At 39.1% G+C, this 144,179-nt stretch overlaps 1 pseudogene; it reads left to right on the top strand.

Moving 5' to 3' along the window:
* Positions 1-37,314: 37,314 nt before the first annotated feature.
* On the top strand, positions 37,315-96,270 carry LOC133814574 (probable LRR receptor-like serine/threonine-protein kinase At1g05700; annotated as a pseudogene).
* Positions 96,271-144,179: the final 47,909 nt, after the last annotated feature.

Raw genomic sequence — 144,179 nt, 5'->3', positions numbered from 1 at the left:
AGTAGTTGATCAATTCTGTAATGCCCTGGTTACCCCAGAACAGTTACGGTGAACGGTGAAACGGAAATTTGACTCATTGCCTGAGTCCTTTGGTTAAAACATGTTCTAAGTGTTATTAACAGGTTAAGGTGAAAACCAATAAAAAGGAAAGGATATGTTTTATTGATACATAAAAATGTTCATGGGCCCACAAGAACATTTACAAGTTATTTACAACTCAAAAGGTCATTACTGTTCCAAAATTTCAAACCCCGCCGACCTAAGCGGCAAAAATAGGGTAAACCCCTTAGTTCCTCTGAGAACTCCTTGGCCGTGGTGGTCAAGCGGCCGCATATGTACACATCACCACCTAAGCTCTCCACTCAAGGCTGGGTGAGCTTTTCTTTTCCTTTACCTGCACCACATAGCACCCATGAGCCAAAGCCCAGCAAGAAAACACAGTATTATATGTAAACATCATCAAATGATTATCATTATAATCACACAGAGCTCATAGCTTTCAAACAAATGAGTGAATATCACTTGAGGTTCTGGTAAACCATACTGCGTGACTGACAAGCAAGTCACTAATTCAAATGGAAGAGTGGCTATTGGGTAAGCCACTAGCCTTTAAGTGCTTATAATATTCATTAAACTTGAGGTCAGTCCGGCATTAATGCTCTTTGAGTCATTCAATGCAGAAAGTCAATTAGATCTAATCCTTATTGGCTTGCGTTGAACACGCTAAGGTCGTCCTGACTAATGAGTCAGCACAATGTGACCAGTGCCCAGTATCACTGCCGAACCTGACCAATGAGTCACAGCTTCACAGTTGATACTAGCACCTTTGCCAAATCTGACTAATGAGTCAGTACCATGCACAAGTGAGCAACATTTGCTAAGTATTCCACATTCAATTCATGTCCACATTTATACAACCAACATGCCTCATGAATAACCATGCATGTCACATTTGGGGTGCATTTTTCTTACCTCTGATTCAAGCTAGAATGAACAAAAGAACGACCCTTGAGAACGGTTTAGCTTTTAGTCCTTTAGCGGTTACCTAATCATAACACATTATAGGATACCATCAATAACACGATAATCAAAGGTTCTCAAACCAATATCTAGCCTCCGAGAGATCAATCCAAACTAATCCAAGTAGTAGGGACACTCACGAAGCCTAAAACTAGGTTCCCGGGGTCAAAACGAGCAAAAGAGGCGAAAACTGGGCAAGGGCTGCGGCCCTAGCACCTTGGGTCGCGGCCCCCAGAGTTCCCTAAGGCAAGGGCCGCGGCGCCCAGTAGGCACAAAAAGCCCCACCTGCTTCTTCAAGGCGGGGCTGCGGCACCCCAAGGCGGGGCCATTCCCAAACATGTTTTTAACACTCCAAAGCCTCCAAAATCATACCTAAACATTCCCCAATCATAAAAACAAGATTCCCAAGCTTCCCAATGCATCAAAACCCTCAAAACCCAAGGTTCAAACGAATCGAAAACTCAACAATCCACAAAGTCCAATTCAAAGCTTAGAAACTCTAAAAAATCAAAACTTTAAACTTAGATTACCTTCGATTAGGTTGTTTTCTGTCAAATCCTTCAGTCAAGAAGCTTCTAATATTTCCTAGGATCACTATGCCTCGATCCTTACTTGATTCTGACTCCTAGAACTCAAGATTCCTTCAAATATGCTTCGGGTGGCAAAAAATGAACTAACGAAGGAGAACGAGAGGTTTTCTAATCGTACGTTCTATCTGACAGCTACTTCAAGCTTAAGTAACCTCAAATAAAACCTAATGCTCGGGGTCCCGAAAACACCCCCGGGGACATTATAGTCAAAACTTCCAGAATTTCACCATGATCTCAAATATTCCCAATTTATCATCAAATAAGCATTTCTATTACCCCAAAATTGACCTCGTTATGACAAAACCGCTAATCCGCTAAAAATGACAGTCTCATGCCGAATAGCTCGAATATATCTCCATAATGATGGAATCTTATTCACAAATCACATCATGCACCCAAATACACAAATTACCCTCAATGGGCCAAATTATCAAAACAGCATAATATATCAAATGTGGACCCACATGCATGCATATATCATTATATCATAATATAATTCACATAAACATGCATATATTCATTTAATGGCGTAATTAAACAATTACGGCCCTCCCGACCTACTAAACCGCCACTAAACCTCATCGAAGAATTCGGGGCATTACAAATTCTAGGTAGAGGGAAACAATCCTTAGGACAGCCTTTATTAAGGTCAAAGAAATCGATGTAGGTTATCCACTTTCAATTAGGTCCTGGGACCAAAACAAGGTTGGCTATCCAGGTCGAATATTTTGTGTAACGTCCCAAATTTGTTTATTAAGACTTAGTGCCTTGTATAGTGTGCTGGGAGGGCACGTGGATTAATTATTTGGTAATTAATTGAATAATTATGTGATTATGCAGATTATATAACTTATATTTTGATATGATTGTTAATGGATGTTTATGTGTATTAAATATGCTTAAAGACTTGCTTTTGTTAAAAAGTGGCATTTTCTTAATTTTGACCTGTTGAGGGTATATTTGTAATTATATGTGCTATATGTTTGAGATCACAATATTATGTGGATGTATTCAAGAAATTCAACACGAGTAGGTCTTTTTGAGCAAGTTAGTGGAAAAGTCACAACGAACATAAATACCCGGTTAGGGGTGAGCCTAAGGGTATTTTGATAGTTTGATGAATTACCGAGAATTATTGGGCAATGGTATATAATTGAGAAAGATATTAGTATTTTTTTATTAGTGGGAATAATTGGGTATTATAAGTAGAATTTCAGGTTTAGCGCGAAAGAGGTGTTAAAAGACATTTTTTTCCTTGGGGGCTTTGAGGAGAGAATTAATAGGCAGGGGCCCTATGGTGTTTTGCCAAGAGTATATCTTAAGACTTGGCTAAGTCTAAAGAAAAATTTACTTTCAAGTTCTCCCTCTTTCACTCTCTCTCCCTTTGTCGTCCTAGGGATTTTGAAGAGGAGTTCTAAAATTTCAACCTAGGAATGATCTAAGTTGGGATTGAGTTCGTTTCTGAGGATTAAAGGCTGCCAAGGGGTTCATCAAGCTAAGAGATTCAAGTTTTGCAGAGGAATTCAGAGGTAAGGTTCTAACTTAAAGTTATTTTAGTTAATTTGGTGAATCCTTGGATTTTTGAGTTTGGGGATGTTTTATAGAGTTTTGGTTATTGTTTGTTGAGTATCTACGCTAGTGTCTTTTGGTGGTCAAAAATTTATTGGAATGGTGTTTTGGTAAGGTTTTGGGTCGGTTTGCAATTTTTGAAATCATAGAATTCTGGGTTCGCGAGGTCGCACCGCAGCGTTGTTCTTAGGGCGTCACGACCCACATGAACTCAGCGAGGAAAGAGGTGCCTCGAACCGACTTAGCGCCCTGGTGTTTGGTGGGCTACGCTGCGGCGCGTGTGCAGAGATTTTGGGTGTAGGGCTTTCTGCCTAGTTGGGCGCCACGACCGTTTGATGGGGCGCCCCAGCTAAAAATACAAGTTTTTCCTAGGACACTTCTCTGTCCATTGTGGGGTCGTGGTGGTAAAGGAACTTTTAGGGTATCTAGGTTTTGGGCTTTGGGAATTTAGAGTAGAGGGCTCAGGAATGATTCCACTACCCGGTTTAGTGGAATTCGAGGTCCCAAGGGCTAGGGCTCGATCTTAAAACTCTGAATTGATTCAATTCTTAATGGATATTCCTTAATATGTTGTGACTAGGGGTACTACAAGGCTCGGGAGGAAAGGATTGTTAGAGAATATATGTTATTGCTCAATGGAAAAGTGGAAAAACCAAAATACAACTCTATGCAAAGAATACAATAGACAAGGTAATTGATTAAATAAATATTACAACTCAATTTCTCAAAATACAAGTAAATAGAAATAAGAAAAGGAAGAGAATTATAAGAACTAAAACCCTATTACAAAATATACCAATAAATATGTAAATAGGAATAAGAGAAAAGCATTACGAACTCAATACATTAATAATACAAGAAGAACCACAGAATGAAAAAATCAATGGAAAACACAAACTCTCACACAACCAAAGTGTAGAGTAGTAAGGATCACCAACTTGAACAAGGTTCAAAACCTCTGTCCAAAAGCTTATTTCCCCCTATTCTCTAAGCACTAAGGGATCTCTGTAGGAAATAGCTCTCTGGAATTATCAAGCCTCTATGGTGTATTTTCCAGCCAAGTGCTTTGTGGATGGAAAATGGTGTGTCTTACAAGAGAGCATTAGGCTCCTATTTATAGAGTTTGAGATACCCCTTTGAATTTCAAATTCCACCAACCCCCATGGCTGTTACCAATGTTTAATTGGATGTTTATGGAATTAAAATGGAGATTTGAGAGTTATTTGGGATGTTAGAACCGTTCAATTTGGAAAAAACTAAAAAATCATATAGGTTGTCAGCCTCACTAGCCACAGCCAGGACTTTTCACTGGCCGCGACCACTGAAAGTCAGTGGCCGCAGCCACAAGCCATTTTCAGCACAAAAAAATCATTTTTCCAAAATGTCCCAAATCCTTTCCCACATGATTTTGTGACCTCCAAACACCTATTGGGAGTTAAAAACATGTATCCAACAGCCATATTTCATCATGGCTTTGTGAAATCCAATCTCAAATGTGTAACATATAATATACACATTATTGGATACTATTTGGGAGTTACAAATTTGTAACTGATTTTGTAACTCCAAAATATGTCACATTTGGGCACACACATGTGTCTAATTTTTGTGACTCTCAATAATATGTTACAAGGTGTGACAAATCACATTTTGTCACATTATTTAATCTAACATTATATTAAATTTAATTAATATAACAAGGATCGTGCTCATTGTCGCTTTACATTACGCTCAGAACTTGTGGTAAGAAAACTGACACATGAATTGAGTGTAGGGCTTGAGCCCTTGATTATCGAACATTGGTATGATGTGTTGTGAATCTATTTAAAGTAAATGTTTGCTCTACATCATCATTTGCTGTTATAAACATTGGTATGATTGGTTGCTTCTTGTGATTGATAGGTCGGGAGGTCGTTATCGGTAGGGGTGCACACGGGTCGGATTTTCGGGTTTCGGGCTCATCGGGTTCGGGTTTTGCGGGTTTCGGGTTAAGAAAAATGGTACCGAAACCGATCCGAAATTTTCTGGTTTTTTCGGGTTCGGGTTCACTCGGGTTCGGGTGTAATTTTGGGTTTTCTGGGCCATTTGTGATTTTGGGCCGAAAATCCCAGATTTGCAAAAATGCCATTTTTTTACACTTTTTTTTTTCAAAAATACCATTTTTTTTTCAAATATACCATTTTTTTTTTCAGATTTCAGGTTTGATTTTGGGTTGGGCTGAGCCTATTGGGTTTTGGGTCGAAAAGCTAAAATTTGCAAAAATACCATTTTTTTACACTTTTTTTTCAAAAATACCATTTTTTTTTTTCGGATTTCGGGTTTGAACCCGAACCCGAGGCTAACAAATTTTCAAACCCGAACCCGACCCGACTTTTGTCGGGTTCGGGTCGGATTTCACCCGATTTTGACGGGTTTTCCCAAAAAACGGGTTTTCGGGCTGTGGGTCGGGCGGGTTTTTCGGGTCAAATGTTCACCCCTAGTTATCGGTACTACATGCGTAATGTAGGTCGTAATGCCGGGGCCAAGCCGTAGTGGTGGGACCATTATAGGGATTCGGCGTGCATCTATTAGACATGATTCGTTATACTTGTTGAATTATCCACATAAATATGGTTATGATTTATAAAGCATGTATATGATAGGAATGTTCATCTGAATATCTGTCTTACTTGATTGAGTTTTCTTGCTGGCCTTCACTCACAGGTGCTACATGGTGCAGGTAAGGGCAAAGAAAAGTTGGACCGGCCATGAGTTGGAGAGCTTCAGAGGCGTTGTGTACATATGCGACCTGCTTAGTCACCATGATCGAGATATCTTTTGTGGATCTAGATCTATTGATCATTTTGTCACTTAGGAGGGATAGTTTTTCTTGTAACAGTTTGTAAACCTTTTTTTTTTTTGGATCCCATGTTTATACAAAACTCTCTTAATGGAAATTACTACTCTTTTGGCCAAAAAATTTAGTACCTAACCTATTTATTAATCTTAATCACATTTTTAAGTCCAAATGACTCGCTTAGCGAGTTAAGCATTATTTTAGTAGGGCGTTACAACTTGGTATCAGATCTATCAAGGCTTATGGTTCCTGAAGATTGGCTGAATATGTACGGTCACTGCTAAAGACAAGCTCAATGCACAGATCGATGGGTAATTGGTTGATTGCCTGTTTAAATGTTTATTGAACTATATGCCTTATCTGCATGCTAGAATAGAGAGCATAATATATACTGTTAGAGTAGGGTTTATTGATTAATGTATGAATGTTATGGACATGTGTTGAGCATTAATTATTTATGTGAATGTTGTGGTGGTTTGGTTGTGATTGCGGGACAGTTTTTGGGTACGATTATCATGCCTGATGAGCTGAGTCATTGATTGGAGACATACATGGAAGTTATGCATCCAAGTCAGTCAATTGGATCAAGTCGTAGTGATATCGAGGCCGAAAATGATAATCAGGGCTAGAACCCTCTGCCTGCCACTTGTAATCGGCACCAGATGTTTTCAGATATGCAAGTGAGACTGCAAAGACAAGATGAAGAGATCAGGTGGTTGAGACAGGAAGTTCTATCAGGGAACGCCGCTCTGTTTGTTCTGCCAGTTTTGGCACTGGTTTCGGCTCAACCTGAGGTTGTGGACAGACGGGAACCACTGGTTGAGAGGTTCTAGAGGCACTACCCTCCAACTTTCGAGGGAAACCTAGATCCATTCAGAGCAGAGTAGTGGATGTCCATGATCAACTCCATCCTCGACCTTATAAGGGTTGTAGGTAATGATATAGTGGTTTGTGCCACATAAAGTTATGGAATGATGCCCAAACTTGGTGGGAAGTGGTATCTCAGACTAGGAACGTCGCTACAATGGTTTGGGAGGAATTTAGGCAGTTGTTCAACAAGAGATATTATAATGACACTATTCAAGCTGTGAAGATTAGGAAATTTATGAATCTAGTTCAGGGAAACATGACCGTGAGAGAGAACAAATTTATGAATTTAGTTCAGGGAAACATGACCACGACAGGGTATTTCATTAAATTTGATGGATTGGCCAAGTTTTCTTTGGGTAGCCCAAGGCATCATAATCGCCCCAATGTCTGAGGTTGTTACCTATGCTACGATAGTAAAGAAGGCCCTTGTCATTGATGGCGCTGAGGATGAGATATGGAGGAAAAGTGTCGTAGAGCACGATGCTCAGAGAATTGTACCACCGTGTACTAGATTGGGTAGGGGTGGAGGCCATAGTGATCAGAAAATAAAGGATATAAACATGTTTAGCACCCCTGGACCAGAGAGAGTTATGGGGTGCTCAGAGTAGCTAATATACATGTTTCTAGCTCGGGTCGCTGCATTTGTGAATCGGTTGAGATATGCCTTCGGGGATTCATCGGGCTGCTGCTTGATGTTAGCCAATGAATCGACCTCTACTCGGGTCTCTTTTGCAGCTCGAAGTTGTCTCTTGAGCTCAAAAGATAGTTTTTTCCAAGAGGTGATTGAATGTTTTTCATATTTATTGAACCACAACTTGGTCGGTCCATTCAACATTGCAGGAAACAGAATACACCTTAGGTTGACATTCACATTGTGGGCCATCATCAGCGTGTTGAAGGTCCCTAGGTGATTTGAAGGATCAATGGTTCCATTATATGTGGGCATGGTCGGCATCCTGAAGCCAGCATGATACGGAGCTGTCGCAATACGGGGAGTGAAAGGCTCGAGTTCCTCGTCACAATCACAGTCACCAATGTCCTTTCCAGACAAGAGTCTTTTCATCTGCTCCTTCATTAAGGCCAGCCGCTCAAGGGTTGGAACCTTGGTCTCTAGGTTATTTCAGAGCTGTTTACCAGCTCCCACCCTGTTGTATGCATTAGATGGGTTATTATCCCTTCAACCTTGAGCTTGGTTAGGCAGGACATTCCCATTGTCGTATACAAAGACAGATCTCCTCTGGCCTGAGAATAACTCAAATCATCGTGGCGAATTGGATGTCCTCTTTGTGAGTTCAGATGTTCACGCAGATAGAATCGTGGGTCGGAGCAAAGACTTTGTTTGGAGATTAAATGATTCCTTAGGTCGCTCTCATGCTTTCCTCTGCATTGGCTATCTGTCCAATACTCACATTCGCGAAGCTTATAGCTCATGGTTGGGAACGAGGATCTAGATTATTGATGCGAGATCATGGGATATAATGCCTTCTGAGGGGGGAGGATTCCTCCTGCTATTCCCTCGAGCTGAAGCATTCCTCTGTGGGTGAGGTGGTGTCGGATGTGGAATCGGCGATGAAGGGTGCCTTATCGTCAAGCTATCCTTGTTCCATCAGGACACACTATATTAGCTAGCCCTTGATCTACTCCAATTTCCCAGGTTGGAGGTAGTGCGAGCTCATATCTCTGTACCGGAGCTGCTGGCTGAGGCATGAGTGAATTTGCTGGGATGTCTCTTCTCCTTGAGTCTGCTTCAGCTCACACTGTATGACGAGGCTAATTCCTGGGAGTGTGAGTAGAATTTTCATTCCATTAAAGACCGACAGGTTGAGCATTTTGTGGAATCTGTTCAGAAGGTACAGAACTCAGGGTTGCAGTTCGGACAGAACAGTTGATGTTAGGTCGATGATTCCTGTTTGAATTGGCAGGTTGAGTATTTCGTGGAGACCGTTCAAGAGGTACGGAACACGAGGTCGCTGTTTGGATAGAACGACTGATATTAGGTATGTAACGCCCTACTACCTAGAGACCGTTACGGTGTGCATTTTAAACAGTGCTAAGCTCGCTAATCGAGTAATTTGGCCATAATCGTGTAACTAAGTATGATTAGCAGTTTAGGATTAAAAAATTTGGTTAAGATAAAACGTTTACCGTATACATTGGGATCCAACAAATATAATTTAAAGGTTAACTACAACAAAAGATTTACAACCAGTCGAACTATGCGGCAAAATAGGGTTTAACCCTAGTTCCTCTTTAAACCCTCGCCCGTGGCGGTCGAGCAGTCGCATATGTACACATCGTCACCTAAGCTCTCCAACTCAAGGATGGTCCAGCTTTATTTTGCCTTTATCTGCACAATATAGCACCCGTGAGCCAAAGCTCAGCAAGAAAACTCAATATGCTCATGAACAGTAATAAGATGTTACAAAATCATAATAGTCATGCCTAGCAATAATAGCCCTATTCATGCATGCAAATAAGTTCAGATAATGATGGTGGATCTTGTCCTCGTGAATGGATGACTATCAAGTCAATCCTAATCAGATGAGTGATTAACACTTTGAGATTTTGATAACCATGCTGGGGCTTGTAGCCCTAATCAGATGTAGAGTCCAAGAACTTTACTTAGCTAGTTAGATAGTAGTAGTAATAGTAATAGCTAGTAGTAGTTGTAGAATGTTTATTACTGTGGATTTTGGTTCAAGCCGAGACTTAGTTGGACACTCGTAGTAACACTTGTAGATTTTATAAGTTTAACCTATAGTTTAAGAATATTAATTATAACCTAAGGTTTTATTAATATGACTGATTATGGAGATGATAATTATTATACTATAAGATTTAGATAGACCCAATAAGATATTAACACTTGTCATGTGTGTGGTTAATAAGAAATTAAGAATTTTGAGGAATAAGTTTATTAAGAGTAATATTTGAACATCCTAGGGTCTGCCAGTAGCTTTGAAATCGTTAAAGGACTTAGTCAAGGTTGTTTACTCAATTCAAATTAGGTTGAAAAAGTGTAATTACATGTATAATATTTCAGCGTATGCCGATATATCGCAACTCTAGGGGGCGATATATCGCCATACGGGGATACAAAAAACACGTAGCTTCGCATGACCACTTCAACGAGCCTCGGGAGCATTAGTACAGTCGATATATCACCTAGCATGGGCAATATATCAGCTGCGGTGCATGGTTTTCAAACGATTTTGAAACCGAGCTCATTTTAATCCTTAACCTCTTGATAAGTCCTGAATCTTTCTGACGAGTCTTCAGCCTCTGCTAAACGATTATTCAAATGTTTTTCAATTAAAAAGCCATTATTTTATTCAAGCTAAATAAATATCTTTTCATTCTTGAACTCTATAAATAGGGCCTAATACCCAGCCATTTCTTCATTCATCAAGCTGAGTTCAGAGCCTACAAGCTGCTTGGATTACTTAAGAGTGTTAAACACTTGGGTTGGGGTTATAAGCTTATCAAACACTTGGGAAGTAAGGATAATAGTGTATTTTGGTTTCGAGGTATAGTTCGGTCATGATACATTAAAGGTATTCCTATGCTTAAGTTCCTTTATGTATTGTTTCATTAGTTTTTATAGTTTATCTTCACTCAAATCCTAACTCAGTACTCTTTATTTTGGTTAGGCATCTAAGTTCTTTGAACTTGAGGTTCTTGTTGGTAAGTATCTTTCTCAAATTGTTTAGTTCATTCTCTTCTTCTTCTTCTTTTAGAAATACTCACCTTCTCATTATGGTATTTAGGAGTGTTCCAAAATCCCGACTTTGTTCTCATCATCCCAGTATAGTGGTAAGGAAAATAGGATAGTTTTATATGCTTATATGTTATGTTGATATGTTATGATAAGTTATACTATAATATGTTATGTTATGTTTTCTTATGTTTCATGGTTATGATTTACCCTACCTCAAATATTAGAAAGGGGACGTAGATGGGTTATCATAAACCTACCATGTGATCTAACCTACCTCAGAAATTAGAAAAGGGACGTAGATGGTTTATCACATGTTTTAATGGCCATTAATAGCATAGTCTTATATGAAGTACGTCTTTATAGATATATGTTTATAATTATAGTTTATGTGTATGATTATGTTTCATGCTTGTAGTAGATTTTCCTTGCTGGGCATTAGGCTCATTCCACTACTACAAAATACCCTTTACGGGACACTTTTTTAGGACACACACCTAAATGCAAGTCCTTAAAAATATTTATAGAGTTTTTAGGACACTTATTGAGAGTCCTGAAAAAATACAATTTAGGACTCGCAATGAGTGTCCTAAAAGAATATGCGAGTCCTAAAAAAATCTGGGCTAAAAAAATAGGTGTTTTATTTAATAATTTTGAGGACTTGTTTTGGGAGTCCTTAATACTCTTTTAGGACTCGCAATGAGTGTCCTAAAAGAATATGCGAGTCCTAAAAAAATATGGGCTAAAAAATAAGTGTGCTACTTAATAATTTTAAGGACTTGTTTTGGGAGTCCTTAAAATGATTACGTAAGACACTTAAAAAAGCTATCATAATTTTTGAAATTATCGGGTTAAATAATAGAGAACTCATCAACACTACATTTAAGGATTTATTAAAAATCACAACATTTAGGGCTGGTAGAGAGGTGAACGGCGGCTGAAGGTGAACGACAGTGACGGTGGTGACCGGCATCGACGCCAGCTGGGTTCTCGGCTTCAGCAGTCTCGCCGGCGGCGTGCTTCTTGGCGTGGGGTGCTGGTTGCTCACGGTTCCAGCAGGTGGTTCCGTCTCTCGACGTTCTTCGGTGGTTTCCACGTATATATTTCTTTGCTTATATATATATATATATATATATATATATATATATATAGACCACACATCTTTGCAACGACAAACAAATAAAAAGGTATGTCCTGTTATGTTAGTGATGGTGAGAAAATATCACTTTGGGGCTAATATTAATTTTAGATTGCTACAGGTTTTATTATCATTTTTTCCTCATTTGGGTTATAGCATATAATCTATTATAGTTGTTTATATATATATGTAGTATTAGTGCTATTCGAAACAAGGAAAAATAAATTTTGGGTGGATGAGAAATTTTCACTTAAAGTTTGTAAATGAGAATAAGGAAAAATAGTAGAATTTGTGGTGATCTCACACTGGAAAAAAAGGAATACCCTCACAAAAGAGTATAAATTGAATTCCATATCCTTAGCTAGTTGAGTTGAATTCTATACACGAATCTAGAAGATCTTGATATATCTTGTGACAAACAAGCAGTTACTCCAAATTGATTTTTAGGAGCTCCTCCTCTTTATTCAACATCAATTTTTCGAAAACACTACTCCTTCCTTTTTTCAAACTTCTCTCTTCATATCCTTGAATCTTTGGTTGAAGCTCATTCGAGTTTAGTCCTATGTTTGTTAAAGCTCTCTGTTTTGAGTCTCATGTTGGTGCGGTCTTACATGTGGTTCAATTCATTGGAAATAGAAGCACAGGTGCTTAGCTATTAATAAAAAAACCATTTTATCATTATGGGAGATAAATATCATAGCAATCTTTTAGCCATTACTCAAGGAACCATTTTATACTGGCGTAATCCCTTATATATATAGTATAGTACACTAGATTCAATTCATTAAAAAAAAAAGTATTTTTGACATATGTTCTTATTTTGTTTTGTAATCTCCTTTGAATATAAAGAAATATATTCTATTTATATATTATTATCTATCTTTAATCACAATAATCAACACTGTTCTGCAGTAATCAACACCGCAGATACTAGTAATAATTAACAGTATTAGCTAAAGTATGAGCCACTGAGTTCTACATCAATTAATGTTGAAATGTTGAATTCAAATCTCCAACTCTTTATATGACCTAACAAATATAATAATGTGATTGCATGTAAAAACAAAAATGCAAGTGAGATGTCGCAATTGAGGAATTAAATTGCATAGACAAAGGAGTCAACGACACGTTGAAATTATTTAAAGTTGAGATTCACATATAACTATATATTGAATTGAACATCTCATCATTAGAGCCTTAAACTATATTGAAAAGCATGCAACTCAGTTACGCCTTAATTTTATAATTACTCCTTCCTATGTATGATTTTATCAAACATTCACGTGTTAGGTACACTTAAAGAAATGTTAACTCTCTCAAATACATAGAAATATATAGAAAATTCTGATAGAGTCTATGGGGTCTGATAGAGTCTCTTGCGCCCTATGATGGAAGTTTAGTAAAAAGTGCAAGCATAGGAAAGGGTTTGGTAAGAAGATAGATATTTATTTTGTTTGAGATTTTTACATAAATACTACTAGAGTATGCCACTGCACAATTTTTTCCTTATTCAAAAAATTAAATATATCACTTTTTTTGTCTTTTCTCTAGCATACCTGGGTTCTCGGCTCCAGCAGTCTCGCCGGCGGCGTGCTTCTCGGCATGGGGTGCTGGTTGCTCACGGTTCCAGCAGGTGGTTCCGTGCTCTCGGCGTGCTTAGGTGGTTTCCAGGTATTGTTTTATTTTATTTCTTTGCTTATATATATAGTTATTTATATATATATATATATATATGTAGTATTGGTGCTTTTGGTAAAGAGTTGAAGATTTGAATTATATGCTCACAGTGACTATTTTTTAATTAAACTCAGTTGTTGAAAGAGTTGAAGAGTGTTGTATTATCTTTATTTCCTGGATATATATATTGTTGTATCTTCAAAGTCCACGGTCTACAATATTGGTTAATTTATTCTCTTTTAGGCCAATATTCCATTACTTTCCTCTAAACAAAACTAGCTAATAATAATAATTTTCAAATATACAAACATACTATTAAAAAATATATTCAAGAAGCTAATAACAAAAAAGGACTCAAAAACAATCTTAGAATATAATTAGGTAATAAGTCAACTTTGGCATGATTATTATACTATCTCTGTAATTTTCTCATCTACTTATAATTAAGAAATTGATACAAATATAGATGTTTTTATGATTAATGGTAATATAATTGATAAAAGTGATCATGATGAGTATAAAAGTGATCATGATGAGTATATGTATACATACATAAGTGTTGAGTTGCATGTGTGTTGTAGATTATAATTATGTATTATTAGTATTTTTTTTTCAAATTTCTTTTAATACATTTTCGACACTCAAATTGATATATATTTTTAAATTAAAATGAAAATTGTAGCTGCATTTTTAAAAAAAAAAATTGCTTTTAAGGGCATGCAAAGCGAGTCCTAAAAAATTACTTAAAAACACTCAACGGGATTTTTTTAGGACTAGTGTTGCGAACCCTAAAAACATTCTTTTAGGACTCGCAAGGCACTCAACCAGATTTTTTAGGACTCGCATTTTTTTAGGACTCCCTTTGCGAGTCCTAAAAACAGTTTTTTAGAACTTGCAACGCGAGTCCTAAAAAACCTTAGTTTTTAAGGCTCTCAAATAGAGGACTCGCGCCCCGCGAGTCCTAAAAACTTTTTTAGGTCTCGCAATGCTAGTCCTAAAAAATCTTTTTTGTAGTAGTGTTCCTTTATGTTTTATATGTGCAAGCAAATAGCTTTGGCGGCGGGAAGGTTCTTGGCTGCTTGGGAATGTGTATTGAGGGAGAATGACATCGATGGACTGTGTGAACGATTCGAGGATGAAGTTGCTTTTTATTCTTTTAACTATGATTTCTATGTATTTTCGCATCTAATTTTGCAACTCAATTATTTAAGTTATGTTTTTTTTTTCAAAAAAATGGGATCCCATATCCTACTTTGAATTTTATGTAGTTTAACATTTGTTTTCAAGTTTTAATGAAGTAATGTTTATTTCATATGTACGTTTTCTTAAAGATTAGTGTCTATGTATAGTAGTCATTAATGGTCCAAAGTCTAGAGTAGTTGGGTTGTTACATCAGATGAGTGATTAACACTTGAGATTATGATAATCATGCTAGGGCGTGTAGCCCTAATCAGATGAGTGACTAATGAGTAAGTCACTAACTTAAACCAGATGAGTGACTGATGAGTGAATCACTAACTTAAATCAGATGAGTGACTGATGAGTAAGTCACTAACTTAAACCAAATGAGTGATTAACACTTGAGATTCTGATAATCATACTGGGGCGTGTAGCCCTAATCAGATGAGTGATTAACACTTGAGATTCTGATAATCATACTGGGGCTTATAGCCCATAGCCATGTAACGATGCAGTCACCTGGGCCGTCTGGCCCTGGCTCTAAGTAACTAGCCACTAGGCTAGACAAGCGCTTATAGTTTTCATCGAACTTGAGGTCGGTCAGGCATTAATGCTCATGATGAGTCATTCAATGCCTATGTCGATTATATCTAATCTTTTCGGCTTGCGTTAAACACGCTAAAACCGTTCTTGACTCTTAAGCCAATACCATACGACCAGTGCTCAGTACTACTGTTGAAATTGACTAATGAGTCACAACTTCACTGTTAATACCGATACCATTGTCGATTCTGACTTATGAGTCAGTGCCATTCACAAGTAAGCAATGAAACCGGGCATATATCATATGTCAAATATCCAAATGCAGGGCATTCAACATGCTTACTTAAAAATCACTAGCATAATTATGTTCATGCACAATTACAGAGACTCAAGATCTGATCAATCTCATATTCAATATTCATGTCATGCCCTAATCACATGTTTCTCATGCATCACATACTGGGTGCAGTTTTCTTACCTCTGGTTCGAGCGAGAAATAAAAAATGAGCAACCCTTGAGAACGATTGATCCTTCGATTCCTTAACAGTCACCTAGTCATAACCAAATATAACTTCCAATTAATGAAATCAACAATAAAAGGTTCTTGACCTAAACCTCACTCCTAGGACCTCGAATCGTACTCAAACATTTAGTAGATTCGATCCCGAGCCTTAGGAATTGAAACCCCGAGCCAAAAACCCTCAAAAATGCCCAAAATATGAATCAGGAAAAGCAGGGTAGCACTACAGCGCTGCCCCCCTAGCTCCCCAGCGCTACAACCAGAGTTGTCTGGCCCTGGACAGCGCTATAGCACCCTCCCTTGGGCGCTATAGCGCTAGGACAAAGCTGAAACAGCCCTGGTTCTTCCTCCTTCGAGTTTTCCATTTCCAACTTTAAAAACTTGATCCCAAACTCCATCCAAACCCCCAAATGAACCCAAATATCTACTCTGCATGTCCTAGGCATCATAACCCAAGCAACCTTTGCCAAAAACTCCCATCAATTCTCATTATCCCAAACAAAATCCCAGCTGAACATCAAAAGGAAAAATAGAGCAAAACCAAAGTTCTAATGGCTAGAAACTTACCTCAAGCTCGGAATCACACCCTCTTCAATGGTAGAACATAACCCTAGACCATCAAGGCTCAACTCCCTAGCTTGAATCTTCAATTGGGGTTCAAAATTTAAAAGAAACAAGGAGAGAAGAAGATGATCGCTAGGGAGGGAAGGAAGCTCTGTTTTGGTTTCTATTTTCTACAGCCTTCTCAAGTTTATATAATCCCTTAGGTGAAAAGACTAAAATATCCCTAGGTTTAAGTAAAACCGTTAACAGCCACCAAGGGCAAAACCATCCTTTCTCCTCTAATCCTGCTAATCATAATTAACACCCTCCAATACCTGTTATTCCAAACATTCTTAAATGCTAATAAATCATATCCCATTACCCTTTAATTCCCGGTAATGTACTAATCCTCAAATTACCCCGAGACTCACCCCGAGCCCCAAAATTATCCTTGTTATGACCAAACCGATAACTTGCATTCAAAGATCGTCTCATGTTGAGTGGCTCGAACAAATCCACAATATGATGTGGTCATACTCACAATTCACCAACATGCATGAAAATATACCAATGTGCCCTCAACGGGCCAAATTACCAAAATGCCCTTATAATGAAAAGTGGACCCATATGCATGCATTTATCATCATATAATAATATAATTCACATAAACATGAATATAATCATTTAATAACATAATAGATAAATTACGGCCCTTCCGGCTTCCTAATCAAGGTCCTAAACCTTATTAGAAAATTTGGGTCATTACAAGGTCGATTATTCCTATGAGATCTGTGGGACCCACTTTGCCTCCTTCCGACGTTAGCATCGGTTGCAAGAAGGGGTAATCAAGCTAAAATCTCCTCAATTTGCCTATTGGTCTGGGCAAGATAGTTCCTTAGTTGGGCATTTTCCATCTCGATAACTGTCAGGTACCTAGGATGGGGATTCAATGGGCGTGAGGCCGAACTCTCAGCATCGTCCTAGTCCATAGGACCGTTAGATTTTAATCCCCTAGGGTTCCACCTCAAAACACATTGAAGAAGGTCCCAAAATCCCACTTCCCAACTAAGTCGGTCGACTGCTTGCCCCAAACCAGTCAACTGCTTGGCTAAAAGCATAGTGTCTAACCGCAGGCTAACCGACCAGTTGCCCCAGGCCAATCGACCGGTTTAAGTCAGAGAGTTATTTCTCTACAATTTTTCCAGGAATTAGAACCTAACAAACTTCGACCCAAATCGCCCCAAACTGTTTTGTAACCCAAAATTATAGCACCAAGCAAGTACAAACTCCATGGGACATCAATTACAACATCCTTATACCCAATTTGAAGCCTCAAACCACAATCTAAACATTTAGGTCAAGAATTCCCAAATTATTAAAATGAGCAAAATTCTGGTTTTCAACTCAAATTTAAATCTCAAATCCCTCCAAAAACATGTTTCTAATCTCCATATGCCCACTCAAACAAGCCAGAGCCATCAATTTTAAAAAAAAATTAAACCAAATCCTCAAAATTCCTCAAAAACAAATGAAGAACAAGTTGAAAACAATGAGAAGAAACCTTACCACTTCTCTAGATTTCAAAATCCCCAAGTGTGTGGTTATGATCTAGGCAGCTTCTAATCGCTTCCTTTGATGTTCAATTCCCTTCTAGCATCCTCAAAAAAATCAATAATCTTGAACTAAGCCTTTGGTATCTTAGTGTTTGTGAGCATTGGAGAGAACTAAGAAGAGAGAGAGAGAGAGAGAGAGATCTAGAACGTAAAAGGGAAACCTTCAGCCCTTGGTTCCCTTTTCTCTAATTTTAGGTTCAAAAGACTACTTTGCTCTTCCCATCACTTAACCTCTTAACTAACATTAATGGCATCCTAGTAATTCTACCACCATTTCCCAACTATTTCTAAAGACATCAAAAGTCCCAAAAATACCACAAAACTCGACCAAAGTCGTACATTTCATATTGTGACATTCCGCTATTACCTCTTGAAGGAATCCACTACTAATGCGGTCGCGTTGCACATAACATATAATCACAAATATACCCTCAACGGGTCAAAAATACAAAAATGCTCGTTCTTACAAAGGACATGTCTTAAACATGTGTAAAGTTTACATAGTCAAATATATACAATTATATAATAATGTAATCTCACAATAATTCAACTTATGCCCTCCCAGAACACTAACCAAGTCCTAAACCTCATTAAAAGTTTTGGGACGCTACAATAACAAACTCGAAAACACAAAGAATAAAGGATTGGAAACTTATCCTTGATTTTAAATCAGGGTGGTTCTCTCCCTCTTCTTTCTTGATCTATTTTTATAAAAAAAAACACAGACATCTAAGATCAATGAGGTATCCCAAGCGTCCCCAAAAAGTTTGGGAGCATTTGCAGGTGTCTAAGGTCACTTCTGGACACGTTCACCAGGCGTAGAGGCAATATGTTGTCGCATGCAAATTCGTGGGCTGCCCATAACATAGAAGGTGACATGTCGCTTGTTATAGGGGGGCATCTTCCCTACCAGGCGACATGTCGAGCAACATACGTTTTTGGCTCCAAATAATGTGTTTAGAAGCTCTAATCATATTGGTTAGATTTAATGATAGTGTCTACACTATGAAATTGGTATTTTAAGGTCGTGAAACCTTTATCACACTTCTCAAATTTCTCTCTAACCTCTCTCTCTCTAGCTTTCCAAGAATACACATTTTTTCAAAAAAAAAAAAATTATCAAGAATTGCTTGGCTTGTATCATTTTCAAGGCGGGTTATATCTCACTTCTCATTCCATCTATGTAGCTTCAACCAACTTGAGAAATACTTGATTTTCAATGATGATTCTCATCATGCATGGCAAACTTTGGTTCAAGAATTTATATTCTCATGACATAGAAGTGTTTTGTTTTTGGTTTTGTGTGTTTTTCATTGTTTTTTGAGTTTTTCTTTTTTCTTTTATCTTTACATTTCCATTGTATTTACTATCTAAAATTGTATTTTAAAGTGATGTAATCTTACTTTTTCAACAACATGCACAAAAATTGTGCAACAATTTTTTTTTACTCAAACACATGATATGCCTTTTTATTATAGTGAGACATCGTATCTTAAATAAATGTGGTATTAATTAAAAATATGTATCATTTTTTTTTTGGTAAATCAGAAAGATTGTATTGCAACACAAACAATTACAGACAAAACAGAGAACAAAACCCCAACAATTAATTACAAACTCTCAGAAGAGCCTCCACCCAAATCTGATCTACCCTGTTGAACTTACTGAAATTCATATTATAAAGCCTCTCACAAACACTACGAATAATATTCCTAACAATAACATCAATAGGAAAACAAATCTGGTTCCAAAAAATAGAATTTCTACTGTGCCAAATAAAGTAAACCACAGCCGAAATTATGCTGACAAAAATCTTCCTTCTGCCTTGCAAAAACTTTTTTTTTCCCAATCCACTTCAGCAGGTTCTTGAGGTCATGCCCCTGATAAGATATATTACACCACTGCAGAACCTCAACCAGAATTCTAGAACTAACACAACAAGAGAAAAACAAATGAAAGCGGCACTCTACAACATTCCCACACAGCAAACAAGCAATACTCTGAAGAGGTTTATATCTCTGAATTCTATCAAGAGTCGGTAATCTGTCAAGGAGAGCTAGCCAAATAATAACTCTATGTTTGGGAATAGAAAACCTGTCCCAAATCATAGCAAACTGCCATCTGCCAGCAACCATATTCAATTTAGACACTAGAGCCGCTATAGTAAAATTGAGGCTGTGAAAATCTTGGTGAGAGAACACAGTTTTGAGTTTATCTTTCACTTGTACTATCCGTTTCCAATACCAGCTAGCATCAACCGGAGCTTCATGATTCCACCAATCTCCTTGCTTGATGTAAATTGTGTTCACCCACTTAACCCATAAGTTGTCCTTCTTAGAGGAAATATCCCAAACATGTTTACTCATGGCACAAAAATTCCATAAGGCAATGTCTCTAAACCCCAAACCTCCCTCTGATTTAGAACGGCAAACAACAGACCAAGACACATGGCCCGGACTACAACTCCAATCAACCCCTTTCCACAAATAAGCTCTACAAACTGGTATAATTCTTTGCAAAACTGATCGAGGTAAAATCACCAATTGAGACCAGTAGGAGTTTATAGAAAGGAGAACTGAATTTATTAACACAATTCTACCAGCATAAGAAAGATTCCTACTGGTCCATATTCTAATCCTACTAACCATCTTATCCACCAAACTAACACAATCAGCTTTAGAGATCCTTTTAGCACAAATTTTCATGCCAATATGTATCATTTTATTAGAAGAACAACTCTGTAAAATGTAGATACTAATTAATTCCGATATCTTAGTTGGATTTATTTTTCTTTTAGCTTAACTGGAGTTTTCTACCTTTGACCGAATGCTTCCTGATGAGAGTACAATTTTTTAAATTTTCTTTATGGGAAAACTGCTATATATTTATATAGTCAATGAATTGTTTGTGTGCATATTTCCAAGTTGGATATCGTTGAATATTGTGCAATTAAGGACTAAATAAACAAAACCAACTGGACATTTTTATATACGTTTCGATTATATGAATACATGAAATTATAAAATTTATTTAGTACCCCAGCAAGTACAGTTATTGATGCTACGTATATAACAAAAGCATTGAATCTATATACACGTGCTTTAAATTATATATATTCCATAGCTTCAAGACTTTACATGATGATGAACATTAAATATAAGAGATACGTACCGAGCGCAATAATATTAATTCCGCGTAGCTTATTACTATTCTTACCAAAAACAAATGATGAAGATGTTAAGACATTTCCTCTTTCTTGCATACCTTAATTAGTGGTATTCTAGCTGTAACAGTTCTGGTTCAGGCTCAAACTCAATCAAGGTTAGACCATCTCCGGTGCAAATGTAAATTTTGTAATAAATTTAACACAAAAAAGAAATTAATGCTATATTTGGCTCAATATTTGTAATCGTGTTCTAATGCACAAGATGCAATTTAACATAAAAAAGTCAATAATTCATTTAATATTTATTGAGAATATACAAAAATTAATTTTTTTTATTATCCAAATTATGTACTGCAATGAATTTGTCATTAAAAAATAAATAAAAAAGATATATGGTTGGTCATTAATTGTCAACTGCTCTATTATAATAATTAGTGGTAATATAGTAAATAAAAAAGTAGTATTTAGTGATGTGTTAAATTTGGCTCATGCTATATTTAATTTTTAGCATTTGTCAAATTTGACACACCTTTTAGAATACAATTGGAGTTATACTTTTTACAAGATGTGTTTCATATAGCATTACACAAGTTTTTTGGCACTCCATTGGAGATGCTCTTATAAATGTATAATTAAACTTCAAAATCACATATTCATATTTTAAAGTTGAGTGTTGTTATTTGGCACATTAAGGTGTCTAACACCAGCACCCCGTGATTGGTTAGCGATATTTCATAATACTTATTAAATTCAAATAAATGAGACCCGATATTAGATTATACCAATAACGGTATGTCACAGGTTGGACCAACAAATTCAAATTACAAGTGATCTTTTATTTTCCCTTCCCGTACAATAACTTTACTTTATCTGTGGAATTTATCCTCAGGCTTTATCAGCATATATTGTGGAATACCAAGAAACTGACGTACACAGCAAACAACCAGCTTAACCTACGTTACAGAGTCTGATGTCATTGAAAACAACATAGGTGAAAGCAGTACCATATCACTTGAATACCATTCCGTTACTCTAGAGCAGCAATTTTCAACTTTAAGAATTATCCCACAAGGAGACAAAAATTGCTACACCCTAAAACCAGAAAATGGGAAAGGAAACAAATATCTAATAAAGGCAAAGTTCTTGTACCGAAATTATGATGGAAAAATGACAGCGCCAGGGTTCATTCTGTACCTTGGAGCTAACAAATGGTATTAAGATTAGGCCCCTTAGATTAGTTTTACATTTCAGTTATTAGTTGTAACTAATAACAAATTATTCTAGGGTAGTTTAGTCCTTTCCCTTTGTATATATACTCATCTTCTTTGTATCATAATATTGATTTTGTTCAATAAAAAATACACAACTCTTTTCTCTAATATGGTATTAGAGAAACCCATACCTTCCTCGTGTCTGGCTTAATGTGCCATTTTTTCCTAACCATAGCTCTAACCACCCTTTCCAATGGTGTGAACCAGAGGTCCCAATCACGACAACTCTGCTCCCTCAACCTCCATTCCAACTTAAACTTCCTCCAAAAATGGTGCCACAAACCCCAATATGAATCCCTTCGATCCAATCGCTCCTCCAGCTTGACTAGTTGATCCAATCCACTCTCCAGCTGGTCCCTTGGCTCCGATCGCACCAACAGTCCACCAAGTTGCTCTGATTGCATCACCAGCCAAACCCACCCATGAGGATTCCACCAGTCCATACTTCCTCAATCATGGAGACCAAACCAACTATCCTCTTACTCCTTCTCTACTCACAGGTCAAGATTCTTTCCAATCTTGGAAACATACAGCCACTATCTCAATCTCAACCAACAACAAAATGGCTTTTGTTGATGGTTCTCTTCCACACCCTAACTCTGATGACCCTAACTTTTCTTCTTGGATGCACTGCAATAGCATGGTTATGGCATGGCTTCTTCAAGGGAAATTTGACTTTTAATACATATAAGAGGATTGTATTTAAAAAATACCCTATCACCTATATGAGTCTCATTTTGGTCCTACTATTTACCTTAGTACCCAAAATACCCCTGCCATTTTTTCCGACTCTCGCTCTTCTCTCTCGGTCTCTCTATATTCCCTCTCACTCTCGGTCCCGAACCAAAAAAACTCTCAAAACCCACATTTGAATATGTCGCAACCCAACGAAATCGGAGAAAAGAAGCATTGTCGGAGAAGGTCTTCGGAACCAACACTTGAACATCGGACCGGAAGCACACTACAAGAAAAAATGCTTTTAATAACACCAAAAATGTGTTATCAAAACATACCATAACACTTTTTGATGTGTTAAGACCGATTATGTTATCGTAGGTCAGAGTACTTTACATAACACTTTATCATTGTTATACAGATGTGTTATTATACTGTCAACGATAACACACTTTCTGTGTTATTTTAATAAATAGATAAGTGTTTAATTATATTATTTATAGTCGATTATATAACACATTTCAACACTTATAAATTTGTGTTATACTACACTTTAGTATAACACATTTTTTGTGTTATAATGAAGTTTGCATAACAAAATTCTTTACTTATAAAAAGTGTTATTGTAATAGATATTATAACACATTTTTCGTATTATTTTAATATTTAGATAAGTTTAAATTCTCATTATATATTCATTTATATAACACTAATTTATTCTATTATATTTTTATTTTTTATTTATATAATTAAAATTAACTTTCTAATACATACTAGCATCAAATGAACTTGATTTTCAAATAACAAAAAGTAAAAACATTCAACATTGTATTAACAATCCACAAATTAGTTTAAAACATTCAACACTGTCATCAACAACAAAATGTTCTTTAAGTATTCAAGTAGTCTTAAATATTCAACATATTGAAAAGTTACTACTTTCAGCACAAAATATTCTATAGCTGCCAACACAAAGCCTTCAAAATTAAGTATCATTTTCTATTTCGCTTGTCACATCTGCAAAATAAACAAAGAAATATTTTATTATTATTATCTAGCATCACAAATTACTTCAAGAAAAATGTTATGGAAATTATTTCCAAGAGAGGACACCACATACAAAATAATGAATTCACAACTACACCAAAGCAAACAAAGAAACCAAACACTATACTTTTTTTTTGACAAAGGTCACATGGCCTTTTATTATACTGTAAGCATGACAAAAATATGAATTGTCACTGCCCCAGACCTAATTTTTTTTGTCAACAATAAAATAAGGGGCCAAAACATGATTAGAATGGTAAAATGTGTTGACCCAAGATTTGGCCAACTGACACGGAGTCGAAACGTGATTGATATGAACAAATGTATAGAGAAGAACGTAATGACAAAAGTAAAGAAAACACAGCAATTTATAGTGGTTCGGCCCCAAGATCAGGTAATGACCTACGTCCACTTAGACTGATATTGATATAAGAATCAGAAGGGTGATCAAAGAACCAGGGTTCAATGAGTTTCACTAACCTCTGAAGAACAATACAAGTTTACTTGGAGAATTACTATAGTTTCGAATGATTCAAAAGCCAAAAAGTCCCTTCCTTTGAGCTATCTCTTGCTATTTATAGGCTCAAGGAGGGTTACAAAAGATTGTTACAGATATTCTTTCCTGAATAATCGGATACCCAGAAGATTGTATGAGATAAATTCGGGATTCATAAAGATCTTCTCATAAATGTTGCCTTGTATACAGAACCATCGACCAGACTGATCGCGGGTAAGACGCGATTACCCTGCTTCTACGGTGTCTTCTGGTCGATGCTCTAGCAGACGCTTCCTGATGTCAGCCACGTGTCCAGAGATTACTGGCCACGTCACCAATGCTAATTTATTGGATAACATTTGCCCCCCAGAGTTTATTTACTACGAACAGTAAATAAACTTTTGGACGGACGACTCTTCGGTAACCCCACCTAACGTGTCAGAATCCTTCGTGTGTTCTTGAAAAAAGCAACCCACTTCTGTCTAATCATGTCTTTTTGGTTCCCCAGAAACGATTTCGACGGCCATCCCGTTTCCCCATACTTCGAAAAAGGAAGACAAATGATTACACTTTTTTAATATCAGAAACAAACTTATATAAGACTGTCGAAGCCTCTTCTTTCTTTTTACGCACGCCATTGTCTTTGCAAAAAACCCTAAAAACCAGAGCTTTAAACTTCTCCGGAGACCGTTTTCTTGCGCTTCCAAGACTCAGACCGTGGGCTCCTTAATCTCCGAAGACCTTTCTTCCACCTCTACGATCACTCTTCTCGGTAAGTTTTCGAAATCCCATGCTTCTAGTTTCTCGTGGTGCATATTTCTGATGGTGTACTATTTAAATTTTTCTGTTTCTGGTTTAAGGTGCTGGTAGAAAGAATGTTTTGTAGGCACAGTAGAGTTACGAGTTAGTTTAAAATCCAGGATCATGCTTTTTAGGACGTAAAATCGAAGTAAAATTTCGATTTTCAAGCTAGCTGAAAAATAAATTTTTCCCGCCCTAAGGGGAGTTGAAAAATCTTTTCCAGAAAAACGTTTTACTTTCACCCTCTGATCCGTTTTTCAAACTGTTCGTGCATAAAGATTTAGCTTCTTGTTAGAATGCTGTTGTATAAAAGCCTAACTTTTATACTCGACCAGCGTTATTCTAAAAAGCCTTTTTAAAAGTTCCACATCCTCACCTCCCCATTCTTCTGTTTGCAGATTTTAATGCCAGATTTATGGGGAGGTGAAAGATGCATCGACGACGACCTTCTCGCCCAGCTGCTCGAGGGAGAAGAACAACCAGCTGACCGCGTCCACGAGATTCCTTTCTCGCAATCCTCTTCCAGACCCCAACCTTCCTCTCCAATGGCTCGCTCCAAGTCTTCTGGCAAGAAAAGACCTGAGTCCGGAAGCAACCCAAATTCTCCTGTCCAGCCTGATTCGCAGGCTCGGGCTCCCTCGACCAGTGGTCGAGAAAATCTCGCTCCTGACCCTAATATCCAAATTAGGGCTCGCCCTCATCATCGGAATCCGCCTGATGTCGTGTGGTATACTTTCCCAGCCAGTTCAATGATCCCTCGAATGGTCGCTAACTGCTTCAGAAAATTCCCCCTTACGGGGGTAACCATTATACGTCCTACCGAAGACCAGAGGGCTAACCTCCCAGGAGGTGCAAACAGCGCCTGGTCCCGGTATCACCTTGAGGCGGGAGCTTACCTCCCTCTTCATCCCTTTTTTGTGGGGGTGGCCAACTATTTTGGTGTCGCCCCCTTCCAAATAACTCCAAACGGATATAGGATGCTGGCCGCACTTCATATTCTGTATAAACTTAACAAATGGCCAGAACCTTCGCCCCACGAGGTCAACTATCTCTTCGACCTTAAGTCTAACCCACAGCACAACGGGACGGGCTTCTTCCACTTCTGCCACCAGGAGACCAGCCGGACGTTCTTGAGATGCACTACCCATATATCCAACGTGGGGCACTACAATAAGGAGTATTTCCTTACTCCAGACATAACCAGCAACAACTTGGCCTTTGCCCGAGGAGGTAGGAGCTTGTCCTTGATTGGTCAATACTTTTAACCTAAAGTGTTTCCTTTTATTTTTCTCAAACTTTAATCTGTTTTTCAGGCCCTTGGTTACGTCCGACCCCAACACCAGACATGGTGTTGAGGTCCAACACTCTGGCCAGGATGTCTGATGCAGCAAAAAGTGTCAAGACCCTGATAACTGAGAAAAACTTGAGGTTTCCTGGCCTCCTGGCTCCTCGCCATGAAAATAGAGGGTCCGTGGTGGACGAAGCCACTGCCGAGGGGGTTCCCGAGCAGCAACCTCCTGTGCCTCCTCCTCAAAGGAGGCCTACGGGGGTTACAATCAGGGAACCCACGGGCAGCCCTTCCGCAGAAAGGCCTTCTGCTCCCCAAGGCAAGGGGAAACAAAAGGCCAAAGAGCCTATTGTTGACTTGGGAGAATCCTCCGACGATAATGGTAAAGTTATTTCGCTTTTAAATGGTTTGCCAATTCCCTGTCACTTGTTTGACGGGGATGGTAACTTTACATATGCTCCAAATCTAGGGCCAGACTTCTTCATGCCAGATAATGAGTATATGACTAATAGAGTCAATAGTGTAGCGACCAGTAGTTGTAGCTCAGGTATTTACTTTGTTACCTCCTTTCAGTTGTCTAACATACTTTCACCTGCTTCCTTTTTTATTAACTTGCTATGTTTATCTGGATGCAGATATGTCAACTCCCAACATCTTTGACATGTACCAGGCCGAGGATGAAGAGGAGGTTCCTCAACTCCAACGGAAGCCTAAGAAGAGAACTGGTGAATCCATCCGCGGCCCTCCAGCCAAGGAGGGTTGAACAGATGACCTTCCCCAGGACTTGCCAATTGGGCAAAGTCCTGCGCCAATAGGGCAAACTTCTACCCCTCCTCCAGTTCCTTCCGAGCAGCAAAACGCTCCTGCCCCGCCGAATCCTCCAACTGCACCTGCCAGAGAGCAACTTTCTCGTGAAGAAGCTCATGGGGCCAGACTCATGAGTCGTGCCATTCGATCTGCCAGGGACCGCCTTAATCGCATAGGCAAAGGCGACCGTGTTAGGGCCGCAATGGTCCAAGATGAAGAGCTGCCATTCGACCAGATCCTGAACAGGGCTCTGAACGAAATTTCCAGCGTAAGTACTTCGTTATTTTGCAAGCTTTAGTTTTTTAGTCCTCATGATAAGTTCTAACTCCTTTTTTTTCTTTATTTACAGGCCTTGCTGTCTGCCACTACTGCTCGTACTCGAGCCCAGGCTTACCTCGAGCAGGTCGAGGCAAAAGCCATCGAGAGGTATCAGGTGAAGGCGGCCGAGGAGCTTTCGGCTGCTGAGGCCAGGCATGCCAAGGAGTTGGAGGCAGTGGTCCGAGAGAGGGATGCGGCGGTGACTAAGCTGTCGGAGGCTGAAGCTGCGAAGGACGCAGTAGTCAAGTTGAGGTAGGAGTACCGAGATTTCAACAAAGCCCATCTCCGCGAAATCAAGCATCTGGGGGAGGTGCTCAAGTCTAAGGATGAGGCTATTGTCACCCTCGGGGGCAAGGTGAAGCAGTTGGAGCTTGACAACTCCAAGAATCTGGAAAAGTACAAAAGGACGACACTCCGATGTTTCTACAATTTCTGGAAGCATAATCAGGGTGCTGACTTTAGCTACCTTTCAGAGGAAGTCAGAACTGTGGAGTTGGCTCGATGCGCTGCCTAACTGGCCGAAGAGGAGGCAAGAGCTGCAACCCCTACCACTCCAAGCGTCGCTGGTGTAGAAGAAGAAGTTGTCGAGGACGCGACTAACCAGGATGCTGCCCAGGACCCTCCGGCCCCGAATGCCTCTTGAATTCTTCTTATTTATTTTTCCTTCTTTCCTTTTCACGACCCACGGGTCGTGATGCAGAAACAATATTTTTGTTTTAAACTTTGCTGCACGGGCAGTAAATCTTTTACTTGAACAGTTACATCCAAGCAGCGACGCTTGCGGTGTAAAAGCTTTAATCTTGATGCTATAACATTTTTACTTATTATAACATTTGTCCGAATGACCGAACTTAGCATAGTACTTTGGCATGATTTAACAAAACCTAAATTTTGAAAAATACTCTAAGTACTGTAGCATGCTTTCACTTATTTTGTTCATGTGTTTACATACCTCGAGAGTATGCTTTGCTATCGATGTGCCTTATATGCCCCCCAAGTGATCGAGGAGCTTTTAGGTCCTTGGTCACTTGCCTTGACCATGGCCTGTTCGAACATTCATGTTCGGTGTTAAAAAATAATACTTGTAATACAGCAAAACAACACACGTAATGAACAAATACTTGCAAATGTAAATTCACAAAGGTTGGTAAGAATGACTGGCTGCGCACAGTCCCTTATAATCTCGTATTAAAAATGGACTAAACATGTCTTTACGAGTGATTCTATAATAGAACCTTACATATACGAGCAGTTAGCCATACAGCGTGGCTAACCCTCTTTGCAAAACTTGTAAAAAAATTGAAATTTTTTTTTACACAAGCCAGTCCTTTAAAAAGGATTGTTTATTGATAATACTTGCGCAGGTGTTCTCCATTCCAATAGCGTGGAACGAGATCTCCGTTTAAGCGGGCAAGTTTATATGTGCCTGGGTGAAGGACTTCTTCAATCTGGTAAGGTCCTTCCCAATTAGGCTCGAGCACTCCAGCAGTGGGGTCGCGGGTATTTAAGAAAACTCGTCGTAGGACTAAGTCTCCGACGTTGAATTTTCTTTCTTTAACTTTGGAGTTAAAGTACCGGGCGACTTTTTTCTGGTAAGCAGCAACTCGGAGTTGAGATTTCTCTCGTATTTCGTCGATTGTGTCTAGTGATTCCATCATTAACTGGCTGTTCTGATCTTGGTCGTAAGTTAAGAGCCGATGTGAGGGGGGATCTAACTCGACGGGCAACATGGCCTCATACCCATAGGCCAAGGAAAATGGGGTATGGCCCGTCGCTGTTCGGTGGGATGTTCTATACGACCATAGGACTTCAGGCAGCTGTTCTGGCCACGCTCCTGTAGCTTCTTCGAGTCTTTTCTTCAGGGTGTCTTTGAGAGTTTTGTTCACGGCTTCGACTTGCCCATTCGCTTGGGGGTGTACGACTGAAGAAAAGCTTTTAACAACCCCATGCCTTTCGCAGAAATCGGTGAATAAGTCGCTGTCAAATTGGGTCCCGTTGTCTGAAACTATCTTTCTGGGCAAACCATACCGGCATACAATGTTCTTGATGACGAAGTCAAGAACCTTCTTGGTCGTAATGGTTGCAAGTGGTTCAGCTTCGGCCCATTTGGTGAAGTAATCAACTGCCACAACTGCGTACTTTACTCCTCCTTTTCCTGTGAGCAGGGATCCAATCAAATCTATCCCCCATACTGCGAAAGGCCACGGGCTTTGCATCTGCTTTAGTTCATTTGGAGCTGCTCGTGGAATCTTGGAGAACCTTTTACATTTGTCGCATCTTCGTACATACTCTATCGAATCCTCGTTCATTGTTGGCCAGAAGTAACCTTGCCTTAGAATCTTCTTTGCCAAACTTTTCCCCCCAGCGTGATCCCCACAGAAGCCTCCGTGCACCTCCCTCATCAGTTCCTTAGCTTTTTCTGGTGTAATGCACCTAAGCAATGGCATCGAATATCCTCTTCGATACAAAACACCATCGACCAGTATGTACCTAGCGACTTGCCTCTGCAGAGTTCTGGCTTTGTTTCTATCTGCTGGCAGTGTACCATTCGTCAGATACTCCAAGTAAGGCGCCATCCATGTATCTCCTAGGCGAATCTCCATATTGGCTTCGGCCGTTTCTATGCTCGGCTTATTCAGTCTTTCTACCAGAACTATGTTCAAGGTGTCTGCATCCTTCGCGCTCGTGAGTTTAGCTAAGGCGTCTGCATTTGAATTTTGGTCTCACAGAATTTACTGGAGGGTGTATTTTGTAAACTGGGCCAGCAAATCTTTCGTTTTATTCAGGTAGGCCATCATCTTTAAGCCTCGCGCTTGATATTCTCCCAGGACTTGATTCACGATTAGCTGTGAATCACTATAGATATCAAGCTTCTTTATGCTCATATCTTTGGCCATTCTTAATCCAGCGAGGAGTGCTTCGTATTCTGCTTCATTATTTGACGCGGTGAAGTCGAACCTGATTGCGCAGTGAAATCGATGCCCTTCCGGTGTTATCAATATCACTCCCGCTCCTGCGTGGGATTCGTTGGATGAACCATCCGTGAATAGCTTCCATGAAGGAGTTTTGCCTTGAGGCATGGGCGCTTCAGGCTGTTCACACTGCTCACTGTCTGGGAGTTCGGTGAATTCCGCAACAAGATCGGCCAGGACTTGTCCCTTTATTGCTGCCCGCGGTGCATAAGTTATATCGAACTGCCCTAGTTCGACTGCCCATTTTAACAATCGCCCAGCCGCCTCAGGTTTTTGGAGGACTTGCCGAAGGGGCTGGTCGGTTAGAACTGTGATAGGATGGGCTTGGAAGTAAGGACACAACTTCCTGGAGGCTAGTATTAAGCAATATGCTAACCTTTCGATCGGCGGATATCTCAATTCTGCACCGATTAGCCTCTTGCTGACATAATAAACTGCTTTCTGTACGCCTTCTTCCTCTCGTACTAGTACCGCACTAGCAGCAACTTCAGTAATTGCCAGATAAATAGACAAAGTTTATCCTTCAATAGGTTTTGACAGAATGGGAGGTTGCGCCATATGAGCTTTCAAAGCCTAGAATGCTTGCTTGCAGTCTCCCGTCCATTCAAACTTCTTATTGCCCCTGAGTAGATTGAAGAAAGGGACACATTTGTCAGTTGATTTAGAGATGAATCTACTCAGAGCAGCGATCCTTCCGGTCAAACTTTGTACATCCTTGATCTTCTCCGGCGACTTCATGTCGATCAGGGCTTTTATCTTGTCGGGGTTGGCTTCGATTCCTCTTGAATTTACTATAAACCCCAAAAACTTCCCTGATCCGACTCCAAAGGAACATTTGAGGGGATTCAACTTCATCTGGTACTTATTTAACACATTAAAGCACTCTTGTAGATCCCTCACGTGTCCTTCTGCCTTCTTAGACTTTACCAGCATGTCATCCACATATACCTCCATGTTTACACCGATCAGCTCTTTAAACATGTGGTTGACTAGCCGTTGGTAAGTCGCACCTGCGTTTTTCAGTCCGAAGGGCATGACTTTGTAACAGTATAAGCCCGTATCGGTCCGAAAGCTGGTGTGATCCTCGTCAGGGGGATGCATGCTAATTTGGTTGTAGCCTGAATATGCATCCATGAACGAAAGGATCTCATTTCCTGCAGTCGTATCGACCAGCTGGTCGATCCTTGGGAGGGGGAAGCAGTCTTTTGGGCAGGCTTTATTGAGGTCTGTAAAATCCACACAGGTCCGCCATTTGCCGTTTGGCTTGGGGACCAGCACCGGATTCGAGACCCACGATGGATAGAACGCCACCCTGATAAACCCATTCTCCTTAAGTCTTTTGACTTCTTCTTTCAAGGCTCTTGATCTATCTTTATCGAGCAGCCTTCTTTTTTGTTGCACGGGTGGAAAAGTTTTGTCTATGTTCAAGACATGGCTGATTACCGCAGGATCTATTCCCACCATGTCTTTATGCGACCAGGCGAAAACTTCCTGGTTCCTTCGCAAGAATTCCACCAATGCATGCTTCGTGGTAGGCTCTAAATTTTTCCCAACCTTCACGACTCTGGTCGGGTCTTTTTTGTCGAGTTGGACCTCCTCCAGGTCCTCGACGGGTCCAACATTCTCTTCAAAATCCCCAAAGCGAGGATCCAAAATGTCCATCCTCACTTTGGGCAACACCCTATTTGGTGACTTCACCACCTGATTGGGCTTGCGTATCTATTGCCATCTGCAATCGGTCTGGGGTAGTGCTCCTTGACGTTCCACTTTTTGCCTTTGTGATTGAGGCGTTGTAGCACTCCCTGGCTTCCCTTTGGTTTCCTAAAACGCGTCCTACCCCCGCATCCATTGGGAACTTCATGGCTAGGTGCCACATAGAGATGACGACCCATATATCAACCAGTATGGGCCTCCCGATAACGGCGTTGTACGCCGAAGGACAATCGACCACTACAAAGGTGGCGAGTAATGTCCTTGTTGCAGGCGCTGTACCCGTCGTTACTAGAAGTTTGATCATTCCGGCTGGGGCGAGTCCTTCTCCAGAGAAGCCATATATCGTCTGATTGCAGGGTTCCAAGTCCTTTACGGACAATTTCATGCGTTCCAGTGTTGACTTATACAGGATGTTCACTGAACTTCCTGTATCTACTAGTACCCTCTTTACCATCATGTTAGCCATCTAGATGTCTACGACCAGCGGATCGGAATGTGGGAACCGGACGTACTGGGCATCGCCGTCAGAGAAGGTTATCTCTCCTTCCTCTGACCGGGCCTTTTTTGGTGCACGGTCCTCCACAGTCATCATCTCGATGTCCTGGTCGTGGCGCAGAGTCCAAGCATATCGTTCTCTGGCCTTTCCACTATTTCCCGCGAGGTGCGGGCCTCCACAGATGGTTAAGAGTGTCCTAGCCACGGGGGCAGGCTGTAATGGTGGCGAGCGTTGGCGTGTGGACGCCTGCTCGTTGCCACCTGGAGCTTCTCGTTGGGAATTTCCCGAGGCCCGTACGTACCTTCTCAAGTGTCCTTGTCTAATAAGGAACTCGATTTCATCCTTTAACTGGTTGCATTCGTTAGTGTCATGTCCGTAGTCGTTATGGTAACGACAGAACTTGGTTGTGTCTCTTTTCGAAATGTCCTTTCGAATGGGTCCAGGTTTCTTGTAAGGCACACTAGAGCTTGTGGCCTGGTAAACCTCTCCCCGAGACTCAACGAGGGCAGTGTAGTTAGTGAACCTAGGTTCATAACGATTACCCTTGGCTCGTTTGTTGTCGGAGGTGGAAGGCTCGTTATACGACCGTTTCCCACCATTCTTGCCATTACCGTTGCCATTTCCGTTACCTTTGTCGTTGCCGTTAGGTTTAGAACCATTGGCGGGTTCGGCGGCTTTCTTACCCTTGTTCGAGGGTTTTCCATCATCAGCAATGGCGTCTTTGAGCTTGATGTAACGATCAGCTCGGTCCAAGAACTACTGGGTTGTTTTAACTCCTTCCTTTCGGAGACTTTTCCAGAGGGGAGAGCAACGTTTTACCCCCGCGGTAATGACCATCATCTTGCCTTCGTCTCCTACTGTTTTTGCTCCAGCTTCCGCTCGCATAAAGCGCTGGACGTAATCCTTCACTGACTCTCCGTCCTGCTGGCGAATCTCGACTAGCTGGTTTGCTTCGGTTGGGTGCACACGACCCGCATAGAACTGTCCGTAGAACTCCCTTACGAACATTTCCCAGGAAACTATGCTTGCAGGCGGGAACTTAAAGAACCACTCTTGCACTGCTTCAGAAAGTGTTGCAGGGAAAATCCTGCACCGAGCATCTTCGGACACTTTCTGAATGTCCATCTGAATTTCAAACTTATTCACATGCGAGACTGGGTCTCCATATGCATCAAATTTTGGGAGTGTTGGCATCTTGAACTTGCTGGGAGTTTCAGCATTAGCTATTCTTTGGACGAAAGGAGTGCCTTTCCTCCTATCGTGGTCGATGTAAGAAGTCCTTCCTCCGACCAGCTGTTGCACCGCCTGGTTGAGTGCGTCTATCTGGGCTTGCACTGCGGTAGGAATCGCGGTGGCCTCTGTTGTTGGGGGGATGTTCTCGCCGTGCCTCTCGCGACGATCATTGAGTACATCTCTCAGGTCCTCTTCTCTTCTTCGCCGCTCTCTACCACCGAGCCGGTTGAAGACATTGTTTTGTCTGGGCTGCCCCCCAGCATCCTGTCCGTTTGGTTGGTCATCTTGAGGTACTTGGCTCCTGCTTTTACCTCTTTCTCCATTTCTCCCACCGGCATTTCCCTTGCCTGAGTCAGCCTCATTGTATCTGTGGCCATCTCTGAACCTTGACTGGCTATGGTGAGATCGGCTGTTCCCCCGATGCCCGTTCCTGGCTGAACCATCCCGAACGTTAGAGGGTGGTCTGCGCTGGTCGTGGTGACCCCATGCACCATTTTTCCGTGGGGGCCCCCGGACCGCAGAACCTAACTCTGAGTCTCTCCTGTTGCCAGGAGGGTACCGACCTCTGTTCGGTAGGTTCGGCCCATCATCCCCATGGCGTCTAGGGCTGCGAGGCTGATGCTCGGCCCTATTCTGCCTCTGTTGCGTGGGATTACCCCGAGCAGCTTGGGATGGTGGCTGCGCCTCAGGATCCTGTGGGACATCGTCATGGGGCATCTGAGGCTGCTCGGGCCTTTGTGGACTTGAAGGCTGAATCGGTGGGCTCGGATTAGGACCTCTCTGGGTTGGCCCATTCACCGGTTGGTTAGGCTGCGAGGCAGGTGCAGCCTGATTTCTTGCCAACAGCAAGGCTGCCTCCAGTGCTGCCATGGCTTCGCTCTGGCGGCGATCCACCTCCGCCTGTCTTTCGCTCAATTCCGCGCGCTGCCTTTCTATCTCCTGCTGCTGCCGTGCCATAACTTCAGCAGCAGTCTCCTGATTGGCTTTCAGATTAGATAGCTCGTCTTGCAACGCGCCCAGAGTACTCTTCAGCGTTGCATCGTCCATCTCCTCCTCTTCAAAGTCCAGTTGAGGCTCATCCTCCGCCATGCTCGCAGGGGGAGGAGGAGGTGGCGGGTTAGACGGTGCAGCGGCGACCGCCTGCCCAGTTTTCCTTCCTGCTTTCGCCATTGGTTTTCTTAACAGCAATAAATCAATCTCTCAATGAAAGCACCAGAATGTTGACCCAAGATTTGGCCAACTGACACGGAGTTGAAACGTGATTGATATGAACGAATGTATAGAGAAGAACGTAATGACAAAAGTAAAGAAAACACAGCAATTTATAGTGGTTCGGCCCCAAGATCAGGTAATGACCTACGTCCACTTAGACTGATATTGATATAAGAATCAGAAGGGTGATCAAAGAACCAGGGTTCAATGAGTTTCACTAACCTCTGAAGAACAATACAAGTTTACTTGGAGAATTACTATAGTTTTGAATGATTCAAAAGCCAAAAAGTCCCTTCCTTTGAGCTATCTCTTGCTATTTATAGGCTCAAGGAGGGTTACAAAAGATTGTTACAGATATTCTTTCCTGAATAATTGGATACCCAGAAGATTGTATGAGATAAATTCGGGATTCATAAAGATCTTCCCATAAATGTTGCCTTGTATACGGAACCATCGACCAGACTGATCGCGGGTAAGACAGGATTACCCTGCTTCTACGGTGTCTTCTAGTCGATGCTCTAGCAGACGCTTCCTGATGTCAGCCACGTGTCCAGAGATTACTGGCCACGTCACCAATGCTAATTTATTGGATAACAAAATGAGACACTTGAAAGTTAAAAGGGCCAAAGTTAAAATGGTAGTGCATAAAAAAACAGGGGCAATGGAGACCTGAGTATATCCACAACAGCAAAAGGTATGTTTGACTTAGAAGGGTGCAATAAGTGATGATGAACTCTATTTAATATTATCAAGTACAACATGTTATAAAGTGTTATTCCTAATAATAATAAATCTATAAAATCATTATTGCTATTCATAAATTTTAAGGACATCTTCTATGAATTTGCATTTCCTTGAGATAGAGAAAAAAGAGCAATCATCACAGTAATAAGCAAGTTGGCAAATGGAAAATCATTGAAAAGAAAAAAATAAAGAACATTGAAATATGAATAGATAAAATGCTGCAGCAGTGGCTCAGATAGAAACAAATTCAGTCATCAAGTAACAAATATATACATGAAAACACAATTTCCCAACATTTTCTACCTGATTAACTGTAGAATAAGCAGAGAGAAAGTCTATATACCGTTTGCCTTCAGGATCCCATATACATGATCCCTTTGCCTGAGAGAACACAACTGGTATTGGGTGATAGCTGCATTTCAACAGCTAAAAACTCTTAGACAAGTACTATATTAGCATTTAGAAACAGCTGCTCATTAGGTTGCTCTAGCAAAAGAAATTCAATACAAGGAAAACTATACACAAGATAATGTAAGTGCAAACTTCAGAACATCAAAATGATACAAGTTGAAGAACATCAAAAGTAAAGTTTCTCTCTCTATCGCTCTCTCTCTCTCTCTCAAACAAAGATTTGGCACTCATACAAATAAAAATTACAAAAAATCATATATTGGTCATCACTTTCCAAAGTGAATATCTTAAACATAAGAGAATTTACAATCTTAACTTGTGATCATAATAAGAGTCCAACTTGTGATAAAAACTTGTCACAAACAATATGTGCCAAGCTACCCATGAAAAATAATAAAAAACAAAAAAGAATATAGGAAGACACATATGCCAACACATACACATGCGCACTACAATGAATTTAGCTTTGTAATAAAGCACCTGCCCAGCACTCCATTCTAGCACAAGGGGATATCTTTATCACATCTGGAGGATCAACACTAATGTTTAAACATAAAACAAGAGCAACATATCTGGTGCTCATTCGAAGGCAAAGATGGATGAGTATCTGGCTGGGGACCCTTATCCTGAGTCACAACTTGTGGCTAATGTTTTATCAGGACTGGATTCTGATTATCTAACTATAGTTGTTCAAGTTGAAGCTAGATTTAGCACTTCCTGACAGGAATTACAAGACATTTTGCTGAGTTTTGATAGCAAACTCGAGCGACTACGGGCCATAAATGCGGCAAACAAAGTTGTAGCACCACCACCAAGTCCAACAACAAACATAGCCACAAAATATCCCAGCTATGGGCGAAGGTCAGAGTTATGGTGAGCAACAAAATAGCAACAGATATGACAACAATGGAGGAAACAGAGGTGGAGGAAATCGTGCTAGAGGAAGAGGAAGGTTTGGTGGTTTAAGACCCACTTGTCAGATCTGTGGAAAGTTTGGACACTCTGTTGTAGCATATTACAATAGGTTTGATGAATCCTATACTGGGAATGAAACAAATGGAGCTCAAAATCAACACAAAGGAAATCACTCAGCTTTTACGGCATCACCAAAAGTAATCGAAAATGATGCATGGTTTATGGATAGTGGAGCAAGCAATCATACAACCTTGAATGTGGGTAATTTGTCTAAAAAATTAGAATATGATGGTAAGAAAATGCTAAGTATAGGTGATGGAAATAAAATTCCCATATCACATTCTGGTACTATCTCATCCTCATATTTAAGCAAAAATGCACACCTCACAAGTAGTAGAAAGATAAAGATATACTTATTTAAAGTGACATGCATAAAAGAAGAGTAAGTAAACTACTAAATCTTACAATGGCGGCTCCTCTCTTAAAGACCAACCTCTTCTCCCTTAGTCAAAATAAAAACATGTACTTTGTGAGAATGGATTTTGTTAGTCAAATCTTACAATGCCTACTACGGCTACATAAAAATATATTCACAATGAATATCTTTGTTACTAGAAAACTAATTAACACCTGACCTACCTAGATATATAATCATCTATATATAAGAAGAAGAAGAAGAGTACCTTCAAAAGCAATAAAATAAGCTACTCGAGATACGGCCTGAACAACTCCAATCTGAGGATGAAAACATCATTCATTTTTTTATGAAAGAAAGACATGAGTAATGTATATAATATATATTAATAAAGGTAAGACAGAAATACATGTCTTACCTTCCAAATTTACACTTTCAATACAACCCAAATATGGTCCAAAAAATTAATTTGCTCTAGTATGTAAATAAATTACAAATATGGTCCAAATAATATAGATGCCCAAATTTATTTTAAATACAAAGCTAAGGCAAGAACTCTCATGTATAGTTGAAGAAACTCATTCAGTTTCTTCCTTCAACATCATTTTAATTTTCAATCTGATTTTCAAAAAAGAAGAATAAGGCAGAACCAAGCTATCATTAGATAAAAGCAAAATTGGTATCTCAAAGGAACATCCTGCAATCTTGCACCTGCACAGTAGCCCCCATCCTTCTATTGTAAAGAGGGAACATTTTGTCAAGTCTGTCATTCGTACTATTGAAAGTAACACCATAAAGTTTGCTTACCAAGTCTTGTTCGCATCTCCTCTACAAGATCATACATCTTTTCAACAAGTATAGACAAATCATATTTGTAAACTGCCCCTGATTTTTGCAATGCTTATGGTAAACCCTGCATCAATATAGCATAAGACGTTTTTCTTTATTGTTTCTCTGTATTTTAAATGAAAAGTAAAGATGAAAAATCAATAAAACATTTGTTTCCAAATTTCTGTGTAATTGAGAATGAATCATGGCTATTGGAACTAATACTTTCTATCTAACTAAACAGATGTTAAAAACAAGGCAATGATCAACCCATATTTAAAGGATGATGCTTCTTATATCTTTCTTTAGCAGGATATATATATCTTTCTTTAGCAGCTGTGTCATTTTCATTTCTAGATGTTTGATTTTTCATATCTGTTTTAGTAACCATATTTATTTTGTTCTGAGTTTTGTGCTTAATCAGAAAGTGTGTGATCTTGAAGTGGTGTGTATGTATGCAGCACAACAAGAACTGTTTCAGGTCTAAAAACCCATGTAATCACAATATGTAATCACATAGATAAACCATTATATATATATATTGAAAATATGCACTGGAAAACCTCATTTATCTAACTCATACCTCTACAATACTCGGAATCAGTTTGAATCTTGCATCCCAAAATATCACCCAAAACCCAGCTTAATTTATTATTTTGAAAACAAAAAATAACTACCAACAGATCAAAGAAACAAAATGGTTGAATACTTTATTATTCCTAACCCACACAGCAACCCAAAACTTCATCTTTTCACACAACGAATCCAGAGACACTTTCTCCTTTAAGAGGAACATTGGAGGAAGAGGCTAAAGAGATAGGGAACAAACTAGCCTTTTTATTTGAGTACTGGTTCAGTGGTTTCCTTTTTAGTTTATTTTAATCTTTTTGTTATGATATTTCTATCTTGGTACCAATAGAGTAATTATCTATCCAGCATAATATTCAAGCTACAATCATAGTGAATTCTGTTAAGGAAATAATGGTGCAAACTCTGTACATACATTTTATTCATGATTATGATGTGTATCATGTTGAATTTTTTTTTTAGAGTTGGAAGATCAGGCTCCAATTGATATGGCTTGATTGAAGACTTGGAATCATGGTGGCCAGGTTTGTTTGCTCTATTCAGTTAGTAACTATAGTCAAATGATAGTTATACGTTTAAACAATTTGTTCATGTTTTTAGTTTTATATGATCCATTTACTTAATTGAAATAGAAGGAAGATCAGAAATTGTAATTCTCTTTTTCTCGTTTCCTATCTATATGGGGTTTGTGCTTTGAATCTTTTATTGCATATTTGGTCCTACTGTTAATCAGCTTGCATAGAATATGAACAGTTTGCCTTTTTGGCTCTTTCAATTCTCTCAAAAGTTTTTGGAAATGGCAATCTTTGAGTTGTTCCTTCTCATTCTCTTTTAATTGATCAAAGATAGAAGGGATTTGATTTCTGTGTTCAATTAAATCGGGTACTTGACTTAGAAATTTTTGTACTAAATTATGGTAGCCAAATAATTTAGTTGCTAATTCTAAAATAATAAGACTACTACCGAAATTATTAGTAGCTAATTTATTATTTTAGCTACCAATTTTCTTTTGGTAGCAAAGAAAAAACATTTACCTACTAATTTTTTGGTAGCTAAAAATAAAGTTTCAATCATTTTATTTTGCAAAATTTAGCTACTAATGATTTCAAGCCATGCTAAGTCAAGCTAATTTCAAAGAAGGTGCAGATTGTTTTATAAAATAAACAGGGTTTATAATCAAAGACCAAATATATAAATTTCAAGCCATGCTAAGTCAAGCTAATTTCAGCAGCCATGCTAAGTAAAAAAACTAGCAGAATTCCGACAATTTGAATTGTTCAAAAATTAGCATGGTTCAACAATCAGAAGGCTAGCTACTTACTGTGGTATTCATAATTATACCTATAATTAGGTGTATCAATACAGTGTAAATCACTGCTCCATTGATAGTGAAATCAAAACAAACAAAGTGTTTGCTGAACAATAATATGCATAAATAAGCATGTCTAATCTATATGGAAAAAAAAAGAATCAAATTATCTATGAAAGGTCTAATACCAAACACTACTACTCTCATGAGACCCTTTAAATTTTAAGTGAGGTGCAAAAACTTAAATTTTAAAAAACTGTCATAGAGGAGGAGTGCTTTGATCAATTTGACTTAGAAAAATTAAGAGGTGTAAACCAACCTCATGAAAGCAATCTGGGGATTCATCTTTCCAAATGCAATTTTGACAAAATCATCTTCCTTGAAGGAAAATGTGGCATCAGGCTTTTCTTCTCCTTCCAATGTTCCTTAAATTTGACCAAAACACACAAAAATGAGCATCTTCTTTTTTCTTACTAAGAAGTTACTTCACAAATAGTGATCAAAACAAAAGTAATGGCAAATGAGATTAAAAAAAGGTTTACACTTGAGCAGGTTGTGCAGAAGCTTCCCACTCTTTAGTCGACGCTTGGGCCGAATTTCTGTTTCTTACGTATTGCCAAAAATATCCTCTTGAGATCAGACTTTTGATCTCGTACTTCAGTTGTCTGCACTCATCGGTGGTATGATCGATGTCTCTATGAAATCTGCAGTACTTATTGGTGTCTCTTTTTTATTTATGATTTTTTTTGCGATAAAGATGTTTTCCCAAATTTCTGTAAGCTCGGTATAAACCGTGTAAATGGAGAAATATTTATCCACAATTTTTCTTCTCACCCCCATCCGCCTTCGAGTTGTTCCATTCATTTTTCTCTCTTTTTCAAGGGTTCTCTCCTAAGGGCCGCGACGTTGAGGGGGTAGCCGAGGTCGAGGTTGAGTTGACATTCGTCGTTGTAGTTATAACAGACCGGGGGGTCAGTTTTAATGCTTGTTGACGCCGTTTTTCGTCAAACAGTGAAAGAAGAGCACGTAAACAATAACTGAAAATGGCCAATTGAAATAAAACAATGTAAACACACGATTTTTACGTGGTTCAGCAGTTAAATCTACCTAGTCCACGAGTCTTTGTTATTAAACTCAAGATTATCTCTAGGAATTCTTCAAGAATGAATTCTCCAGAGTTTTCTCTCAAGGATCAGAATTTCGGTCCTTTACAATGGTGCATGGCCTCTCTATTTATAGAGAAGGCTAAAGAATACTATCCCACATATTTTGGGTAGTTACTCTTTTTGTATAAATAAAATTAATGGCTTTAAATGCCTATAATCAGATATAAAAGGAAACGTCCCCTGAAGACCAGGGGACGTATAACTGACCAAATAATATCCCATGATTCTATGGGATTTACAATAATAAATGAGGATTACATCTCATATTTATAACACTTGTAGATATTCAAGGTGGTTATCACGTATCTCTAAGGCTTTAGCCTCCCAGGTTTCCCGTCACCTTTCGAGTTGGAGACATCTTCCGAGGTCACATGGCTTTCGAGATCGTATGTGCGTCGAGCTCGGGACCCCTGACCCGAGGTCATCCCTGGAGATGAATGCTTCCCCGGAGCTATCTTTCGAGATCATGAATACTTCGAGGTCACCATACTCGAGGTTGTCTATGTCCTGCAGGCTCGACATGCAATCCTGGAGCATGTTTCCAACCTTATGAGTCTACTTACTTGCGAATTCCAACTTTCGAGGTCATATTTTGCATAGCTCGAAATCTGGGTGTAACATCTTGCCCCCTCAAAAGTATTTGTTCGAATCCTAAGAGAAGGAAACTTTTGAACTACTTTCTTTGAGAACTGTACCGTCATACACTCTTGAAAATGGACACGCGTCAATTGGGTATTGCTCATTTTTGGTACTTGAGTACCTTGGAAACACGCCCACGATCGTCCGTCTGACACCTTTTCGGCGATATCTTGTTATTGATCCCTGACCATTGGATTTTGCAAGGATTTTGTTCAACGTTCCAGATTAATTCCTTTTTCCCACCTATATATACAAGACCCTACTCTTCGTCTTCATTTTTACCTTCGTTTACCAAAAGCGAGAAAAGAAAAAAAAGAAACCAGAGACCTCCTCATAACGTTTCTATTCTGTGCATGTTTTCTCGGCCAAAGAAACAAAGAAATCCTGGTCTGTTCGAGTCAGTGAGTTCTTATTTGCAACCTCTTCTTCAATCGACAATCTCTCTGCAATCGCCATTATTGTGTAAGTAAGCAATCTTTGTTTTCCATTTTGTCAGTTTTCATTCATGTTGTTCTTGCTGTGTATGTGTTTATGCTAGTTTACATACTAGTTTACATCCTTAGCATAATACAATAGGAGGTTTTGATCCGATAGACTCTTATGCTTTTTAGACTTCCGTACTGGATTTACATCACTAGCTTATACCCAGTTTTCATATTTGAGTGAGGTTCCAATTTTCTGGGTTTTGAAAATTTTTTAGGCGACGTTTCTTGTACACTAAGTTTTCGGGTAAAAAACATGGGCCTTGATAAATGCACGAAACCCAAGCCTGCCTTTCCTGGTTAACCGCCACTCTCCTTTCCCTTGATTTTCGGGATTTTCAAAATTATCCACGCTCCTTACTTTTTCGTGGAACGCACACCCTGACTCTTCAATAAGGGTCTTAATACTTAGCTTATTTCAACTTCGAGCTCGGAACTCTTGCATACATGGCCCTCACCATTTTTTCTATCTCGCTAGATGTCATAGAATCTGGAAAGACGATGGGGGTCATTGCTGGCAATCCCTTACGAGCCAAAATCTCCGAGCCCAGAATCGCTGTTCGCCCGGAATCAACGTCGGATAAGAGAATACGAGCTTGCGCACGAGCAAGAGGACATTCGAGCTCACTACCGCCGTCAGATAGACGAAGTCATAGAGGGGAAGAGGAGAGTTCTTCGGGAGGCCATCTATCCGGAATCCAATTCAGGTCCTAGGCCGATTCCTCTCGATCCTGCTTTAAAGGTTACTGTCGCATACCACCCCGGAGAGCTCAAATTTTCACTAATGGGGGAACCTTCCTCCTCGCAGCCAGGGAGAGAAATTTTTGAGGCCGAGCACTACTGGAGCTCGGTTACCACAACTAGCCAGATAAGTGACATCCTGGCTTTCCACGGCCTTAGCCTGTCAGGCTCCTTGAAGTGTCGACCTCCGGCCAACCATGAACGAAGCTGCTTCGCCCTTGGGGGCCGCGACGCCAGTGTGAAATACGCGGTCTGGAGCCAGAAACATATGAGGGCAAGAGCTCTGTTGCCCTTGAAGTCTTTTTTCAAGGACTTCACGGATTTCATTGGGTTGGCTCCGTTCCAACTCAACACCAACTCTTACAGGGTACTGTCTGCCCTGAGGTCCTTGTACCACGAGATGGGGTGGATAGGACCTTCGCCTCAAGAGATCTTGTATCGCTTTTGTCTGAAAAGTAACCCCTCCCGAGCTCGGGGAGGGGATGGCTTTTATTACCTCTCGAGCTATCCCAAGGAGAAGAAGGTCTTTGAAGATCTTCCCAATCATCCGCCCGATTTCAAAAGGGCCTTCTTCTGGACAGATGGTCTGTCCCCGTCTCGACACTATTCGTTCAGGCGGATTCGTAAGTATTCTTGTTATCTTTATTTCTGTGCTCGTGACCTTAGCTCTTAGATCCATACTTAATAGAAATATGTTGTCTTTCAGCCAATTTTCAGCGTCCCACTCCTAACGATACAATGAAGGAGCACAGAGAGACCCTGCTCCAACTCCCCCGTGGCAGGAGGTCTCTCCTATACCTTTTACATGAGGACAAACTCCGAAAGTGCGGACTTTTGGAGGAGGGCCAGTCCACCTTTGACGGGTCCAATGTAAAATATGAACACTGGGAGCAGGTGCCCCTGCCCACAGGCGCCCTTCCTCAGAGGAGAGAAACGAGGCCACCTCTTCCAGTTCGCCCAAGGAGCCCGCTGTCTGGGAATGAGGCTAATGATGAAGCCTCGAGCTCGGATTCGGATGAAGGTAAAGTCCTTCCTACCTCGAGAATGTGGTCCCCGGTCTTACTAAAACACAGGCCCAATAGGTTAGTCTCGTGTCCACAGGATAGATACCACTTCTACATATGGAGTTGGGTAGATGACTGCGTCCATAGGATTGATAGTGGGCTCGGGAAATACGACACCATGTATACCTCGGACGAGATGTGGAACGGGATAGCCGTTCAGTATGGGACCAACGATTATAGGGACCTTTTGAGGTTATCGCCCACATATAGATAAGGCACTCCCCCCGCCTCCTCCGAAGACGGGGGAATTTCATGGTCCCCAAGTTCGAGCTCGGGGGAGAGTTCCAGTTAGGTTTTTTCTTTACCTGGTTTCCCTCTCTTTGCAAACTTATTATCATTGTCTAACTTATTGGAACTGCGCAGGTGCCATGAATCCCGACCTCGACGCTGTGCTCTTTAGCGATGGGGGAGCTGGCGCCTAGAAGAGCAAACGTCCTAGAATACCACGGAGGTCCGACCGACCATCCAAGGTACCCAGACACCACGAGACGACCCCCACGGCCCAGACTACTGCGAGCACAGCCAAGGAACTGACTGTCCAGGTTGATGCGTCTGGCTCGACCACGCCCATCTCGCTACCTCCGACCGAAACTCAAATAGCAATTGTTCGTCCCCGAAGAAACCTTCTATCTCCAAGGTTCAGCTGCCAACGGCCCGAACTCATATTGAGGAGTTCGTGCTTGATGGCGTCGCTGGGACAGAAGGGGCTGTGCTCAGCTCAGATGTCCTTTCTCGAGTGGGTCAGAGCTTTTCTGGCTTCGGCGCCGACCACTGGGACCTCGTGCGCAAGGCCTCGGACTGCAATACTCTTTATGATAAGAGTATCGAACTCACCGCCGCGGTAGCCTTCGTAACTCTATTTTAAATATTTGTGCCTCAGTTCGCAATTCTGATTCGTTCTTTGTGTTTCAGGCCCTTGTCGTTTCAGCACAGCTTAACTATAAACTGACCAACGAGGTGCAAATGAGCATGTCCCTGGCCCAGAAGTCGAAGGATCTCGAGCTTAAGATGGCTAACGAGCTCAAAGACTCGAAGTCTGAACTTGAAAAAATGAAGACCCATCTCGAGGAGCTGGAGAAATCGAATGCCGAGCTTGAGCAGGCGAAGACTTGTCTCGAGAAGGCCAATGCCAAGCTCGAAGAGGAGAAATCTGCCACCTTCGACTTCATGGAGAGCGAGAAGGCCCGCCTCCTGGACGAGTATAAGGAGCAGAAGGAGAAAGCGGTCGACCAAGCCATGTACAAACTTTGGGCTGATAATGCCGACCTCGATACCAGCTTCCTGGGCCCTCTCGAGGCCACATATGTTGAGCGGTGGAATGCCCGTCTTGAGGCAAGTGAAGCTGCTCGAGAGGCGGCTCAGAAGGATAGCCATGCTATTCGTCCTGGAGGGTCTGGTGCTACTGATGCTGAGAAGGCCAAGGAGACTCCTCTTCCTTAAATCTGATCTCGGGGAAATCATTTATTGGGGCTGCGTCCCCCTATTTTGTAACTATCTTAATTTATGCCCACGGGGCTGATACAATTTCTTTAAATATAACTTACATGTGCTTTACATTTCTTGGCTCGAAATATTTTACACATTTTTTATGGATGAATCATTTATGTTTATTTATTCATACAAACATATCGTGGATTTAGGTTCGAAGCTCAATGCATTCATGCATAGTTCGTTCAAATTATCCGCTTCCGACCTCGTTATTTTTCAAAGTCGGGTATTACTTTAACCATGAACCCAAAAGTACTTATATGGTATGTAATGTAAATGATTTGGTTATATCTTTTTTGTTTAGTCACTTTTACTCATCCTCAGTTTTTGGTCCGAGGTTAAGAGTTTGAAACTATTTTTCTTTAAGATATTCCAGCCTCGATCTCGACTTGTTTCGCAATAGGTTTAGGTTCCTACTTATCATCGATTAATTTTTTGGCTGGTTTGTTCCAAACCTGTTAAGTTTGCACATCTAGTTAACTCCAAACATTTTAGGTTTTTGGTAGTTCGGTTATGTCCGAACTATCTAAGCTCGCGTATTTGGTTATATCCAAATACGTTATATATATTTTTTTTTTTTTGCATATGTTATTTTATTTTTTAAGCTGATGGTATATGTACCAATGATGCCCCCTTAATATCCTATGAGTGTGACCATAGGTTATTAAATTAAGAGAGATTGCAAAAATGAAAAGAAATAACATATTTGAACGAAATGGAACTTTTATTTGATGACATTCAAAAACAAATAAGCTAATACAAATAGAAACTCATGGTTATAGGCAACACTTTTCCTATACTACTGATAGTAAGGTCTAAGGTGTTCGCCATTCCATGCTCGTGATACTAGGCTCCCGTCCAATCTTGCAAGTTTGTACACACCAGGTCGGATGACTGACTCTATCTGGTATGGTCCTTCCCAGTTCAGCCCGAGCACTCCAGCTGCCGGATCTCGAGTAGCCAAGAATACGCGTCTTAACACCAGATCTCCCATTCCGAATTTTCGATCTCGAACCCTCTTGTTGAAATATCTGGTAGTTCGTTGCTGGTAGGTAGCATTTCTCAGCTGGGCCTCTTCTCTTTTTTCTTCGATCAAGTCTAAGGTTTCCTCGAGCTGAGTATGGTTTGAACTTTGGTCGTAGGTCTGAGTTCGGATCGTTGGGATTTCGACTTCTATGGGTAACATTTCCTCGCAGCCGTATGCTAGAGAGAACGGGGTATGTCCTGTCGAGGTTCGAGCCGTTGTCCTGTATCCCCAAAGGACTTGGGGAAATTCTTCGGGCCACCGTCCCTTCGCTTCCTCCAACTTTTTCTTTAGTGAACTCTTGAGAGTTTTTTTTACAGCTTCGACCTGGCCATTCGCTTGAGGGTGGGCCACTGATGAAAAACTCTTTATTATACCGTTCTTCTCACAAAAATTGGTGAATAGGTCGCAATCGAACTGAGTTCCGTTGTCGGATACGAACTTCCTCGGTACTCCATATCGGCACACGATGCTCTTTACAACGAAATCAAGGATTTTCTTTGAAGTTATAGTTGCCAATGGTTCGGCCTCCATCCATTTTGTGAAGTAATCCACGACGACTACAGCATATTTTACTCCGCCTTTGCCAGTCGGGAGAGAGCCTATGAGGTCGATGCCCCATACTGCAAAAGGCCATGGGGATGTCAACATGGTCGGCTCGGATGGTGGAGCTCGGGGTATCGTGGCGAATCTCTGGCATTTGTTGCATTTCTTCACATACTCGAAAGAATCCTCTTTAATGGTTGGCCAGAAATATCCCTGGCGTATGATCTTCTTGGACAGGTTGTGCCCCCCAGTGTGATCTCCGCAGAACCCTTCATGAATTTCTTCGATGATTTTCTTAGCCTCGGGAGGGGTTACGCACCTGAGTAACGGCATGGAATATCCTCTTCGGTACAGCCTTCCATCCAAAATTGTGTAACGGGGAAGTTGGTACATCAACTTTCGAGCTTGGTTCCGATCTTTTGGAAGAACTCCATTTTCGAGATAATCAACTATCGGGGTCATCCAAGTCGGCTCTGTTTCGATCATACATACATCATCCTCTTCTGGCTCGTTTATGCTAGGTGCTGATAGGTGTTCTATGGGTACAACATTCAGCTCTTCATTTTTGGTGGATGTGGCGAGTCGAGCTAAGGCATTTGCATTTGAGTTTCGTTCTCGGGGGACTTGTTCGATTGTATAAAACTCAAAATACTCTAATGCAGATTTTTCCTTCTCCAGGTAAGCTGCCATTCTTGTGCCTCGAGCCTGATATTCTCCCAAGATTTGATTAACCACGAGTTGGGAGTCACTGTAGCAATGTATAGCTTTAGCCTTGAGCTCCTTTGCTATTCGTAGTCCCGCGAGTAGGGCCTCGTACTCGGCCTCATTATTCGATGCTTTAAAGACAAATCTTAAAGCGGAGTGAAATTTGCTCCCTGCGGGGGTGATCAGAATAACCCCTGCCCCTGCTCCGTTTTCATTTGACGAGCCGTCGACATAAAGTTTCCATAGCTCGTGGGCCGTGGTTATTACCTCGTCGTCGGCTATTCCAGTACATTCCACTATAAAGTCTGCCAGTGCCTGTGCCTTAATGGTCGTCCTCGGGTGGTAGGTGATCTCGAATTGTCCGAGCTCAACAGCCCATTTAAGAAGTCGACCTGAAGCCTCTGGTTTGGATAGGACTTGCCTAAGTGGTTGATCAGTCAGTACATGAATGGGATGTGCCTGAAAGTAAGGGTGGAGTTTATGGGATGAATGAACTAAACTGAGCGCGAGTTTCTCCATCAGTGGATACCTTGACTCTGCCCCCAGCAATCTTTTACTGATGTAGTAAACGGGTCTCTGCACCCTCTCTTCTTCTCGAATGAGCACTGCGCTTATCGCGTGTTCGGTGGTTGAGAGGTATAGGTACAATACTTCTCCCGTTTCAGGTTTTGATAGGATGGGCGGTTCTGCTAGGTGCTTTTTGAGATCCTGAAAGGCCAGCTCGCACTCTTCTGTCCATTCAAATTTCTTACCTCATCTCAGTAAGTTGAAAAATGGAAGACCATGATTCGTAGATTTCGAGATGAATCTGCTTAGGGCCGCCATCCTGCCAGTCAGACTTTGGACATCCTTGTGCCTTCGAGGCGAGGGCATGTCGATCAGGGCCTTGATCTTGTCAGGATTAGCCTCGATTCCACGGGAGTTCACAATAAAGCCCAGAAATTTTCCTGAAGATACCCCAAAAGTGCACTTCTGAGGATTTAGCTTCATGTTATACTTCCTGAGCACGCCGAAGCACTCTTCGAGGTCATCAACATGGTTCTTGTTGAGTTGAGACTTTACAAGCATGTCATCAACATAAACCTCCATGTTGTTCCCAATTTGTTCCGAAAACATCATGTTTACGAGCCGCTGGTATGTGGCTCCAGCATTCTTGAGCCCGAATGGCATGACATTATAACAATATAGCCCTTTATCCGTGATGAAGCTCGTATGTTCTTGTTCTGGGGCGTGCATGGGAATCTGGTTATATCCAGAATAGGCATCCATGAACGACATCAGGCCATGCCCCGCTGTGGCATCCACGAGCTGGTCAATCCTTGGTAACGAAAAACAGTCTTTTGGGCAAGCTTTGTTGAGATCTGAGTAGTCAATACAGGTTCTCCACGTCCCATTGGGCTTTGGGACCAACACCAGATTGGCTACCCAGTCAGGGTAAAAGGCGTCCCTAATGAAATGGTTTGCCTTTAACCTGTCAACCTCCTCCTTCAGTGCTTTCTTCCTGTTTTCGTCCAGCTGCCTTTGCTTTTGTTGCTTTGGGGGAAAACTTTTGTCTATGTTTAGAGCATGGCTTGCTACATTCGGGCTTATCCCCACCATGTCGGAATGCTACCATGCGAAGACATCCTGGTTTTTCTTCAGAAAGCAAATTAATTGCTATTTTGTCTCATCTGGGAAGTGTTTCCCGACCTTCACCTTTCTCAAGGGTTCAGCTTCCTCGAGCTGAATTTCTTCGAGCTCCTCTAGAGGTTCGAGGTCAACTTTCTCCTCAATCCTCGGATCAATCTCCTCATCGATTTCTAAGACCGTTCCATCTTTATTTTGTATGATAACGAGTGCCTGAGCGCTCGTTTGCTTCTTTCCCCTCAAAGAGATGCTATAGCACTCTCTCCCTGCCAGTTGGTCCCCTTTTAATGTCCCGACTCCGCTAGGGGTCGGGAACTTAAGGGCCAGATGCCTTACTGATGAAACTGCCCCCAGCCCAACCAGGGCGGGTCTCCCGAGCAGCACATTGTAGGCAGATGGCAAGTCTACCACCACGAACTCCATTATCTTGGTCACCGAGACTGGATAGTCTCCCAAGGTCACGGGGAGCTCAATGGATCCCATGCAGGCAGTTCCTTCTCCTGAAAAGCCGTACAAAGTAGTTGCACATGCCTTCAGGTCGCGAAGGGAGAGTCCCATTTTCTCGAGGGTCGCTTTGTAAAGGATGTTGACTGAGCTCCCATTATCTATGAGAACTCGGTGGACTCTTTTGTTGGCGAGCTAAAGAGTAATAACCAGCGGATCATGATGTGGGAACTGAACATGGGAGGCGTCCTCCTCAGTGAAGGTTATGGGTTGTGATTCAATCCTCTGGCTTTTAGGTGCCCTAGGTTCGGGTTCATAAGGAGACCCGTCCCCTATCTTAAGCTCGTTAACATATCTCTTTTGGGCATTCCTGCCCCCTCCTGTGAGATGAGGCCCTCCCGAGATGGTTATTACGTCTTCTCCATCTATCGGGGGGGGGGGGGGGGGGGGGGGGGGCTGTCCTCTTCCCGAAATCGGGAGTTATTATTTTGTGTCGTCGGAGGCGCGGCTACTCTCTGGCTTGCGGCCGTCTGACCAGTATTCTGGTTTTTGACATACTACCGGAAGTAACCTCTCGAGATCAACCCTTCGATCTCGTCCTTCAGTTGTCGACATTCATCAGTTGTGTGCCCAGTGTCTCTGTGGAACCAGCAATACTTACTGGAATCCCTCTTGGATTTTTGATTTCTCATTGGGTCCGGACGCCTGAAGGGGACCTGGTTTTCATTAGCCAGGTATATGTTTTCCCGAGACTCATTGAGCTCGGTGTGCACTTTATACACAGAGAAATACCTCTCTCCTTTCTTTTTCTTTCCTCCCTCAGCTTCGGTATTACTTCCTTCGTTCTTTTTCCTCTTGGATGGGTTCTCCGAGGCAGTCTTTGGCGCCGCTGGGTCCGCCGAGGTTGAGGCAGAGTTGATGTTTATCGTTGTAGTTTCGGACTGGGAGGTCTCTTTGAGCGTCGACCTCGCTTCCTCCAAATTGACAAACCTCTGCGCTCGTCTGTTAAACTCGGTTATTGACCTTACCGGTTTCCCTTGCATGTCGTCCCAAAGGGCACTTCCTGGTAATACACCAGCTCGGATTGCCATTAGGTGTCCACTGTCATCCACATCCCGAGCTCGGGCTACTTCCAGATTGAATCTTGTTAAGTAACTCTTCAATGTTTCACCCGGTTGCTGCCGGACGTTAGTTAAGGTGGATGCTTCTGGTCTGACCCCTACCATTGCTCTGAACTGCTTCTTAAAGTCTTTAGACAACTGCTCCCATGAGGTTATTGAGTGTCTCTTGTACTTTTCAAACCAACTTTTGGCGGGTCCTGCCAATGATGTTGGAAACAACATGCACCTGAGCTCATAACCCACGTTATTGGCTCTCATGATAGTGTTGAACGTGCTCAGGTGACTACATGGATCAGTCTTTCCTTCAAACGTTGGGGCATGAGGAATCTGAAACCCTTGAGGAAATTGAGTGTCAGAAATATGGGGAGCAAACGGTTCAAGCTCCTCATCTGAGTCCTCATATCGACTCAATCCTCGTTCATTCTTCAAAAGCCTAAAGGCTCTTTCGAGCTGATCGATTCTTTCTTGGACTGGGTCAGTAGGAGGTGCTGTCTGGAATTGACTGTCATTGATCGTGATTCCAGGCTCGCATCTCCGCGAGGGATCTCTACGCCTATTCAAGCGATCCCTCAGGTCAGGATTTGTTTGATCTCCATTCCCCCGACTCTGATTCAGATGATTGCGCAGGTCGGGACGTTTCTTGCGACTTCCAGTATTTTTACGACCTCGGTCGTGTTTGCTGACGGACCTGTCTCTCCGGATTCGTCCCTGGTGAGACTCATTGCTCGGTTGTTTCGCAATGGATTCTTTCCACGTCGCCTCGTCTCCGCGGTGCGAGACCGAGACGTCTGACTTCTCTCAGATGGAGCACCTCTTCGCTCCTGGAAAGTCTCCCTGTTTCCTTGTCCATCCCCTGCACGCCCTTGATCCTAATCTCGAACAGGTTGAGCGTTTCTGCGGGGTGGCGAAGGATATCTTATGGGTGACGGAGGGAACCGTATAGGCGACGGTGGCTGCCACCCTTGTCGCGGCCTAGAGGGTCCAGAATTTGCCCGAGATGGGTCAGTCGCGTTCGGTGCGCTCCCAGGTACCTGAGTCCGAGCCTCTGCAGGAGTTCGGTTATTCTCAGTTCCCGCAGGCACTTCCACAAGCGGGTTAGGCGGGACCCGAGCTCGGGTACTCCTCTGGGGCCTAGGAGGAGCAGATGGCTCTGCTGGCGCCGAAGATTGAGTCGGCCTCCTTGTGGTAGCATCCTTTCGCGGAATCCCACGGGGCCTCCGGGGAGGAACATGCACGTCCCTTGGAGGAGGGACTTGGTTTTCGTGCGAAGGCGGGGGCTGAGCCACCTGCGCCTCTGCGGCTATCCTAGTCAACTCCTCATTCCGTTTGTTGGCCTCTGCCAACAGCTGTTTCAACTGCCGGTTTTCCAGTTCTACAATAGGAACGTAACGCTCAGGATTGTAGTACATATCCTCATCCCTTGGTGGAGGCGGTGGTCCCCGGGAATCAGAAGACCCACTCCTCTCCTCAACATCCGGGTTCTCCATTGGTTGTTTTCCAGGACGTCTTGGGTAATTTTCTTCAGGGATGTTCTGATTGTTTGTGGCCATGATTTTCTCAGGGATGAATGCTTAAGGCTCTCAATGAAAGCACCAAACTGTTGACGCCGTTTTTCGTCAAACAGTGAAAGAAGAGCATGTAAACAATAACTGAAAATGGCCAATTGAAATAAAACAATGTAAACACACGATTTTTACGTGGTTCAGCAGTTAAATCTACCTAGTCCACGAGTCTTTGTTATTAAACTCAAGATTATCTCTAGGAATTCTTCAAGAATGAATTCTCCAGAGTTTTCTCTCAAGTATCAGAATTTCGGTCATTTACAATGGTGCATGGCCTCTCTATTTATAGAGAAGGCTAAAGAATACTATCCCACATATTTTGGGTAGTTACTCTTTTTGTATAAATAAAATTAATGGCTTTAAATGCCTATAATCAGATATAAAAGGAAACGTCCCCTGAAGACCAGGGGACGTATAACTGACCAAATAATATCCCATGATTCTAGGGGATTTACAATAATAAATGAGGATTACATCTCATATTTATAACACTTGTAGATATTCAAGGTGGTTATCACGTATCTCTAAGGCTTTAGCCTCCCAGGTTTCCCGTCACCTTTCGAGCTGGAGACATCTTCCGAGGTCACATGGCTTTCGAGATCGTATGTGCGTCGAGCTCGGGACCCCTGACCCGAGGTCATCCCTGGAGATGAATGCTTCCCCGGAGCTATCTTTCGAGATCATGAATACTTCAAGGTCACCATACTCGAGGTTGTCTATGTCCTGCAGGCTCGACATGCAATCCTGGAGCATGTTTCCAACCTTATGAGTCTACTTACTTGCGAATTCCAACTTTCGAGGTCATATTTTGCATAGCTCGAAATCTGGGTGTAACAATGCTTACCTCTCCTCTTCTACATTGACAAACCTCTGAGAACTTTTATTGAACTCAGGTATTGTCCTTATAGGTTTCCTATGCATATCGTCCCAAAGGGGACTACCTGGCAATATCCCAACCCGAACTTCCATAAGATGACCATTGTCATCGACATTACGAGCCCGTGCCACCTCTATGTTAAACCTTGCCAGGTAGCTCTTTAATGACTCTTCCGGCTGTTGTCTAACATTAGTCAAGGTCTAGGCTTTGGGTCTAACTCCTACCATGGCTTTGAATTGTTTCTTGAACTCTTTTGCTAATTGTTCCCAAGACGAGATCAAATACATTCGGAACTTGTCGAACAAATTTTTTGCTGGCCCCATCAACGTGGTTGGAAATAGCATGCATCTGAGCTCGTAACCAATGTTGCTAGCCTGCATTATTGTGTTAAATGTGCTCAAATGGTTGTATGGGTCTAAGTTCCCATCAAAATGATCCACGTGGGGTATCTTGAATCCGTAAGGAAACAGAGTGTTCGATATGTGCGGAGCAAAAGGCTCGAGTTCCTCATCGGAGTCGTCTGCCTTGTCCTTATTCCTTTCATCTTGAAGGAGTCTAAATGTTCTTTCGAGCTGGTTAATTCTTTCTTGGACCAAGTCCACCAGAGGTTAAGCTTGCACTTGGGGCAGCTGGTTATTATTTGTGAAAACTCCAGCTCCCTGCCCCAGTACAGGGCTATACTGATTCCCGTATACAGACTGAATGGGCTCTTTTTGGCTATTCAAATGTGCCCGTAAATTCGGATTTGAAGGGTTAGCCTACCCCCAGTTTCGATTCAAATGATCTCGAAGATCAGGGTTGTTGTTCTCGTAATTCCCAGTGTTCCTGGGCTCGGTATTATATACACTTACCGAATTACTGAGGTCCAAACTTCCACTCATGAAACTAACATTTCCCTTTGGTTGTGTGGCTCGATGGTTGCAAGGTGGGTCTTCCATTGGCCCTATCGCTCCAGTTGTTTATGACCTCGACATGTGCCTTCCTGCTGGCTGGGATGCCCTATGTCCTTGGGGAGCTTCTCGCTCATCCCTGTGTCCAGGTCAGGCCATGTGGTTCCTGTCTCGGCTACCACTTCGAGACAGTCTTTGAGGTGCTCGCTCCCCCGTCTAGTTCCCATTAGGAGCTGGCTAGGGTGCCTCTCGAACTGGAGATGGATACTTATTAGTGATTGAGGATGCCTTATTGGTGATGGCGAGGGCCTTCCATTGTTGGGCCTGAAAGATCCAGAATTGGCTCGGACAACCTCCGAGTTATTCCTGACAAGCTCAAGGTTATTGTAACGAGCTATAGAGGGAGCTCGGATATTCCCTGTTCCAGTAGTTACACTTACCGTAGGATTGCCAATAGCAGCATTTTGAGTATTTCTCCCAGGGCGACATTGTCGGTATTAACCCTAGAACTCGGTCGGGCCTGCTGGGCCCTTTGTTCGGCCATTCTGGCGGCCGTACTCCCATGGGGACACCCTCTGGTCCTCTGAAGAGGTACCTGTGCCTCGGCGGCTTTCCTAGCCAATTCCTCGTTACGCCGTGTGGCTTCGGGCAACTATTGGTGTAGTTAGCGATTCTCCAATTCCACGATGGGCACGTACCTCTCGGGATTATAATAAAGATCCTCGCCGTGCCTGGGGGTTGGAGCAAGTGGCCCCCTGGAGTCGGATGATGTGCTTCCTTCATCCAGGCCCTAATCTCCCATAGGTTGCTTAACAAGGCCTTCGAGGGTAGTTCTCAATCTGAGGAGTTCGTTCCTCAGGGATCTGTGGCAATGGTCGTCCATCAGTTCCTGGATTGTTCGTGGCGGCCATTGAAGCTATGCAAGAGGTTTCTGATTAAAAAATACGGAGATTTTCTTAATGCTCTCAACGAAAGCACCAAATTGTTGACGCTATTTTTCGTCAACTCAATTATGAAGAGCACTAAACAACGTTACAAAAAAAGCATAAGAAATCACAAGCTTTTTACGTGGTTCAGCAATTAAAATCTGCCTAGTACACGAGTCAATATTATTGATCTTAATACTCTCTTAAAGCTTTTTTAGAAAGTAATTTGGCAAAGTATTCTCAGTACAATTTGTTCGTGTCCACAAATGAAATTCCCCAGGCTATTTATAGACATGGTTGACAGAATATCTTCCCGTTATTTTGAGAAGTTACAATCAATTATTCAAATTTGAAATAAATACAAATAAATACATTAATTACATAATATCCCATAATAATTGGAATTTAATATCTGATAACAACAAATCCCTAAGGAATAGGGATTTCCTAACAGTTGTCGCGTGCAAAATGCATCGCTGAGCTCGATTGTAAGGCTGATGCGCTTTTCGAGACCAATCCAGACTTCGAGCTCGTCATTCCAGTCAACCTCCTCCTCGTCTAATAGTTTTATCGAACTCATTCTTCGGAGAAAATCAATGCCTTCGGACCTACAACTTAAGCTCGAACAATATAAATCATGCTCGGTTGTTAATAACTAACCCGACTTGGAAACATGTCAACTATAAGAAGTGTACAGCCAATATTTGTTTTTTTTTTCAAGCTTACATTTTGAGGCTATTTATTCCTTCTCAAAATTTGGGTGTAATATATATATAATCATGCAGATTGGTAAACATAAGCATCGGATGAATTAAATAGTGTTTGCTTTTTCTTAGTGGATACATCTTAGCGGTCTATTATATATCTTAGCAGTCAAAATGACGCCTTTTTTCCTGTTCTATTGTAAAATTTAGCGTTATTTTGTACTTTAATAATTAATAAATCAGGAACATTTTTCTTTGCAAAATTTTGTAATTTTAAATCTAGGATTTCATTTAATTAAATTGTTTCTAACGCCTCTTTATTAGGAGATGGGTGATGCTTTTAAATAATAAAATCTGTGAGAATTTTCAACTTTCATGTGATTTTCTTTTATTTCGCAACCTCGACTCACACAAGTTGCATATTTATTTCGTCTTTCGTAATATCTGTAAATCTATATACCCACATATATCAATGTTGAATTTTTTTCTAAAATAATAATAATGCAGCTGGAATATATCAATTGAGTTATTGATGATTTTATATATATAAGATATTAATATACTTGTTTTTTATGATAAGCGAATTAATAATGCTGGGAAACTACTAGTTTATATGCTTAATATAATCCATATAAATATATATATATATATATATATATCTACATCCAAGTCGTTGCTAGGATAGATGGATGGATGCATACATATTTTATCAACTTCGGCATCTACAAACAGATTGTTCATCCCAAAAAATATTAATGAGCAATTTGCCTTATAAAATATATATCTATGTATGTTTTGAGCACAGAGCATGAAAACACGATCAGTTAGTGCTTTAACACGTGAAAAATAATCGAAGAGAGCTATTTATATATATAGGAGAGTTTTAACGAGGTAATGTTACACTCTGAAATGTCTTCAAACCAGTTTATTTATTTTCTAATTCTTTCACATTTTTTAATTTATAATTATTAACTAATTAAAAAAACATAATGTCTAAAATATCTTATTTTCTAATTTTTCCATATTTTTTATTCTATGTTTTGTTTATCGTTTCAACTACTAAGTTTGTATTATAACAGATAATATATATATATATGCAAGGCAAGTTTATTTAGTTTTATTTATAGAATTTATTAATTAATTTTATTAAATTTATATTAATGTCATATAAATTTTAAATAAATATTTTATTTTAATTAAATAATTTATTTATTTTTGTTTAAGTTTATATTTGTTCTAGTTTTTAAATTTGGGAGTGTCAACAAGAGATTATATATTATATGTTTAATATAATATTAAATATTATACGTAGATTTTAAATTTAAATTTTTTGCTAATTTTTTTAAAAAGTAATTTGTTGCTAATTGACATCATATTATATTATATCTTTAATATGATATTATTCTATTAGGTGAGTTTAAGTTTAATTAAATTTTATTTAAGTTATAAAACGTATAATTTTATTATTTTTAAATAATTATCATTGCAAAATATCTCAAAAATATCTTATTTTAATTTTTCTAATTATTTATTTTATTTTATTTAAGTTTAAGTGTTTACAAACTACCGTTAAATATAAGAATATTCTGTTAAATATGATAATATTCCGTTAAAGTTAACATTAAAAAAATAAAAAACCGTTAAAACCAAAAATTTCCGTTATCTACACACTTATTATATAGAAGAGATATTAGATTGTAGCTAGTAATTTTGTTTAGTGTATACGTGAGTTGTTAGAGTAGTGAAATATATTTCAAAGATGTTAATGTTTGTTCCTAGAAAATTCAAAGCTTATTATATTCAAAATAAATTGTGCAGTTTTGGTTTCTCCCAACAAGACATAGGATTGAGAGAAGCTGATACAATGAGTTTCTGATTGTGGAGAAAGTGATATATATATATATATATATATATATAGCTTAAAGGTAGATTTTTTTTGTTGCTAAAGACCATATATAAAGTACATTTGTGATTTATAGAAATGCTTCAGAATAATTGTATGAGGGTAACCCTCCTTAATTTTTTTGTTGCTATTGTATTTTTTTATACTAAATCAGTAAAAAATATATAATAATAATATATTTTCCCTAAATTCTTTTATACACAATTACCTCTCGTGGAATATATTTTTTTGACAATATTTAAAAGGATATAACAATTTTTATGAAGCACCAATTCAAAAAAAAAAATTATATTTGACTTTATCATTTGTCTAGACTTTTGAAAATATTGGTATAGTTGGTAGCTATAACTCCAAATATTTGTTTAATAATATGGGACTCGTTGCAAATAATGCCACAATTTTATTAAGGCCACCAATAACGAGTTAAGCTGTAATTTTATTTTAAAATGTTATTTTCTTAATTTATTTGTTTTAATGTTAAATAAAAAAATTAATAATTAAATGTCAAATGTGTAAAATATAAAAATGGTTGATAATAAATAGATTGTACCTACACTTTACAATCTATTAATAATAATATAAAAATAGCTAATTAATAATAATAATAATGACACCATTTATATCATATAATTAACACATTTTTATAACACCTCATATCATCATAATTAATTTTGAAAATATTTTCTACAATTTATAATAATAATAGTTACAAATCACATGTTAGCAATTAATTAACAGTAATAATATTAATATTAATTACTAACCTCTAAAATTAATTATATATACATGAAAACATTTACCAATGATAACTCTACAAAATAGAGTTATTTTACCACTGTTTATGTGCTAATTGTTGCTTAATTCTTGAGTTTTTAATTGATTTATTAAGTTTTTAAGTAATTTTGAATTTATTGGGTTTATTTTGATTTTATATATTTTGATGTGTTTTTATAGTTATTTTGTTGTAAAATGTTGTAGTTAATTAATTGAATTATTGTTGTTTAATTTGAGGTAAAAAATGTTGTATTATTGAAATTAATATTAAATATAAATTAAGTTATAATTAATATTTTCAAAGAATTAAATTGATTTATTTTATAGTTGAAAATATTTTATTATGATTTATTTTATATTTATTTTGTAGGGAATTGATGGCATTTTTGCTCTTGAAAAGAAGAGAAAAGAAAAAGAAAAGAAAAGAAAAGTGGTAGTTTTGAAAAAAAATAACAAGAAAAGCAAAGTGATATTTTTTTAAAGAAAAGGCCCAAAATTGGCCCAACATCACCAACAAGCCCAACCACTTGGGCCTATGTCCTTGGGCCTCTTCCCTGCATCCAGCAGCCTTCTCCAGCCAATTCATGAGGGAAATTTGCATATATTATATACTCCATCAGCCATATTCAGCAAGCAAATCCGAAGCCTGCCTGCCCACCTAAGCTTCCAGCAGCTTATCCCAAGCAATTCGGCCTCTCCAGCACACTCAGGCCCAACTGCTCCACCTAATGCACACGGCCAGCCACAACCGAACACAGCCCACGCCAGTGCACACCATCTGCCAACCCAGCCAACATTTTCCTCTTTATTTTTCCTTGAGCCCAACAATGTACCATTATCTCATTTGCCAAAAATACTACATTTTTACCCCACTTTCTACACATTTTACCCCAAAACATTATTATTACACCTTATAATTTACCCATATTTGCCATATTATAATTAATTAAATCAATTTAATTATTTTAAATTGATTATTTTAATCCCCATTTTTTGGCTATAAATAACGGAGTTTGGAGTCCATTTTAGAGGAGAGGTTACTATACCATAATTTCTACACATTCAAAACCTCTCAATTCTCTTCATATTTTTCTTCTTTTTGGTTATTTTCTATGTATTTTAAGAGGAAATTTTGGGGGTTCATCCTCCAAATTTTCCTATTTATGTTTGTAATTTTTTTGTTTGTAATTTCTATTCTAGTTATGAGTTTCTAATCTTTTTAAGATTATTAAGGTGATGATGAAACAATTTGTAACTAGATAGTATTTATTTTGTATGTTGATTTCCCATTTTGTGCAACAAAGTTTATGGAATTTTCTTCTTCAAATATCTTCTTTCATCTTAAATATCATGTATTTTGGATTGTTAGCACATATTTAAACTGTGTTCTTCATTAGTGCAAATACATAATATTCTTTGTGTAAGATGTGTCATTAAATTGTACACATCCATGCTAAGAACAAAAATATTATGTTTTGCCTTATAAATAATGTTCATTGATTTATTTGTTATTTCATTAGATTGATTTACACTAAATACTTTGAAATTATAATTTTGAAAAGTGAAGAAAAATCTTATCTTTTTTAGAAGAAATTTGTGCTTAAAATTATAAATCTATTTAGAAAATGATAGTTTGATTTATCTTAACTATCACTAAAACTTGGGAATCAATGTACTTATAAATATTATTGAACTTATATTTTGTGGATTCTAATCCTTAATAATCTTATTTTACCATCTTGATTTTTACTTTTAATTTATGTTTATATATTTGTCTTTAATATCTTTATTATTATCTTTTATTTTATTTTTATTATTACAAATTCTCATCAATTTTTGAAACTTGGTTAGAATTTATTAATTTTGGTTTAAAATAGTTTTCTTTTCGATTTTAGACAAATCATTTGGGTTCGACATCCTTGCTTACACGATCACTATTCTATATGAACGATTCGTGCGCTTGCGATTTATAAATTTTTAAACATACCCGTTTTTGGTCCATCAACCAACAATTGATAATAATAATAGTAATAAATATAATAATAACGATTTAACTTGTGTCATTACCATTAATATTAATTATTTATGTTAAATCAGTTTACAATCTTCTATAATAATAATAATAATAATAGTCCCAAATACTTTAACCGAGTTATATATTTAAGAATTTTTTTATGCTTTATAATAATAATAAATAATAATTTATCTATTTGTATTTTTAACAACATATTTAGTTTAAATTTTAATTCTAATTTGATTTATTGAAATTCAAATTTGATTAGATATTTAATTATGATGGCTATTTAATTAAATTATAATAATGAACGTCATTTTTTTATTCTACTTTTCTAATTTATGGTTTTAAATTAATTAAGGAAAAAATCTATCTATTTTCTATTTTTTCTTTTAATAATAATTATATATAATAATAATAATAATAATAAATAATAATTAATCTATTTATATTTTTAACTTTTTAACAAAACACGGGATCAAAAGTAATAAGTTTTGAACAATAAATGGTTCAAACGGGTAATCGACCAATTTAAATGTGGTTCAAATCCTCTATCCATTTATTCTTAATTTAACATTTTGGCAAAACACGAGGTCTACAGGTTAATTTGTGAAAATATAGACTCAAAATAGATAATCTACTAAAATACAAGGTTCACCTTATAGAAATTATTAAGGGTTTATGCATTTTTAGACCTTATGTTTTGTCTCATTACCTGTTTGGACCCTATGTTTTGACAATATATGATTTAATTTTTATAAATAATTTTTAACCTTTTGAATAAATAAATGATCCAAAGGTTAAATTTTAAAAATAATGGGTCAAAACGGGTAATCTGTCAAATTACAAATAATTGATCTATAACTATTTTTATTTTTCACATTTTGACAAAACACGAGGTCTAAAGTTATTTATAAAAAATAAATGATCTAAACAGGTAGTCGATCAAAATAACTCTTCCACAAAACATAAATTTTCTTATACATAATTTAGACTTTTATAATAAAAAAGTCACGCAAAGCGTATAAAAATAATAATAAATAAAAACGAGTAGCTGATTGGTGGAGTTATGAAGCTCCATCATCAAGTAGCTGGTACTGGAGACAAATAGTGGCTGTCAAAAACAGGTTTAAATAGAGCTTAGATACTCAAAAGTTCTCAACTGAGAAATATCAGATTAAGCAAGGCTATCAGATATTTTGTCCAGTGCTTGACTCAGTATATTGGCAACAGATGGTATGGGACAGACTTAGTATTCCATGACATAAATTTCTTTTTTGGTTGATCATGATGGGAAGGGTGCCAGTTCGAGAGAGGCTTAGTCGATTTCAAGTCATGGATTGGAAACTATACATCATTTATATTTTGACTGCTTGTATAGTTGCAGGGTGTTACAAGACTTAAAGACATGGTTACGTTGGAATACACCAGCTGGTACTTTACACAGGTTAATAAGTAGTATTAGACATAACAAGCATTGTCGTTTTAAAAAATGAGTGCTTACTGTCACAGATGCTGTTATGGTCTATCAAATATGGTCAAACAGAAATGAAACTTTGTGGCATTTCAAATGTAAACAAATAGATTCAATTGTACAGAATATAAAGACTGTGGTCAAATATAGAATTGTAGGGGTTTGGTCTAGGAAATTAACACATAGTGATAAGCAATGGTTTGATCAATTGTGATGAGATTTAAATGTATAGAATTTTCAGGCCTATTGGTGATGTAGGTAGGTTGTAACAACAGTTGGTGTTAATATACTTTTTCTTATTTACCAAAAAAATAATAATAAATAAAAGCATGCGTACATGTTGTATCCAAAATAGGGTGTTTTAATATTTAAGCTCGCAAGTGCACGAATCGTTTCGGAATATAATGTTCATGTAAGTACGAGGTCGAACCCATGGGAGTTGACTAACATCAAAAGAAACTATTTCAAACAAAGCAAGAATATTCTAACCTAGTTCCAAATATTTGATGAGATTTTGTTTTAGAAAAATAAAACACAAGTAATAAAAAGATTTAAGATTAAATAGAAAAATGGTTTTCAAATGATATATGTAAAATAAGATTATTAAGATTTTAGAATCCACAAAATGCAAGTTCAATAGTATTTATAAGTATATTGATTACCAAGTTTTAATATAGTTGAAATAAATCACACTATATATTTTTTTCAAAATATATTTTCTATTCAAGCACAAGTTACTCTTTCAAAAATGTATGATTTTTCTTCACTTATATAAGATATAATTTCTAAGCATTAGTTGTGTTACAACCTAATGAAACTACAAAAAATCAAAGAGATTATGTTTAGGCAAAATATGATACTTATGCTCTAAGAATTAGATGTGAACAATTTAATGAAAAACATTTAATCAAAGAATATCATATTTTTGCATAATGAAGAACTAAGTGTAATATGCTTTAACACTCAATAATAGATGAAAAATGCATATATTTGATAGAAAAATCCATAAACAATGTTACACAAATGGGAAATCAACATACAATAAAAAAAATACTATCTAGTTACATTTTGCTTCATCATCATCTTAATAACCTTTGAAAAAGATTAGAAGCTCATAACTAGATAAAAATTACAAAATAACATACTTGACATGCTCTTCAAAAAATGAAAATGGTAGAGAGAAACTAGTGAAAAGAAGAGAGAAAAATGTGTAGAAGATATTGAAAAAAAGATGAAGAAGAAGAGCTCCCCAAATGGTCTTACAAGACTCTATTTATAGGCAAAATGTGGATATTAAATTAATCAAATTAAAATAAATAAATTGATTAATTTAATTGTGTTGGGAAGTGGTAGGATAAATAGAGTAAGTGTAAGAGTATTGGAAAGATGAAATGTTTGGTTGGGTAAAAGATTAGTGAAAAGCTAGGGTAAAAATAAATTAGGAATGTTTATTTAGGTAAGAAAAATAGGGAAGAGTGAATTGATATTTGAGTGAAAAATATTGGGAAGGAAAAATATGATTTTTGGCATTTTGGTCTTTTTGTGGCTGTGTTGGCAGCTTGGTTGAATGGCTGAATTGAGCCGAATTGTTGGTGCAGGCCCACGTTGGCTTGGTGATTTGCTGAAGGAGTGGGGCAGCATGTGGTTTAATTGGAGCTGGAAAGAAGTGTGAGTGCATGGGTGATTGATGCTGAATTGAAGAGGAACCGTGAGCTGGGTGAGATTGGGCCTTGAGCAATTGTCTTGAAGGAAGAGGCCATGTGGTGATGATGCTAAATGCTCAAGCTGATGGAGACACGGCTGGCAGGAAGGCTTCTGGGCATGGGCCTGGCGTGGGCCCAAGGCTGGAAAGATGGCATTTAAAAAATGCCCGTTTTTATTTCTTTTTTCTCAAAAACGTCATTTTTCTTCTTTCTTTTCCTCACTTTTTAAAACCCAAAATTGCACTAACTTCCCTACAAAATAAATATAAATTAAGTTATGATAAGATATTTTCAATTATAAAATAAATCAATTTAATTCTTTTAAAATATTAATTATAATTTAATTTATATTTTACAATTAAGTTCAATAATACAACATTTTTTTACCACTAACTTAACAATAATAATTCAAATAATTAACTATAACATTTTACAACAAAATACTTATAAAAACACACAAAATTATATAAAATCATGATAGGACTACTAAATTCAAAATTACTTAAAAACTTAATAAATCAATTAAAAACTCAAGAATTAAACAACAATTAGCACATAAAAAGTGGTAAAATAACTCTATTTTGTAGAGTTATCAGTACAACAAGTTGTTTAAACTTTATTTTCGACACTTGAATAATTTAGAATTTCTTGAAAATCTATTGGAAGTTTGCTATACAATGAACACCATCATAAAAAAAAACTACGGTCAATATGCTATCTACGTGAACATATAAAAAGCATGTTGTACGAGTATGATGAAAATGAATCACTATCACACAATCTCTCCAAAAAAATTAAAAATATATATTTTTTAATAATTATAAATACCGAGCTAAGTACAGTTATGTTTTCTAGTTATATATATATATATATATATATTACAGAGTTAAAAATTAATTTGACTAATTATTACTCTTTAATCTTTCATATTTTCTTATTAATTATGTGGGTGACATTATTTTCTTTTCTCTTGACTTAACTGATGAAACTAGTATATGATACAATAATATACAGTTGAATTTTGTTCAATCAATCACTAATTAAAATCCAAGTGGACATGTTTTATTCTTTCATCTATGTTAAAACAATAAAATTAAAAAAAAAAAAAATTATGCATAGCTTTTCAATACTGTTTCATCAGCCCTTCTATAATATATATATATATATATATATATATATATGCAGTATAGCACGATAATAATTCGGCCTCGCTTATTCTTCTTTTTCCGTTTCCTTTAAAAAAAATGATGAAGATGTTAAGAGGTTTTCCTCTTTATTGCATACCTTTGTAGTATGCTTGCCTTCAAAGCGGCTCATGCTCAATCAGGTACACGGAAGTTAGATATTGTAACATATATATAATAACTAATCACGAATCTATTAACACTATAATTTATATATGTATATGTATGCTATAAAGTTATATCCATCGTGCACATTGGTAAAAATAAGCATCGGATAAATTCAGGTATATCACCCCAAGTTATGCTTTTTTAGCGTTTTTGTTTAATAACATTTTTTTTATATATATTTTGTGATTTGTTTCGCAGGGTTTATCAGTATAGACTGTGGAATCCCAGAAAATATGACTTACATCGACAAAACAACCGACTTAACTTACGTTTCAGATTCTGAATTTATTGAAAATAACATAGGTGAAAGAAATACTATATCACTTGAATACCATTCCGATACTCTTGAGCAGCAATTTTCAACTTTAAGAAGTTTCCCTCAAGGAGACAAAAATTGCTACACCCTAAAGCCAGCAGATGGGAAAGGAAACAAATATTTGATACGGGCATGCAAGGTTCTTGTACGGAAATTATGATGGAAAAATGATAGTGCCAGGCTTCGATCTGTACCTGGGATCTAACAAATGGGGTTCTGTGAAGTTGGATAATGCATCCATAACTTCGACCAAGGAGATCATACATATTCCAAGTTCGGATTACATATTTGTGTGTGTAGTGAACACAGGCCATGGCACACCTTTTATTTCGGCTTTGGAGCTTAGGCCTTTGAAGAATTCTACGTATACTCCTGCTGAAGCTGCTGTTCTATATCGACGCTATGATGTAGGCTCAACAAGTAATACGTCAATAAGGTATTATATATGTATTTATATAATTTTTAAGTTAGTTAGTACCATATCCGAAACATGTGACAATAATATCTACTTAATGATCGATGATTTGTCTGATTTTAAGGTACAAAGATGATGTTTATGATCGTATATGGCAGCCCATCAATTTCCCACAACGTAAAGTATTGAGCACATCGTTGACAATAGATTCCAATTCTAACAACATTTACCAGCCTCCGCCGAGGGTTATGGCCACCGCTATGTCACCAGAAAATGTGAGCAGTCCTATGTTTTCCTTTTATTTGAAGCCTGATGACCCCACCGCTGAGTACTTTGTATACATGCACTTTGCCGAGTTGGAAAAGCTCCAAGCAAATGAGTCAAGAGAATTCTACATCTTTCAAAATCTAGAGTTGTGGAATGATAATCTACCTTTTACTCCCAATTACTTGCGTACCACCACTTTATCGAACGTTTTCCCTGTGAATGGCGATACTATCGACTGCACACTCTTCCAAACTTCCAAATCTACACACCAACCAATGCTGAATGCTTTTGAGGTTTTCATTATTTAGAATTTCTCAGAACCACAAACACATGACCATGACGGTAAGTACGAATGAATTATATATGACATATATTCGTAATTAATACTTAGTCTACATATACACGTATATATTCGCATGTATCAATAATTAATTACAATATTAATTTGGCTGTGCTTTTTTTTCTTGTGACATTTTTGTGATTTGTTGCTTCTTATATAAGTGACCTAGACTTCCCAAACTTGAACCTCCAAATTGTTAAAATCTATTTAAATTTAAAAAATTGCTAAAATTATATATATAGGTTGTGTTTTGTAAAATTATTGTTTTTGAATTTTTTAAACACAAAAGTGAAAATAATAATTTTATTTTTGTTTCTTTATTTTAAAAAAATAAAAATATATTTGGTAACTATTTTTGTTTTTTGTTTTTAAAAACAAAAAAATAATAAATGTCTTTGATAACTTTATTTTTTACTTTTTGTTTAATAATATAAAATAAGGTGTTGATTTGAAAAATAAAATAAAATAATAAATGAAAAAAGTCGAAAACAATTTAAAAAAAAATTGAAAGTGAAAATATTATATTTTTAAAATTTAATGAATTTTAATTAAAATTTTAAAAAATAATAAATAAAAATAGAGTTTGTGAAATTTTTAATTAATTAAATAGAAAACTATTTTTTAAGGTTTACCGAACATCACCATTATTAGTTAAAAAAATTTAAGATTATTTTATTGTTGGTTCCCAAATTGTTAGGGCCAGTTCTATGAAGATTTTTAATATAGACTTTTACAGATTTTTACCTGCATAGGAAAAGAAAAACATGGGCTTAGCAAAGGAAGAATATACAAGGCTTTAAAGAGAGAAAGTAACTTTAGAGAGAGAGAGTTTCAAGGAGAGTAGATTACTTTTAGAGGGAAATGGATTACTATTTGTGAGAAATAAAAGCTTTTGTTATTCATAGCTTTTGGATAATAGAAAAAAGGGCACCAAATACATGCTTAGACCATGTTTGGTAGGGACGAGAAAAAGTAGTATGGATGAAAAGTTTAGAAATAATATAGAGATTATGATGTTTATGGAGAGATGATAATAACGCTCATATGTGTTGTTTGGTATTGGGGTGAAGTTAGAAGAATGCAAAAAAGATTAATTATTCAAATTATCATATTATTATTTTTTAGTATAAATATTTTTTACTTTTAAAAAAAAAAAAAGATAATATGAAATTTAACATATTTTGTTTGTATTTTTTCATGAATCCTTCCAAAAAAAATGGAGGATTAAATTTTAATTATTTGAAGGGAGACATTCTCTCTCCCTCCTGCCAAACAAGGCATTCTACCTCTCCATTTATTTCTCTCCCACCACACCCTGCATCCATCCTTCTCTCCTCTACCAAATATAGTATTAATCTCGTAGGTATATACAATACACAAAAAAGGGTTAATATATACAACCCCTTAATTTTGTTTTATGTTTGAAATTTTTAATACCTCAGTCCTGACGATAATGGAGGAATGAGATAAAATAATTAAATTATATATGAGACCTCTATTATATACAATTTTTTGTATTAAAAATATATAAAATAAACTAACTTATATTAAAAATTCATACCAACTTGAGATCACTCCCAATCCCAATATATGATCTATTCTATCATTCGAAATACCTCACCAATTTTTCTATTTTACCTCACACGTTTACATTATATCATACAACAATTTTTCTATATTTTTCTTTATATTATTTAAATAATATATTTTATAATATAAAAATTAACATAAAATATTACATTATATATAATATTTATTTAAATATATAGTCAACAAAAGTGTGTAAAAAAATATTAAATTATTTTTACATATCTCTAACACTTAAAAGAGCTGTCGCTAGATGTAAATATTTTTACATATTAAGATTGGCCCTAGCTATTTTAGCTCATCGTTTAGATCATCGGTTGGAAGCTTATTTTGTTCTTTATTTTAGCTAAATTTAAAGTTTGAGGTATTTTTCCTCTTCCGTTGAGACTGCTACGAGAGCCTCTTAGAGTGGAGTATCTAGACATATGGAGTTAGAGAAAAAAAATATCTAATTCTTTAAAATATAATGAAAAATTGGTTAAAATAAGTTTAGTGGGTGAGCTAAATTTGAGCAATTTGACTTTTTTTTTACCTCAATGAATAGTATTACCTATAATTAAAGACAACTATTAATTGAGCTATAAATATATTTTTTTTCTTTTTCTATTTTAATTATATTTTATTTTGGTTTACTCTCTTTCACGTTTTCTAATATTTTAATAAATAAAAAATTAATATTTAAATGATGTAGAGAAAATATAGAAAAATTGAAGTATGTGTAACATAAAATAAAAATAAAAAATAAGATTTTGGTGAAGAATTGAGTAGAGCATAACATACCTATATCTAGGGTCGATCAGTTGCAATAACTATCACTTGTTAAGGTACATGGGTAAAATTATTTGTTTCTAGTTAGCTTGTAATTAATTAAGAGTACGTCTTACTCGGTATGTAGTATGTATATTTGTAGTTATATAATAGCAAAGAACTTAATTATACCTTTCTAATGTGTTTGGTAGTTGGTGCTATGCTGAATATCAAGTCTATTTATGGAGTACAGAAAAACTGGCAAGGGGATCCATGTTCTCCAAGATCATACACCTGGGACGGTCTTAATTGCAGCTTTAGTGGTCAAGATCCTGTTAGAATCGCATCCTTGTAAGTCTCTGAGAATTCAACTATTTAGTATATACAACTAGAAAAAATGTTTTTTACTTCGATTATTTTTATTCCAGATAAAATAAAACGGGTATGGGAACTGAAATAATTTCTGAGACTTTTTACTTCAATTTTTATACAAGATTAACAGAAGTAAAATGGTGTAAAATAAATCGAAGAGAAACTATGATTTTGTTTGGTAAAATTTTTGTTTTTGAATTTTTTAAACACAAAAATTGAAATATTATTTTTATTTTTGTTTTTTATTTTAAAAAAATAAAAATATGTTTGATAACTATTTTTGTTTTTTGTTTTTAAAAATAAAAAATAATACATACGTTTGATAACTTTTATTATTATTTTTTGTTTAGCAATATAAAATGAGATGGTGATTTGAAGAAGAGAAGAAAAAAAAACTGAAAATTGAAAACAATTTAAAAAAAATTTGAAAGTGAAAATTTTCTATTTTCAAAATTTAATAAATTTTGTTTAAAATATAAAAAAAATAAAAAATAAAAATAGAGTTACCAAACACTATTTTATATTTAATTGTCAATTTTTTAATTAATTAAATAAATAACTATTTTTTTAATGGTTACCAAACAGTTGCTATATAATACTCTTTTTTACTTCATCAACAGGAAGTCAGCACACTATTATTAATACTCTTAAAAAAAAAAAACACAAACGTATAAATATATTGCAAAATTAATAATTTGATTAAAAAATTGAGGGTTATATATAAAGCTATAAAAAATTATATTTTCTTTTTATTATTTTGGATGCAAAATAAAAATATTTTATATGTGAAACATAACTTTTTTTTATATAAAAATAAATAAAACTTCACAAATATATATTTAATTTATTTATATTAATTGTATAATTATCATAATATATTGAGTTGATTTTTTTTAAAAGTTCAACCAAACACACTTAAAGCTCTTTTATATACAAAAAGTTATTATGAGAAATTCCATCCTACTAGATATTACAAAGTTAAAATTTTTACTTCTCTTCTTCTTCCTGCCAAAAGCCAAAATAAAAGCTCAGTCAAACGAGTCATATACCCTAAAATAATAACCCTATTATTTAGTTCTCCGTAATCGAAATTGTTAACTGTTTTTTTCGCAATCAACCCTAAGAAGAAAGATTAAAGAAATAAACGAATAGAACACAAGTATTTTTACGTGGTTCAGGTTATAAAAGAACCCTAGTCCACGAGTCTCTGGTATTAAAAGGTTTAGAAGCTTGTGAGGACAAGTTTCAATAGAGTATTCTCAGGCAGTATTTAGGTTGCTCTGAGTACAAGATCTTTTTTTCTCTGAAAAATTGAACCCTTTACAATGAGACTCCAGCTCTATTTATAGAGGCTGGGGTAATTAATACTAATTATCATAAATTAATACAGATTCTTCTCATTATTGGGGGATTAATACTTATTCAATGCAATGGGCTGCATTGAATAGAGACCACGGCCCAAACGAGATTTGCGGGACCCACTACAGAAAAGTATCTACTACTTATGGGGAACATGCCCCTGGTATTGTCAAGTCATGCTCTAAGTGCCTTTATGTCAGACAGCGTAATGGGAGTGCAAATTGTCGAGTCGTACACTTGACAAACATTGTTGATAGATCACCCATAAAGGTTGTCATACGATCCTCTGGCTCTGCAAACCCGCATTTGCTGACACATTGCGCCCTATCTTAAGTCCGAAAACCAGAACCTCACCTGGAAGATGACTGGGGGACGAGAGCCTTCACCTTAATTGCCTGAGCTGGAGAACCTCCAGCTCCGATGACGAACCTCGGGAAGTAATCTACTAAGGCACCCTCGGCCCATTGTCAAAGGTTTAACATGCCGGCCTTGAGGGCATGTTACAAGCTAGGATGGCGCTCGGTCAGATGCGCACGCGAGGGTGCAAGCTGGTGAGCATGATGATGCCTAGTTTGTACGACAGTGACATTTTCGTAAATATCTTCAATATTGCCCGGAAATGGACGGGACTTGGTAGGTTCCATATTGAAGGGTCAATGAACACAATGGTATGATCGGATTTGGGAGATTCGGAGAATCGGTGAGCTGGAAGCCAAATATGTCTCCCAAGAAAAAATCATATATGTTCCTGGTAGAAGGCTAAAAGCTCAGAAGGCTCTTTGTAGGGGGAGCACCTGGTGTCAGCTCTCCACCACCCCCTGGTGCAAGTGCGTCAAGTGAGCTACTACTAGTTGGGAGGACTAGTAGGGCGGGCATATGAGGACCACGAGGGGACTCATATGTCTCCATGAGTAGGAGTACTCATGGACATTACCGAGCCGCCCCGGTAGTGCGTCGAAGTGTGCTGCCAGAGGTTTAAGGGTACGATTCCCTTGGCTTGCCGGGATGCCGCTTGCATGGAACGTGGCCCAAACCTTCGAGAGATGTCGTGGTGCGCCATGGCCATGAATCTCGACACGAGATGGCACGGGAAGTCATTCGTGGGACTTGTTAGCATGCAAGCATTGGAGGGTGCACTATGCTTGAGTAGGATAGAGGTCCAGTGTGTGCTACTAGTCTGGCAGCCAGTCTCGAGGGCCTGTCAACATGCATGATGGTATGGTGCCTTGAGGATTAGACCATGGACGTATGGGAGTCCTTGGTCTGTGACGTGAGCTAATCGAATAATATCGAGTGGGACGTGATGGGAGGTGTTGGCACATCAGCTTGGTGTTGGCTCTTAGCCACACATGCTACCTTGACTTGCGAATGTCTGGGTGAGCATTGGTGTTGGGATTTGCCTTGCCATAGTGAGAACCTATGGACAGTGTGAGTGTCTTGGCTAGATATCCTTGATGCATGATTGCACTCATAGATGCTTAAGAGCATGACTCAGCGAGAGTTATTCGAGAGACGGAAGTGTGCAGAGGCACACGGTCGCGCGAAAAATGTGCCCATTGTTATTCAAATGGTTGGAAGGCTGACTTTGGCTCATAGGAGTCAAGGTGCCGCACAGGCATTTCCGTTGTCAAAATGTCAGCCCGTGACAGTTGGTATCAGAGCCAGGTTCATCTCAAGTTGGGGTGAACCTGGTTGGCCCATCCTAGAAAGGATGTAGGCGTGCTGAAGAACCATAAAGGTCTGGATGCTTGGATAGATGTCATTGAGCCTTTTAGTCACCTAGAAAGGATCAGTAGGCTGAGACGGGATGAGACATAGTTGCTCTTCTTCATGGGAATACTGGACATCCTAGAGAGGGGACAAGTTATGGTTACTTCGAATCAAAGCTCAGTGATGCTTGAAAGACAACAACCACGTGCAATTGTGGAGAGGTGCTACAAAAGAGTTGGAGCTCATTGACACGAGACAAGGTTTGATCGAGAGGTCAAGGTTTTATGCTTGGTTCACTAGTTAAGGTTTTCCTGAGTGACAGTGTAAGTCGCGTGGAGCGCTGTTGTTGAAAAGGGAACTTGTACGCAAGAGTGGGTGAGCATAATAGTGGCCGTCAGACTCTTGTCAATCACGACAGAAGTCGAGAGTGGATAGCTTTGGGGAACTAGATAAAGATGAACATGGAATGCTTCAGTTGCTAATTGTGTGCCAAATGGCATCACAAGGAGACCAGGGTGGCCATGGCCGCGATCATCAGAGGGCAGTCGTACTTGGAGGTGTCTACATGTTATCTTGTTTCCTCCAAGAAGGGAGGCGCCGAGACAATTGAGTGGAACGTGTTGCCTCACAGTGATTAACTGGTGTGGGCAACACTGTGGCATCGTGGGAGATGCTGAGTTGTGGAATATATGCATCAAAGGCCAGCAAGGCCGAGTAGACCGCGCGCAGTGGTCAGAATAGTACTAGAGTTTTGAGAGCGCTGGAGGGTCGCGTCAAGGAAACTTAGTGCTACAAGAAGGCTTAAGGAGGCAGGGATGGTGCTTGAGTTCAAATGTGGGTCGGAGGGCCTTGCTATCAGGACTTAGTGACCATAGAAGCCTAGAGAAGCTGCCCGGAGGGGCGAGATGCTAGTATGTAGAAGATGGATAGCTATGTGGAGAGCTCACGCATAGGGGAATCGACAACGGTGCTACACGAATTATTGCGTGTCGGCAAGTTGTCGAGGACGCCAACAGTTGAAGTGGGGGAGAGACCTTCACGGTTCAAACATCCAAATAGCAGACCAATGTTCCATTACAAAAGCATCGAGATGAGTTATCATGGAGATCGTTAGTTGTTCAGAATGTAAAGTCAAGGAGACTCAGAGACAAAGACAGAGCCAGTTACCTAGGGTGAAAGTCGTCAGGACTCAGGTACTAAGGTAACAATAGTGCAACGTTTGCCTAAGGTGAAAGTCAATAGGACTCAGGTACTAAGGCAACGTAGAGATGTCGAGGGGTGAAAAGTCAGAATGGATGACACATTAGTTCAACATCATCTTCAAAAGTGATAAATGGAACGAGGGACCGCACGAGAAAAGCGGTTAGCTTGCGAGCTATACCTTGAGAGGTACACCTCAAGAAGAGAAGTTATTCCCAAGTTGAAGTGGGGGAGCCCACTAATTCATATGTTCGAAGGGTCAGGGTACTTGTTCAGTTTTGGTGTGTGAATCTAGAGAGAAACACAACAATAGATGGGTTGTACAGTGCGAAGACATGCATGACTGATGCGAGTAGGTCAGGTGACCAATTGAAACTGTAGATAGACGGTATGCATGGGCGTAGGCTTAGACCAAGATTGGACAAGTTTTGCAGCATATTATGGGACATGCTTAGTGTTTTATGGGGACACATGTTTATGGGAACACAAGCCGAATGATTCAGAGAACATATGCCGAAGGGAGATAGCGGATTGGGACAACTTCAGACCTTAAGGGTGAGGTAAAGTGCAGTCAAGTTGATCAAGATTCAACATGCCTTCTAGAGTTAGGCAAGGTTGATTTGGAGGCAGAACTTGAGGCACGATGCTGAGAGTTAGCATGAGCACGAGCCAGAAGGCAATGCAGTGGTTTCGAATGATGTCAGATCATTGACCACATCGTAGAAGCTCAGAGTAGCAGTTATGGTTATGGTCAGGAGTGGCCATTTCGCATCAAGCCATGGGTATGCAGTAAGGCCGGAGGGCCAAAAGTCTAAGAGACTACTTCGTGAAGTCTGTGTGCAAGGATGCACTAGATACTGCATAAAGGCTACAGTTGGCATGAGTGCCACGTTGAAGAGAGACATGCCTTCAATGGAAGGATGTTTCGTAGGTGTCGTTGGGAACGGTTGGTTTGCGAACCTCACCCTGAGGGGGGTGCACCTTAATTTCCTCATTGTCAATAAGAGAGTAGGCATTGGAAAATTGGCGGGAAAGCAACAATCAAAAGATGTGTTGGCTTTGGGGTCAGTGTTCCAAGGGCTGCTTGGTTGACTGGAGGGACATCGTGATGGACTCGGAGGAGTTCATGTGTGCAAGGAGTATTCGAGGGAGAATTCTGAATAGCGACGGTGGCATGGGGTCCTTGATCGAGTCCAAGGGTGGACGTGTGAGATCATCACCAAGTTAGTGGTTCTACAGTGGTAGAGGGACTAGTGTAGACTCAAGATTCGGAAGAAGCATGGAGTGAGCTTAGGAGTCGAAGCAGGAAGATTAGCCAGCGGTCTGTCGATGAGGGCATCGGCAATTGAAGTGGGGGAGAATGTAACATGCCGGCCTTGAGGGCATGTTACAAGCTAGGATGGAACTCGGTCAGATGCGCACTTGAGGGTGTAGGCTGGTGAGCATGCTGATGCCTAGTTTGTACGGCAGTGGCATTTTCGTAAATATCTTCAATATTGCCTGGAAATGGACGGGACTTGGTAGGTTCCATATTGAAGGGTCAATGAACACAATGGTATGATCGGATTTGGGAGATTCGGAGAATTGGCGAGTTGGAAGCTGTACGCCCTGGTTTTCCCACGGGCTGGTTAGAAAGCCGAGCTGCTGACTAATCGTAGTTATCTCTCGAACTCCCCTAAGGCCGGAACTTCTGTCGTTAGCTCGAGGAAGCCCAAAGGGCTCCCCTCCATTGTCCAAGACTGGAGCAGGTCCCCTGAAGGCCGAAGGTCGAGTCCAGCATGCAGCTCGCGGTACGAGCTGGATATGGGGGTGTGACCCCTTGAGAAGCAAACACACGTAAGGTAAACGTGCATATATCAGGCATCACGTGTCTGATATCCCCCTGACTTCTCGGACACACAGCAGGAACGTGCGTGTTCAGACACCCACGGTGGGGTTGGGCCGTGCGGCCCATTACTTCCTTATCTATTGATTTGACCACACTTATGTGTCAGGTTTAGGAATTAATCATGAATGTCACAGAATTGATACGACAAGTAAGAAGGTCACGGGATGACCTCCCTACCAACTTCCAGGTGCCTTCTCCTATAAATATGGAGACCCTGGGAGTTGATAGGGGTTGGAAAAATAATCTCTTGTAAGAAATACTTTGCAACCAAATACTCAGTACAGATCAATAATATTGACTAGTAGAGTAAAAGGATTTTAACCTTCGAACCACTTAAAAACCGTGTCTTGAGTCACCCCTTTCGTCCTCTAAGATCATATGTCTATTTCGGTTCACATTTAGCACTAATCCTTTTCTCTCATTCTCTTAATTACCTGTTGGCGAAGAACCGCGTCAACAGTTTGGTGCTTTCATTGAGAGCTTTTTCGATTAGTGCTGCTGCAAACATCCAACTATGGTGACTACTCGGTCTAGGCATGGTAACGAGACAGAACAACACGATGGGCAGGAGGCTCATCATACCACCATCCCTGATATACAAATTCCTGAAGTCCAGCAGCGGCCAGGAAAACAGCCGGCGGGCCAAGACGATACTGGTAGTTCGGCGCCTCGGCCGCCTAATCCGAACCCGTGTTATTATAATGCGGTGGAGATGGAGAACGCTCAACTGAGGAGCCAGTTAGCAACGGCCAGCCAGCAAATCAAGGATATCCTGGCCCGATTACCCCCTCTCACAACCGGCGTTAACGTCGGAGAGAGGCAGGGCGAGGCTCCCAAGTCTCGCCGGGATAACCGGTCCAGGCGTAGTCGTTCGGATAGGTTTCCGGCAGCCAACTCCACCCCTTCGTCACACCATCGAGAGGCAAACTTCGAGGAAGTGCCTAGGACCGGACGACCGCAGTACAGCCGTTCGGTCAGGACGTCGACTCCTAGCTCTCAGCCATCCTCGAGAACGCCCAGGGGAACTCGAGGATGTTCTCGAAGGAGATTCGGGGGGGGGGGGGGGGGGGCTCGCGGCGTCAGCCCGTCCCCGATGACCATCCTGCGCCTCGTCCAGATCGCCCGGCGCAGGACCAGCAGGTTGGCAGGGCCGAAAGGCCCCCACCAAACTTGATATATCCAGACGGAACTAGGATCGCCTCTCCAGTCAAGCATCCTCCATCTCCGATCAGATATCCGTCTCCTCCTCGGCCCGTCCGGGACGTCCCAGCCTATGGGAGTAGTAGGAGAAACCCACCGTCTGCTGGACCTTCCTGGCGTAGCAGGGCGCTAAGGGAAAACTTAGGTCGTCACCACCAAAGGCGGACTCCAAGCCTATCCAGCAGGAGCCACTGGACCTGCAGTCGCCGTAGTGATCTCTCTGGGGGAGACCTACGTCAGGGGAGGTCCTGTCCAAAATACGCAACAAGGGAATGTCCCAAATAACCTATCTCAAGATAGGAGGGGCAATAACCCACCAAATGTGTATAATGGATCCGGAGCTATTGAACAGCCCTAGAATAACCAAGGACATCAGGACCAAACCCTCGATCGCCTGACTCAGATGGAGGAGCTGATGAGGAAACTTCTATCAGAAAAAGAAAAAGACGAATATGATTCAGGGGACGAGATGGAACTCTTCGCCCCCAACATAGCAGCGACGGCATACCCGTCTAGTTTCCGTATGCCTCACCTGTCAAAGTTCAACGGGGACGGAGACCCCTCGGACCATTTAGGGATGTTCAACACCCTAATGATGGCCCATAACATTGGCCCGGAGCTGAGATGCTTGATCTTCCCCTCCACGCTGACTGGACCCGCCAGACAGTGGTTCAAGCAAAGTAAAAGACAATCAATCAGCTCCTGGAAAGCCTTCTCAGCCGACTTCAAAAGGGCATTCCGAGCCTCTCAGGCCGCCCGTGTTCAGGCCGACTCCCTGGCCAACGTGAGACAACAGCCCGGTGAGACTCTGAAGGCCTACCTGAGCAGGTTCGCAAACGTCGCTGCTCGAGCTAGAGATGCGGATGATAGCTCTAAGCTCATGGCCATGAGAACCGGAATCCTTGTTGGAGGAGACCTATGGAAGGATATACAGAGGAAGGGAGTCAGCTCGGTCAACGAATTCCTTAACAGGGCCCAAGAATGGATAAACTTGGAAGAAGCCGAGGCCTCAGTTGCGGGAACCAGCCAGGTTCCCGATCAGCCTGCGGGAATAGGGGCAGAGGTTGTGGCGACGACCCCGAACGTCGCGCAGAGCAACCAGCCCGGTGGAGGCAAGAGAAAGGGCAATGGCGAAAACAGTCAGCACGGCCAAAAGAAGAATATATCCGTAGATAAGTTTAAGCCCGTTTTCACGACATATACCAAGCTCACTCAGTCTAGAGAGAGTATCTTCTTGGCCAACTCTACTCGGGTCCTCTAGAAGAGGCCGGAGCCACTGAAGCACCACAAAGGAAAGAGAGACACTTCCAAGTTTTGCCGTTTTCATAACGATGTGGGCCACAATACCGACGATTGTAGGCATTTAAAAGATGAGATCGTGACTCTCATTCGAGCCGGCCCCTTGGCTCAATACTCGCGGAACAGGGTCCCAGCGAGTCGACCCACTCCAGAGGTCCCAGCCAGTCAGCCCGGATCCCGGGTAGATCAGGATGTTCCTCCTCCAGTGGTCAGAGGAGAGATATCCACCATCTCTGGAGGACCGCACATGGCTGGCACAGGCAGAGGCGCCCAGAAGAGATACGTGAATGAACTAAAGGCTCATAACGGAGTGGAGTTCGTCCCGAAGCAGCGTCAGTCAAAACAGCAGCGATTGGAGAAGCGACCAATCATTTTTGCGGAGGAAGATGCAGGCCATGTCCAGTTCCCTCACAATGACCCCTTGGTTGTAATAGTCCAGCTCGCCAACCGGAGAGTGAGAAGGGTGCTGATAGAAAACGGGAGTTCGGTGAACCTTCTATTCCGATCCACCTTAGAGAAGATGGGTCTGACTGTCGCCGATCTAAAGGCAACCTCCATGATGCTGTATGGTTTTTCGGGAGAAGGATCAGCAGCGATAGGGACGATCGAGCTGGTGATCACCCTAGGAGAAGAATCTCGAACAGTATCCAAACTACTCGAGTTCATGGTCATAGACTTCCCCGCTGCGTACAACGCCATTTTGGGCCGACCTACGCTCACAGCTTTCGAGGCTATCACCTCCATCCGACACCTCGCCATGAAGTTCCCCACCTCGGCAGGAATCTGCACGATCCAGGGCGATCAACTCGCTGCCAGGGAATGCTACAGCATTTCCATGAAGGGAAAATCTAAACCCGGGCAGCTGGCCATGGCCATTCTGAGTGAAGAGGAATCTCAGGAACCCTTGGCGGCTCCTGAGATTGAAAAACCTCAAAACTCCAAAGGGGAAAATGTCGCCTTGAGTGAGGACATTGACCCCCGAATAGGCAAAGACAGATCCGAGCTCCAGGCTATTGAGGAGCTCGAGGAGGTGAACCTTGATCCACAAAATCCATCACGGATGGTCAAGCTCGGGAAAAACCTCTGTAGCAAGAGGAAGACAGAGCTGATTACGTTTCTGCGGGCTAACTTAGATGTATTTGCCTGGTCCCACGAGGACATGGTGGGAATTAGCCCGAGTGTCATCATGCACACGCTCCATCTGGACAAAAGCGTTCCTGCCAAGTCTCAGAAGCAAAGACGTTTAGGAATAACCCGAGCTGAAGCCCTAGAAGAAGAAGTAGCCCGGCTCAAAAAATGTGGTTTTATCCGTGAAGCCAAATTTCCAATTTGGGTCGCCAACCCCGTGCTAGTTCCAAAGCCCAACGGAAAGTGGCGAACCTGCATTGACTTCTCCGACCTGAATAAAGCCTGCCCCAAGGATTGTTTTCCATTGCCAAGGATCGATCAGCTGGTGGATGCCACGGCGGGGCACGAGCTCATGTCCTTTATGGACGAGTACTCAGGCTACAATCAGATCGCGATGAATCCGACGGACCAGGAACACACCAGCTTCATGACCCCGACTAATTTCTATTGCTACAAGGTCATGCCTTTCGGTCTGAAGAACGCCGGAGCTACCTACCAAAGATTGGTAAACAGAATGTCCGTGGACTAGATCGGAAAAAACATGGAAGTGTACGTTGATGACATGCTAGTCAAGTCAAAGACTGCCGACAACCATGCTTCCGACCTGGAAGAATGTTTTAAAATATTACGAGAATACGGCATGAGGCTCAATCCCCAGAAATGCACTTTTGGAGTCGCGTCAGGAAAATTCCTGGGGTTCATAGTCAATACCCGAGGAATCGAGGCAAACCCCAACAAGATCAGGTCACTGCTCGAGCTTCCTTCGCCCAGGTCGCGGAAAGATGTCCAAGGCCTAACAGGGAGAGTGGCCGCACTGAACCGGTTTATTTCCAAGTCAACCGATAAGTGTTTGCCCTTCTACAACCTGCTCCGAGGAAACAAGAAGTTTGAATGGACAGTAAAGTGCGAAAGCGCATTCCTCGACCTGAAGGCGCATCTGGCTGAACCACCCGTATTATCCAAGCCCAAGGTAGGCGAGCCTCTTTTTCTCTACCTAGCTATCACTGAGGATGCAGCTAGTGCAGTACTGGTACGAGAAGAGGACCAAGTTCAGAAGCCAGTTTATTTCATCAGCAAGAGACTTCTCGGGGCAGAGTCACGATACCCACCGATGGAAAAATTGGCGTTCTGCCTAATCACGGCCTCGCGAAAGCTCAGGCCGTACTTCCAATCCCACTCAGTACACGTCATGACCGATCAGCCTCTAAGGCAGGTTTCTCAAAAACCTGAAGCATTGGGACGTTTGTTAAAATGGGCGATCGAACTCAGCCAGTTCGAGATTTTCTACACTCCACGAACTGCTATAAAAAGTCAGGCCCTCGCCGATTTCGTGGCAGAATGCACGGGATTCCAGGGGCCGGAATCATTGTGGAAGATCTTTGTAGACGGTTCATCCAACGAGAACGGCTCCGGGGCCGGAATCATTCTGATATCCCCCGAGGGACATAGATTCCACTCGGCGCTAAGGTTCGGGTTCAAGGCCTCCAACAACGAGGCGGAGTACGAAGCTTTGCTGGCCGGCCTGAGGATAGCCAGGGAGTTAAAGGCGAGCTACATCCAGTGCTTCAGTGACTCCCAGCTCGTGGTAAATCAGGTCCTGGGCGAATATTAGGCGCGGGGACCCAAGATGGCCGCCTATCTGACGAAGGTAAAAGTTGAGTTGTCCGCATTTGAGCGAGGATCGATCGAACAGATACCTCGGGAGCAGAATACTAATGCAGATGCTCTTGCCAAGCTCGCCACCTCGGGAGAGACGGAGACCTTGGGGTTGGTGCCGATAGAATTCTTGGAACAACCAAGTATAGAAGAAGGACGGGCCGAGGTTGAAATGATTGACGCTAGGCCGACCTGGATGACCCCCATTCTTGAGTATCTCGTCGAGGGCAAGCTGCCCGAAGGACGTAACGACGCACGACGAATATTGTATCAAGCTCCGAGATATACGCTGGTCGATGGGGTGTTGTACCGACGTGGGCACTCCCTACCTCTCCTCCGGTGCGTTCATCCAAGTGAGGCAAAGGCCATCCTGTAGGAAGTTCACGAAGGATTCTGCGGAGACCACACTGGGGGGCAGAGCCTGGCCTTAAAGGTTCTTAGGCAAGGATATTACTGGCCGACTCTGTCCAAAGACTCGATCTCATACGTGAAGAAGTGCGACAAGTGCCAGCGATTCGCTGCAGTTGCCCGAGCTCCTCCAGTCGAGCTAAAAATGATCTCGGCCCCTTGGCCATTTGCCGTTTGGGGAATAGACTTAGTAGGTGCCCTGCCCACTGGAAAGGGCGGGGTCCGTTACGCTGTGGTAGCCATCGACTACTTTACCAAGTGGGCTGAAGCAGAGCCGTTGGCAACAATCACGTCTAAAAAGGTGGTTGACTTCGTGGTTAAAAGCATCATCTGTCGCTTCGGCCTGTCCAAGAAGATCGTCTCCGATAACGGCACTCAGTTCGACAGCGACCTGTTCACCGAGTTCTGTGACAAACATGGGATTGTGAAAAGTTTCTCCTCCATAGCCTATCCTCAGGCTAATGGCCAGGTCGAAGCTGTCAACAAGACTTTAAAGGCGAGCCTCAAGAAAAGATTAGATGAAGCGAAGGGGGTCTGGCTAGAACAGCTCCCCCAGGTCCTATGGGCATACCGGACCTCGCATCGGACTCCTACGAGTCATACTCCCTTTTCTTTAACTTTTGGGAGTGAGGCAGTCCTCCCCGTGGAGATAAAGGTTATTTCGTATAGAGTCCAATTTTACGACCAAGATCGAAACCACGAGCTCCTGTGCCATTCCCTCGATCTGGTTGAGGAAAGGCGGGAGGATTCGCAACTCGAGCTCGCCCATTATCAGCAAAGAATCACCCGCTACTTCAACACCAAGGTTAAAAAACGCACCTTTAGCGTAGGCGACTTGGTTCTGAGAAGAGTTTTCCTCGCCGGAAAAGATCCCAAAGACGGAGTTTTGGGACCGAACTGGGAAGGACCATACCAGGTCATCGAAGTCATCAAGGAGGGAACTTATAAGCTAGCTCGACTTGATGGAGGGGCGGTCCCGTGAACTTGGAACGCCGTCCACTTAAAGAGATATTACCAATGATTTACTTGTAAGGCCTGGAAGGCCACTTCTTATGTATTAATGAAAATCAACTTTTTATGCATATTTGCAAGTGTAATCTTAAAGTAACCACGAAAGACCCTTTCCCAGTTACTTGGGGGGCATATGGTACCTGGATATAACCAGGTCTCCTTAACGACTTAGATGTTGATTCTTATCGATTGACCGTTGTTGTCTTAAAAACGCGAGATATTGATAAGGGTTAACACTAACTAAGTCTTATCCTGGTTTTAACCGGGTCGTAAAACTTAGAAGTTAATTTAAATATGTTGATCGTTGTTCTTCTTAAAGAGCTCGAGATATGGATAAAAGTTAACACGAACTAAGTTTTCAAATTAAGTTCCTAGTTTTAACCAGGTCATAAAACTTAGAAGTTAATTTAAATCTGTTGATCGTTGTTCTTCTTAAAGAGCTCGAGATATGGATAAAAGTTAACACGAACTAAGTTTTCAAATTAAGTTCCTGGTTTTAACCAGGTCATAAAACTTAGAAGTTGATTTAAATCTATTGATCGTTGTTCTACTTCAAGAGCTCGAAATATGGGTTAAAGTTAACGCGAACTAGGTTTTTCAATAAATTATAGCCGAAATGCTTAAAAGCATGAAAGAGCGTAAATTAAAAACGTTAAAGCAAATTGTCTCGAGGTGAAAACACCTCATGCAAAGGTTACAAAAAAAAAAAAAACTTAAAAATGTTCAAAGGCAACAGGGAAAGAACGCCCTAAGCTCCGTCAGATGGCCCCTTGGAGGTCGCTGTCTCACCCTGCTCCACCGCGCCTGAGGCTTCTCCAGTCTCCGAAGGCGGTGCCTCTTTCTCAAGGCGAGCTTGGAACTTCACCAGCAAGTGCGCCCAAAGGCTTGGTGACATGAAGGAGAAGTCAGCCTCCGGATTGTAAGCCCAACAGTGATAGAACAAATCCTGCATGGACTGCTCCGAAGTGGCCCGTTCGGCCTCTAGGGCGACCTGGGCGGCCTGGATCTCAGTCTTCGCAGCCTCGAGGTCTGTCCGCGAGGTTGCAAGGGAGGCTTCGAGCTCTTGGGCCTTCGAGAGGGCTTTCTCCAACTCGGCCTTCGCGGTCGCCAAGGCATCTTCAGTCGCCTTAGCCTCCTGAAGGGAAGCCTGATGCTCGGCTCTCATATCCTCGAGCTGAGTCTTGGCCCTTATGATGCTCCGGTGGAGAGCGACGACGCCCTGCGAGAAATGAAAGATAAAATTGCCTTAGAGGAAAAATAGGGCAAAGTGTAAGGGTAGGAGCTTTACAGAGAAAACATGGCAACTTACCGTTAGGGTCATGCTCATTGAAGACTCCATCACCCCAACCGGGCTCAGTGTCTCAATGGCCCGAAGTTCCTTCTCGGTGAAGTTATAGATATGGTTGACAGCGTAGTTCGCCGACTCGTACACTGTCCCCCGGAAGGCCTCTGGGATCTTCTCCAGGTCCTGAGGGTTGACTGGGATGCGCACATCGGAGACCGCCACGGCCGGAGTCCCGAGCTCCGTTCCTCCATCCTGAGTGGCGGCTGGAGCTCGCGGAGGTGGTGGAGGCATTTGGCCTGCTCCTGCGGCAGGAAGAATTGCTCCCATATCCTGGGCAACCGGGGTTTTCTCCTTCTCCTTTGCCGGAGACTTGGTGGAGGTCCCAGCGGCGCTCCTGGACCCCCGGAGCCTTTTTAGTCTTGGTCCGGCCGAGGGGTTTCCCCCGAAGACTGCGCCTCGCAAGCTATCCTTGGGCTGAGACATCTCTTCTGTCGAAACAAAAACATTGTTAGTACAAGTTAGCAACCATATAGACAAGGACAAAGGGTTAAATATAAAAAGTGTGCGAATACTAAGGGAGCTCTACCCCCCGAGCTGGAAGAACCTAAGACGATTATTTCCCGAACTGGCGCAAGTTCTGGGTCCGGTTCTGACTCAGGGCTAGATTCTTCTACATACTGCCTAAGCCCCGGAGCATAGATACCCCTCTGGAGTGATGGTCATGTGCGTAAGTTGGTCCCATACTCCTCGAATAGGATCGACCTAAAGGCTAGGGTGTTATCTACTACTACGGTACCCCTAGGCCGGCTCTCCTGGTGATCCAGCACGAGCCAGTTGACACAATGGAGCAGGAGTGTGTTCAGGTCCGGATCACTTCGGTGATGATGGACGAGCTGCCTAGGATTGAACCTAGCCAACCGGGGGTCTGCGGTGGCCCTATCTAGACTCCTAATCAAGTAAGGGTTACCTTGGCCAGAAGGACCCGCAGCTGCTCCGGATTGGATCCTCTCCTCGCCCATCCTCTGGGCGACCTCCAAGGTCCTCTTCTTGCTCCTCACGAGCAGAACTTCGTCGCCCTCGTCCTCCTCGTCTTCATCTCCTGCGACCTCCTCCACGATGATGGGTCTGGTGTCCCGAGCTAGGGGCGGCACCCGGGGTCTCTTTAGGTTCAGGGTCTGATTTGGAAAAATCAGCTTGCAGAACACCATCGTCTCGTCTGTCACGAGCACGCGATAATCCTTCTCACTGGGGGGCAAGCCCGCCAGCGTTTCATATTGGCCCCCGAGGGTCACAGACTTCTCTGTCCTCGCGAAGATGGCTGCAAGGTTAGTTTGAGTCAGAATGGGGTACGGGAGGAGCTAAAATAACACTTAAAAGGCGAGCTAAGGACGGGAGAAACTTACGAGGACGATTGAAATAGTGATGCTCGCAGTTCCGGAAACCAGTTGACATGAAGAACTGGTCCTTAAAGTCATTGGGGTGGCTGGGCAGCTCGATGACTGCCGCCGTATTGGGAAACCGAGTTAAATAGTAGAACCTGTCACCTCGCCCCCGCTGGTCCGGGCTGGCTTTGAGGCAGAAGAAATATAAAATGTCTGCAGGAGTGGGGACCTCCCACTCATGCTTCTGGAACAAATACCTCAGCCCTGCCAGCAGGCGGTAGGAATTGGGGGGAAGCTGAAATGGGGCCAACCCCACATAGTTGAGGAAATCAGAGAAGTACTGATCCAGTGGAAGGAAGGCCCCTGCTTTAAAATGTTCACCACTCCAGGCCGCGAACGACTCGTCGAGCGGCGCACAGCTCCGCTCGCCTTCTGAAGCAGGTCAAGCCACTACAGACGCTTTCCCCAAGGCGATGTTGTGGGAAAGGAAGATTTTGTTAATCTTCACCTGGTCGGTTATCTTCGAGACGATCCTTTCCGCCTCAAAGAAGGCATCAGGAGCCACCTCGACCTCCTTCTCCACTGTCGGCCCGAAGCGAGGGATCGAGGAGCTAGGCATCGCCGCTTTCCCTCTGTCCTGCTGGGAGGCCGAGCTGCTGACGTTCTTCTGTGGGAGATTTCTCTTTGGAGCCATCTGGTTGCCTAACGAACAAAAGAAAACATTTCAGAAAAGGCGACCCAAGCATGAGGAAAAAGCAATTATTATTTACACGAGCTGAGGTAAGCCCAGCCCGTGGAGAGTGGGACCACGCGGTTCGATGAACACGCGCCTGTGCTCCCAACCGATCCCCGATTACTCGGGATTCGTGTGTTAGGAGGGTCAGGATAGAATTTTCCTTGGGGGGAAAGGTTCAGTAGGCAGGAAATTGCAAAACCGCTTGTGAGGCGTGTTCCCTAAGCTACCCGGTTTTGCATCCAAAATTCCCAAAACTCCTACCCAGAAATTTTCCCCAGAAAGAGCATCGTGAAACCCATACTCTAAAGCGATTTCCTACAACAAATGTGCCCTAACCTAAAAGGGCTGTCACCCTCCATATCCACAAAACCCAGCAAACCCTTGCATGCGGCTACAGTAATTTTTTTTTACCTAAGCTACAGTAGCATATTTTCAAAACACACAGGGTCAGGAAACTTACAGTGTGTGGCTGGGAGGTAGACGAAGGTGTTGCGTTGGTAAGAGCTTCTTCGGTGTAATGGCTTCCAAAGCTTCGGAGAAGTCCGTGCGCTTAAGCTTCTTGAACACTGAAAGTAGCAGTAGCGGGATCGAGGGTTTTGTTCTTCTGGAGATATAGAGAGAAGAAGAAGAGGAGCTTGAAGATTGAAAAATTTCGAATGAAAGGGTGGCCCATGCGTAGGGTGGCCACCCCTTTTTATATGCGTAAAGGATCACGTATAGAGGGCCGTTTGATGGCCCTGATGGGGGATCCGAGGCCCTCCACTCGAAATACGAAACGACGGCTGGGCATGGGCTAGGCCATTAAATGCGGTTCTCGTAAGACGTACCGTCACCACCCACGATGTTCCACGTATCAGACGCCTGCATAAAAGGTGGAATGCGAAGAGTTCATGGGGAAGTCCAAAAGCCCCTACTGTGGTCTTATATACGACGTGGTATGCCACGAGCAGGAGCTTGGGGGGCAGATGAACACCCTGGTTTTCCCACGGGCTGGTTAGCAAGCTGAGCTGCTGACTAATCGTAGTTATCTCTCGAACTCCCCTAAAACCGGAACTTCTGTCGTTAGCTCGAGGAAGCCCAAAGGGCTCCCCTCCATTGTCCAAGACTGGAGCAGGTCCCCTGAAGGCCGAAGGTCGAGTCCAGCATGCAGCTCGCGGTACGAGCTGGATATGGGGGTGTGACCCCTTGAGAAGCAAACACACGCAAGGTAAACGTGCATATATCAGGCATCATGTGTCTGATATCCCCCTGACTTCTCGGACACGCAGCAGGAACGTGCGTGTTCAGACACCCACGGTGGGGTTGGGCCGTGCGGCCCATTACTTCCTTATCTATTGATTTGACCACACTTATGTGTCAGGTTTAGGAATTAATCATGAATGTCACAGAATTGATACGACAAGTAAGAAGGTCACGGGATGACCTCCCTACCAACTTCCAGGTGCCTTCTCCTATAAATATGGAGACCCTGGGAGTTGATAGGGGTTGGAAAAATAATCTCTTGTAAGAAATACTTTGTAACCAAATACTCAGTACAGATCAATAATATTGACTAGTGGAGTAGAAGGATTTTAGCCTTCGAACCACTTAAAAATCGTGTCTTGAGTCACCCCTTTCGTCCTCTAAGATCATATGTCTATTTCGGTTCACATTTAGCACTAATCATTTTCTCTCATTCTCTTAATTACCTGTTGGCGAAGAACCGCGTCAACAGAAGCCAAATATGTCTCCCAAGCAAAAATCATATATGTTCCTGGTAGAAGGCTAAAAGCTTAGAAGGCTCTTTGTAGGGGGAGCACATGGTGTCAGCTCTCCACCACCCCCTGGCGCAGGTGCGTCAAGTGAGCTACTACTAGTTGGGAGGACTAGTAGGGCGGGCATATGAGGACCACGAGGGGACTCATATGTCTCCATGAGTAGGAGTACTCATGGACATTACCAGGCCGCCCCGGTAGTGCGTCGAAGTGTGCTGCCAGAGGTTTAAGGGTACGGTTCCCTTGGCTTGCCGGGATGCCGCTTGCATGGAACGTGGCCCAAACCTTCGAGAGATGTCGTGGTGCGCCATGGCCATGAATCTCGACACGAGATGGCACGGGAAGTCATTCGTGGGACTTGTTAACATGCAAGCATTGGAGGGTGCACTATGCTTGAGTAGGACAGAGGTCCAGTTTGTGCTACTAGTCTGGCAGCCAGTCTCGAGGGCCTGTCAACATGCATGATGGTATGGTGCCTTGAGGATTAGACCATGGACGTATGGGAGTCCTTGGTCTGTGACGTGAGCTAATCGGATAATATCGAGTGGGACATGATGGGAGGTGTTGGCACGTCAGCTTGGTGTTGACTCTTAGCCACACATGCTACCTTGACTTGCGAATGTCTGGGTGAGCATCGATGTTGGGATTTGCCTTCCCATAGTGAGAACCTATGGACAGTGTGAGTGTCTTGGCTAGATAGCCTTGATGCATGATTGCACTCATAGATGCTTGAGAGCATGACTCAGCGAGAGTTGTTCGAGAGACGGAAGTGTGCAGAGGCACACGGTCGCGCGAAAAATGTGCCCATTGTTATTCGAATGGTTGGAAGGCTGACCTTGGCTCAGAGAAGTCAAGGTGCCTCACGGGCGTAACATGCCCCGACGATGTCTATGTACCTCCGAGCTAGTCATTGGGGGTTGCAACGTGTCGGAGGTGAAAATACGGACAACAGAATTAATAGATTAATCTAATACACTTTTAACTATGGTTGTCATATGATAACCGAAGTTAAAACTACTTATTTCAGAATAAATAAATGGCTTATATTACTCCACCTTATTTCAACATTCCCATAATCCATACATTTCAATAAAATTATCTAGTAATACACAAAGGCTCTTCTAAGCCTTAATCATATCACAACAATCACAATTATATCACAATAAACACACAGTTATAAACTAAAAATTTAGTAATATTACCATTAATAAATTATATCACAAAGTTTTTCATCCAATTTTGAGACCGATAGTAGAACAAAAAATGTCAATCAAATAAATATTACAACATTTGAAAAACCTAACCATACGAATTTTCCCAAGAAAATGGTTGTATTAAAAATTAATACCCCGAGATAAAACACCTCAACTTATATAATTTGTTTTTCTCATATTGACTTCCCAACAAAAATGGCTCTTCTAAAATCTAATGAACTCTCAAAAACTATTATGAGCAATGATCATCACAAACTCAATACAAAAAAACAGATAAACTAAAAAGTAAATCAATTACTTTTCTGTTTCTTTTCTTCTACTTTTTCATGACATTCATTCAGCACATCACTTAGAATTGCTTATATGTTAGTGAACTCGACAAAATTTTCGGTCATATTTGGTTGGGGTAATGGAATAGAAGTAAATATTTACTTATTTATTATATATTAATCTAAATTAAAATATTTAAAATAAATTATTATAATAATAACATAAAAAATATTTAAATCTTAATTTTTTTGTTCTAAAGATATTTGTATAATTTTAAATTTATTAGATAATTTTAAATATTTTTTATTTTAGTACTTTTATATTATTAAAATACATTACTATAGAGTTTATTTTACACTATAATATTATTTTTGCATATCATAGTATTTTCAAATTATAATTAATCAAACACATTAATTTCATGCTAATGGAAAAAAAATAAAAATAAAAATAATTTAGGACATAGAAAGTGAGATTTTGTATAACTCAAGTTTTATACATTTGTGATTATATCATAACTAAATTATTATACCATAATCATTATAATGAGAATCTTAACTGTACTGGCAAGTTATAATATATATACAATTATATATATGTGTATATTATATAATATAACTATTTTGTTTACGATGACTTTATAAGTGTCTTATTAAAAATATATTTTAATTTTACTTAAATAGATACAATATTTATATGAAAATCTATTTAGTAAGTTTAGTACGTGCGAATTTATTTTTATAAAATAAAATAAATATAACATCTATTTTGATCTTTTAATATTTAATAACGCTTTAATCATATAGATTACCAAACACTCTGATACAACTTTTCCAACTCACAATATTTTAATTAAAATTTAAAATTTATCAAACATTTGGCAACTTTTCATGCATAATTGTACCAAACTAGCCTAAAAACACACCATGAACCACATAGACGCGGCAAACCACCGAGAAGGAGAAAGGAAACCAAGAAAGGAGAGAGAATGGAAAAGACTTTTAATGAGGCTAAGCTTTTTGTACAACATTATAAAATTGGACTATCACCTCGGTTATGTGCAATAACCGAAGTAATTGGAGGTTATGTGTAATAATTGTAGTAATTTCACTTATGACTTTGGTTGCTACATTGGAAATGAAATAATAGGTTTTAGTAAATGACAATATTGAAACCATGACAAGGATTGTAGAGTTCCATCTAAAAATAAATTGGTGATTAGTGGAGTTACACATGTTCTTGTAAATGACTCAATATTCTTACACTCATTTCATGTGAGATACCATACTTCAATATTACTCTCAAGATTGTGACTATTTTTATTCACCAGTCTTATAATCACAAGTGACCCTTCACAGCTTGCTTATTTTTTTGATCTTAAGAGTATTTTTGCATTATGCAGATCTCATGCGATCTATCTTCTTTCTTTTATATTTTTTTAATTTGGCTAACGGCTATTTGGATCCGTGTGAATAAAATATCTAGGAGTATGCCATCATGATTAATTTGTGACTCATATATTTACTATTGTTCCATGTATATGTATTAGAGACTTATCCTCAAGTGGATTGACGGGGGAAATAGCTTCATATATATCAGATCTTACAATGATACAATCTATGTAAGTCCGTATATTAGTATTATTAAAATTACTTAAGAGATTCATATGGATTATTTACCACAAATTACTTTGATTAACCGCAAAATCATTTCAGAGATTTATCAAATAACAGCTTGAGTGGATCGGTGCCTAAATTCTTTTCCAAACTACAGTTGTTAAAAGTTTTGTAAGTTTTTCTTCTAGTATTATATAAGTACATTTATACATGTAAAACAGTATACCATATGTCACATAGGAACTTGTTAAGCAAGGAATCATTTATTTTGCGTGCATGGTTTCAGAGACTTGACGGGAAACAACCTCTCAGGTTCTGTTCCAAGCGACCTGGTTGAAAAATCCAAGAGTGGCTCATTATTACTAAGGTCTTTTCTTCTTCTTTATCCATATTTTTTGATTACCTTTTATCGATTTTATAACATGTACGTAAACAATATCTCTCTCTTTCTCTCTCTCTCTCTCTCTCTCTCTCTATATATATATATATGCGTGCTCATCGCCATAAGATCTTATTCTAACTTGTTTAGTGTGCTCTTTTTATTCTAGAGTGTCGGATAATCCAGATCTTTGTTCCTCACTTTCGTGCCAAAAAAAGAATAAAAAATATATAGTTCCCATTACAGCATCAGTTGCCTCTCTATTAGTCCTCTTACTTGCATTCTTTGTCGGATGGAGAATTATCAAAGGAAGAAAAAAAGGTATATAATCATCATTAGTACATCAGGATGATCAATTAATTATATTAATAAAGCTTAATTATTCTGATAACACAGGAACAATAATAGAAGGGATCAAGCAGACAAAAAATATTGTTCCCAAATCAAGGAATGAAATTGGGTCAATATTTGAGCCAAAAAACAATCAATGCACTTATGCTGAGATCATACGTATTACCAACAACTTTGAGACAATCATTGGAAGAGGAGGCTTTGGAACAGTTTTTCATGGCTACTTGAACAAGACCCAAGTTGCAGTCAAGATGCTGTCTGAGTCATCGGCTCAGGGCTACAAAGAGTTTCAAGCTGAGGTATATATATAACTAGTAGTATGGCACATACAATGTATGTATAGCTGTTAAAAAAAAAATTACTTATAGCTAAAATATATATTTATATTTTTTTATATTATTATTAGTAATAACTCCCTCCTAAAAATTATTTAAAATAAATTATTTTTCTACTGTAATTGTATTCTTCCTTTTGGATAATGGTGCAAGATTTCTTTGCAATAGTTTCCATTACAACAAAATTACGATTTTACCGTTATCAATAATCAGTTTCTATATTTTTATGTTTTAGTTTTTAACAAAATCTCAACTAAAAAAGAAACGAGTTGATATAGATTGAAAAGCAAACAACTCACATATTTTTAATTCTATCGATATTTACTTGTGGCAACAACTATTTATTTTTGTTTTTACTCTTATGTTTGTATTTTAGATTATAAAATCTGATTTCTTTTACCAAATGACACGTTACACTTATATATACACTCATATCTCATTTTATCTTCATAATTTTAGGACCATTATGTTTCTGTCAATGTCAACTACCAGTTATCAAATTTTGGTATATCTATCTCTTTTACAATTTGTATCATGTTTTTCCCAAAATAAAAAATTGTATAGGGTTTGATTGGTTAGTGATTAGAAAACTGTAATTTTGAAATTTTGGATTCTGAAATGAAAATCTGAATTTAGTGACTGAAAACATGTTCTGAAAATGTGATTGGTTCAATGTCAGTAAACTGTTTTTGAGTTTTAAAAAACTGAATCTATAATTGGTGGAGAGGAGGAGAGTAGAGAAAAAGTGAAAATTAGGATATTAATTTTAAGATTTTAGAAGAAAATTTCAAAAAATGAAGAAAACTTGAAATCCTTATTTTTTATCTTACAACACAAAATTAAAATATTGATTTGGATTTTGTTTCCAAAAATAACTTATCAAATTCATTACCAATAAGAGCCTAATGTTGTTTCGTATATCTTTTTTATTAAATAAATTATTTAAATATATATTATTTTATATATCTTTTGAGCTATACATCTTTTTTTTATTAAAATATTTAAAATTTTATGAAACAATTTTTATAGATATATAAATATATAAATGCATGCATAAACATTAAGATTTTACTCTATAAAACAAGAAAACCATCAAGACTTCAAACGAAGATAAAAAAGAAGAAAAAACTATATATGTTAGCTCGCATAATAATATTATACATTATAGTAAATTATATGTACAAATACTTATACTATTATATACTACATTTATTGTATACATAATCTATTTGAAGTTCAACTAATTATATATGCATATATATATATATAAGTATATTAAACTCTAAAGTATATAAATAAGTACAACAAACAACATAAAAATAATACTTATAAACTTTAAAGTATCTATTTATTATTTTTATCACACTAACATGAGTTTGTTGTACTAAATATGAAAAGTGATAAATTGTAACAATCCAAAAACATTCTCTATAAGTTTGACCAGTACATATTCTACAAGTTTGATAAATACTATAACAATTTTTTTTTTTTTTAAAAAAACAATTATTTTGATACACATAAATTTTGACCACATTCTACAAGTAAAAGACAAAATAAAATAAAGAATCAATTGAATACATGTTTCAGCAACAATTAAAAGACAAATAAACATGAAGAATTTTTTTAAAAAAAATTGGGAAATAAACTAAAAGGATAGACGATATATTTTATGCTAAGGGCACACATGCATATAGTGCCTTAGTATATAATAGGATTTATATATATATTTTTTTTGTTGTAAGCCTATTATTTTTCTGATTTATATATATATATATACTGAAGCAACAATGTATGTTTATTTAGTTTTAAAGTTGTAAACATTGTTTATAATTTTAATAAAAATTTATTCACTATTTTTTAAATATATATATATATAATAGAATGAATTATACTATATATAAATATTTATATCAATAATTTCTACTTATATAACATTTAAACACAACGTTGACATAAATATATATTTAGATAGCTACATGATATATATAAAATACAATAATATATATAAAATACAATAATATTTAAAAAGAAATTAATAATAGAAATAAAATAAGAATACAAAATGTCATATAGTGTATACATGCATCAACTATTCTTAGTTTTTAATGTATCTCACAATATCATTTGGTGAATTTGATGAAGAAAAAAAATTTCAATCACTTATAAAAAATAAACTATCATACAAATTTATAAGATACAAAAATGATATGTATGTCTTTATTATTTTTAAATAAATATGATTTAATTATTTAAATTATCATAAAATTATCATATTTTAATCAATTAATTTATTTATTTTTGTTTATATTTGCTCTAGTTTTTTAATTTGGCAGTGACAACAAAATATTATATATTATATGTTTAATATAATGTTAAGTTTAAATTTAATTAAATTTTATTTAAGTTATAATTATCATTATTATTTTTAAATAATTATTATTATAAAATATCTCAAAAATATCATATTTTAATTTGTTTAATTATTTATTTATTTAATTTTATTTAAGTTTAAGTAATGTTTACAATATCTACTATTAAATGTAAGAATATTCTCTCAAATATAAAAATATTCTGTTAAAGTTAACGGAAAAAAAATAAAAAAATTGTTAAAACAAAAAATAAGATATATGTTTTGTTTTGAATTTATTATCCGAATTTTAAGATTTTATATTTACTAACAGGTAAAGCTTTTAATGAGAGTTCACCACAAAAACTTAACCAGTCTTGTTGGATACTGCATTAACGATGACAAACACATGGGGCTTATCTACGAATACATGGATAATGGAAACTTAGGAAGGCTTCTCTCAGGTTCATTTTTCATTAGTTAATTAACATTCTCCCATCATATTTAATTTTTACCAATATTTTTTTTAAAATGTCTAGATTAAATTCCTGGAAACTAACAATAGAAGGGATTGATAAGTACTTCATCTAAATAAATAAATTACAGATAAGCAGACATATACTTTGAGTTGGGAGGAAAGACTACAAATAGTTGTGGATGCAGCACAAGGTTAGGCATATATAAATATATATAGGAATTTTTTGGGTATTAATTTTGTCTTTATTGTAGCAGCTTTTTTTATTTTTAGCACTTGAAGAAATTATAATTCTTTTTTTTCATGATGGAGGTACATTATAGATATAACAGGCATCCTGCCAATTTTTGAGAAATTCTGAATAATTTACGGTATCGAAATCAGAGTTCAAACAGTCAATTGCACGATTGTCTTATATTTTTTTTATACGCGTGGAAAACAGACTATTTGAACTTTGATTTTAGCACAATAAATTATTCAGAATTTTCTGAAAATTGTTGGAATGCCTACTATAACTATCATCTATGCATTGATATAAATAAATAAGTTATAATTTCTCCAACTGAAAATAAAAAAAATCTCTATAGTAGGAGGCAAAAGTAATGGTACTACCTAAAAAAAATCATTTTAATATATATATATACTTTTGTTGAAACTAATACAGTTAATTTGTGTGCTAATTGAAATTTGATCAAACTTAGGTTTGGAGTATCTACACTATGGTTGTAAGCCACCAATAGTCCATAGAGATGTAAAGACCACGAATATCTTATTAAATGAAAAATTCCAGGCCAAACTTTCTGATTTTGGTCTCTCAAGAGCTTTCTCTATTGAAGGTGGGAGCCATGTGTCAACAGTTGTGGCTGGCATCCCTGGATATCTTGACCCGGAGTAAGTATATGTATATATATATATATATATATATATATATATATATTCGCTTGTCAATTTAACCTCGGCTTACAAAATATATAAATATAAATATTTTGATCATCTTCTACTTGAAATTTTTAGGTATTACAAATCAAACTGGTTAAATGAGAAAAGTGATGTTTACGCTTTTGGAGTGGTTCTACTAGAGATAATCACTAGTCGACCAGCGATTGCAAAAATAAATGGTAATGAGGTCATCCACATATCTCAATGGGTGGAGAATATGTTTCATGAAAATGGAGAAATTAATAGGATAGTTGATCCTAGGTTAAGGGGAAACTTCCAACTCAACTCTGCCTGGAAAGCTATAGAAATGGCCACAGCTTGTGTGCGCTTAAACTCCATTGAAAGACCAACAATGAATCAAGTTGTGGTGGAACTGAAAGAGTGTTTGTCACTAGAGATTTCTCCCAAGAAAGATCAATTTTCTTAAAAATATTCTCTTATTGGAAAGATGACTCTAAATATGGACACTCATGCAAACCCTTTACAAAGACAGAGTCAAATTTGCACTTTTTGGAGTGGATTTGTAGCCACTAACTCTTAAAATTTTACTTTCTTTCAATATTCCAGAAACATGAAGTGATCATGGAATAATAGATCGAACAATGTATTCCTTTGGTTATTTTTTATGGTATGTTTGGTGTTTGAATGTTGACTGTTAAAAGTTTTTTTGGTATATACATTGAACCAAATTGAGAGACCTTCAGGTAAAATAGAAACAAACCATGATGATGATTGTTTATGTTTCTATATATGCTATGTCATTAATTTTTATTTATTTAAGTTGTATTCATATTTTCTTTACATGGGAAACAAAACTCACGGTTTTGAACTAAGTTAGTTTGTCGTACAAAATTGTTTTCGACACACAACAAAACATGAAATCAAGCTTTTGCAGCACTTTTTATGAAATACGCCGGCAATATTTAGTTTTCCTGGCTTGTTCACATATAAGCGCTGACAATAGCTTGTTGTGCAAGGCATAAAGCAGGCATTTATTCCCAGTGCAAAAAGCTGCTGACAAAAGGGCACAATGCTGATGGTTTGTAGGTAAAAGCGCCAATAAAAAGTAGTGGAGGGAAATGGGAAAACGCCGGAAAATTTTTGGTGGGAAACAATTTGTACCGACGGGTAAAACACGCCGGTAAAAAGCTTGACAAGCGTCGACAAAGGTTTTGAAAGAAATTTTTCTACGTGCTGAAAACGTTGGAAAAAGTTGATGGGAAAACTTTTGTCTGACACTTCTCTGCGTTAAATGCAAGTGAAAATGAGAACAACGTTATTTTACTTTAGGATTTTTTTATGGAGATTTACCGGCACATTTTTAGCATTAGTGGCACTCAATTATAGCGTTGGCAAAAACAACTGCAAAATAAACTAGCCGGATACCCCTCTTTCTTCCTCCTTCCATTTCTTATCTCTAGTTTCTCTCAAAACTCTCCCCTCTCAAAATTCTCCCCGTTTCTCCCTCAAACTCACCCATTTCTCCTTCTCAAACTCTCTTCCTCACTCTCTCATCTCCCCTTTTCTTTCCCTTTATATTTCATTTTTTTCAGTCTCTTCATCAGCTGCCAGGTTGCCTTGCCACCGTCATCATCCTCCTTTTGGTGTCTTCTCTCTCTCTATTTGAGTTGCTCTCTCTTTGTATATCTTTGAATCTCAATTTTTTTCTAGTTTTCACTTTCTAATATCTCTCTCTCAAGTACAGCACTAATCGCCCAATCCCAATTGCCCAGCCTCAATCAGTGAAAAGGTGAGTATTGGTTTTTTTAATAATTAAATTAATATTAATAGTTTTATAAATTTAATTGTTAATTAATTGGTGGTGAAATGTGAATGTGTGGGTATATATATGTATATATTTATATGCGTGTGTTTAAAGAACTGTAAAATCCTCTTCAATAGTCAAAATAAGAGACAAAAATATTTCAAATATTTTCCTTATTTTTATGTGATAAAAACGTGTAGGTGAGCTGGCATTTACGGGTATATTCAAGTTGGAAAAATCTTGGTTAATTTCTTTTATTTCTTCATTGTTTCAAATGGGTAAATCTCCAAAAAAAAAAAGGAAATTTTTTAATAAAAATATTCTAGCTTGATCTCTATTATTTTATTCCGGGGATAGGATATTATTTAGGTAATTCTAATCTTGGTCTCCACGAAAATGAACCTGGACTTAATTATGTATTGGAACATTTAAATTCTGAAACATTAGGATCGCGTTGACAAAATATTTATCTAATCTTTACAGGATTTGTACTGAACGAAATTCTTAAAGATTTCAAATATTCTTATTTAATATTTGATATATTTAGAAAACTAGCAGAAAAGTTTTTTTTTTCTTCTATAAAAAGGAGACCATTTGCCTTGGAAATTTCACCTCTTCAATTATCTAGCTTTTAATAGATATCTTGTGCGAGAAAAGTTGTTGTTTTGATGTTTCTATGAAAAGAAAGCCTTGGTATAGTTTTCTCTTTCACTGGTTGTTTTTGAACAGGTACAAAGGTACTCGTGACACATACTGCCTTCAGAAGAATGTACATTTAAAGACTCACTTCGGGAGGAAGTGAGCATTCATCAAAGGGGAAGAAAGGATTTCAGACTTTTGGTGTATTTACAAAGATTGGATTAATAGAGTGAATACTTTCAGATTGCGGCAAATAATTAGAGGGAGTCTATGTTTGCTTAAGTCAAGTCTATTGTATTTGAGATACTTTATTAACCAATCTTTTTCTCTGGGTTTGTACTCCATGGACTAGTAGTATTCGCAAGAATACTGAAACCACGTAAAAATCAATGTGTGTCATTTTTATCATTTAGTTCTTGTTTTCTATTATGTGTATATTCTGATTGATCAGAATATTGTTCTGTCAAACACATTTTCTGAACCTTTTCTTAATCAAACATGATTAACATTAAAAGTTGGTAATATCTAAAAACAGAATTTTTAATTGGTATTAGAGCGGTTCACTAAACTCTTAGTGAGGTCTTGGCGTTTTTAGTTCTATATATATATATATATATTTGTGTTTATGCATCATGTCATTCTTTGCAGAAAGTACCTCGACCACTTGACCACATTTGCTTAATGATTCTAACTATCCTTACTGGAAGGTTAGAATGAGAGTTGATTAGTGGTGAAAAATACATTATTTATTGATTTTAATAGCCAAAATAAATTAAGTTTAATTAATATTTTCATTGAATTAATATAATTTATTTTATAAATGAAAATGTTTGATTATGATTTAATTTATTGTTATTTTGTAGGAATTAAAGATGCATTTTGTTATAAAGAAAAGAAAGAAGAAATAAATAAATAAAGTTGAAGAAAGGAGGAAAAATTGGCATTTTTGCAAAATTGAAGCCCAAATCAGCCCAGGCTCGCCTGGTTCCTTTCTCCACCTCCAGCGCCATGTGGCGCCTTGCTCGCGCGCCACACGTCCACCTGAAGCCTTGCCTCCTACGTTGCTTTAGTTCCCTTCAGCAAGCTCCCAACGAAGGCCCAACACAACTCCCTTCAACAAGCTCCCAAAGGCCCAACACAACTCCCTTTAGCAAGCTCCCAACGAAGGCCCAACTCCCCAACAGCCCAATCCGAAGGACCTCCAGCCCATCTGTCTTCTCCTCTCCCAGCCACTGCCATGTGGCACCTCCCCATTGGCTGGGAGTGGGTCAAAACCCACACCTGCCACCAACCACTTTCAACCCATATTTTGTGGGTATTGGGCCTTGCAAAATTACCATTTTGAGCTTTAAAGCTCATCTTTTTTGGTGCTTTTGAAAAATGGTATTTTGACCATACACCAAAATAACTAGGTTAATATTTATAATAAGATTTGATTTTTCAAAATCATATTTTATTATTAATAATTCAGATTTATTTTGTAAATCTCATTTTGTTGTTTAATTTCTTTTTAGTCTTTTTCTCCCTCTATAAATATGGAATTTTTCTTCACATTTTCTATGTAATTTTTAAGTAGCAAAACTCTACCAAATTTTAGTCTCATTTCTCATATTTTCTCTCTAGAATTTCATGAGAATGTCTAGCATAATAGGCTAACCTTCTTAGGAAGGTTAGAATGATCCTATATGCACTATGACTTTGTTTGGTATTTTTGATTCACCATGTGCTTAAAGTTTATATATTTTAGTGATTTATTTTCTTTCATCTCTACTTCTTCATCTTATTATCTATATTTATGTTTACTAACAGTATATAGATTTTTTCATGCACTTTCTATGTATTATCAAATTAGTGAAAATAATATAGATAATATCTTTATCATTTTCTCCATCTCACTCATATATATGTACTTTTGCTAAAATCTATATAGAATTAGTCATGCTCTTTCTATGTATTTTATAAATAGTAAAAGTAATATTTGTATTAGGTTTTATGTCCAATCTTTTATTGCATTATTGCCAATGGTATAATGTCATTTTTAGATTTCTCATAAGATTTATCTCATCTTTCCATGGTAAAGAATAATAATCACTTGAATACATTTTTGTAAAATATATCTGTGCTGTTGACGCCGTTTTTCGTCAACAGTGAAAGAAGAGCACGTAAACAATAAACAGTGATGGCCAATATAAATACGATAATACAAAACACGATTTTTACGTGGTTCAGCAGTTAAATCTGCCTAGTCCACGAGTCTTTTTTATTAAACTCAAGATGATTTCTGAAAATTCTTCAAACATGAATTCTTCAGAGTTTTCTCTCAAGATCACAAAAATTCCGGTCCTTTCCAATGCTACATGACCTCTCTATTTATAGAGAAGATTGCAGAATACTATCCCGCATATTTTGGGTAGTTACTCTTTTTGTGCGAATAAATCAAATGACCTTAAATGCCTATAATCCGATATAAAAGGAAACGTCCCCTGAAGACCAGGGGACGTATAACTGATCAAATAATATCCCGTGATTTTAGGGGATTTACAATAATAAATGTAGACCGCGTCTCTTATAGATAACACTTTAAGATACTCAAGGTTATTATCCTATATTATCAAGGCCTTATTCTCCCAGATCTCACATCAACTTTCGAGCTAATAACATCTCCCGAGGCCACATGGCTTCGAGATCGTACGCGCGTCAGGATCGGAACCCATGATCCGAGGTCATCCTTGAGGACAGATGCACCTCAGGGACTACCCTTCGAGCTCGTGTGGATTTCGAGGCCACCATCTTCGAAGTCGTCTCAGCTTTGCAGGCTCGATGTTTAGTCATAGGACATACTCCAAACTTTACGAGTTCATTCACTATGAATCCAGCTTTCGAGGTCACACTTTTCAAGGCTCGAAATCTGGGTATAACATTTTGCCCCCTCAAAAGTATTTGTTCGAATCCTAAGAGAAGGAAACTTTTGAACTACTTTCTTCGGGAACCTTACTGTCACAAACTTAAGAATGGACACGCGTCAGTTGGGCATTGCCCATTCATGGTACTCGAGTACCTTGGAAATCTTCCCACGATCATTCGTCTGCTACCTTTTCGGTACTATCATGTCATTGGTCCCCGAGCGTTGGATCTTGCAAGGGTTTTATTCAACACCCCAGATTAATCCCCTTTTTCCATCTACATATAACCCCTCTCATCATCTTCTTTTTTATTTTCGTTCATCAGAAGCAAGAAAAGAGCAAAACCAGAGACCATCCCTGAGAATTTTTGTGCATGTTTTCTCAACCGAAGAAACAGAGGACCGCCAGTTTGTTCGAGACCGTGAGCTCATATCTGCAGCCTCTCCTTTAGTCAACGATTTTTCTGCAATCGCCATTATTGTGTAAGTGTCCAACCTTTGTTTTCCCTTATCCTAATTTTTGTTCATACTGTTCTTGTTATTTCCGTGAATGTACTAGTTTATTTTCTTAATACAATACGTTAGGGAATTTTTGTCCGATAGGCTTCCATATTTTAAGTTTCCCTACTGGGTTTACATCACTGGTTCATACTCAGTTTTGATGTTTGAGCAAGATCTCTTTTTTCTGGGCTTTAAAATTTTAAAAGACATTTCTTGTACACCAAGATATCGGGTATAAAACCTTGGCCTTGACAAATGCATGATACCCAATATTACCTCGTATGGTTATCCGCCACTCTTTTTCCCCTGATTTTCGGGATTTTCAAAAAAAAAATTGTTCACTCTCCTCCTTTTCTCGTGGAACACACGTTCTGACTCTTTAATAAGGGTCTTAGTATCAAGCTCGTTTTGTTCCTAGACTCCGAGCTTGTCCTGTCAAGCTCGTAATTCTTGCATGCATGGCCCTCACCATTTTTTCTTTCTCGCTAGATGTCACAGAATTTGGAAAGACGGTGGGGGTCGTTACTGGCAATCCCTTATTCGCCCTAAACCCCGAGCCCAGAATCACTGCTTGCTCGGAATCAACGTCGAATTCGCGAGTACGATCTCACACGCGAACAGGAGGATATTCGAGCTCATTACCGCCACCAAATTGACGAGGTCATAGAGAAGAAAAGGAGGACCCTTCGAGAGGCTATTTACCCAGAATCTAATTCAGGGCCCAGGCCGATCCCACTTGACCCTAAACTGACAGTGACCGTTGCGTACAGCCCGGGAGAGCTCCAATTTTCACTTATGGGGGAGCCTTCTACCTCTCAACCGAGGAGAGAAATCTTCGAGGCCGAGCACTATTGGAGCTCGGTTACCTCGACAAGTCAGATAAACGACATTCTGGCCCTCCATGGCCTCAGGTTGTCAAGTTCCTTGAGGTGTCGAGCTCTGGCCGCCCACGAACGGAGCTGCTACGCCCCCGGGGACCGTGACAACAGGCTGAGGTACGCGACATGGAGTTAGGAACACATGAAGGCAGGGGCGCTATTGCCTTTGAAGTCTTTTTTCAAGGACTTCACGGATTTTGTTGGGTTGGCTCCGTTTCAGCTCAACACCAATTCTTACAGGGTTCTGTCTGCCCTGAGATCGCTATACCACGAGCTGAAGTGGAAGGGACCTTCGCCGCAGGAGATTTTATATCTCTTTTGTCTGAAAAGCAATCCCTCCCGAGCTCGGGGAGGAGATGGCTTTTACTACCTTTCGAGCTATCCCAAAGAAAAAAAAGTGTTCGAGGATCTTCCCAATCACCCACCTGATTTCAAGAAAGCCTTCTTCTGGACAGATGGCTTGTCTCCGTCTCGATGCTACTCATTCAGGCGGATTCGTAAGTATTCCAACCTTTTAAATCTCTGTGCTCGGGATTTTGGCTGTAAAATCCGTACTTAGTTGAAATGTGTCTTGCTTTCCAGCCAATTTTCAGCGTCCTACTCCCGACGAGGCAATGAAGGGGCATAGAGAGACCCTGCTCCAACTCCCTCATGGCAGGAGGTCTCTCTTGTACCTTTTGCATGAGGATAAGCTCCGAGATTGCGGACTTTTGGGAGAGGGCCAGTCCACCTTTGACTGGTCTAATAAAAAGTATGAACATTGGGAGCAGGTGCCTTTGCCCACAGGCATCCTCCCTCCGAGGAGAGAGGTGAGGCCCCTACCTCCAGTTCGCAGAAGGAGTCCGCCATCGAGGAATGAGGCTAATGATGAAGCCTCGAGCTCAGACTCGGATGAAGAAGGTAAAGTCATCCTTAGCTCGAGAATGTGGTCCCCCACCTTATTAAAATACAAACCCGATAGGTTAGTCTTGTGCCCAGACGATAGGGACTACTTCTATATTTGGACTTGGGTAGATGACTGAGTTCATAGGTTTGATAGTTGGCTCGGGAAGTATGACTCCATGTATAGTCTGAATGAAGTGTGGGACGGGATAGCCGTCCAATATGGGACAAACGACTATAGGGACCTTTCGAGGTTGACGTCCACCTATAGGGAAGGTACTCCCCCCGCCTCTTTTGAAGATGGGGGAATTTCATGGTCCCCGAGCTCTAGTTCGGGGGAGAGTTCTAGTTAGGTCTTCCTTTACTTGGTTTTTTCTTTTTTATTTTCCAAGCTTATTATCATCATGTCTAACTTCGATTGGAACTGTGTAGGTGCCATGGACTCCGACCTCGACAATATCATCGAGAGTGGTGGCGCCAAAAGGAGCAAGCGTCCCAGGGCGGGGTCGTGAAAGGTGGATCAGCCCACCAAAGTTCCCAAGAGGACCGAGAAGACACCTCCTCCTGTTACCAGTTCCATCACGGCGCCGTCTTCGCAGGTCGGTGCCGCAACTATGGCATCGACTTCGCAGGTTGATGCCTCTATCATGACCGGGCCCCAACTTCCTGTAGTGGTTCGGCCAACAATCGGTCCACTTCCTAGAAAGCCTTCTGCTTCTCGAACTCAGAAGCTGTCAGTTTCTACCCACATGGAGGAGTACGTAATTGACAATGCAGCTGGGTCCCATGGGTCTACGCTGGGATCGGATGTTATGTCCCGAATCGGCCAGAGCTTTAGCAGTCTCGAAGCTCCTCAGTGGCAATACTTGAACAATGCCCGAGACTGCACTGCCCTCTATGAGAAGAGCATCGAGCTCGCTGCCGTGGTAAGTTTTCTTCTACTTCTAAGTTATAATCACACAGTTCTGGCGCTAATGACTGTTTCCTCTTTTGTCAGTCTCTTGCCTTTACTGCCCAGCTCAACTATAAGTTGAACAATGAGATCCATTCGAGCAAGTCTTATGCTCAGGAGGCGAAGGATCTCCACCTCAAAGCAAGTGATGACCTGAAGGCAGCAAATGCAAAGCTTGAGGCAGGAGCTAAGGAGCTCGAGGTCAAGGTATCCAAGCTTGGGAAGCTGAAAGCTAGGCTCGAGGAGCTTGAGAAGGAGAACGCTTGGCTCCAGGAGACCAACAAAATGCTCGAAGAAGATAAGGCCGCCACCTTTGATATTATGGAGGGTGAAAAAGCTCGTCTCCTTGCTGAGTACAAAGAAAAGAAGGACCAGGCGGTTGATTCGGCCATGTACAGAATGTGGGCCAACAACGAAGACCTGGATACCAGCTTCTTAGGTCCTTTCGAGGCGAAGCTTCTTGACAAATGGAATGCTCGGCTTGAGGCGGAAGAGGCTACTCGGGAGGCCGTTTCGGAGGGAACCCAGAAGGATAGTCATGCTATTCGTCCTGAGGGGTCCGGTGCTGCTGACGCTGAGAAGGCCAAGGAGACTCCTCCTTCTTGAATCTGGCTTTGGGGAAATCTTATCTTGGGGCTATGTCCTCTCATTTTTGTAACTACTTTAATTTATGCCCACAAGGCTGATACAATTTCTTTTTATATTGACCTATATATGCTTTACATTTCTCAGCTCGAAATGTTTTGCACATTTTATATTGATGAATCATTTATGTTTATTTATTCATACAAACATAGTGTGGATTTAGGCTCGAGACTCGATGCATTCATGCATCGTTTGCTCGAATTATCCGCTTTCGATCTCGTTATTTATCAAGGTCGGATATTACTTTAACCATGAACCCGAAAGTTCTCATATGGTATGTAATGTGACTGGTTTAGTTATATCTTTTTTGCTTAGTTACTTTTTCTCGTCCTCGGTTTTTACTCCAAGGTTATGAGTTTGAAACTATTTTCCTTTAAGATATTCCAGCCTCGATCTCGACTTATCTCGAAGTAGGTTTAGGTTCCTACTTATCGTCAATTAGTTTTTTGGCTGGTTAGTTCCAAACTTATTAAGTTTGCACATCTGGTTAAATCCAAACGTTATTATCTTTTGATAGTTTGGTTGTCCAAACTATCTAAGCTCGCGTATCTGGTTACATCCAAATACTTGTAAGTTTTTGATAATTTGGTTATGTCCAAACTATCTAAGCTCGCGTATCTGGTTATATCCAAATACTTGTAAGTTTTTTATAATTCGGTTATGTCCAAACTATCTAAGCTCACGTATCTGGTTATATCCAAATACTTGTAAGTTTTTGATAATTCGGTTATGTCCAAACTATCTAAGCTCGCGTATCTGGTTATTTCCAAATACTTGTAAGTTTTTCATATATGTTATTTTATTTTTTAAGCTGATGGTATATATACCAATGATGCCCCCTTAATATCCTATGAGTGTGACCATAGGTTATTAAATTAAGAGAGATTGCAAAAATAAAAAGAGATAATATATTGAGCGAAATAGATCTTTATTTGATGGAATTCAAAAGCAGATAAACTAATACATATAGAAGATCATGGTTACAGGCAACACTTTTCCTACACTACTGATAGTAAGGTCTAAGGTGTTCACCATTCCATGCTCGCGGTACCAGGCTCCCGTCCAATCTCGCAAGTTTGTACACACCGAGCCGAATGACTGACTCTATCTGGTATGATCCTTCCCAATTTGGCCCGAGCACTCCAGCTGCCGGATCTCATGTTGCCAAAAATACGCGTCTCAACACCAGATCTCCCATTCCAAACTTTTGATCTCGAACCCTCTTGTTGAAATACCTGGTAGTTCGCTGCTGGTAGGCAGCGTTTCTTAACTGAGCCTCTTCTCGCTTTTCTTCAATCAAGTCTAAGGTCTCCTCGAGCTGAGTGTGGTTTGAACTTTGATCGTAAATCTGAGTTCGGATCGTTGGGATTTCGACCTCGATGGGCAACATTGCCTCGCGGCCGTATGCTAGAGAGAACGGGGTATGTCCTGTTGATGTTCGAGCTGTGGTCCTATATGTTGGGGTTTTATGCCCTAATTAAAACCCAAATTCTTTGTAATCTCATTTTATTATCAATAAAATAATAGAAATCATTTTTTGACTTGGTCAATCACTTTGCTCACATGTTTTATTTTCATGATTATTTATTTAATATAAACTTCTATTAAATCCCGAGCATATAGCTAATCTTATTTATAGTGACGTAATCACAGTGGAATATAAATATGATTATATGTTCAAAAATAAGTTAGTCCTAAGATTAGTCAGTGCACCGGATTTACACTGACTTGCCAATCTACGATATGATCTACTTACACATTACAGTGTTATGTTCTTTCCAGAACATTAGCAAAGTAGATAAGATCGGATGTATTTGTTACATCGGACAGGACCGATATTGACAGTTGATAAGATAAGTAAACATACCGTTATTATCTATTCTAGTCATATCATATAGTTGACCATAGGTCAATTCAATCTCAATTCTGAGTGGTTAGTATTCTAACTGATTGTATTATTTGAGTTCTTTGACTTGTTCGTTACCAGCTTACCCTACGGACTAGCCCATACTTACATCTTGGGAACTCGGTAGTATAATTGAGTGGGAGTGTTAATCATAGATATGAATATCTATAGCTTCTGATGAAGAAGTGAAACGATGGTTTCCTTTTAGTTTGGTTCAAGGTGTTAAATGATAGAGATCTCATTTCAGTAATTAAATTAGTTTACTGAAATATCATTTACAAGGAACTAAGTGTTTTAAGGATAAAATACAATGAGGGGTAAAATGGTATTTTAGTCCTATCTCATTGTAGACCGCTTATAGAGGATTGAGTGACAATTATGGTTGTAACAATGGATAATTAATAGCGTATCTATATTTGTTATAGAGCGTTCTATGAATTCAAGAGTGCAATTCCAAGTCTATAGTGGAGTCACGAGGAATTAATAAGTTAGTAAATTTATTTGTTAGATTTATGATAACTTATTGGAGCTTGATTTCATAGGCCCATGGTCCCCATTGTACCTTGGATAAAATCATCTAGATAGTCTCAATTAATTGATTTAATCATCAATTAGAATTATCAAAGTTGACCAGGTCAATTTTGGATAGTTTCACGGAGTTGTGTAATTTTGAGAAGAAAAGAGAAATTATGGCAGATTTATTAATTAAGATAAATTGGTATCTAAATTAATAAATAAATTTAAATCAAGGTTCAAATTATAAATAATTAATTTGATAAAGGATTTAAATAATTATTTAATTAATTAAATCAATAGAAAATAATACAGGCCTTGATTTTAAGTCCAATGGGCTTATAATCAAATGGGAAATTTCACGGGCCTATAGCCCATGATAATTTCGACCTAGGGCTTCAAAATGGCTGCTATTTTATTGATTTTTTAATTAAATTAAATGGCCTAATTGATTCTATAAAAGGATTGTTATAGAGAAGTCAAAAAAGGGGTTTTTTGATAAGTCAGATTTTCTGATAGTTTTATATTCTCTCTAAACACAAGTCCTTTTCTAAGCCTCTTTGTATTTTCTCTTCTTCTCTCTATATCTATCTCATGTGTTGAGAATTGCCCACACTAGTCTAGGTGGTTCTAAGGATACATTGGAAGATCGTGAAGAAAATAGAAGATCGGTTCAGTTTCTTGATAATACTCTGCGACAGAGAGGATACAAGAGTTAGAGAAACTGAAGGAAGGACTCTTAATTCCGCTGCGTATACTGTAAGTATTCTATTTTTGTTTCTCTTTGAATTCAATTTTAGAAACATGTTTTAGGCTATCTCGTATTAATTTGTTTAATATTAGATATACATGAAAATAAATAAAGATCCTGTATAAGTTTTTTCCAACACTATATCCCCATAGGACTTGGGGCAATTCTTCAGGCCACCGTCCCTTCGCCTCCTCCAACTTTTTCTTCAGAGAACTTTTGAGAGTTTTGTTCACAACCTCGAATTGGCCATTTGCTTGAGGATGAGCTACTGATGAAAAACTCTTTATTATGCCGTTCTTTTCACAAAAGTTGGTGAACAAGTCGCAATCGAACTGGGTTCCGTTGTCGGATACGATCTTCCTCGACACCCCATATCGGCACACGATGCTTTTTACTACGAAATCAAGGATCTTTTTTGAAGTTATAGTTGCCAATGGTTCAGCCTCCGTCCACTTCATGAAGTAATCCACGGCGACTACAACATATTTTACTCCGCCTTTGCCAGTCGGGAGAGAGCCTATGAGGTCGATGCCCCATACCGCGAAAGGCCATGGGGAAGTCAACATGGTCAACTCGGATGGTGGAGCTCGGGGAATCGTGGCGAATCTCTGACATTTGTCGCATTTCTTCACGTACTCGAAAGAATCTGTTTTAATAGTTGGCCAGAAATATCCTTGGCATATGATCCTCTTGGACAGGCTATGCCCCCCGGTGTGATCTCCGCAGAACCCTTCATGAATTTCTTCAATGATCTTCTTAGCTTCAGATGGGGTTACGCACCGAAGTAACGGCATGGAATATCCCCTTCTGTATAGCTTTCCGTCCAAAATGGTGTAACGGGGAAGTTAATACATCAACTTTCAAGCCTGGTTCCGGTCTCTTGGAAGGATTCCGTTCTCGAGATATTCAACTATTGGGGTCATCTAGGTAGGTTATGTTTCGATCATACACACATCTTCCTCCTCTGGATCATTAATTCTAGGTGCCGATAGGTGTTCTATGGGCACAACGTTTAGTTCTTCATTTTCAGCGGATGTGGCGAGCCGAGCTAAGGCATCTGCATTTGAGTTCTGCTCGTGGGGAACCTGTTCGATTGTATAAAATTTGAAACACTCCAATGCGGATTTTGCCTTCTCCAAATAAGCTGCCATTCTCGTGCCGCGAGCCTGGTATTCTCCCAAGATTTGATTTACCACGAGCTGGGAATCACTGTAGCAATGTACAACTCTAGCTTTGAGCTCCTTTGCTATACGAAGTCCCGCGAGTAAAGCCTCGTATTCAGCCTCATTATTCGACGCTTTGAAGCCAAATCTTAAGGCAGAATGAAATCTGCTCCCTGCGGGGGTAACCAAAATGACCCCTGCCCCCGCTCCATTTTCATTTGATGAGCCGTCGACGTAAAGTTTCCACAGCTCGTGGGCCGGGGTTATTATCTCGTCGTCGGCTATGCTAGTACATTCCACTATAAAGTCCGCCAACGCCTGTGCCTTAATGGTCGTTCTCAGGTGGTAGGTGATTTTGAACTGTCTGAGCTCAACAGCCCATTTAAGAAGTCGACCTGAAGCTTCTGGTTTAGACAAGACTTGCCTAAGTGGTTGATCAGTCAGCACATGGATGGGATGCACCTGAAAGTAGGGGCGGAGTTTACGAGATGAATGAATTAAATTGAGCGCGAGCTTCTCCATCAATGGGTATCTTGACTCTGCCCCCAGTAATCTTTTACTGATGTAGTAAACGGGTCTTTGTACCTTCTCTTCTTCTCGAACGAGCACTGCGCTTATTGCGTGTTCGGTGGTTGAAAGGTATAGGCACAATATTTCTCCCATTTCAGGTTTTGATAGGATGGGTGGTTCCGCAAGGTGCTTTTTGAGTTCCTGAAAGGCCAGCTCACACTCCTCCGTCCATTCAAATTTCTTACCTCCTCTCAATAGGTTGAAAAATGGAAGACCACGGTCCGTAGATTTCGAGATGAATCTGCTTAGGGCTGCCATCCTGCCAGTCAAACTTTGGACATCTTTGTGCCTTCGAGGTGAGGGCATGTCAATCAGGGCCTTGATCTTGTCGGGGTTAGCCTCGATTCCACGAGAGTTCACAATAAAGCCCAGGAATTTTCCTGAAGACACCCCAAAAGTGCACTTCTGAGGATTTAGCTTCATGTTGTATTTCCGGAGTACGCCGAAGCACTCTTCGAGGTCATCAACATGGTTCTTGTTGAGTTAAGGCTTGAAAAACATGTCATTGACATAAACTTCCATGTTGTTTCCTATTTGTTCTAAAAACATCATGTTCACGAGCTGCTGGTATGTGGCCCCAACATTCTTGAGCCCGAATGGCATGACATTATAGCAGTATAGCCCCTTATCCGTGATGAAGCTCGTATGTTCTTGGTCGGGGGCATGCATGGGAATCTGGTTATATCCAGAATAGGCATCCATGAAGGACATCAAGCCATGCCCCGCCGTGGCATCCACGAGCTGGTCAATCCTTGGCAACGGAAAACTGTCTTTCGGGCAAGCTTTGTTGAGATCTGAGTAGTCAATACAGGTTCGCCGTGTCCCATTGGGCTTTGGGACCAACACCAGATTGGCTACCCAGTCAGGGTAAAGGGCATCCCTAATGAATCGGTTTGCCTTTAACCTGTCAACCTCCTCCTTTAGTGCTTTCTTTCTATCTTCGTCCAGCTGTCTTCGCTTTTGTTGCTTCAGGGGGAAGCTTTTGTCTATATTCAGTGCATGGCTTGCTATATTCGGACTTATTCCCACCATGTCCGAGTGCGACCACGCGAAGACATCCAGGTTTTTCTTCAAAAAGCAAATTAATTGCTATTTTGTCTCATCTTGGAGGTGTTTTCCGACCTTCACCTTTTTCGAGGGATTGGCTTTCTCGAGCTGAATTTCTTCGAGCTCCTCTAAGGGTTCGAGGTCAACTTTCTCCTCAATCCTTGGATCGATCTCTTCGTCAATCTCTAAGACCGTTCCGTCTTTGTTTTGAATGATGGCGAGTGCTTGTGCGCTCGTCTGTTTCTTTCCTCTCAAGGAGATGCTGTAGCATTCCCTCCCTGCTAATTGGTCTCCCTTCAATGTTCCGACTCCGCTAGGGGTCGGGAACTTAAGGGCCAGATGCCTTACTGATGAAACTGCCCCCAGCTCGATCAGGGCGGGTCTCCCGAGAAGCACATTGTAGGCTGATGGTAAGTCTACTACCACGAACTCCATCATCTTGGTTGCCGAGACTGGGTAGTCTCCCAAGGTCACGGGGAGCTCGATGGATCCCATGCAGGCGGTCCCTTCTCCTGAAAAGCCGTATAAAGTAGTTGCATACGCTTTCAGGTCACGAAGGGAGAGTCCCATCTTCTTGAGGGTTACTTTATAGAGAATGTTGACTGAGCTCCCATTGTCTATGAGAACTCGGTGGACCCTTTTATTGTCCAGCTGAAGAGTGATGACCAATGGATCATGGTGAGGAAACTGGACATGGGACGCGTCTTCCTCAGTGAAGGTTATTGGTTGTGTTTCAATCCTCTGGCTTTTTTGGGCCCTACTTTCGGGTTCATAAGGAGACCCATCCCCAGTTTTCAGCTCGTTAACGTATCTCTTTTGGGCATTCCTGCCTACTCCTGCGGGATGAGGCCCTCCCGAGATGGTTATTACATCCTCTCCATCTATCGGCGGGGGCCTATCTTCTTCCTGAGCTCGGGAATTATTGTTTTGTGTCGTCGGAGGCGCGGCTACTCTCTGGCTCGCGGCCGCCTGACTAGTACTCTGATTTTTGACATATTGCCGGAAGTAACCTCTCGAGATCAATCCTTCGATCTCGTCCTTCAGTTGTCGACATTCATCAGTTGTATGCCCGGTGTCCCTGTGAAATTGGCAATACTTGCTTGAATCCCTCTTGGAATTTTGATTTCTCATCAGGTCCGGACGCCTAAAGGGGACCTGGTTTTCATTAGCCAGGTATATGTTCTCCCGAGACTCATTGAGCTCGGTGTATACTCTATACACGGAGAAATATCTCCCCCCTTTCTTTTTCTTTCCTCCTTCGGCCTCGGGGTTACTCCCTTCATTCTTTTTCCTCTTGGAGGGGTTTTCCGCGACAGGCTTTGCAGCTGCTGGGTCCGCCGAGGTTGAGGCAGAGTTGACGTTTACCGTTGTAGTTTTGGGCTGGGAAGTCACATTAAGTGTCGACCTCGCTTCCTCTACATTGACAAACCTCTGTGCTCGTCTGCTGAACTTGGTTATGGACCTTATTGGTTTTCTTTGCATGTCTTCCCAGAGAGCACTCCCTGGCATTACGCCGGCCTGGACAGCCATTAGGTGTTCACTGTCATCTACGTTCCGAGCTTGGGCAACCTCCAGATTACTCCTTGTTAGGTAACTTTTTAGCGTTTCACCCTGTTGTTGTCGAACGTTAGTTAAGGTTGATGCCTCTGGTCTGACCCCCATCATTGCTCTGAACTGCTTCTTAAAGTCTTTAGACAACTGCTCCCAAGAAGTTATTGAGTGTCTCTTATATTTTTCGAACCAGCTTTTGGCTGGTCCTGTCAATGATGCTGGGAACAACATGCATCTGAGCTCGTAACCCACGTTACTGGCTCTCATTATGGTGTTGAACGTGCTCAGATGACTATACGGGTCGGTCTTTCCTTCGAACGTTGGGACATGAGGGATCCGAAACCCTTGAGGGAATGGAGTATTGGAAATATGGGGAGAAAACGGCTCGAGCTCCTCGTCAGAATCTTCATATCGATCATTCTCTCGCTCGTTTTTCAAAAGCCTAAAAGCCTTTTCAAGCTGATCGATTCTCTCTTGGACTGGGTCCGCAAGAGGTACTGTCTGGAATCGGTTATCATCGATCATAATTCCGGGCTCGTACCTCCGCGAGGGATCTCTTCGCCTATTCAAGCGATCCCTCAGGTCTGGATTTATTGGGTCAACATTACCCCGACTTTGATTTAGGTGTTCTCGCAGGTCGGGGCAATCTCGGCGACTTCCAGTTTTCTTACGACCTCGGTCATGCTTGCTGACCGACCTGGTATCTCCAGAGTCGTCATTGGTAAAACTTGTCGCATGGTTATGTCGAGATGGATTCTTTCCATGCCGCCTCGTCTCCACCGTGCGAGACCGAGATGTTTGACTCTTTTCAGATGGGGCGCCTCTCCGCTCCTGGAAAGCTTCCCCGTTTCCTTATCTTCCTCCCGCACGCCTTTCACCCTGATCTCGAACTGGTTGAGCATTTCTGCGAGGGGGCGAAGGATATCTTATAGGTGATGGAGGGAACTGTATGGGTGACGGTGGTTGCCATCCATGTCGCGGCCTAGACGGTCCAGAATTTGCCCAAGATGGGTCGGTCGCATTTAGTGCGCTCCCAGGTATCTGAGTCCGAGCCTCTGCAGGGGTTCGGTTGTTCTCAGTTCCCGCAGGTACTTCCACAGGTGGATTTGCCGGGGCCCTAGCCCGAGTATTTCTCTGAGGCCTAGGGGGAGCAGATGGCTCTGCTGGTGCCGGAGGTTGAGCCGGCCTTCTTGTGGCAGCATCTTTCCGTGGGCGTCCACGGGGTCTACGGGGAGGAACGTGTACGTCCCTTGGAGGAGGGACTTGTTTTTCATGCGGAGGCAAGGGCTGAGCCACCTGCGCCTCTGCGGCTATCCTTGCCAACTCCTCATTCCGTTTGTTGGCCTCTGCCAACTACTGCTTTAGTTGTCGGTTCTCAAGTTCCACAATGGGAACATACCGCTCAGGATTGTAGTACATATCCTCATCCCTTGGTGGAGCAGGTGGTCCCCGGGAATCGGAAGATCCACTTCTTTCTTCGACATCTGGGTTTTCCATTGGTTGTTTCCCAGGACATCTTGGGTAATTTTCTTCAGTAGCATTCTGATTATTAGTGGCCATGACTTACTCAGGGACTGAATGCTTAAGGCTCTCAATGAAAGCACCAAACTGTTGACGCCGTTTTTCGTCAACAGTGAAAGAAGAGCACGTAAACAATAAACAGTGATGGCCAATATAAATACGATAATACAAAACACGATTTTTACGTGGTTCAGCAGTTAAATCTGCCTAGTCCACGAGTCTTTTTTATTAAACTCAAGATGATTTCTGAAAATTCTTCAAACATGAATTCTTCAGAGTTTTCTCTCAAGATCACAAAAATTCTGGTCCTTTCCAATGCTACATGACCTCTCTATTTATAGAGAAGATTGCAGAATACTATCCCACATATTTTGGGTAGTTACTCTTTTTGTGCGAATAAATCAAATGGCCTTAAATGCCTATAATCCGATATAAAAGGAAACGTCCCCTGAAGACCAGGGGACGTATAACTGATCAAATAATATCCCATGATTTTAGGGGATTTACAATAATAAATGTAGACCGCGTCTCTTATAGATAACACTTTAAGATACTCAAGGTTATTATCCTATATTATCAAGGCCTTATTCTCCCAGGTCTCACATCAAATTTCGAGCTAATAACATCTCCCGAGGCCACATGGCTTCGAGATCGTACGCGCGTCAGGCTCGGAACCCATGATCCGAGGTCATCCCTGAGGACAGATGCACCTCGGGGACTACCCTTCGAGCTCGTGTGGATTTCGAGGCCACCATCTTCGAAGTCGTCTCAGCTTTGCAGGCTCGATGTTTAGTCATAGGACATACTCCAAACTTTACGAGTTCATTCACTATGAATCCAGCTTTCGAGGTCACACTTTTCAAGGCTCGAAATCTGGGTATAACATGTGCTTCAATGTTAAATCTTCCAAATGAATAGTTGGGATGTGAACTATCAATTTGTGTAATTTTTGTGAATCAAAGATCCAAATAAATAAGTATGCATATTGGTGACTCTTGATCCTTCCTATTTGTTACCTACTGTTACATCACACTTTATTCTATCTTCATTTCTAATCTTTAAATTTCAAAAACAACAAAAATATCACTTGTTCTATTTGCCTCATATTATTTATCTCTAACCTTTATTTATTGATTAACTTTATTTCTTTGCCTCCTTGTGGAATCGACCGTCCGATCTATACTACAACCACCGCTAAGTGGAAGTCACGTTTGGGCGTTAAACAAGAGTCTTCATAAAATCACAAGATGAAAAGGCATGGAGAGCCATCTTAACTGGATGGACTGCCCCGACTGAGATCGATGAAAAAACAGGTGAATCAAAATTAAAATCTGAACTAACCTGGACTACTACAGATGATTTGTTGTCTAGCTACAATAACAAGTCTTTACACGCCTTGTTCAATGGTGTTGGAGAAGAGTATATCAAACTTATATCCTCCTATGAATTTTCCAAAGATGTTTGGCAAATCCTTCAAACACAATTTGAAAGAACAGCAAATGTCAAGCGATCCAGAGTTATAATGTTACAAACAAAATTTTGAAATCTCAGGATGTCTGAGGCTGAAACCTTGACTGAATTCTATGAAAAGTTGTCTTATATTGCTGATGAATTTTTTTCCTTGGGTGAAAAATTAGAAGAATTTATTTTGATACAAAAAATCTTCCATGTCTTACGTGACAGGTTTAGCACAAAACTGACTATTATGGAAGAGGCCAAAGATTTGAATACAATGAAAGTGGAAGAGCTAATGTGCTCTTTAAGAACCTTCGAGCTCAATAAATAGATCAGGGAAAAATAGAAATTAGTCAATGGAAAGGAGAAAGAAAAAGAAAAATCCATAGCCTTGAAAAGTTCTGAGTAGTCTTTCACAGTGGAAGAACAAGAAAGTGACTTGGCCCTCCTTACAAATAAAATTTAAAAATTATATGAAAAAGTTGGGTAACAAAAAGAACTTTTCAAAAGGTAATTCTTTCTCTAAATTGTCTCTCTCCAATAAAAAGGGGATCCAATGCAGGGAATGTGAAGCCTATGGACACATCCAAGTTGAATGTACAAATACTTTAAAGAAAAATAAAAAGAGTCTTAATACCACTTGGAGTGACAGTGAATCTGACAGTGATAATGAGAAAGGTGATAGTATGGCGTCAACTTCTATTGTTTCAAGCTTACCACATTTTTTGCAGGAAAAAGATAAAATTGTATGTCTAAACAATTCTATTGAGACAAACATAGGTTCAGATGTTGTTGTGGATATTAATGATGATATCAATTCTGATTCTGAAGAATCAGACATTAATGAAGATTCTCTTGAAGAATCTTACAAAAAGATGTATGGTGAGTGGCCTAAAGTATGTAATGTTAATCTATCCAATGCAAAATTCATAAAATCTCTTACTGTTAGAAACGATGAACTTGAATCTAATGCTAAAGATTTTGAGTCAAGAATTTCTGTCAAAAATAGTGAGATTAACAGATTGAGAAAAGAACTTGATCTCAACAAGAAAAATGTAAAAATGCTCAATCTTGGATCCACGATCTTTGAAAAAGTTCAAAAGGCAGGTCAACGAAATCATGCAGGGCTAGGATCAAAGAGGTGGACAAGCAAAGGAACAAAAGTGTTTGTAGCAAGTACCTTAAATGATCCTACAACCTAGGATTTTGATCCTGCTGCATCACATTCTAAACTTTCTGGGAAATCAGGTAAGAATCTTGAACCTTGGAATAAAGGATTTATTCATGTTTGTCATTTTTGTGAAATTATAGGTCACATTAGACCAAAATATTTTGCATTAATGAATCTTCGAAAGACAAATTATTTTCATCATAACAAACCTATCAAAGTGCAAAAGAAATTTGCTCCTAAGAAAATATGGGTTCAAAAGGTTGAAAATAAGTGTTTGTGTGCTCTTACGTGTCATAGAACACATACCTTCAACTCATGGTACTTTGACAATGGGTGTTCTAGGCACATGACATGTAATAAAGATTGTCTTATAAACTTTAAAACTACTAATGATGGTACTGTTACTTTCGGTGATGGAATGGCAAGTAAAGTTATTAGAAAAGGTACCCTAAATCTTGAAGGGTTACCAAAATTGAAAAATGTGTTTCTTGTTGATGGACTGAAAGCTAATTTGCTTCGCATCAGTCAAATTTGTGATCAGGGATTTACTGTTAACTTCTCATGTGATGATTTTTGTGTAATTGATCAAAATGGAAATTATGTACTAAAAGGAATTAGATCAATTGACAATTGTTATACTCTTTCCCAACCTTTAACATGTCACTCAGTTACGATGAATTCCACATATCTATGGCATAAAAAACTTGGTCACATCAACTTTAAACATCTGAAAAAGTTGTCAAATACAGGTTTTGTTCGTGGAATGCCCAAATTGGGAAAAGAATCCTCAGGTAAATGTGAACCATGTCCATTAGGCAAACAGTTGAAAATCTCTCACAAAGGTATTTCTGATATAAACACAACCAAAGTTCTTGAATGACTTTATATGGATCCTATGGGTCCAATTCAGGTGGAAAGTTTAAATGGTAAAAGATACATTTTTGTCTGTGTGGACGATTTCTCACGATTTACTTGGGTTAATTTCTTGAGAGAAAAATCTGATACTTGTGAAGCTTTTAAAACCTTATGTATTAAACTAAGGTTGAAAAAGATTGTAACATTGGAAAAATTGTCAGAATTCGAAATGATCATGGAAAAGAGTTTGAAAATAATGTTTGTGATGAATTCTATAAATCTTGTGGTATTTCTCATGAATTTTCAGCTCCCAAAACTCCTGAACAAAATGGAGTTGTCGAAAGGAAAAACTATACTTTACAAGAGATGGCAAGAGTAATGTTAAATAGCAAAAAATTGTCAAAAATACTTTGGGCAGAAGCTATTATCACCTCTTGTTATATCATAAACAGAGTATTCCGTCTACTCGGAACATCAAAAACACCTTATGAAATTTGGAAAGGAAAAAGACTGAGTGTAAGTTAATTTCATGTTTTTGGTAGTATGTGCTTCATTTTGTGTGAACGTGAAAATATTGGTAACTTTGATGCTAAAATCAATGTTGGTGTTTTTCTTGGTTATTCCTTGAACAGTAGAGCCTATCGTGTTTATAACATGAGAACTCAAACTGTCATGGAATTTGCTAATGTTGTTGTGGATGATGAAAAATATTTTGCAGATTTCTCAGCAGAGCCTGAAATTGATAGATTCATTGAAAATGTATCTAATGACTCAAGTGGCAAACCTAATGGTTCAACACACAAGGCATAGGAAACAGAAGCTGAGTCTGATAAAACAATTCAAGTAACTGATGAAACTGTCTCAGCTAATAATGAGACAGAAGACTCGGTTATTGTCTCATACTCCATTTGAAAAGAACCCTCGGCTAGGGTAAAGAAGAATCATCCATCATATTTTATTCTGGGTAACTTGGATGATATCATGGTCACAAGAAGAAGGTATGTAAATCTTTTTCAATTTGCTTGTTTTACTTCTTCTCTTGAACCAAAAAATATCAAAGAAGCCTTGACAGATCAATCATGAATCAAGGCAATGCAAGAAGAGCTTGAGAAATTCTCAAGAAATTAGGTGTGGACCCTTGTGCCAAGACATGGTCGTGTGAATGTAATTGGAACAAAATGAATTGTAACGTCCCAAATTATCTAATAAGGCTTAGGGCCTTGATTAGAGGGTCAGGATGGAAAATTATGGAAATTATGTGATTATGTGATATATATATGTGTGTATCATTATATGATTATGTGAGTTATATTATTATATGACTTGATATGCATGTTCAGGTGACTTAAATATGCATGTGGGCCCATTTCTGATTAAAAAAGCAACTTTCATAATTTGGCCCGTTATGGGTATATTTGGCATATATGTGATATATGGTGGGACCACGTTATTATGTGGATATATTTGGGTTACTCGGCACAAGACGATCCTAGGGAGCAAGCTAGTGGGAAAGTCACAACGGGACCCATATTTGACTCAGTGTGAGTCAAGGGGTATATTGGGTATTTAGTACATTACCGAGATATTGGGTAATGGAACTGATTATTTGATGGTATAGTGGGAGTTAGTGAGATCAGGAAGGAATTCTGGGAATTTTGACTACTATTTTACCCCGGGGGCGTTTTTGGGACCCCGAGCATTGGGATTTTCTTGAGGTTACTTCTCGAAGTAACCTGTCAGAAATAAAAAAGAATGTTCAGTACATTCTCTCTCTCTCTCCCATTCGTTCATTTGACGCCTGTTAGCATTTTCGAAGGAAACTCGAGTTTAAGGACTCGGATTCAAGCAAGGTTAGAGTCATAATGATTCTAGGAAAGATTAAAAGCTTGTTGACCAGAAGATTTAGCTGGGAAACAACTCAATCTGAGGTAATACAAGCTTTAAGTTTTGAGTTTTCGAGTTATTAAACTTTGATTGGATTATATGTTTTGAGGAGTTTTTGAATGGTTTGGGACTTGGGTTTTGATGGTTTTAGGCCATTGAGATGATTGGGAACTTTGTTTTTGGGATTTGGATATGTTTGGGTAGGTTTTTGCGGGATTTTGAGATGGGAAAAACGGAGAAAATGGCTGGGTTCGAGGTTGGGTCGCGGCCTTGTTCTTGGGCGTCGCGACCTGTGTGAACCCAGGACCAGGAGGGGTGCTACATGAGGGGCGCACCGCGACTCTAAGGGGAAAGTCGCGGTCCACGCCCTAAAGCCCAGGCAGAGGGATGTCTGTTTGGGAGGCGCGTCGTGACCCCCAGGGCTAGGTCACGACGCGCCAGGTTGTGTTTTTAGTGGTGGGAACTTAAACCTAAGGGCTCGGGATCGATCCTACTACTCAGTTTGGTAGGATTTGACGTCCAAGAGGCTAGAACTCGGTCTGGAAGCCTTTATTTACTCATTTTTGACGAGATTCTATATTATGGTTGTGGCTAGGTTATCGCTAGGGGCTCAGATATCAGGATCGTGCTCGAGGTTTGTTTATTGGTAACCCGTGCTTGGACTAAAGGTAAGAAAACTGCACCCAGTGTGTGATACATGTGATTATGGCATGGCCTAAATGTTGAATATGGAATTGATCAAAGCTTGAGTCTCTGTAAATGTGCATGATTATGATTATGCTTGTGATTATTGATTAAGCATGTTGAATGTTTTATATCTGGATATTTGACATATGATATATTCTTGTTTGCATTATCTTATTGAGAAAGGCTTGACTTATTAGTCAAGGACGACAATAGCATTGAGCGCTGGTCATAAAGCATTGACTTATCAGTCAAGGTCGGCAATAACGCTGAGCGCTGGTCGAAAGGCATTGACTTATTAGTCAAGGGCGGAAATAGCGCTGAACGCTGGTCATTTTGGTTAGGTGAACCAGAAGCGTCAAGTATTCTTATACAGAGGATAGGGCTAAGGGACCCGGGGTGACTTATTAGTCTTATATCCTAGCGTTGACTTATTAGTCAAGAACGACCTTGGCACGTTGAGTGCTGGTCAGCGTATTATACACTTATACAAATGATAGGACTAAGGGATCTGGGGTGACTTATTAGTCTCATATCCTAGCATTGACTTATTAGTCAAGAACAGCCTTAGCACGTTGGGTGCTGGTCAGCGCTAGATACGCTTTTACAGAGGATAGGGCTTAGGGCCCTGGGATGACTTATTAGTCCCATATCCTATCATTGACTTATTAGTCGAGGATGACACTAGCACGGTAAGTGTTGGTCTTAAAGCATTGACTTATTAGTTAAGGACAGAATTAGCACGGCGAGTGCTGGTCGTAAAGCATTGACTTATTAGTCAATGACGGCATTAACACACTGAATGCTGGTCATAAGACATTGACTTATTTGTCAATCAGGGCAATAGCGTGCTAAGCACTAGTCCATATGATCTAGCCTAACCAGGAGCACATCATACGCTTGAACGATCTACTGGTCGGATAAAACTTAGCTCCGAATATGCTAGATCAGCTCCAAAGCTTGTTATACAAAGGATAGGGCATAGGGCCCCAGGGTGACTCATTAGTCCCGTACCCAGGGTGACTCATTAGTCCCGTATCCTAGGGCGTTCAGCCATCATGATTCCATAATCATCTATTCAGGGCAAAGGACCCCAGGTTGACCCCATGGTCATCTAATTAAGGCTGCAAGCCCCAGAATGATTTCATAATCATTTATTTGTACATGTATGCATGCATAAGTAGGGTTATTATTTCTAGGCATGCTTATTATGATTTAGTAACATGTTATTAACTGTTTGGGAGCAAGTTTAAGTTTTCTTGCTGAGCCTCGGCTTATGGGTGCTGTATGGTGCAGGTAAAGGGAAAAGAAAGCTGGACCATCCTTGAGTTGGAGAGCTTAGGTGATGATGTGTACATATGCGGCTGCTCGACCACCACGGTTGAGGGTTTAAAGAGGAACTAGGGTCAAACCCTATTTTGCCGCTTAGGTCAGCTGGTTGTAACTCTTATATTGTAATTAACCTTTTAAATATATTTTGGGATCCCATGTATACAATAAACGTTTTAGTGAAACGTTTGTATCTTTGACCAAAATTTTTAATCCTAAACCGTTAATCACATTTAGTAACACAATTATGGCCAAATGACTTGTTTAGCGAGTTTAGCACTATTTAAAATACACAGTGTAAGGGTCCCTGGGTAGTAGGGTGTTACATGGATCTTCAAAAATAAAAGTGATGAGTTTGGCACCATTGTCCAAAACAAAGCTAGGTTAGTGGCATAATGGTACACTCAAGTCGAAGGAATTGACTTTGATGAAACATTTGCTTCAATTGCTCATCTTGAGTCTATTAGATTGTTATTAGCAATTTCTTGCTTCATGAAATTCAAATTACACCAAATGGATGTAAAATCTACGTTCCTAAATGGAATCTTGAATGAAGAAGCTTTTGTTGAACAACCTAAGGGTTTTGAAGATCCTCATTTTCCAAACCATGTGTACTAATTAAAAAAGGCTCTCTATGGACTGAAACAGGCTCCACGGGCATGGTACAAAAGATTGACACATTTTTTGGTGTCTCATGGGTATCGAAAAGGTGGATTAGGTAAAACATTTTTCATTAAACATATCAAGAAAGATATAATAATAGCTCAAATATATGTTGATGATATTCTGTTGGTTCGACATTTAACGCTGAAGTGCGGGAATTTGTTCATCAAATAAAAGAGGAATTTGAGTTAAGCATGGTGGGTGAATTAACTTATTTTTTAGGTCTGCTGGTCAAACAGTCAGAAGATGGGACATTTATTTGTCAAAGCAAATACGCAAAAAATCTTGTTAAAAAATTTGGTCTTGATTCTGCAAAATTCACCAAAACACACATAGGCACAACTGTCAAATTGACTGAGGATGATCAAGGAATCAAAGCAGATCCCACATTGTACAGAAGTATGATTGGGAGTCTTCTTTATCTCACAGCATGTCGGCCGGACATTTGTTACATTGTGGGAATTTATGCAAGGTACCAGTGAAATCCATGTTGGAGATGTGCCCTGAAAGCATATGTAGTAGACATTGTTTTTATGAAATAAATAAATAAATTGAATTTGTTATGCATATATTTTATGGACTATATTATTCTATGATAATATTATGTAAATATCAGGAAAATTCCTAAGTTCATGAATGTAATCTCAAACACGTATTAGTACGAGAGGATTGTGTTTGAGATAAATGAACTTGAATAGTTCGCAGTAAAATAAAGTTATGGAATCTTTAGATTAATTACTGCAAGTACGGTCCACTAGTATTATGAATACATGTGATCTAGCTCCGGATCACTAGTGTGGTAGGACACTTTAGTGGAGGTGCTTTATATATTAGAGAATATATAGAACTGGACCAGATATGTTTATTAATACTTAGTTAAATACCGTTTCGAAGTATTAACTGATGATCATATACAAATAGATCTTAATCCTGAGGTTACTATGAACTCCTGCTTATGTTATATGAGTTCTTTGATTCACTTGTTAGGGTCTGTCAGAATGATCAGGCTAAAAACTTTTGTTTTTGGAACTCATTAATATAGATGGCTGGGGACATAGTATACAGATATGGAATCTATACCTTCTCGCAAGAGATTGAATGATGGTTCTCTTAAGGGTTGACTTTTGGGACTGAAAGGTTATTGAGCTCAAATTCATAATTTAGTTATGAATTAACCTTCACTAGTAGAGTCAATGGTACTTAAGGAAACAAGAGATAATTAAAAGGGTAAAACGGTAATTTTATTCCCGATTAATTATGAACCATTATTAGAGGGTCAAGTTGTATGCAATGATTAAATCAATGGACGCTTTATGATTATAAAGTACTCAGTAAATGAAATGTCTATAATTACAAGAGTGCAATCTCATATTTATAGTGGAATAATCATGAGATTAATAAATTAAGATTATTTAATTAAAGAGTTTAATTAATAATCTCAAATTTATTGGAGCTTGGAATTATAGGTCCATAGGTCCCCATAGCGGCTCTATCAACACTGTTCAAGGTAAGAGTTGATATGAAGAGAAAATAGTTTAAAGACATATTTAGGAAGAAATTTGTTCTTCAGGACAAATATGCAATCATATGATAATAGTGATTAATTAATTAATTACAAATTAGTTGTAGTTAACCAAATTAATTAATATTTAATTATTATATAATTTACGAAATTATATTAAATAATTAAATTAATTTTCGAAATTTAATTAAATAATTAAATAATTATAATTTTTTAAAATTATAATAAATTAAATATTTAATTTCGAAAATTTGGGTTTAATTAATTAGTAGAATTAATTAAATATCTTTATTTGAGTGGGAGAAAATAATCTGATAAGTTCAAATTGGATTTGAATTTAAAAGATTGATATTTATTCAAATAATTAATTATATTTGATAATTAATTAAAAAGATAGTTAATTTGAATTCAAATTTGAATTAGCTATCAGGTTGTTAGATCTTATCTGACAAAGAAATTTGAATAAATAATTAAATAAAATTTGAAAAACTAATATCCCTAAAAATTAGGAAGCTACACGTTCACACACAGTCCATAGACTGTGTGTGGCGTGTAGAGCAGTATTTTTTCAGGGATGGGATTTTCAATTTTATTTATTTAATTAATTAATTAATGGATAATTCAAAAATTGGTCTTTTGGATTTTTTCATTAATGGAATAATTAATTAATTAAAAATTAAATTGTAAAATGGTTACATATTTAATTTTTAATTTTTGAATTTTTTCTGTTAAGTATGACTGATCAGAAAATTATTTAGATAAGATAAGTGAAGAGAGTGAGACTACTCTGGAAATTCGCTCTGTGAAAATAGAACAATAGTTTTCTCTCCCTGAAAATAAAGAACCCATTCTCAGGCCTATTCTCTTGATCTCATGTGTTGAGTACATCAAGTAGAATCACAAATAAACTATCCTTCATTCTCTAAGTGCCCACACATTTCTTGAGGTGTAGAGAATGCTTTGGAAGATCTTGGTGTGAGTACGTGGAGCGGCTTGGATAGGAAGATCGTTCTAAATACGAGAAGATAGCAAGGACACTTGAGAGGCTTCAAGAGGTATGATTTCTATCACTATCTTGCTTATGATTAATGTATGTATATTAATGAATCCGCATATTTAAAGGTAGTTTAAATATGTTACAAAATTTTTGTTGTACACTGGGCCAACCACACCACCTTTCCGCTGCGTATTAGGAAACTCGTTCCTAACAATCCAATGGAGTCTCATGTAGCAGCCGTAAAAAGAATAATTCGCTATGTACACCGTACACAAAATTATGGTATTTGGTACTCTAAAGAGACTAATTCTACCTTGGTATGCTTTAGTGATGCTGATTGAGCAAGCAACTCTGATGATAGGAAAAGCACGAGTGGAGCATGTTTTTATTTGGGCAACAACTTAGTATCCTGGCTAAGCAAAAAAAAAATTATATCTCTCTTTCCACTACATAAGTAGAATACATTGTTGCAGGAAGCTGTTGTGCTCAACTATTGTGGATGAAACAAATGTTGATTGACTATGGATTTGAAATGGAAACTCTAATCATATACTGTGACAATACTAGTGCAATAAACATATCAAAAAATCTTGGTCAACACTCACGCACAAAACACATTGGTATAAGACACCACTTTATTAAAGATTTTGTTAAAAATAAGACTCTGGTGTTAGAATATATTGAGATAGAAAAACAGAATGTTGATATCTTCACAAAAGCTCTTGACTCGGTTCAGTTTGATTCCCTCAGGAAATCCTTGGGGGTTGTGTTATTTAAATTATCTTGACATTATTGTTGTTGTCGTATCTACGTAATTCATGATATGTTTTTATTTAAGTTTTTGATAACCATCAATCAATGCATAGTGTTCACGAGGAGAATTTATTATGTTTGATCATACTTGCTTTGTGATGTTGCAAAATATCTGGCTTGGAATAATTTCGGGATCCTCCTTAGTATATTCGGATGAATTAATTTGAGTAAATATAAATGAGCATTTGATGTTAATTAAGGTTATTTTATCAGGCTCCATTTTGGAATAGAGCTACCTACACTGATGTATGAAAGCTAACATTGGGTAAGTTGGAACAATGTAACTAGAAATTATGTGGATGATACACTATCATTGAAAATGGCTACCATCAGTGCAGTGTGATAACATCCATAATGGTTACAAATAAAAAAGGTTGTAACTGCCAAAAAGGGCAATGATCCCTCAGAAAAAGGCCAATTCAAGAAAATGCCATAAAGGGACAATGTGCTCTTGCTTTCACTACACACACTAATGCCTGATAAATATAACAAAATTTGTCTCATACTCATATTAATTTGCTCTAATATACTAAGTGATTGATCCTAATTATTCAGATCATGATTCTGTACCATCACAAGACAGGTTGCATCAATAATTTATTCTCCCACTTGAAAAATATTTCGTTGATTTTTTGTTAACAAATTCTTCTCTGAAAAACACATCATTGCATAAATCTCGTGGTGATTGGCAGCTGCCTTTAATTTGAAAAAATTTATGAATTTTTTTAAAAAACAAAAAAAGGGGGAGGGGGAATTTTTTTTCCAACCCTGTCTTAGTCTTTTGTGATCTGTCTCAATATTTTATGGATATATAATATCCTGATCTCTCTAATTAATTGGTGATTCTTGGTCATTTGTGAGTCTGTGTTTAAAATGGAAAGAGGATATTTTGTTTTTATGGTTCTTGCCATTTATATTCGTCACATTTTATTCTTGTTTCCATTTTTTTTCCTTGCATCTCCTATAAACTCCTCCTCATTGTGATTGCTTCTTCACTATTACCCTGAAACACTCATCTTCAGTTTCATTTTTTTTCTCTCAAAAACAAGAAAAATGCCTCGCACCAAACACTCCAATCCTCCCGAAGCCAAGAAACCCTCAAAAGAAACTCCACCCGAGAACCCCACTGACTCACCGTTCGCCTCCGTACCTCTGTCCACTCCACCAACCACCTGTCGCAAAACCCTCGCATGCAAGGCCACTTTTCCTGTCAACTCTGGGAAATCGCTCGAAATCCCATCTGCCATGCCTCTGTCAAAGAATGTCACAGGTTCGTCCTCTGCAGCAACTGCATCCTCAGCCTCTGCAAGTCCTAAATCGCTCTCTGCAAAATCAACTGACGATGCTATCAGATCCTCGAACCCAGCTACCAGTGACCAAGTAAGAACTCCTCATTCCCCATCTATTATGGCTAAATCTTTTGAATCTGCTCCTACAACACAGAGTTCGAAAAAGGAAGAAAGCCCTAGCTTTCAAAAAGGCCTATGTCAAAAAGGCACGAGTGGTTGGGTCATCCAAACTGAAACCTTCTTCTTCGAAAGTGGTTCAATCATCTTCTCATGAGGCTTCTGGCAAACATCATTCCTCTAGCACTGAAATCGAGGATGTGTTTCCTTCAACCACATCGTTGGCTGATTCTGATCCCAGCTCAAAGGGTGAGTCTGATCCTTCAAAGGCGAAGTTTGATTCTTCATAAGCTGAGTCTGAAGAAGGTTCCGGTGAAAAATCCAAAGACAAATCGTCTGAGTCTGTTGTGCCTGCAAACTCCTCTCCTGATGTTACAAAGGGCACTGAAGAATCCCAACCTAAGACCTTTGTGTTCCCAGCCCCCTCTGCCACAAAGGTGCCTCCTAAAGCTTCCAAATCAGGTGTAACCTATAAACCTCACTCTCATTTATTTTTCTATAATGACAATGAACATGATATGCCACTTTATGCTCATCGCAAGTTCATTTTTGTGAAGAACTATGACATGGCTACTTATAGGTGTTTTGGGGTTGTGGGTTGGTTACAAGAAAGGGGTTGGATTGATTCTTTACAAGGGCTTACTGGTTATGTGGATCAGGTAGTAAAGGAATTTTATGCAAATTTAACTAATGATTTCTTGAAATCCCGGTCTCCTTTGTTGGGAAAAGTGTATGTCTGAGGAAATTTCTTCTCTTTCACTACTGTTGACATAGCAGCTGCATTGAAAATTCCCCATGGCATCGAGTCTAAAGATTTTGACGTGGATAAAGATGTCATCCTATCAAAGATAGTGGTGCAAAAAGTTACTTGGAACCCGAGCACTGTCATCTCCATTAGCAATCTTACTCACCAATATGCAGTTTTAATGAGGTTTGCACTTTCCAATTGGTTGCCTTATTTTAATCCTGCTATTGTATCCCAAGATCTTGCTGTATTGCTATTTAAAATTCAAACAGGAGTGACGGTTGATATTGCTTCCTTCATTGTGGGGAAAATTATCTCTTTTCAAAGGGGTAAAAGGAAAGGCTTTATTTTGATCTTCCCTCAACTGGTCTACAAAGTTCTAGCCACTCAGAAAGAAGTGTCCTCATGAGTTAGTTGAAGTTCCATCTCCTGGTCTGACTTTTAGGCCATCTGAATGGAAGGAAGCTTCCAAAAAATAAAACACAGTGGTTCTGCTTAATGTCTCTACAAGCACGGGTTCTGCATCATCAATTCCAGGGGATGTCACTACAAAATTGGATGCTTTGGATACCAAACTCTTCACAGTCATTCTTCGCTTTGACAATGTGGATGCTACTCTGCAACTCGTTCTTCAACAGCTCCAGGCTCTTTCCACCAAGTCTCCTTATGCTTTTTATTTTTATGCACTTTGTTGTTTCTGTTTTTGTTGGACTTTGGCCTCTTTCATAAACAAAAAGAGGGAGAGATTGTTGCTTTGTTTGTTTAAAATTCATGCTGTTTTTACCAACTTTGGACCCTTTGTTTCAGGGGAGTTTGCTTTGTTTTATTTACCACTGTTAGACTGTGTTTAATTAGAGGCATTTCCTTGATCTCTCTTATAGTGTTGTTGCAGGATTTAAACATGTGTTATTTTTGTCTCTTAAAAGCCAAAGGGGGAGAATGTGAAATCCTCTTCAATTGGCAAATTAAGAGACAAAAATATTTCAAATATTTTCCTTATTTTTCTGTGATAAAAACATGTAGGTGAGCTAGCATTTATTGGTATATTCAAGCTGGAAAAATCTTGGTTAATTCCTTTTATTTCTTCATTATTTTAAGGGATATTTGCGGTTAAAATACTCAAACTTACAACTTACTAACACTTAAATACCCAAACTGATTTTTTGGTGGCAAAAGTACCAAAACGTGAAATTTACTTGCAATTAGAGATACACAGTGTTAAATGTTAAAGTTGACCGGTCAAATGACACGTGGCACCACATGATTGGTCCACATTATTATTATTTTAAATAATTTTTCAAAAAAAATATCATTTTATATTTTTCATTTTTTAAAAAAAAATCAAATTTATTGTTTTTCAATTGAAAAGTAACAAAAAATAATTTTTTCTCATTCTTTTAAAAAAAAAAATCAAATTTGTTGCTTTTAATCAATTTAAGATTAAGTAAAAAAAATATTTAATCTTAAATTATTGCTTGGATTTTAAACAAAATTACTTAATCTTTAATTGAAAAAAAGTAGAAAAAATGATAAATAGGAAGATTTTAATAATAATAATAATAAATTAAAAAATTTGAGGATATTAACAATAAAAAATTAAATTTAAAAAAATGTATTTTTGATACTTAATCTTAAATTGAAAAAAAGTTTGAATTTTTTTTTAAAAAAATGTAAATTTTATTTTTTGTTAAATTAAAAAATAAATTGAAAATTATTTTAAGAATAATAACAATGTGGACCAATCATGTAGTGCCACGTGTCATTTGACCAGTCAACTTTAACATTTAACACTGTGTATCTCTAATTGCAAGTAAATTTCACGTTTTGGTACTTTTGCCACCAAAAAATCAGTTTGGGTATTTAAGTGTTAGTAAGTTGTAAGTTTAGGTATTTTAGCCGTAAATATCCCATATTTTAAATGGGTAAATCTCAAAAAAAAGGAAAGTTTTTGATAAAAATATTCCAGCTTGATCTCTGTTATTTTATTCCTAAGTTTCGGGGATAGGATATTATTCAGGTGATTCTAATCTTGGTCTCCACGAAAATGAACCTGGAATGAATTATGTCCTGGAACGTTTAAATCCTGAAACATCAGGATCAGGTCTGCATTGACAAAATCTTTATCTGATCTTGCAGGATTTGTGCTGAACGAAATTCTTAAAGATTTCAAATATTCTCATTTAATATTTGATATCTTTAGAAAATTGGCAGAAAAGCATTTTTCTCTACTATAAAAAGTAGACCATTTGCCTTGGAAATTTCACCTCTTCTATTCTCTGGTTTTTAATAGATATCTTGTGCGAGAAGAGTTATTGTTTTGATGTTTCTTTGAAAGGAAAGCCTTGGTATAGTTTTCTCTTTCACTGGTTTTTTTTGAACAGGTACAAAGGTACACATGACACATATTGCCTTCGGGAGAAGGTACATTCGAAGACTCATTTCGGGAGGAAGTGAGCATTCATCAAAAGTGAATAAGGGATTTCAGACTTTTGGTGGATTTACAAAGATTGCATTAATAGAGTGAATACTTTTAGATTGTGACAAATAATTAGACAGAGTCTATGTTTGCTTAAATCAAGTCTATTGTATTTGAGATACTTTATTAATCAATCTTTTTCTCTAGGTTTGTACCCCGTGGACTAGTAGTATTCGCAAGAATACTAAAATCGCGTAAAAATCATTGTGTGTCATTTTTATCTTCCAGTTCTTGTTTTTCTATTCTGTGTATATTCTGATTAATCATAATCAAGTTCTGATTGATCAGAATATTGTTCTGTTAAACACATTTTTTGAACTTTTTCTTAATTTCAAGAACTTTAATTTTATTAAAGTTAATAATTTTTTAAAATAACATATTAGTAAATAATGTAAAATTAATATGCTTGTGTACGGCATATTGTATTTTAGTTCTTTTTTTATGAGTTTGTTTGTTAATATATTTATTGATTTTAAAAAAATTCAACTTGGTCAAATTGAATTTGGAGGAGATTTGGAAGACTTTGTGTTGATTTGGGATCTTTTCATATCCAAGTATGATTTCAATTAGTTTATCAAAGTGTATGATATAAATTATTTTGTTAGGAAGCATGAGATATATTTAAGTTTTTATTAATAAAGTTTAAGAAGCATGAGATAGTTTAGGTTTACAATAAAAAAAAATTTAAAATATATATTATTATAAATATTTGGAAATATGCACATTTGGTACTCTGTGTTTTGCTCAAGTACAGCTTTGTTACCCTCTATTATGAATAATCATCATCTATCACCCTATAATTGTAAAATTAGTCAAAAATGGTACCCTCGGCCTGAATTTGGTTAATATTTTTTTTAAATGACAAATTTGCCCTTGCTTAACCTGAATTAATTTATGTTTTTTAAAAAGAATCATGCGTATTTGGTACCTCTATGTTTTGATCGAATACAACTTTAGTACCCTTTATTACAAATAATTATCTTCTAGTACCCCAGATTGTAAAATCAGTAATAAAAAAATGGTACGAAAAATAGACAAAAGAAGAAATATTGCTTCAAGCCATATGAAAATCAAGAACACATTTTAAAACCCACTGAGTTCACAAAGTCAAGCTCAGTACAAGTTTCCCATAGATATTTCAGGAACTTTCAAGTTTAATTTTCGGTTTATGTATGATTTTGCATTTAAAATTTGAATATGGTTATTATGCATATTGATTTGTTGATTTGAATTATGTATATGATTTTTCATTTATTGTTTGAGAATATGAAGAAGAAAAATATTTGTATTTGTTCAACTAAAAGAAATTTAGTGACAAAAAGATATAGGGAAAAGAACGTGATCTAACTTTGATGTAGATTATGATTTTTTTTTTTTAGTCTGAATTTTTTTCATTTGGCTTGGTTAGAGTTGTGAAGAATAACCAGAAAGAGTATTCAAATTTAGGGTAAAATTCACAATAACTTTTGCTCTATTTTTCTAGGTTTGAGTCTTTGAAGAATAATGGATTGAAATAGAATGATTGTCATTTTAATTATAAATATAATTATTTAATTAAATTAATTAAGTTTTAAGTTGTTTTATTTTTATTTAATTATCAAGTTATGTTTTTATTTTTATTAAAATATTTTAATGCAATATTTTAATAATTTAATTATTTATAATTGAGAGTAATTTGGATATTATAAAAGTAATGTTAACTAAATTTGTGTCTAGAGTGCTATTTTTTTTTACTAATTTTACAATTACAGGGTACCAGATAATAATTATTCGTAATAGAGGGTATCAAAACTGTACTTAGTAAGCACATAGGGTACCATAAGCGCATATTCCTTATATTTTAATTAGTTAACGGTTTATATCTGAGGGTAATTAAGGTACTATGAAAAAATTGATGTCTAAATTCAAGCAGAGGGTACCATTTTTAACTGATTTTAAAATTACAGGGTACCCAATGATAATTATTCATAATAGAAAGTGCAAAAGTTGTACTCTTCGAAAACACAAGGAACCAAAGGAGTACCTACCCTAAATATTGTAAGCATAATAAAGTTTTTTTTAATTTGTATTTATATCTTAAATGAGTATGTCAAGTGCATGGAAAAAATGATGAGTACGAAAATTAGATTAAATCTTATTTTGTTATTGTTTTTAATCATTTAATTCATTAATAAATACTTATGTGTTATTTGTGTTGGTACTAAAATAGAAAATTAGGGACGCAACAGAAGAGGTGGTGGTTTTAAAAAATCATTAATACCGTGTCAAGATCAATACATATATTTATACATTAAATTAATGCATGAAGTAAGAACAAAGGAATACCTCTTGTAGCCTATCAAGATTCCTTGAACATTTTCTTATTATCAAACAATCTTCTTATCCACGCGAAGACTCACACCAAAGTCTTCTAAGTCAATCCCCTAACATACAAGGATGTGTGTGGGCACATGATATTCAAATGTTTGATTATTTAAGCTTTCTAGATGTTCTCAATACATGAGATCTAGAGAGTTTTGAGAAGAAAAGGCTTAGAGAGTTTTTTAGTTTTTCAGGCTTAGAAAAAACTATCGACTTGTGCCTCTAATAATAATCGCTTCTTTTTAAACATATAAAGATAATAAAATGATTTTATTTCTTTTATTCAAAATTGATCAGTTAAAGATATTTAATTTAATTATTTATCTTAATCAAATTAAAACCCATAATTAAATAAACAAATAACATTTGAATTTAAACCATTCGAATTCAAATCTCAGGGACATATGGCAATGCATATGGCTCCACTAATTGTGCATGCATAGTGAGTGGTGTGTGGCACACTCCACTACCCTAATTCTCATTTGTTTGTTTAATTAAAATTAAGATAATATATTTATTGAAAAAATATATAAATATTATTTCAAAAATAAATATCATATTTGAATATATAATGGAAAACCATAAAACGAAATCAAAATAGTCTATCTCAGATAGTTAGAGAGTTTAGAGAAATACAACTTTTGTTTTGAACTATTAATTCTTCAAACTTGGGGAAAATCTAAAGGCTTGTACACGGGATATTGTTGTCTAAAATCTCTATTCCAAGCATTCCTATTGTTGCTTGAAGCTTCACCAAGAAAGAATGAGATTTGGGATTGAACAAGCCTTTGGAACTCATACAAGTCAATAAATTCTTGATGAGTTTCTTGGAGGAAACTTATGATCTTTAAGAGCTAGAGAGGGAGGGAAAAAGGTTAGAGAGAGAGAGTTGAAAAGTGTTATCAAGATGTTACAACTCTAATAACCCTTATTTGTAGCGTAGGCACCATCATTAAGTCTAACCAATAGGATTAGAGCTTTAAACACATCATTTTTTAGCTAAAAAAGTAACCGTACGGACACGTCAGACGATGTGTCACCTCCCTGCAGGGTTTTGTCTCGTACTTTGTTTTGGGCGATGCATCACATATAAGGTGGCGATGCAATACCATATAAGAAGGTGTAACTTCTCAAAAGTGACCTTAAACACCTCCAAATGCTCCCAAACTTTTTGGGCATGCTTAGATACCTTATTGTATTACTTTATACCCATAAAATTCAATAATAGATGTCTACTACACATTCTCATATATCCACTTCAAGTTAAGTAAAACATCGTTAAGTATTTTGCAGCACATTGTGTAAATGACTTAACCATTATATTTAACCAATCTTAACATGCCCCCACTTGGTTAAACATACCTCTCTTTTTAGCTCAGACATTATTGGTGCATAAAATAAAGTATCTTTTGATTGGAAATTTACCTTAGTGAAAGCATTACAAAGCCCTATCGAAGGCATTGTTGTCTTAAAGATTAAATCAAGTACTCCTTAGTGATGAGACTGGTAGCACCTCACACACCTCCACTTGATTATTTATCTAACGCCCCAATTTCTTGAGACGTTAACTGACTCATACCATAAATATTTTGAAATAAATACCTTTTATTATAAAGAAATCAAACGTGACTAACAAACCGAACGTTTAAAAAAAAAAGAAACTACGAAGTTTCTTAGTTATCGTAAATAAATAAAATAAAATAAACATTTGAATGCAACAATAAAACTTAAAAATTTATTCGAATTCATAATGAAATTCCCTAATATGCCTGACCCCTTACGTTCGTTAAATCCTTGACATGTACACCCTCCACCAAAGCTCTCCAACTCATTGTCCTATAGCCACATATTTGTCTTTACTTGCAGCATAGAGTATCCATGAGCCAAAGCCCAGCAAGAAGAGTTGTATAGGACACAACCCCCTTGAAACTTACCCAAGAACATAATTCAATTCAAAGAAACATTAGACAGTTAATTTATGAATATTAACATTAAAAGCAGTCATATCTAAAGAAAAATACATGTAGTGCGTTAAAACACATAAGAACATAAGCATGCTAACTTGTAACATAGACATCCATTTAAGAACATAAATATGTCAAGCGACATATCACACATAAAGTATCAACATAAGTAACATTTTAGCATAAACTACTTAAAACGTGTAACATTCACTAACATAACCATACATCAAGCATAGGTAATTTAAACATAAAAATTCTACCATTAAGAGTATGTCAAGCGTACACCCTATGTGCAGGTGCCCACTCTTCTTACCTCGATAGCAGCAACGATCCACACAAACTAACGCATCCCTTCAAGTATCCTTAGCGAGCCTAAATATGTCACATAATATCAAAGCCTATAATAAACATTCATAATCCCAGATACAATTAAATCCTTCTATTAACATCAAAACCTAAATCTATTATAAACTTGAATAACATAGTTTAAAGAATTCACCTTTTGAATACCCAAGTTAAATCTTCGATGTTTTGATCCCCTTGTGCGATCCTTAGTCCACCAAAATACATAATCCATGCTCTCCTTTGGGTCTTTAAGCCTCAAAGATTCAGATCAAGAACAGGAAGGATATTCTTGGCCTGACACTCTATCGCATGGATCAGCTCCAAGACATGTTTGGTGTCATCTCAACACAGACTCATTTTGAGGCCACCAAGAAATATGCCAATGCTCGGATGACACCATCTCCACACGTTCATGATAAAATCAACTCTTGTCTAGCGCAGCTCATAAACGAGCTTCAGAATTTCGATTCTATCATGGGTGGACCTAGTAAAGGAGGGGGAAATAAGACTATTATTGTTGTTATTGATCCAACTAAGGCTGAAGCTAACCAAGCTTTGTCTTAGAAAGCTGGAAACAAAAGGAAAGTTGGAAAAAACAATAACCCCAAGCCTGCAAAGGTTGCAAAGACGAGAGCACAACCTAGTGGATAGATGCCAAAAGGGATAAACAAGAAAAACAAGAAAGGTAAAAATAAGTGCTTTCACTGCAAAGAGAAGGGGCATTGGAAATGAAATTGCCCCAAGTTTCTAGCAGCGAAAAACAAAGGTAATGATTATAGTTCATTTATCTTAAAATCATGTGTTTTAGAGAATGATAATTCCATTTGGATTATTGATTCTGGATCTACCAACCATGTTTGCAACTCTTTACAGCTTCTCAAATCGTGGGAGGAAGTTGACGAAGGCGACTTAATGCTTAGAGTTTGGAACAGAGTGTTCGTTGCGGTCCAAGCTCTTATTCGGAAATAAATGAGTTTACAACTCTATATTAGATGAAGAGATCGTCTGAAGTTCGGAGATAAATTTTTAATTTTAAATGAGGTATTATTTATTCTGGATTTTAGTAGAAATTTAATTTCAGTTTCCATGTTGCAATTAGAACAATTTGTTATGACTTTCACAAGTTCTAATATATCTATTTCCTTCAATGGATCATAATTGTGTATTGCATGTTTGGAAAATGAGCTTTATATTCTGCGACCTCACGAGCGCCTCGCTATTAACAATGATTTATTCAAAGTAGCTACACCTAGGACCAATAAACATCAAAATACCAAAAATGATAACATGACATATTTATGGCATTTGAGACTAGGTCACATTGGCTATGATAGAATTCAAAGACTTACAAAGGATGGGCCTTTGAGGGAACTCACCTTAGGTGAATTACTTGTTTGTGAATCTTGTCTAGAAGGCAAACTTAACAAGCGCATGTTCTCTGCAAAGGGTGATAGGGCCAAAGAACCACTTAGACTTATGCATTCAGATGTTTGTGGACCTTTGAATGTACAAGCCAGGGGTGGTTTTGAGTATTTCGTCACTTTCATTGACGTTTACTCTATATACTCAGGTTTTTAACTAATGCATAGGAAATCAGAAACATTTTCAAAGTTTCAGGAATTCTTAGCTATGGCTCAGAACCAATTAGGTAAAACGTTAAAGATCTTGTGATCTGATATGGGTGGAGAATGTTTGGATATGCAGTTCTAAGATCATTTAACTGAACTTGGGATTTTATCACAACTTACTGCCTCAGGTACTCCGCAACAAAATGGTGTAGCAGAACGCCAAAACAGAACTTTATTGAAAATGGTTAGATGCATGCTTAGCTACTCAACTCTACCAACTTCATTCTAGGGACATGAAATTGAAACAGTAAATGACATTCTCAATGTCGTGTTGTCCAAATCAATCCCCAAATCACCTTTAGAACGCTGGAATGGTCGTGAACCTAGTTTACGCCATTATAGAATCTGGGGGTGTCCCGCCCACATCCTAAGGAAAAAAGAGGGAAAGCTAGAACCGTGAACTAAAGTTTGCATGTTTGTTTTCTATCCTAAAGGTACTCGGGGTGGAATTTTCTATAGTCATTCAGAAAAGAAAGTGTTTACTTCAACGAATGCTGCTTTTTTGGAAAATGACTATGTCCAAAACTTCAAACCACGCAGCAAAGTAGTTTTATAGGAGATGGTTAAAGAATTGACTCCAACCAATGTTCCATTGTCATCAACGCGAGTTGATGACGAGATTCCTACTCTTCATGTCCAACTGACGTAAGTCGATTTAAATGAAGAAAGTACCATTGTTCCGGAGCAAATAGTCACGAAGCCTCATCGTAGTGGGAGGGTTTCTAGGAAACCAATTTGCTATGGTTTGGATGGTGAAACCAATATGGTTGTTTGTGACACTATTGATGATGATCCTTAATCTTCCAAACATGCAATGGCTAGCCCTGAAAAGGAACTATGGCATGAAGCCATGAAATAGGAAATGGAGTCCATGTCCTCAAATTTCGTCTGGGATCTTGTGGAAGCACCTAGTGACTTTAGGGCCATTGGGTGCAAGTGGGTCTACAAGAAGAAACGAGGTGTTGATGGAAATATTGAAACTTATAAAGCTCGATTAGTGGCAAAGGGTTATACCCAAAGAGAAGGCGTGGACTATGAGGAAACTCTTAGTCCGGTAGCCATGCTTAAGTTCATTCGCATCCTCCTCTATCCATAGCAACCGCTCTCAACTATGAGATCTGGCAAATGGACGTCAAGACAGCTTTTCTTAATGGAAAGCTTGACGAAGTCATTTATGTGGATCAACCAAAAGGATTTAAAGTAGCTGGACAAGAAGGAAAAGTTTGCAAGTTGAATAGGTCCATCTATGGACTTAAGCAAGTTTCTCATTCCTGGAATCTTAGGTTTGATGAAATAATCAAAACCTATGGCTTTGAACAAAATATTGATGAGCCTTGTGTTTACCAACTGAAGGCAAATCAAATAGTGGTATTCCTGGTTCTATATGTAGATGATGTTGACGGCAAGAACTCGTCAACTAAGTTAGATCAAGAACTTTTGGAGTTGTAAAAGAAGTGAACTTTAAACTCACTAAACTTTAGGCAAACTTCCTTACGATTTCAAGAACATCAAATGTAAATGCTGAAATTATAGAATGAAAAATGGAGAGAATGTTGAATATCTCTTTTCATTAGCAATAACTGGTTACAAAAATCTCCAAAAATTCTCCCCTTCTCAGGTGAAGGGAGATCTTATTTATAGTAGAGCACTATTGGCTCACTGTACATGGTGGTCCTTGGAGACACGACTCTGCATATGCAGTCTACAGATGGTAGTGGTGCCAGGAGGGTGGTGGTCGGCTTCAATACACGCCACCGATTTGCGGGAGCACCTCAACTTCAGTACCTGGGTGTACCTCAACCTGTTTAGTACGAATGTCAGAGATTGGCTGAGAAGGATCGCATCAGGTACCTTACTTGTACAACCACTACTTGTCTGGCATGGATATGAGGGTCAGATACCTAGGTCTTCAGAGTCATACCCCAGTACGTACTTCATACCCATACGATCTCTTTGAGTCGTGTGTAGGGTCTTACCCTCACAGGGAACCTATTGTTTTAATCTATGAATGTTCCTCCTCTACCCATACAATTGCTCCATTGGTGACACCTTCCATGGACTGCACTGAGTTGTGAGGCTGCATGGTGCGAGGCACCGTGTTGTTGATTGGTGCGCGCGAGGCACGAGACGATGGTGCATGTACGTGGTGCGCTAGACGAGGGTCTCGCGTAGTGCACCTGCTGGGTGTGTGACGCGCAAGATGGGGGCGCAACTACATGGTGCACGAGGCGCCTGATGAGGATCTCGCGGGGTGCACTTGCTAGGCATGTGTGGCACGAGATGGGGGCCTCGCGTGGTTCACCTGTTGGGCGCGCAAGGTACGAGATAGGGGTGCAGCTACCTAGTGTGCGAGGCGCCTGATGAGGGCCTCGCGCGGTGCACCTGCTAGGCACGCGAGACGCCTGACAAGGGCCTCGCGGGGTGCACCTGCTGGGTGCGCGAGGCGCGAGATAGGGCGTCATGTGGCTAACGAGGCTTCGCATGGCGAGGCTGTCCAACACACATCTAGGGGTGTAGGCACGTGTACATATTTGGGCCTTCATGGGACCTTAGCACGTGATGTGGGTCTTTAACCGGTATGGAATTTTTAGCATCCACACTTGCCCCCTAGTCTAGGAGAGGTCTTTTAGGCGCTCTGGTAGACTCTCCGCTATGGTGTCTTTGAAGCATAGGTGGTGTTAATGTGTTTCTTTGCTTTGGTGGTATATAAAAACACACTTTGGAGGTGGTGATCCTCATGGTCTCTTGAGATTTAATGTGAGCCTATCATTTGGCTTCGCGGATCCCAATGTAGGTGTTTGGCTCCACTTTTGACCATAGATCAAGCATTGGATTCAACGGCTAGGATGAGTTTGAGCTTCTTATAAATAGGTCTTCTTCTCAAATACAATTACTACACTTTCTTTTCTTAGCTTGGTGGTACTTATGTCTTCAAATCTTCAAAGAGGTAAATGGTTCCGTCCCTCACAAGGGCACTTTGTCTTTTTTTTTCTCGTTATTTTTTTATGTGTAAATGTCTATATATGTGCTAGGAGACTAAAACATATTTCTCCTTTCTTTTTGTAGGCGTGTACTTTCGACCCCTGGTATATCTTCAGCTGTGACGGTGCGCGACTTTACCCGCTCAAGGGTTTAAATTAGCATTACTTGGGAAGGGTTGTCTCGGCTGGAGCCCCTCGTGAGCTAATTCACGTATATGCACCCATTTTCACATTTATCCTCCCTTGTACCCCGTAGTTGGTTGTTTCGAGCACTTGTGTCTAGAGTTTTTGAGCTTATTCCTTTGTGTTTTGTAGTACCCTTTCCACCTACACTTGCACCCCTATTACCAACAAGACACATCTTTATGGCATGTGAGGGGTCGTCTAGCGTTCCTTTGGGGGTCGATTTTGTAGACTTATCCTCAGACTCGGGGTCCCCCGAAAACAACCCTTACCAAAACTATGACACCTTGAGGAGGGCCCGTATATGTCACCTTGAACGCATGGCTAAGCTTAGGCTTAAATTCTGGGTGGTGGAGAGCGAGATAGATTTAGCTTTGAGGGTTGATGGAGTCCCTTTCTCCTTTGACCTTAATGATCACATTGCAAGCCTTAGAGTGAGCCGTTTTGACCTACAAATTGAGCTGGAGTTCATGGAGGGAAACCTTCCTCCTGAACCCCCTACTCCGTTTTCTCCCTATAGTAGCCCCGAGGTCACCCCTAGTTCCCCTCAATCCTTGTCCTTAATCCACCCGTGTTTGATGCTTCCACACTCAATGTCTCGGTGGAAAATTCATGCAAGAAGAAGAAAATGGAGGTTAAAGTGCTCTGTTTTGACCTCACCTTTTTCCTTTGGTTTTGCAGACATGTCAAAGAGAATAAAACGATAGGTGGCTCCCGACAAGCTGGACTCCGATTCTTTATTGGCGTCCACCATCATTTCCAACATATCGTAAAACATGCTATTAGAGTTGTCCAAGAAATTCCACATTAGTAAAGAGTACAAGCTTTATGTACCCTCCAACAAGTGTTGGGCTGATAATCCCCCCCCCCCCCCCCAGGGCTATGTCGCTATGAGCGAACATATCTTGAAGGCGGCTGGGACCATTCCCTTACACCCATTCTTCATCATGGTCCTGAATCACTTCGACCTTGCTCCGCTTCAGCTGGCACCCAAAAAATGGTTCACCTTAAGCTGCCTGTATATGGCGTTCTTGAAGCATAACGGTCGGGCTCCCACAGCCTAGGAGGTTCATTTTATGTACAATCTCATGCCCACTCCTAAATCTAAAGGCTTCTACTTTTTACAGAATGCCAACTCTTAGGTCTCCTTGATAGAGGGTTCTGTTTCTAACCCGGGTTCCTGGAAGTAGGACTTTTTCTTTATGAAAGGTCCCCTTTCCATCCGTGAACATTTCCGCTCATCCCCAAGTAAGTACTTCAAGTCTTTTCCTTTTATATTGAGTTTGCTATTGTGGAACTTATACTCATATTGATAAGTGAGTTGATTGTTCAGAGAGCTTCAGTATCCCCGACGTTCCTGAGTCGGAGGCAGCGCCGGTAGATGTCTTCCTTGATGCAAACCTTGCAATGAAAATGGTTGCCCATCTCTTTACTGTGGCCAACCTCATTCACTATGGTCTATCCAGGGTTTCGGAGCCCGACCTGCTATGGCACATTTTCGAGCGAAAGAATAAGGCAACTCCGGCAAAACCTCACTCGGACGAGGGTGGTGTTGAATGGGTGCCTGAGGAGGTTTCCCCCGAATCTAAACGTCCAGCTCGGCTATCTCCATCCTACAGACCATGACACGACTTCTCATTCCTGTGGTCCACAGACCATGCAAGGGTAATTCGTTCTACCTTTCTTTGATGAATTTGATAATCTTCCTTACGCTCCCGCTAGTCATGGCCATTTGGGGTACCCTTTGTCTGATGTTCCTATGCCTCCTCCTCCCTCGGTGAGTGGGCCATCTCTCCCTGCTCACTTCGGTGCTCTTGATTTGGAGGGGACGTCCTGGGTGGGTCGCACGTCAGCCCCTTGCATGCAAAGGTATGCCTGAGTTTTCGAGGGTGTTCTCGAGACCAAGTGGAGAGGTCTCAAGAATTTTACCATGGTGCAGCTTGGGGAGACCCTTCTGCACTCTACAACTTGAGTGAGTTCATGCATCTTACATTGGTCTTTTTTGTGTTTTGGGCTCCTTGTTTGATCACTTTTTGCTTCCTTGTAGGCTTCTTTGGTGGCTCAACACTTTGTAGACTCGGTACAAGGCCTATCTTCATCCAACGCCGAAAGGGATCATCTAGCAGTCAAAGTTCAGGAGCTCGAGGGATAGCTTGTCGATGTCAACCTCAAGTTGGAGAAAGCCCTGGCGAAAGCCTCTTTGTCGTCAAAAAAGAAGAAGAGAGCAGAAGATATGGTTGAGGTGTTATGGGAGAGGGTCACTCTCCTAGAGACCAATTTGGCAGAGGTTGAGTATAAGTCTGTAGATCGCACCCTTTATGGAATGTGGAGGCAGAATCCTAGCTTTGACTTCTCCTCCTTTGGTGACCATGTCGTTGCCAAGGTGGCCGAGTGGAATGCTCACGGCGGGAGGCCTTGAGATTTCATTTCTACAATTTTTATCTTTCACTTCAATTTGGTTGTATGCTTATTCGAACCTTATTATATCGGAGAGGTTTCTCCTGGTTCTTTTTTTTCTTCGGGGACTTTTCTAAGTCTTGTTGTGGTTGATGTCGACTTTTTCTTGCAACATTATCGCAACTTTCTTCTTTTATATATATGTGTGTGTATGTGTGTGTGTGTGTGTGTGTGTGTGATCATTTGTTTTCGTTTCTTTATGCTTGAGGTCATTTTGAGCCCACTCAAAGGGGTTTGATAGGTCTCTCTTTTTCCTAATAACTCGTCGATACTTTATTTGGACCGATAGTGATGGTCTCTTTGGTGCACCTTGATTGTATTTGTAAGGATATGTTGACCCTTTGGGTTCTAGCCATCCTTTTATATATTTTTGCGCTCGCTTGTTATTTCTTGCGAGAAGCGTCCTTCTCGTCATTATGCATAGTACTATCTTTAAAAGTGTAATGCCCCGAATTTCCTAATAAGGGTTAGGACCTTGATTAGGAATCCGATGAATATTGAGATTAATTGGGAGAGTCTAGATGAATCTCATGTTATTCTTTTATTCGCTCCATTCAGGCATCATGGAAAGGTAACAGGATATGAAAGCTTTATAGTGATGGCCTGAGATGAAGAGAGATGTAATGAGACACGTGTAAAGTTCTTAGCCTGATAGCAGGTCAGACAGAGTATCAAGAATCAGCAAGGCCATTACAGCCTTTGGGTACTTTATAGTGGGAATAGGAGAGCATCGCGATGAGTTTCGCGGTGGGATTCCCAGGTTGATGGATCAGCGTGAGTTGGTATTGGGTCATTGTGGACCAGTTTTTCCAAGTGAGTTCATTTTATCAGTAAAGATAAGCAAATGATACAGCTGATCAATATTCAAACCTCTTTGTGAAAGAGATAAAGCGCCTTCATGAAACGCAAGGTCTATCTTATTAGATGAAGACTTTATTGTGACTTCCAAGTTTTGGAAGGGTTGGAAGGCCATGAGAACAGAGATAACACTCAGTACAGTTTATTACTCTCAGACTGATGGCAAATCAGAGAGAGAGAGGGTTATCCAATTATTATTGGAGGAACATCTTATAAGATGAATGTGTTAATGTATATCTGGATCCTGAGGTGGTTCAGGGGGTTAATGAGATTGCTGGAGATTGGAACTTGGTCGCTTATTTCCCAGAATAAGTGGAAAAGTGTTATTGAATAGAAAGGCAGGAACGTGGAATCCCAGGTAGGAGAATGTATCCTCCTTAAAGTATCACCATGGAAAAGGGTGAGGAATTAAGGCAAGTTAAATCCTAGTTTATCTCGGCAGTTGGATCCTGATTAGGTCTGAATGGGGTGACTCTGAATCAGCTTTACTTTTGGCGCTGGCAGTTGTATACAGTGAGTTATGTACTTCCATGCAGTGGACATGGGTTAAAGGAATTTATGAATTGAGTTATGGGAATCTGAAGGTTAAGGTTAAGTATTCCGGTAAGGAATAGCCAGTTCAGATTGTGACATAAGAAATGAGGTTCTATTAAACGGAATGTACCTTGAGTTAAGGTAAGGCTATAAAGATAGTGAGGTCAAGGAATGACCTAAGGAATTTTTGTCAATTGTGCGGAATTCTTGTTCCGAGCTGTTGAGTAAATTTCGAGGACGAAATTTCTGTAAGGAGGGGATAGTTGTAATGCCCCGAATTTCCTAATAAGGGTTAGGACCTTAATTAGGAGGCCGGGAGGGCCATAGTTGGATTATGATACTATTTAATGATCATATGCATGTTCATGTGAATTATATTGCTATATGATGGTAAATGCATGCATATGGGAGTATTTTTAATTATAAGGGTAATTTGGTAATTTGGCCGCTGTGGGCGTAATTGTGTATTTTGGGTGCGTGGTTGTGATTAATTAATATAGCCACATTATAAGGTGGATTGGTTCGAGCTATTCGGCATGAGACGAACATGAGATGTAAGTGTTCGGGCTAGTCATAACGGGTTTAAGTTCGGGGCTCGGGGTGAGTCTCGGGGTCACTTTGATGATTAGAGCATTACCGGGAATTATAGGGTAATGGAATATGAATTATTGGTGTTTGAGAATATTGAGATTAGCGGGAATTGGGAAGCATTAATTATGATTAACGGGATAAGTAGAAAGTACCTATTTTACCCTTGGAATGATTTTAGAAACCTTAAGTGACCTAGGGGTATTTAGGTCATTTGGGTTTGGATTTATGACTTTAGATGGCTGTAGAAAAAACAGAGCAAAACAGGGTTTTACTTCTCCTTCCCGTACATCATTCTCCACCATTTCTCCTTTGGAGTTTTTGAGCTCAAAGTGAGGTTTCAAGCTAGGAAATCAAGGGGTTGG

Source organism: Humulus lupulus, chromosome 2 (assembly GCF_963169125.1).
Source record: "Humulus lupulus chromosome 2, drHumLupu1.1, whole genome shotgun sequence".
Taxonomy (NCBI): Eukaryota; Viridiplantae; Streptophyta; class Magnoliopsida; order Rosales; family Cannabaceae; genus Humulus; species Humulus lupulus.
The sequence above is the reverse complement of the archived record's forward strand: the minus strand, read 5'-3'. Positions and strand labels throughout refer to the sequence as shown.